Source organism: Ictalurus punctatus, chromosome 26 (genome assembly GCF_001660625.3).
Source record: "Ictalurus punctatus breed USDA103 chromosome 26, Coco_2.0, whole genome shotgun sequence".
Lineage (NCBI taxonomy): Eukaryota > Metazoa > Chordata > Actinopteri > Siluriformes > Ictaluridae > Ictalurus > Ictalurus punctatus.
In genome coordinates this window covers 9,164,955-9,271,412 of record NC_030441.2, presented here as the reverse complement: position 1 = coordinate 9,271,412, position 106,458 = coordinate 9,164,955, and the positions used below count along the sequence as shown (strand labels likewise).

The 106,458-nt window shown below is 37.5% G+C and overlaps 5 protein-coding genes across 12 annotated transcripts; 1 reads left to right on the top strand and 4 right to left on the bottom strand.

Moving 5' to 3' along the window:
* Positions 1-2,070: 2,070 nt before the first annotated feature.
* LOC108258973 (interleukin-5 receptor subunit alpha) lies at positions 2,071-18,370 on the top strand. The gene is made up of 12 exons (XM_017458042.3): positions 2,071-2,120; positions 12,328-12,367; positions 12,517-12,593; positions 12,716-12,738; positions 12,849-12,897; positions 14,073-14,175; positions 14,306-14,493; positions 15,376-15,509; positions 15,590-15,734; positions 15,822-15,933; positions 17,121-17,202; positions 17,311-18,370. Exons 3-12 carry the CDS (start codon positions 12,524-12,526, stop codon positions 17,374-17,376), a joined length of 972 nt encoding a protein of 323 aa, XP_017313531.1. The 5' UTR covers positions 2,071-2,120; positions 12,328-12,367; positions 12,517-12,523; the 3' UTR covers positions 17,377-18,370.
* A 1,632-nt stretch (positions 18,371-20,002) lies between these two features.
* On the bottom strand, positions 20,003-29,801 carry LOC108258282 (SH2 domain-containing protein 1A). Of its 4 annotated transcripts, none has more exons than XM_017456813.3 (5): positions 28,736-29,801; positions 28,356-28,416; positions 24,889-25,030; positions 20,848-20,907; positions 20,003-20,723 (listed from the first exon to the last, which is right to left on the bottom strand). In XM_017456813.3, the coding sequence occupies exons 1-4, from the start codon at positions 28,867-28,869 to the stop codon at positions 20,885-20,887; spliced, it is 360 nt and encodes a 119-aa protein (XP_017312302.1). In that variant the 5' UTR covers positions 28,870-29,801; the 3' UTR covers positions 20,003-20,723; positions 20,848-20,884. The 4 variants fall into 4 exon arrangements, with proteins under 4 accessions (XP_017312302.1, XP_017312300.1, XP_017312301.1 ...); XM_017456811.3 differs by having other exon boundaries at positions 20,848-20,910; positions 28,736-29,794; XM_017456812.3 differs by having other exon boundaries at positions 20,003-20,907; positions 28,736-29,800.
* An 8,064-nt stretch (positions 29,802-37,865) lies between these two features.
* Positions 37,866-49,879, bottom strand: si:ch211-91p5.3 (uncharacterized). Of its 4 annotated transcripts, none has more exons than XM_017457906.2 (26): positions 49,720-49,879; positions 49,307-49,515; positions 48,145-48,276; positions 47,344-47,469; positions 47,044-47,196; positions 46,707-46,868; positions 46,373-46,541; positions 45,946-46,053; positions 45,585-45,767; positions 45,090-45,227; positions 44,862-45,002; positions 44,497-44,736; positions 44,142-44,318; positions 43,889-44,026; positions 43,672-43,800; positions 43,314-43,550; positions 42,968-43,144; positions 42,715-42,852; positions 42,487-42,627; positions 41,995-42,228; positions 41,739-41,873; positions 41,390-41,602; positions 40,905-41,036; positions 40,353-40,658; positions 39,146-39,286; positions 37,866-39,069 (listed from the first exon to the last, which is right to left on the bottom strand). In XM_017457906.2, the coding sequence occupies exons 2-26, from the start codon at positions 49,508-49,510 to the stop codon at positions 38,990-38,992; spliced, it is 4,134 nt and encodes a 1,377-aa protein (XP_017313395.1). In that variant the 5' UTR covers positions 49,511-49,515; positions 49,720-49,879; the 3' UTR covers positions 37,866-38,989. The 4 variants fall into 4 exon arrangements, with proteins under 4 accessions (XP_017313395.1, XP_017313397.1, XP_017313398.1 ...); XM_017457908.2 differs by having other exon boundaries at positions 42,487-42,624; XM_017457909.2 differs by having other exon boundaries at positions 43,365-43,550.
* Positions 49,880-50,281: 402 nt separating this feature from the next.
* LOC108258909 (uncharacterized protein CXorf38 homolog) lies at positions 50,282-56,904 on the bottom strand. 2 transcript variants are annotated; one of them, XM_053676053.1, is made up of 7 exons: positions 56,517-56,904; positions 56,205-56,339; positions 55,518-55,640; positions 54,771-54,920; positions 53,629-53,721; positions 52,553-52,723; positions 50,282-52,284 (listed from the first exon to the last, which is right to left on the bottom strand). In XM_053676053.1, exons 1-7 carry the CDS (start codon positions 56,724-56,726, stop codon positions 52,141-52,143), a joined length of 1,026 nt encoding a protein of 341 aa, XP_053532028.1. In that variant the 5' UTR covers positions 56,727-56,904; the 3' UTR covers positions 50,282-52,140. The 2 variants fall into 2 exon arrangements, with proteins under 2 accessions (XP_053532028.1, XP_017313402.1); XM_017457913.3 differs by lacking the exon at positions 53,629-53,721.
* Positions 56,905-58,663: 1,759 nt separating this feature from the next.
* On the bottom strand, positions 58,664-62,762 carry pcdh8 (protocadherin 8). The gene is made up of 4 exons (XM_017456870.2): positions 60,317-62,762; positions 60,109-60,188; positions 59,626-59,756; positions 58,664-59,325 (listed from the first exon to the last, which is right to left on the bottom strand). Exons 1-4 carry the CDS (start codon positions 62,678-62,680, stop codon positions 58,973-58,975), a joined length of 2,928 nt encoding a protein of 975 aa, XP_017312359.1. The 5' UTR covers positions 62,681-62,762; the 3' UTR covers positions 58,664-58,972.
* Positions 62,763-106,458: the final 43,696 nt, after the last annotated feature.

Genomic DNA, 106,458 nt, shown 5'->3' with positions numbered 1-106,458 from the left:
ATGACATACTGAGTATTGTTTTCTGCTACAAAAAGCCCAACTGTAACATTATGAAAAAAATATATAGTTTTACATACTTTCACTTTGTCGATAACAGAAATGTGCAAAAAGTGGATGGAAACAAGAATTTGATAACAAGAATTTAACAACTATTCTCTTCTCTCTTCTGGAAAACTCTTCTTCTGTGTATACACTGGTTTTCTGTGCTAATAGCTTTCCGTGCTATAGCATCACCCATAGATGTGCATAGACATGGCCGCTGGATCGTAGGTCAGCGTTGCCTCCATATTGGTCCAGGCAACAGTAATAATTCTCAGCTTATATTGTAGTTTATATTATAAACTAATTTGCAGATAATCGAGATTTTCATTTATTCTGTCATTTTTCTCCAAACCAACGTTTTTAGAAGCTCCTCATTTCGGCTGAGTGACTGACATATTATGAATCTTACTGTAGTTAGTTGGCTAGTTAACTTTTCTCATACAGAAGGTTTGCCAAAGAGAAACAGTTGAGGCAGAGGGAAGTATCTGTAAGAACGGAAGGTGTTTCCACAAGTGAGTCCCCCATTCTGTGCAGTGAGCACTTCAAGTCGGAGGACATTAACAGGACAGGTCAGACTGTCAGGATTACAGATGGAGATAAACCACATATCTTCAGTTTCGCCACTCATCTCCAAACAGTAGGTGTATCCATAGGCTATAATGATTTAATAGCTTGTCATCAAATCCATCCATCCATCCATCTTCTATACCGCTTATCCTTCCTTCAGGTCACGGGGGAACCTGGAGCCTATCCCATGGGGCATCGGGCACAAGGCGGGTTACACCCTGGACAGGGTGCCAATCCATCGCAGGGCACACTCACACACACATTCACACACCCATTCATACACTACGGACACTTTGGAAATGCCAATCAGCCTATGCATGACTTTGGACTGTGGGAGGAAACCGGAGTACCCAGAGGAAACCACCGCAGCACGGGGAGTTGTCATCAAATTGTGGCTCATTATTATTATTATTATTATTATTATTATTATTATTATTATTATTATTATTATTATTATTATTATCTATAACTATACATATAACTTATTATACATTACATAGATTATATATATATATATATATATATATATATATATATATATATATATTATATATATATATATATATATAACTTATTCCCTATAACCTATATATTATCTATATATTAAAATATAACTGTAAATATTTTACCGGATCCATAAAGGATTATGTTATAATTATCTTTGTAATTGTCTGTTTTGGAGTATATCTGAATCCTTTTATGCTAATAAAATATAGAAAGTGGACTGACTGCCAGTGTCTCACTATTGGGTTTGTATTTGCCAATTTTGTTGTATTTTGTTACAATGATGGCCAATTATTAGTACTTAAAGATCCACTATTTCGATTTTATTCAGTATTTAAAAAGGAACGAGCTTTGTTACCAGAATTCTGACCTGGAGCACAAGAAAAGCTAAAAGATGGGTATGAAGACAGAAAAATCCATTTCCACAATGAAAAAAAAAAATCTTTATACACATTTCATGTACATTAAAAAATATTACAATAAGGACGTCTAATACATTTTTAACCAAGAAAAATAAGCAACATCTATGCTTGACAAGCGTGAGTTTTTACAATTCCTTATGACAATGAATAATTTTCCAAGTCTAACTATCGAGATAAGTAACTGGAGACAGAACTATTTTTTGTACTCCACACAAATTAATTAACATTGAAATCGTTTGAGAAATATAAACATCATGGTGCTTTTTATCCAGAAAAAGTGCAGCTCCTCTGTTTACTTGTATTTTATTTATAGGGCAGTCTTGCCCTTACCAATATGGCGGACGCATTGACATATATCTCAGCGATGGGTCAAAGCAGCCAATGCGGCATCAATGTATATGTCTGTAATCACCAATCTCGCCCTTGCACGCAACCGCAGCATCAAGGCACGTGATCTAAAGCTAAAATCTAATTGGACGTGTCATTTTGTCGCGTGGTATCAGGGAAAAAATAAATAAAAAATCAAGGTGCTGGACGAAAACACATCTGGGCCGCACTTCAGTTCTAACAGTGAAAGAGTGAAAGGTAAGATGTAAGCCGCGTAGCTAAAGTTTAATATTTGACAACTGTTTTACGACAGAAATGTACGGAAGCCCTAAGCGGCCTTGCATTATTATTATTATTATTATTATTATTATTATTATTATTATTATTATTATTATTATTATTCTTATTATTATTTAAAAAAATTTTCCCAGTTGTTTTCTCCTGATCTCGACATAACAAAAGTTGTTTTCTGATTAGCATTTTAATGTGAGAAAATCTTACTCTTTGCGAATGGGACTGGAGCTGTTCCACCGAATGGGTGACATTTCCATCCCCAGGACATTATATGTATAAAAAATGCGTAAAACATAACTCTAAAATACATTTTATTTTTAATCAAAGTGTCCTGCATATTAAGATAACTGCAGATTTAAAATGTCTAATTAAAAACATTAATAAAAACTACCTAGAACACTAAAAAAAAAAATCGCATTTGTTGCATGTCCCCATTCTTTATCTCTGTACTTTATCATGAAATATAATGATTAAATCCTTTTTTCTTTTTTCTTTTTCGCATTTTTTTTTTTTTTTTGCATTTTTGTGTGACTTTATATCCAACCTATGCTTTAAATGTTTTGTTTTGGGTTTTTTTTTTCATGAGAAATCCACAATAGTTTAGATAAAATACACATTTTCGTCATGTCCCCAGGTTTTCACTCAGTGCTTTTATCATAACACATTCCCCCTCTGAAACACACACAATCCAGATACACATTCCTGTTACGCAATGTTCCTTCCTGTTGTTAAATGGTTTTTCTCTAAAAAAATAAATAAATAAAGTTAAATCACTGCTTCTCTCATTTGTGTTATGCCCATAATTTATCCAATATCTTAATTAATTACATGATATAAAAAAAAAATTATAAAGTTGAGGTTTGGCTCTCCCTTAAAATGAAAAATAATAATAATAAATTGGCTTTGCATTTAAAAATAATAATACACCTTCTGTGCATATATAGTGATTTTTTTTTTTTCAGCAAATATCAATTATTTAAACATGTCCCTGACAACCTCTGTAGCCATTTGCCACTTGTTAGCAACCGTCTTTTTCAAGACACGTAAAAGCTTTTAAAAAAATCCTGAGTGGGGTATTACTGATGTATTTTATGGCATAATATAAAACGTGAACATATATTGAGCTTGTGTTAACCACAGACCTTATTTCTGGAATTTAACCAAAAAAACCCATTCAAAATTCCATTGACTTCGGGATGATTGATGTCCAGTGCACAGGAAAATTAAGTCGAGATCACGAGAAAACAACTCTTGTTATGTTGAGAGCCCGAGAAAACAACAGGAAAAAAAAAAAAAACTAATAATGCGTGGCCACTTAGGGCTTCCGTAGAAACGTTAAACGACTGACAGTAATATCCAGGAATGCAAACATTTATGCGATTCATGTAATGTAATGTGTTATTGACAATGTGACGAGACAAGAAACATTAACGGAGCCATTCTCAGTATATTAGGCAGAAGATGGACAATAAGTGTGTGCATATTGTGAATGATTGTAATGAATGTGGTCACCTGGCTTTACTGATGGTCTTTCAGTAAATCCACTTATCTAAGAAAATGATTCATAAACCTAAATGTGGAAGAGTTATCCTCCTCAGACTTAAAGTAGAGCATGGTAAAACCTTGACTCAAGTGTGGTTTTTGGTTGTGGTTAGGACAAATAATTTATTAAAATAAAAATATATTATTTGCAAATCTAGTTCTTTAACTATTTTTTTTATTCTTTTAATTCTCTTTTCTGGACAATAAACCCCCAAGTGTCTGCAACCATTGTATTTTGATATTCGTCTGTATGTCCTTGTCAGGTCTGTGATCAAAAAGTTAAAGGTATAGTTCACATAAATATTTAAATTCTGTTTTCATTTACTTACCCTCATGTCATTCCAAACCCAAATACTGTTACTTTTCATAACATAAAAGAAGATTTTTTCTTGATATGATACGAATGATACAATTTTTTTCTTTGGGACAGCAGAAAAAAAAGGTAAGCTGACAGGAACAGGAAATAAAAGTTAACAGTAAAGTGGAAGTTTTGTAATTCATATTTGGTCTGCTCTATATCTGTGCATAATAAGATGAAGGCCTGCCTGGGGGTAGAGAGTAAATCTGAAATATAATAAACCATCTAATCTAACTTTGTGTTGTAATACACACTGACCTCACTGTAGTATTTTGATCCTAAATATAAAGGTCTTGCATTGTATATATAAATAATGTGTATATATAAATATTTCGGACTTTATTACATAGAGAACTTAAAAGGACTATTACATTTGTGACCCCACCCCCAGATTGTTTGTAAATCTGGTTGTGTCACCTTTAGCAGCAATAACTGCAACAAAATGCTTCCGATAACTGGAGATCAGTCTTTCACAGCGCTGTGGTGAAATTGTGGCCCACTCTTCTTTGCATAACTGCTTTAGTTCTGCCAAACTGGAGGGCTTTCGAGCATGAACTGCCCATTTAAGATCCTGCCACAGCATCTCAACTGGTCTCAAGTTAGGAAATTGACTAGGCCAATCCAAAATATCCAAGATATCACTTTACTGTAGTTGGTCTGTGACTGGTATTTATCAGTACAGTGAGCAGATATGTGGAGTGTAAGACCCTGTTCATTGCAGGCAGGCAGTTATGGAGGGATTCTGGGGGACTGGTTTACTGTAGCAATGGCCCTGGGGAAGAAGGTGCTCCTCAGTCTAGTTGTGTGGACATAGATAGTCTTGAAATGCCTGCCAGATGGTAGAAGGTTGAAAAGATGAATGATGGGTGGAGTTCTTACAGCTTTCGGTTACTTTCCTGAGATGGGGAATGTCCTCCAGGGCTGGTAACAATTTTCTGAGAAACTTGCTGCAGATCATTCCTGTTAACTGCTGTGCTGCTGGAAAACCACACTGGGATGCAGTAGGACAGGATGCTCTCTGTGGTGCAGCAGTAGAATGTCATCAGCAGCTGTTGAGGTAGTCCAGCCTTCTTAAATGTCCTCAGGAAATACAACTGCTGCTATGCCTTCGTTGCCAGTGAGGTGGTGTTGACAGACCATGTGAGGTCCTCTGAGATGTGGACACCCAGGAACTGGAAGCTGGACACCCTCTTCATGGATGATATTGTTGAAAGCAGAGCTGTAGTAGTAAGTCAATAGCATCCTGATGTACAGTGAGTTCCGTAAGTATTTGGACAGTGACACCATTTTACTACTTTTGCCTCTGTTCACCACTACAATGGATTTGAAATGAAGCAATCAATTGAAGTATACACTTTCTGCTTTATTTAAAGGGGTTTAAGCAAAATATTGCATTAAACGTTTAAGAAATGCAACTTTTTTTTTTTTTTTTTTTTTTTTTTTTTTTTTATATAGAATCCCTCCACTCAAAAGCAATTTCAAAAAAAGCAGTTTCATGGCCAAATGTGGCCTGTTTCTTAATTATTTCATAACTAATCAAGGAGATAAATGGTCTGGAGTTGATTCCAAGCTTTGAATTTGCATTTGGTAGCTGTTCATGGGAATTCTCAATATGTGGTCCAAAGAGGTGTCGATGCAAATGAAGGAGGCCATCATTAGACTGAAAAAAAAACCATAACAGACCTATCAGAGAAATTGCAAGAATTTTAGCTCAGCAACACCACAAGGCCTAGAAGACCACGGAAGACAACTAAAGTAGATTAATGCAGAATTCTTTCCTTGTTTAAGAAAAACTCCTTCACAACATCTGGCCATTTCAGGAACACTCTGGAGGAGGCAGGCATATCTTTGTCAAAGTTTACAATCAAGAGACACCTTCATGAATGTAAAGATGGTTTACCTCAATGTGCAAACCACTGGTAACACTCACGAACAGAAAGGTCAGATTAAATTTGCTAAAAACCTCTAAAAAAGCCTGACCATTTCTGATTTCCTTGTACCAGAATGATGGGAAGAGAAGAGTATGAAGAAGGAAAGGAAGGGTTCATGTTACAAAGCATACCACATCATCTGTCAAACATGTGGAGGCAGTGTGTGGCATGGGCATGTATGGCTTCAGTGATGCTGTGACTGCTGATAGCAATAGCAGGATGAATTCTGAAGTGTATAGAGCTATACTTTCTTCTTGGATTCAGTCAAATGCTGCAAAACTGATAGGATGGTTTTTACAGTACAGATGGGTAATGACCCAAAACATACCACAAAATCAACCCTAGTGCTTCTTAAGGCAAAAAATAAACGTTCTTAAATATCTGGTGACCTCAACCCAATTGAGCATATTTTTCACTTATTGAAGATAAAACCAAAGGCAGAAAGACCCACAAAGCAGCAGCAACTGAAGGCAGCTGCAGTAAAGGCCTTCCAAGGGAGGAAACTCAGCATTTGGTGGTGTCCATGGGTTCCAGATTTCAGGCAGTCATTGACTGCAAACGATTTGCATCCAAGTATTAAAAATAATCCTTGTTGACTCATATAATGTGAAGCAAACTGTCATAGACTACAGCTTCACAAGTTGTGGCTTTATTGACAACCATATACATTGCATCTTGCAGCAATATGGGTGCAGAATGATGGGCAGACCCTGTGGTAACATACACTTACATTGACATCACACATACTGATGTACTACATCCCCTTTCCTAAGCATAGTCCCAAAATACACAAACCAGTTTTGAAGTCATAGCTGTGATTCATCTAATCAAAATTCTTTTTCACTATGAACATTAGTTCTCTCGTCTTTTTCTTTTTTTTAAACACATATCTTTACCAGAACAACAAAGGCATATAAAATCTGAAACAATATCAGTACCAATACCAAAAAGTAACTGTTGCTTCAAGTGTATTGTGCAATCACAAAACTGGTTTGTTTAATCTAGATAAACAAAGATATAAAACATGAGTGTGTAATTCAACAGCATTTCAAGTCTTTTACTCTTCGTATTTTGGGTTAGGAGAAACTGTACGTCCAAACTATGTCACGTAAGGACTGGTTCTCAATTGTGTGTGTGTGTGTGTGTGTGTTTGAGAGGTCAATTGACTTGAGGCCATTTGTGAGGGTAAATCATTTATCATTGGAACTGGATCATTCACTTTGGTTGGGACATGGATTGACTGGTAACCATCATCATATTGACTTGGCATAGGCTCTTTCAAAAATAGGAAGTGCCTATGTCCTTTCCTCCAGACAAGATGATGTAAGACCCTGGTTCCTTGTAGACTTCCTTCACCATTAATTTGCTATCCTACCCCTGAGGAGTTTGCATCCTCACAACTTGACCTTTTGAGAGTGTGCTCAGCTGTTTATTTGTTTTCTCATAACTTTTCTTTTCTTTGTGAGTTGTACATGGATCTCCCTGGAGGCCAGCTGATTGATCTCATACCATTGACATGATAGGCCAAAAGAATATGCCATGTGCACGTCATTTAGTAGATTTAGCTCCAGGTTGACCCCTGTGTACAATTTGTGTGTATTCTAACTGAAGTGTTTCTGAGATGATGACTTTATGACCTTTCCACACAATTGCTTCATCTGTGACCAGTTCATGTCTGTATGGATGAAATGGCCGCATTGCTGCGGGAACACTGTGCAGTTTGGTTGGCCATCCTTGTCTGATGGTGTTGATGAGCATTTGTAGACCAGGGTCATCTCCTGTATGACATTTATGTTCATCCATGCCTGATGGTAAGCTATTGCAGACATTCATTACCTCAAAGGTATTTAACTCCTTGGACTGTTGCTGTATGGATGCTTGTGGAGCTCATGACTAGATATCTGATATGTACATGTGTTTTTTCCTTTTTTGTAGACAAGGGTGTTGTATTGAAGCTGAAGCAGCATTGGTTGGAGGCAGGCATACCGCCCCTAAACCAAACTGTGAGGAGTCGCAGGTTAAAGTGATGGGCTTGTCAAAATTGTATCATGACAGTACTGGGTGGCATGTTAGGCACTTCCTCACCTCAAAGCATTGAAAGCATCCTGGTGTTCTTGTAGCCAACACCATACCATGTCTTTGTGTGTTTGCTGACACAGTGGGCAGAAATATCACTCAGATTGGGGATTAACTTGCCCATATAGTTGACATGCCGAGAAATCTCAGAAGAGAAGTGATGTTTGTGGGCTTTGGCACTTCACTGATGGCTTTGGTCTTTGATGGATCAGTATGTAGGCTGTTGCTACTAAATACATGGGCCACATAGCTCAGTTCTTTCAGTCTGAATTTACATTTCAGTGGATTTAGCCTGAGATTCACCTGTCTGGCCCGTTCAAGCACTCTTTGTGGGTTGTTGCCATGCTCCTTCTGTGTGTCCGCCAACTAATATGTCATCATGAAAGGAGTGCTGTGAGCAGTAATGATTTGTGGTCTAGGGAGACTTGCCAAAATGAATTTTTTGCATCAAGCTCAGAAAAGATTGTGGAATTTGACATTTGGGCTGTAACTTCTTCAACTGTCCTCAATGAATGGTGTGGTCTTTGCAAAACTGTGTTTAAGTCTCTGGGCCCTATGCAAATGTTTTATGGGCAGCGACCATGGACTAGACCCATGCAGTCAGTTCAGAAATGGGAGTGATGACACCAAGATTGGTCATTCACTGAAGCTCCATTTTAACCTTGTCCTGCATGGCAACTGGAATGTGTCTTGCTGGTTGGATGACAGGAGAAATAGAGGGATCAATTTTCACGGAATATGTGACAGGTAGCCTTTCCACCTCATCCTTGAACAGGTCAGCTTATTTGTTGAAAATTTTGTCTATAAATTCATCGTGACTGGACACGTTCAGTTGGTGGACTTCCTTGTTAAGTGTTAGAAGTCTGGTAGACCCAGTAATGGCTGTTTAGTGCTTTTGATGACATAAAACACCAGGTTGTAAGTGTGTAGCTCATTGCCGCCATATGCTATTAGCTTTGTTGTGTCTGACACATTAAGTTTGTTCCCTATTCGCAGGTGTTGGAAAGTGTCTAAATCCATCACGTTACACTTGGCTCCTGTGTCTACTTTCAGCTCTGCCGAAATACCATGTACAGTGCTGTACAGTTCACTCTGTCAGGTTAGCTATGGAATCAACATTCTCCACAGTTACTCCACCAATGAAGAACGATTCACCTTCATCACTGTTTGTCTGGTGTGGTTCAACATTGTGGATGGTTTTGGTGTAGCGTCACTGTGGTTGGTTGGTTTGTGTGGACCTGCAGCATTTCTTAAAATGGTTCCTCTTTTTGCAGCCATTGCATTGTTGACCATATGCAGGACACTTATTTCTTTTAGCTGGGTGGTCACTACCGCAGTTGTTACAGTTTTTCACTGTTGGTGATGCTTTGCATCTGGTTTGTATTTTGATCTGCAATTTCTGTACTTTCCTGCAGATGCTTGGTGTATGGCGTAGACTATTGTGGTTGTTGTTTGGGGTGTTGCTGGGTCTCTAGTGTGCTATTCAGTTTGCTCATAGATCTGACATACTGACATGGCCTTGGCTAAAGTGAGTTTTGGATCACGCAACAGTGATTTTCTCAGAGTGTCACTATGTACTCCACAAACTAATCGATCACGAATAAGCTTTTTTTGTGTGTAATGCACCACAGTTGCAGCTTTTTACTTTTAGTCTCAAATCCCTAATATAAGATTCAAACGTCTCACCGGGCTTCTGTGATCTCATGTTGAATTTGTGTCGTTCCATGGTGACGCTGGTGTGAAGAACACAAATTTCATGGAACTTTCTTTTTAAGATGTCAGGGTCTTCCCTGGACTCAGCTGGCTTATGATAATGCTATCATTTTCACCGGGAGCTCTCACCTCCTGTGCATGAACAAAGGACCGTTTGTGTTCGATGACTTCAGGACCCGCGAGGTTGAGGAGAATGAATGCTTGTGTTCAATGTGGTTTGTTCCCATGAGCAGCAGCAATGTTAGCAGCAAGGTATCAAACTCCTGCTCGAATATACTCCTGTTCTCTGTAATATTTTCATTGAAAATGAGAGGATCTGGTCTTTGTAATTCCTCTACCATGGTTAGTGTATGTGATGAGATTGTTTATGTAGCTTAGCAGCTAGTTAGTTAGTAAAGAGCAACATGCATGGAGGCTTTTCCCATGAAGACAAAACTCACTTGTGCGTGCAATCGAAGTTTACTTCTGACACAATGTTGACTCGTATAATGTGAAACAAACTGTCATAGACTTCAGCTTCTCAAATTGTGGCTTTATTGACAACCATATACACTGCACCAGGGAGCTATACTGAACACACTGACTCCAGGGGCAGGATGAGGGACAGACCCCATGGTAACATACACTTACAGTGACGTCACACATACTGATGTACTACAATCCTAATATTTATGATTATGTTAGTTTGTTCAATTACTTTTGAGCCTGTGAAAATGGAGGGACTCTGGAGAAAAAAATGGCTGTGATTCTTAAACGTTTAATGCAATATTTCTGTTAAACCCCTTGAATTAAAGTCGACACTTTATGAATCACATCTTGCTTTATTTCAAATCCATTGTGGTGGTGTACAGATGCAAAAATAAGAAAATTGTGTCACAGTCCAAGTACTTATGGACCTGACTGTATGCACTTGGTCTTTCTAGATGGGTCAGGATGGTGTGGAAGGCAGTGGAGATGGCATTCTCTGTCTTGTATGCAAAATGATATGGGTCCAGGGATGCAGGGATAATGGCTTATGATGAGTTTGATAATGATGATGATGATAATGAAGAGTTTGAGCACAACTGGTTGATAGCCTTTTGGGTTGCTGATATTTGACTATTTTTTTGCCAATGGTACAATGATGATTGGTTGAGATAAAGACAGATTAAACATATTTGTTAATACCTCAGCTAGCTGTTCAACTGTGTTCCGGTACACACCCCAGGACAACATGCTACATTTTATGGATTGACTTTCCTCAGTTCTCGCCTTGCATCATGGGTGTTAAACCTGAGGACTTGGTCATCTGCTGTGTGGTTGGGTTTCTTGTTGTCATGCTGCTGCTGTTTTCCTATAAAACTTTAGTTTATAGGAAGTGTGACATCACTTTGTGTGGGGGAAGCAGTATTACTTTTGTAATCTGTGATGGATCGAATGCCTTGCCACATTCTGTGTGTGGGTGTGTGTGTGGGTGTGTGTGTGGGTGTGTGTGTGGGTGTGTGTGTGTGTGTGGGTGTGTGTGTGTGTGTGTGTGCGCGTGCTTGAAGTACCCCTCAATTGGTTGTTTTTGGGTGGCATTAGCATTCGTTATGCCTCTTTTCAGTAGAAACTTTTGCAAAAGAAGCCAATTTACCAATCTAGGTCTCTATCCTCAGCTATGGGCATGAGTTGAGGGTAATGACCTAAAGAATAAGTGTCAGAAAATGAGGGTCAGAAATTAAGGGTCACTGGGTTTACTCTCCATGATAGCAGTCCACGAGAGACACTGCTCCTCCTAATAAAGGGGAGCTAATGCAGGCACCTTACAAGGATGCCTCATGTTTGGCTTCGACTAGTGCTGTATCAAGTACTCCTACAGTAGTGGATGGAGACCTCAAGACAAACCCAGTACCTGCTGGAGAGATTGTATCTTACAGTTGGCTTGGGAACATGTGGGAATTTCCAGGAGAAGCTGGGGATAGACTAGCTGGGGTTGCTGATCCAAGCTGATCTTCTCTTCTTGCTATCCCCCTGACCACCACAAGGAAAATTGAAAGGAAAATGAATGAATGAATGAATGAATGAATGAATGAATGAATGAATGAATGAATACTTTATGTTACTAGTGAGGTCTTTAACCAATCCAGGGTAGTTGAACAAATCTAAACCTATTATATATAGATGCAGATCAAACTAATAATTTCTGTGGCTTTCAGTGGAAAGGAAAAATACTGTCATTGTAGCAGACAAGAAGCTTATTAGCAATACTTCATATTCATTTAATAAAATTGCTTATTTTACAGTAATGTTTATGTGTTTTGATATTGCTATAGCCTGTATGCCTCTAGATAACATGACAATATGCTAATTCTAACTAATTCTAACGCTTTGTTCCCAGATTTTATTTTTAAGTTGGTTTGTCAGTTGAATTCTGACTGACTCTATTTTGTTTAAATGTTACGTTTTACACAAACTATCACTTTAAGTAGCAGACAGCATGTGGAAACTCCCCCCTGTTGTCACTTCCTCATTATGCTTTCCAGTAACCTTATGCGTTTCCCTTATCTTGTATAACTTATTGTTTTAGCAGAAATTCATCTCTGTAACTTTACACGAAGTAACCCTGAGAGGTAAGAATCGTTTTATTTAGACACATTCTCATCGTTTCTTATCACTTTATGACTTTTCTAAACTACAAGCTACACACGATCAATATACAAAATACTGTATGAACTACTGGCAACTTCGTATGTAAAGATGTGTCACATGTTAATCAAAGTGTTACCATGCCAGCGTTTACTATGAGGCTGTGTGGACTCCTGTTGACTCTCTCCGTGGTTCTGGCATATGAAAGGGGTTAGTGATCTTTCCATTCAGTAAATGATAGAGATGGAGAAGTGTCCTGGTATCGTAACGTTTATTTTCATTGGCAAAAAACATTTTATCATTCAGTGTTGTTTTTTGTACTTTGGTTGCAGATATATGTGACATCTGTGAAGAGGTACTGAATTGCTATGTTTGGATAGGTTGTTATGTAGTAATTTTGTATGCTATGTACAGTAAAAAATAATAATAACTGATTTAGATGTGTATTTCTGTTTTTCTCGTTAGGATCAAACATCTGTAATATCGAAGAACCATGAGATTCACATAAATTCAAGTAACTCATTTACATTTAGTTAACAGAATTACTGACTTGTATTGAGATCACGTTTATCAGCGAACTTTGATGAAATTAAAAGAATGTACAGTGGGTTTAGATAGTCAACTTCCACTTCAAAATGGTTCTATATAAAACTTATAGAATTGTTCAAGGTCATGCCCCATTTCAGGATTCTGAATAGACAACTTAAGGGCATTTTCTTCCTGTTCTTTATCCACTGTAGAACTGCTTTGGTGTATTGGGTCACTGTAATGTGGCTGATGGTTCCAATTTTTTTTTTTCTTGTCTGATAATAATATGGCAGTATTGTGCATTAGTTATTTTCTTATTTATTCTGCCCCATTTAGGGAAAGTTGGGAGGATTAATTTCTCCTTGAACTCCTGCCATCATGTTTTGCCGTAGGAATGGTGTTCCTTGGATGGCATGATATATTAGAGTTTTCAACAAAAAAAGTGAAATTTCCTATTTCATGAGGATATTAAAGTTGCACAGGCTTTAATGCTGTCAATGCATTGGTTTGGATTAAATTGGTTATAAGGGAAAGGAGGATTGAAAGTTGGAGGCACGTACAGTGCATCCTTAAAGTATTCACAGCGCTTCACTTTTTCCACAATTTGCATGTAAAGGCTGTGAATACTTATGTACGTGTGCTTTTTTTTGTTTTTTTATTTGTAATAAATTTGCAAAGATTTCAAACAAACTTCTTTCACGTTGTCATTATGGGGTATTGTTTGTAGAATTTTAAGGAAAATAATGAATTTAATCCATTTTGGAATAAGGCGATAACATAACAAAATGTGGAAGCGCTGTGAATACTGTCCGGATGCACTGTATATATACAATGTGCATACAATTTACTTAATTTTTTTTAAAATTTGTTTTCATAATTGTTTTCAGAATAAATTGTATTTTCACATAGCTATTGTGGTTAATGTGTGTATATACATGGATCAGGGAAATCTGAATTCTAAATTTCTACACTATTATAAAACCAAAGGACCCAATGTTGAAAAGGTTGTGGTGACCTTCTAGACCCACTAAATGTGGTTATTTATGCTCAGTTTCTTGTTGAGTCTATAGTCTTTGGCAATATTCTAGAAGTCAACTAGTTATGTTTTATGCCAAGTCTTTATTTTTTTCCTTGTGACACCTTGGTTTCTGATTTTTTCAGGTTTACCTGAAATCCAATGTTTGATTTATAATGTAAATTTATTAAGTTGTTCCTGGAGCACAGATTCACTTGCTGATGATGCACAATATTCTGCTTCATTTCAGTAAGTGTTGGTAAATTTCAGTTGAGGTTGTCCCTACTGAGTGCTGTTATTCATCTTGTCAATACAAATATTTAGTAGTTTAGTTTTGTTACTTTTAAAGATAATTAACATGTTTTTGTCCTCATATCAGATTTTGCAGTGCAACAGAGGACCACCCTTTGAACTGTACCTCAGAAAGTTCACAGAAATTGGTTGAATGCCAAGGCCAAGTTAAGATAATAGATGAGATGGATGAGATAGATGTGGCTGTTAACTTCAACATTTCCATAAATGGTTACTTGTACAACATCTGCCACTTTTATAATCTAGCAAATATTGGTAAGAAATCCTCTATAACACACACAACACCACTAGAAGTACCAGTATTATGTGAAATTTACATGCAAGCAATCTTCACTTTCCTAACTTCACAATAATTAACCATGATGTTTTGTAAAGATGTCTTTATTTGTTTAGAGTTGCAGATACCCTAAAACAGAATATAATAATAACAATAATAATAATAATAATAATAATAATAATAATAATAATAATAACTTTTAAATCAACCTTTTTTTCAATAGAATTTTATTTTTTCCTCTAAATGTTATACAACTGCACATTTCAGAACGTATCATAAAACTAAATTACTATGTAAAATCATAAAATACATCACAGCTTTAATGCATATAGCTGAATTTTTTTATTTCTTAATATATTTCTTTTATTTGACTAAACAAATTTCACACAACCCTGTCCAGCTTTCCAGGCTATCCAGAATAGAACTGATATTAAATAATGAATAAATAAATAAAAATAAATAAAATAAGATGACTAAATATGGACCACAGTGCCCTAGAGCCTAAGCATTAAATTCTTCCAGAAATACAATGTATGCACTCTGTATACACATTACCAGGTCAAACGTCTACCACAAGCAGACCCTCATTACATAGAACTGAGGCATAAAACATTCCCAGAAAATTTGCAGCCCTACAAAATGCCACGGTGAGAGGGGGGAAGGCATGTCCCCACAAATCATGAATGGGTCAAAGCCTAACAAAGTCTGGTCTAGGGAAAAAAGCACAGTCGTTAACATAGCAAAACTATATATACTAATTGAATTTGTAATTATACATGAGTTGGATATTTAAAGTGACATTCTATGCAATTCCACAACATCAGGTTTTTTTTTTTTAAAAAAAAACAATTGTTTTCCAGAGAAGCTGGATGCCCCACAAAATATTACAACTGTAATCAAGTCAACAAACTTAGAGATACAGTGGTTGCCACCAAGAAGTTGTTGTATTCATAAACAACAATGTCTTATTTATGAGTTGAAGATTAATAATGAGGTAAGAATTTGTGCACATTTCATACCTCTAGTTTGTATTTTACTTTCAGTGCTTGCAGGACTAACATGTTTTTTCCCTAGACAGTAGAGGATACATTGAAGGGTATGCTGGCATATAACAAAACAAACTTTGAACCAACAAGGTGTTACACTATTCAAATAAGGGTTAAACAGTCCAATGCCTGTGCCCTTACTCAACACTGGAGTGACTGGAGTAAAGCCGTGGGTGAGTCATTTTGAAGCATCAAATGGCCCCTTGGTTATAAGTGTAAAGTTTTAAAATAATGTTAAATGTGTGTGCTCTTTGAAACAGTGGTCAGACAATCTAGAAATATCTATCATCTTAATGCAAGTGTGATTGCATCCATTGCGTTTGTGCTTCCTATGATTCTTTTGGCTATTCTTCTGGTCTGCAAGTTCCAAAGGTAAACATTTCTAATATCACCTTTTACTCTAATTAGACTAACTATTGTAAGACTAACTAATTTAAACTTTGAATTAATCAACGTCAAATCATAATTTGCATGGATTACTGCACTTCCGTATATGGAAAACACTGTTTAAGTTGCTTGTTTATTTATATGCAGGATTTACGGAGAGCAACTTAGAGAAGTGGTTTGGAGTCTCTAACAAAAACAGATGCTCATGCTAGTTCACTAAGTCAGGGACTAAGATTATCATTAAGAAATTTTTGTGAAAAGTGTCATTTTATATTATTGCCATTAAGTAAGGTATATGAAAAATAAAATAAATAAAAAACAAGCCAATACAAACCCATCAATTAAGAAAAATTAAACTAATCATTAAATTATAACAAAAGAAATGCCACCAGGTTGGTCTGTCTGTCTGCCATAGCTACAAGCTGTAAACAAATGACTCAGCTGATGGAAGATTTAGTGCTTGCTTATTATTATTATTAATATTATAATTTATTAAAGCCATATTTTCTTTTTGCCATATGAGTCAAAATAATCATTACCCTCATGGCTCACTTATTGCTTCTGACTGTCTGAGCACTTGCACTTTTATGGAGTTTTGTGGGTGTCAATACATGCAACTAGCTGTGTCACAAACACTTCTTCAAAGTCTTCTTAGCATCCTCTAACTCGACATTGATCTAGACTTAAATAACTGTTAGTTACAACACTTGTAGTTTGTCAAGTCTTGTTAAGTGGGTTTTATTGTCATTCATTAATATACTCTGGAATAAAATGTTGTTTCTTTAGGAACATGGCACAACACACACAAAAAAAAAGTAGCACAAGACATAGGACTACATAAATTCTAAATACATGCCAGTGTAGTCCCAGTAGCAGAAGGATAGAGAAAAGTGTAGCAGCAAGCTAAGTCCTATAGCAATATAATAGCATTAGCTCTGAGGACATACAGTCTCTGAGAACATCTACAGTAGGTTTTCCAGTCACCCAGAATATTGCTCAACAATAATGAATAAGATTAATACGAATTTAACAAGAATATTAAACTAAAACAAATCACAAAAAAGGAGATTCAGTAACATGATTTGAATCTTTATACGTTTGCATTTCTTATATATTTGTGCAAATATATTTAATCTTGCTTTGAAATTTTACATGCTTGTTTACTTCTGCAGGTTATTTGAGAAGCTGTTTCCTTCCATTCCAAACCCATCCAAGAATGTTCAAATGCTTCTTGAGAAAAATGAGTTTAATCAGGTAAACTAACCTTATATTTATACCTTATATTTATATCACAGTGTCCTACTGGACTTATATTGAGATTCACAATAACAACATTGGATTTGTTTATCTTTTTTCTACCAGGTTACACCTCCTAAACAAATTGAAGGGGCCGAAGAAGGGGCCGAAATCCTTGAGGTGATAGGTTAAAGAACCATTGTATACCAATGTATTTTAAACCAGCATTAAAAAAAAGTTAGCGACTATAGCAACCTGGTCAGCCTTTTTGAGACTCTACACAAACAGATACTGTTGTGTTAAATAGAGTTTGAGGATGTTGCATAGATGACACGTCTCAGTGGTTTTCATTGTAGATGAGGGGTTACAACAGAAGAGTTATGCAAAAACATGTGGTTATAAATGGGTTTATTTACTATCGCCCTATAGTCATTTTTTCCCCACAAAACATTACGGGCAACAGTATTGCTACTCACATGCACTATGCTCCATGTTTTATTTCACATATACTGTTTTCAAATTTTGATGTCAGGACATTACAAGAATAGCCTGTGGGTTTTTAGATATGTGTAGATACCACAATATACTACAGCACTGTGTTTATAGCAATCAGTAGAATGCTCTGACACATTTTATTTCCAACCATGCAGAAATGTAAAGCGATGTAAAGATACATGTATAATGAATGTATAATATTAAATAGGTTGTATCTATTAATAATAAGTATTTAAATTGATGAGTTTCCTTCAAGTGCTACACTGTTTACCACAGTATTTTTTTTAGCAACCCTATGAATGTCACATCCTTCCCTTAAAGGCATTAGAGCATTTCACATGGGTACTTTCCACTGTATTTATGTGCACTCCAGTTTTGTAATATCTAGCACTGTATGCTTTATATTTCATACTTCCTATTATCTCAAAATAGAACATATATTTCTGAGTACATTTAGACAGGACAAGTCTGAAATACGACTGATTTGTTCTCTTTTTTTTTTCTCTATTTAAAAAATATATTTTTCTGTTTAATTCATTTTTAATGATTTTTTTGTTTGTTTTCTTTCATAATGAATATTTCTAAAGTTACTGTGTGCTAAAATTCATTGTAAGTTGTGGATGCTCACATGCATGTCATGTATTTTGTGTTCATTCATTTTATTGTAATAAAGAAATACAAATTAAAATGATCATAAAATACTTATCAAATTACATTTTTATATATACTGTGTCTATGTGTGTGTGTGTGTGTGTGTGTGTGTGTGTGTGTATATATATATATATATATATATATGTATGTATGTATATGTATATATATATATATATATATGTATGTATATGTGTATATATATATATATATATATATATATATATATATGTGTATATATATATATATATATATATATATATATATATATATATATGTGTATATATATATATATATATATATATATATATATATATATATATATATATATATATATATATACACACACACACATTAAAATCTCATATTTCTCCTTTACATCATTTCAGATTCTTTTTGGTCTAAAATTAATGAACAATTTGGAATGACCCAGATGTATTTGCCATGTACTGGGTGGAAGCAAGAAGGGTAGATTAAAGATTCGTTAGTGCCTAATGTACTGCTAATATAGATCACTATGTGCTTTATGTTGCAAGTGGGTGACGGTTAAGGAGGACGACATGGTGGTTGAAAAACTCGGCATCATATATTTTATGAAAACCAGGAACTAGCCTATAGAGTAGCCTGTACTGTTACTTCCACATTGACTAAGTTGTACTGCATTAGGCATTTTTTATTTATTTATGAATATATGATTTCTAGGTTTTGTGTAGTGAAACAAGTGGAAACATTAGTCACTGTTTTATTTTGTAAACATAATTTCATGAAAAATGAATGAATTTCCTTTTTTTTAGTGTGTGCAATGAAAAACAAAAAAAAATAAGCAGTTGCTTTCATTTCCATTTTGATTTTGTAAAGTTGAGAGACCAATAAAAGGAAGTGACCAGTTAGTTGCCTCATCGCTATAAATGTTAGTTTGTCGGTTTTACTCTTAGGCATTACAGTTAGATCAGTAGTACTAGGAAATAGATTATACAAAAAATATATGCACGTTTATAGATATTGTAAAGTGCAATAGAATGTCATGTTACTCTCCTAAATTTATTGGTGCACTTAACTGATTTATCAAATAAATGCATTTATCACGTGACCCACTGCAAACTAAATAATCCAAATTTCATCAGATTACTTCTTTGTTTTATTAATTAATTTCCTAAAATATATATCTCACACTCTACTAGAATGGATGACGTGTGAAAGGCGCATGCTGTGAGTAATCCCTAGACAGTGCTGGCTTTTGCCCACAGTCGGGGACTTTCCAAAAAATGTGTTATTTTTGGCCCCCAGCCATACTATATTTTACTGTTATTGGAAATTATTGTAAAGTCATTACAATACAACGAGACCATAACACCTATGGGTCATTCCATCTCAAGTGATCTAATGAAGGCTGCTTGACTGTTTTTAATTTTCCTTTGTTTGAGTGATTACCTCTATGTATTGCATTGCAAAATCACCAGGTTTTTTATTTTTATTTTACTTTGTTTTTGTTATTGCATCTTAGGCCTCCATACTAAACATTTAGAACATTTCATGTCAAAACTGTAACTTTAAAAACGTTAATCACAGTTCTCCTATATAGATCCTAAATGGAGAACAGAAACTTAAGTACAAGTAAATAAAATAAAATAGAAATAATAAAACAGAAACGAAAGAAATAATAGAAAAAGAAAGGAAAACGTTTGGGGTTTTTTTTTTGGCAGTTTATTTGAGAGATTTAGGCAAAGTAAAAAAAATACATTAACTTAGTTAATTAACATGCATTGTATAAACAATACAGATAGTAAGTAGTAATTGTTGCCATTTCTCCTGACAAGTGGAATTTTGCACATTTTGGCACATCCATTATTTATGTTGAAACATTCTTGTCAAACATCTTGTCAAAATGTCTGGTATTTTCCTTCCAGGAGGTTTATCATCAATAAAATTACATGTATTTTATGGAAAAATTATCTAGTAAAGATACTTTGTGCAGAGTATCACTTTCCCATGTATTCTAAACACTTCACTTTGTGTAAAAACTAAACAACACATCTTTGCAAAGTTTAGAGAAGAATGGCTGTCCACTAGATATAGGTCAGGTTGTAAAACATTGTGATTAATAAATGCAAGAAATAAGTGTTGTTATTTACAGTTTAAACAGTATTTTCAGTTTCTTTCTATTGGAATATCCTGAATCTTGTGCATAGACTGAACACTTTCGATCGGAAATTTCCTGAACACAGAATGCATCACACAGACTTGCTGTCATGTAGTGGGTATTTACAAACTTCCTTCTGAACTTTAGGGGAAGTTAGAAGTGAAGGTGTGCCATCCACCACACATATTTTAGTTGCTCCACTGCCATCTTGTGGAATATTTTCAAGGCCTTAAATAACAGAAGGCCTGTAGGGTCACTTGAGAGATATAAATGCGCCAGTTAAACAAAGATAGACTGAGGATAATCTCATTTTTATAGATAACAAATGCTTGCATTACATGTTAAAAGTACTTTAGAAAAGAAAAAATATATATATTTACACAGACACATTCCCTCGCAGTGGGTCACACTTGAGCATCACATTTCCAGGTAGGCTGATTCTGCTGATAAATGAACACACAGTGAAAAAAGAGTTAGAGGTAAATAATAAGTGAAGAGTGAAGAGATAAGATGCACTCCTCTATGATTGATTACGTATCTGCTACTGAGGGCTGTGGTTCAAACCACATGCACAGATGCTAAAGCAACAAAAAGACAATCAAAACAAACAAAATGCAATAATGGCTTATAATTATCAACTTATAATTATGCTTTAGATTCTAACCAACTTCAAGTATTTACTATGGACATATATTCTTATTTCTGACCTCACGAGTAAGACATTCAAAAAAACAAAACTGTTGGTGCAAACAGTAACTGAATATGCCAGTGAACTATTCACTGTTTTAGATGTACAGAATATGAACACCATGAGTTCAAGGACACAATAATGCATCTTTGTTTTTCCCCTCAAAATATTTCTGTCATCAGTGTTAAATATCCATATCTTCTTATTTTCAGCTGGTCTTTTTTTTATATTAGTACTAAGTGTCTATGAAACATTTTTGAGAGTTATTTCCACATAAACAGATTAAGAAGGAAAATATCCTTTTGTTTTTTAAGGTTTTTCGACCTCTCTACACTTCTTTCTGACCATCACACCAATATGTGGTTCTTCCCCAAACTGTTGCTATAAAGTTGGAAGCACACAATTGTATAGAATTTTTTTTGATTTCTTTTTTTTTTATGTGTGTATATCTAAATAGTTTTAGATCTTCAAATGAAATACAACATAAAACAAAGACTACCTGAGTAAACAGACAATACAGTTTTTTATTTTTGTATTATTTTATTGAAGCAAAATAAAGTTATCCAACACCTATCACCCATGTGAAAAACTAAGTACCCCCTTAAACTTAAAATCAACTGCAACCAAATGTTTCTGATAACTGGAGATCAGTCTTATATATATATATTTGGATTGAACAGATAAGACAGATGCTGTGGTGCATGATGCATTTACAGCATTCATTCATCCTAGGAAATGGGCTTTAAATTTTGTCCAGAAATAGCTAGTAACTTTCTAACTAGCAAGCATCATCGTACAGCACTGAAAGAGCACTAAAAGAGCACTAAATTCTGAGAATGGCCCTAGAACTAACTTGGCTTACAGATGTTCCACAACATTGAATGTAACTTTAAATGGATAAAATGTATGACAAGACATCCTTCAATTAAAAATGAAAACAAAATTGTAGTTGTTGGCACATTTCTGTAATATTATATGAACAAAACATTTCAGAATGTGCTGAAAATAATCAGTTATAGGGTAGTAACAGTAATTTCACATCACACCACACCACCATTGATTATTTTCCCAAAACAACATGCAGTCCTATTTTATTCCAAATAACTTTAAAGCTCTGTGAGAAGTAGGGATGTCAATTTACACAAATTCCTATGATCAAACGTCATTTAAATCAATGATCAATTCATTGATTGATCTTTAACCTTAATACTGCAAGATACGTCTACTGTAGTGGCATATAGCCACCAGCATGACAGGGTGTGAAAATCCCACTCAAAACGCCAGCTTCCTCACCCAAATAAAAAGGTTTTTGTACTCAAAATAATAGGCTAGTAGGACTGTAAAATGAATCGATGTGATTATGATCATTTGATAAGATGATTTATTTAAAATTGTTACGGTACCGCTGGCAGATGGCGCTGTGGTGACAACGTGCACGAGCGGCTTGAGAGCGCGCATGTGCACGTGATTGAAGTGCGCATGGATACTAAAGCTGTGTCAAGTGTTGCCAGCTGTCGGCAATCAAGAGACTGGTTACTTAAACCCCTCACGTTGCTGCGCACTTCGCGCGGCATTAACCTAACCTAACCTAACGTAACGTAACGTAACGTAACGTAACGTAACGTAACGTAACGTAAAGTAAAGTAAAGTAAAGTAAAGTAAAGTAAAGGACTGATGGTGTAAGGACTAACGGAGAAGACGACGGAATGAATAATGGTGCCAGGTTGTGATGTTGCCATGCTCTATCTGTTTTCCTGTTCCTTAGCTTACACTTTATTAAGAGTGTTTATGCCATGCCAGAGTTAAGATTGTATATGCGATGTCCTAGTTAAGAGTGGTTATGCCCTGTCATAGCTAAGAGTGCTTCTTTCCTGTAAGTCATTTAATCATAGTTACATGATGTGTTCGTGTTCTAGTTGCATGATGTGTTCATGCACTAGTTAAAGGATGTGTTCATGCTCTAGTTAAAGGATGTGTTCAGGCCACAGTTAGATGTGTTCATGTCTCAGTTTAGAGGAGTGTTCCTGCCTAAGTTAAATGTATGTTTGGTGCATGAGTTAAGCTACTGGTTCTAGGCATAAGGCTGTACTTAGTTTTGTGCTTCACGTTTCATCCCAAGTTGAGGGATAGGTTTTTCATTGTAAGTCTTTAGTGTAAGTTCAAATAAAGACTGTACTCCTATTCATATTGTGTGCGTCCATGTGAGTAAATAGGTTGTTTTGTTATTATAAGTGTTATTTTCTTCCCAAATCTGCATAGGATGTTTTAAATAGTCCTAAAAGTCTTAAAGGAATTGACAAAGCCCTTGAAAGAATCAATAAGAGACACACAGTTTATGAGAAGAAAGGTCTTGAGACTTCAGAGGTCTTCAGAGTGTATTCATATTCAGATTATCTTTAAAGGGCAGGAACACATAAATGTAAGCCTATTTAAATGGCTGTAAGTAATCCAATGATCTATTTAGTCTCTCCCAGTTTATTTTGCGATGCTCAGTGGGTGGCTCAGGTACGCAGACCATTTTGGACCTCCTAGCGCTGTTGACTGGTTGACTTCTGAGTAGCTCAGTTTGGACCAGCTTTTGAGTTGTTTGGCTTCCCATATTTCTCAGCAAACAGAGAAGCAGTTTGCACCTCAAATGGAGTGGATAGCTTTTTTCTTTTGTGACATGTTGCTGTTTTAACTGAAACCAGAAATTTCAGATTCATTTAATGTCATGAAACTACAAGATAATTCAGTGTCTTGCAGTCATACTGATCTGTTTTCTCAGTGCTGTCCTGAAAGAAGAATTTCAATACAAAACCTTGCTCAGAGATTATGAGGTTTTGCTTTTAGACAGCTTATGAGGCATTTATTTACCACTGCATTGATTTGCAGCTCGTCTTGTTACAGAGAAACCGCAAAGCCCTTGATCCTGTAGACTCTCTCATGTCAAACTTAGATTTAAAACTATATCTCTAACTGTTACAAAGCACTACACTAGAGACTCCTTCTGTAAATGCTAAATAAAGGTCTCCTCAGAAAACATCACCATGCCAGCAATTAATTAAATATTTTAATCTGTTTATGTAGAACGATAATGTACTGCTGTTATAGAAGAAATATTCACTTAAGCCGGATCTCTTGATGAGGATAAAAGTGAGCACATGCTTCTGCACTTTTGTCTGTTGTCAGTGTTTTGTGGAAAACACAACAAGCAATGAATCATCTTTCCATGTGTAAAAAATAAAATAAAAATGTCAAAACAAGTTTTAAGTGACTTTAAATGACTGTATATCAGGAGGACTAGAACATAACTTGGATTGATTTAGGCTTAAAATGTCTTTCTGTATGAAAACAACAGTTAAAAGGTTTGTTTATATTTTCTGAAGTCTTATATCTTTCCTGATTAGCATAAATTACACATGAGCACATGCTCTAGCACACACATTAAATTACAGCTCTATATTTGAGTGTGTAGTTGTGGCTCTCTCTGGTCTTCTTAGGACTATGTTGTGCTTCCTGGTCAATTAGTGGAAACTGAGTCTAGTTTCACTTGATTCATTGTTGACTCCTTTACCAACTTCATGCTTGATTTATTTTCTGTCAGGCTTTACACATTTGTAGATGTAATCTGATAGTGGTTACTCGCACAGAAATGCTTTTGAAGTTATTAATTCGAAAGCTTCCTCATATCAAACACAATCTGGTATCTTACCACAAATCCTGATGACAGAATAAACACACACAAGCTCACCTCCGAGTTCTCTCTCCTCTTCATATAGAGGTGATTTTTCAAGCGGATACAGAAGAGGAACCATGTTATGGGGAGTCTTTTTGTAGGATTCAATGAGTTTATCCAGTGACTGGAACCATTGTATCTTCTCCTTGTTTTCAGTCTTCAAAGGTGTAAAAAAAAAAAAAAAAAATGGGGAGAATATTTATTCTTTAATACAGTTAGAAATTAAAGGCAGCATAATATAATTGGTCAAAATTATAAAGACGTGAATTTGCTGATTTCATTATGATGACTTCTGTAAAGTTCATGGATCTTAGGGGTTCCATGAAGAATGCTGTCGGACGCTTTAATATACCCCTGCACATTCATGTCATTATCCAATCAGAAAATCAGATACAGTTCAACACCTTCAGTTAGCAAACATCAGGCTGTGCCAGACAGGACGGTTTAAATATTTCAGAAACTGCTGATCTCTCGGGATTTTCACACACAAATGTGTCACAGAATGGTGTGTAAAAATAACAAAACTGGTGAACTGTAGTTCTGTGGCAGAAAAGCCTTGTCACCAGAGTGGTCACTGGAGAATGGCCACACGAGTTGAAGCTGACAGGAAGTCTACAGTAACTGAAATAACTCATTTTACAAAAAGTAGAAAAGCATCTCAGAACACACAACATTTCGAACCTTGAGGTAATTGGGCTAGAGCAGCAAAAGAATACATAGGGTTCCACTTCTGAATGATCAAAATGACTGGTGAGTGTATATTGAAATGTAAAGAAATTGAAAGTCTAACTGTTACTCCCATAGTAGTTGAAGTTAACCAGGCTTGACTCATGTCTGATTCATCATGAGTAAAATCCTTTCAAAACAGAAAAACACTTTAGAGGAAAAAAGAACTACAATTAGTCATTATGAATGTTGGTCTTAAATGAATTAACTCACTGCTCAATTCTCCTTTAACTTAAGCAATTTAAAAATATATATTTTAGCATATAACCCCAATTCCAAAAAAGTTGAGATGCTCTTTAAAATGCAAATAAAAACAGAATGCAATGATTGGCAAATCTCATAAGCCCATATGTTATTCATAATGGAACATAGAAACCATATCAAATGCTTAAACTGAGTAAATGTACCATTTTAAGAAAAAAAAGGCAGAGTCTTTCAGAAGTAAAGATGGGCCGAGGTTCACCGATCTGTGAAAAACTGCGTCAATTTCAGAATAATGTTCCTCAACGTAAAATTGTGAAGACTATGAATAGCTCATCATCTACAGTACATACTATTATAAAAAAGAGTCTGAGAATCTGGAGAAATCTCTGCGCAAGGGACAAGGGTGAAAATCAATACTGCATGCCCGTGATCTTTGGGCACTCAGGTGTCACTGCATTAAAAACAGGCATGATTCTGTAATGGAAATCACTGCATGGGCTCACAAACACCTCCAGAACTCATTGTCTGTGAACACAGTCCACCGTGCCATCCACAAATGCTGGTTAAAACTCAATCATGCAAAGAAGAAGTCATATGTGAACATGATCCAGCCACCGTCTTCTCTGGGCCAAAGCCCATTTAAAATGTATTGAGGGAAAGTGGAAAACTGTTCTGTGGTCAGACAAATTGAAATTTGAAATTTTTTTTGGAAACCATGAACACCGCATTCTCTAAACTAAAGAGGACTAAAGAGGAGAGGGACCATCTGTCTTTTTATCAGCGCTCAGTTCAAAAGCCTGCATCTCTGATGGTGTGGTGATGCATTAGTGCCTATGGAATGGGCGGCTTGCACATCTGGAAAGGCAACATCAATGCTGAAAGGTATACACAGGTTTTAGAGCAACATATGGGTTTATGAGATTTGCAAATCATTGCATTCTGTTTTTATTTACATTTTACACAGTGTCCCAACTTTTTTGGAATTGTCGTTGTATTTATTGTAGTATCCGCCTGCGTTTATTGTGTGATGTTGTGTGAGAGAGAGACAGAGAGAGAGAGGAATGTGGGAATGGTCTAAAGACAGATCACGATTTAACAAACAACCACAGACATGAAAGCATAACCCTTGGGCATATATCTGTCGTCTGTCACTCAGAAGTCACAGTGTACCTTCTTTCCTGTGGGTTTGTTTTTTTTTGTTGTTGTTTTTTTGATCAGCTCACATTTAGTGTGGACATTTAACCGTAAAATTAGAAGACCGTCTGTATATTTCATGTCTGTGCTTTGCATTATGCAGCTACAATAAAAATCAAGGTATACTTAATGTGATAAAAGGAGGCGTTGCATGCATGATTTACACTGACATTGATAAAAAGCTCCAAAGAGAAGGCTTCTTGAAAATACTGTGGTCAGATTCATGCACGTATATTTTTCAAACATGTGAAGACTTCAGTTAATGTTTAAAATATAGCCAGTAGGTTTGACATTAAGTTTCCCTATTAACTAATTATTTAAATTATAAACCAAACGGGCCAAAAATTCAACACCTGCATTCTCCGTTTATACCCGCAATGAAAAACCAATGACTGACACGAACAACATATTGATTCTTAATGCATTGAATAAACATTAGTGAATGCAAGTGTTACTCAACATTTAAACAGATGTCAATTAACTTACTTTTTTTAACATTACTTATGGTTGTACGAAGTAACACAGTAAATAATGTTAGTTAAGAGAACCTTAATGTAAAGCATTACCATCCATTCCATCTAATTTCTATACTGCTTATCCTAAATAGGGTTGTGGGGGAGCCAGGAGCCTATCCCAGGGAACTCAGGGCGCAAAGCGGGGGACACCCTCGATGGGGTGGACAATTGCACACCCATTCACACACTACGGACAACTTGGAAATGCCTATCAAGCTACAGTGCATGATTTTGGACTTGAGGGAAGAAACCTCTGAAGCACGGGGAGAACGGAGAGCATGCAAACGCCGCACACACACAGGGCAGAGGTGGGATTCGAGCCCCCGACTCTGTGAGGCAAATATGCTACCAAGTAAGCCACCTTGCGAATAAATCATTACTAATATACCCAAAAAACTATGATAAACCGTGGAATAAAAGAAAGCACAATTGAACTGCAATAAATATATATTTATAGGCCAGATGCCATGTGTTTCCCTATACGAGAATTTTGTTAAAAAGGTGGCAGCACAAGGGAATGAAAGATGCTTTCAGAAGATCTCGTCCAGCAGACCAGCATGCAGTTATCATGCAAACAGGAATTAAAAATTTCCTTGCAAACTGTAACAGAGATTGCATTTGGGCATAACATTTTCTTGAGTTAATGTATAACCATGATGAAAATGAAAAAAAATAAAAAATCTAATAAAATTAAGCATTGTTGGTGGTGCTCATGCTGTGGCACTGACTCATACTTTTACCTTCACTGTGTTATTTGAGTTTTGTTGTTCAGTCTTTATCATTTTCTAAAGAAACAAGATGTAAAATATGAAAAATCATCAAATTAAAATTGATGCTGCTTACCTCCACTGACCAGCCTTGAGATGTATGGACAATCCTGTATGTGTGCACAAATGGAGTTTTCCTTGATGCAAAAAGAAATGAGTTTAGATTATTCAACTACTTTAATGTTTCTTTCCACATAGTTTACTTCTGCATCAGCTGTTGAATAATTTCATTTCAGTGTTCTGGTGCAAAAACCAAATTTATCCATCTGCAACATTTCTGCAAGTGATTTGGTTTCAAAACTCCTCATTCTTTAATGCACCAATGGAATATCTACTGTGGAAACGTTTGTCACAGGAGTGCTGAGAATCAGTGTAGCTAATTCGAGGTTTAACCAAAGATTGTAGCATAAATAGGTTTAAAAAAAAAAAAAAAAAAAAAAAAAAAAAGATTCTTACCTGACACAGAGACATAAAGCTCCTCGCTCGCTTTGGCTGTCTCTCAAGAGAAAGCTTCCATCCTTCCCATATTTTCCCAATAACCTTTCTACATCCGTTTGGCCAATCTGCCCATAGTACACGTTTTGGAGCATTTTTTGTAACGTGTAAACGTTGCCCTTGAGCTAATATCTGAGCGTTTAAGATGTTTTTTTTTTCTTCCCTTGCGTGTGAATATCAAAAGAGGCGGGGCCGAGAAATCTGCACTTTTGCACCTTGCGCTGTGCGCACTGTTGAATTCAGATCCACACCACAAACACTGATACCCTAAACTAAATATGCATAACCTATTGAAACCTATTTAAAAAACAGAAAAGCATATAATGCAGTCATATGTATTATAAAGTACACTTCGTTACCTAGGCTATACCAGGTCGCAAGACATCTGGAAAAAGCAGGTGCAAGGCCTTTTTTTTTTTTTTTTTTTTTTTTTTTTTTGGAGACGCGCAAAAAGAAAGAAAATGCGATTATGCGGGATAATATAGGCTACATGTTAATGAATATCCATATGTAGGTCAGGGCACAATTTGACTTTGCTCAGGCTGATTTGTTCTGAAAAGCTTCAACTTGCTCTAATGTTAGTGTTTTGAGGAGGTCTCGGTGTATGTGCTCTCGGAGTTGTGGCTCTCTGTCGGCTCTGCAGCTCTGTACCAGGATTATACCCTGCCTTACTTGTACATTTCCTTGGATAAAGGCATTTACAAAAACAAACAAACAAACAAACAAACAAAAAAGATCAATATAATTCTAAGTGTAAAGCGAAATATAGCCTACTAAACTTATGGAGCAGACTGCATCAGAGAGGATCACCCAGTAGGATGGCATGCAATTTGGACTGTTAGATGTACAAAGCATGTTCAAAGCTTTTACATTTTTAAAAAAGCAACTATAATATAATGTTGATCCCCTGGGGTGGGTACTCGGGTCCGTAGAGTTTAATGCTGAATTTGCTTGAAACCTGATTGACCATGCCCACTTAGAACACAGTAATCCCATGTGATCTGTTCTGTCTTAATTTTCAGCGCAAGAAAACAATTTTTGCTATAATAATAATAATAATAATAATAATAATAATAATAATAATAATTGAAAGGTTTCTACGTGCTGAGCAGCTACATGAGAGGCTACGCATCTGTGCGCTCGCACGCGCGCGCGCGCGCGCAGACGCACGCACACCCACTCACAACCCCACCCTCCTCCCCCAAACACACACACACATTCTCTCTCTCTCTCTCTCTCTCTCTCAACCCACACGTTCAAGATAATCAAAAGAGAAACCTCTAACTTTTTTTTTGATGCTGTGTTCTGAAAGAGGGGCGAAGTGCAAGAATCTTCCACAGGAAATAAAAGATGTTGACCACAGTTCATGTGCAGTACGCAGTGTAGAATTTGAGTATAAGTATAATGAGCACTGTCTGATAATAATAATAATAATAATAATAATAATAATAATGATAATGATAATGAATATTATTGTTGTTGTTGCTGTTCTTCTTCCAATTATTATTATTATTATTATTATTATTATTATTATTATTATTATTATTATTATTATTATTATTTTACTTGAGACTTTAAAAAAAAAAAAAAAAGTTTACAAAGTGCTTTACATTGCATACAGTAAAGACAGGAATGTCCATGCATTTGTAATGGTACATGCTGGTCCAATGTATGTCTCTATTTTAGGTGTCTGTTTAGTTCTGCTCTAACTTGAAAAACAATCAAGATTTCAAACTGTTCTCACATTTTTGTTGTAAACACAGATGCTACTTCCTGTGCAGCAATTGTTCTTTGTAGTTTTTTTTTTTTTTTTTTTTGTCTTATTTTCAGGATGTGGTCAAAAACATGCGGAACTGAACTTTATTCCAGCTACATGCATTCAGCTGGAAGGCAGCACTGTATCCTAACTGTAAAAGTTGATGAGCTTGAAACACCACAAGTGAACATTTACTAATGCAACCCAATACAACCCAATTTTTGGTCAGGGTTCAAGAGCTCTGTATTAACTCTGTACCAAAATTCCCTTCACCAATATACATTATAATAATTCAAAGGAAAGAGCATCTACAAAACACTTTTGTTCTTGGATAAGATTCCGGGATAATTAAATAGTAAAACTAAATAAATAAATAAAACAGTTTAAAACAACAACAACAACAACAACAACAACAGCATTGTGAGATGTATTCAAAGGACTTCTCTAACAAAAGTTTTCATGATGCACAGCACAGAAATAGCAAAGCTAACATAAAATGTGACACTCCATTGAATTTGTAGCATGGTGTTTCTGACGCCTCCACTTCTTTAAGAGAGCAGCACATGATTTTCAGTTAGTAGACCTGGTCTCTCCCCTCCTTCTCTTCTCATGACTCATAAAAGACCATGGGTGATGCATATGCATAAATTAAAGATGTGATCAGCACACTGAATATTGTTAGCATCTTTGTGTCTTTGTGACCACTGGTGCAGGTTATCATGTGGTGCAGAGAAGCACAAATATATATATATATATATATATATATATATATATATATATATATATATATATATATATATATATATATATATATTTCCCAGTAGTGCTTTTCTATAAATACTATGCATCTCTTAATAATGCATTCATTCATATTCATTGCTTTATATATATTATATATATATATATATATATATGTGTGTGTGTGTGTGTGTGTGTGTGTGTGTGTGTGTGTGTGTGTGTGTGTGAATAAGCAGAATTCACTGGCTTATGCACACAGTGCTTATTACCCATTAACAAGAAATCCATCTGCCTGCAATAAAAATATTGCTATCAATGGAACTGAATGTTTATACAGTAAGTCACCACATTCAAAGCAAACACTTGTTTAAAGGGTTGAAATGTGAGTTTCTTAACAAAATAAGTCATAAGTCAAAAGAACTAGGAATAGGTCGACTTAATCAAGTATGTTTTAAAGATGGTTTTCATCTTCTACCACCTGACAGTAATACTGTTGCTCAACTAAGCAAAGTGCTTATGACGAACTATACTGCTTACTTACACTGGCCTTTTCTCTGTGTGGGAGGTATGGCATTACTTTTCTTCATCAATCATGAATCTCTCCTATCTAGGCATCTGTGAGCCCATCTCAGTGTTCAGCTACTCTGTAGGATTAGCATATTTATTATTTTGGCTATGTTTCTCAGGTAATTATAAGCAGTTTTAAAGATGTTAATTAGATGTCAATCAAAAGGTCAACGAGCATCTTGGGTGTAGTTTTTAATTTCAAAGAATAGCCACTAAAAACTCCAGGACAAAATCTATAAGCATATTACACATGTATTACAACTTACCCAACATTGGTACAGTGCTTTGATTTCAATCTGTTTTTGTTTATATCTCATATTAAATTGTTTCAGAAATGAAAATAAAAGTTAAAACAAATTCCCCAAATCTATGAAACCGCATACATAACGGGGTTCAGCTGGACTAGACACAACCAGGCCTGATTACTGCAAACCATGTTCAATCAAATCAACACTTAAATAGAACTTTTTCAACAGCTGGAAGTTGGTTAAAAGGTCTTACTCAGTAACACACAGTGGCAAAATTGAAAGAAATTCCAGAAGTGATGAGGAAGAAGGTGATTGAAATACATCGGTCTGGGAAGAGTTACAAAGCTATTTCAAAGGCTCTGGGACTCAAAAGAACCACCATGAAAATATATATATATATATATATATATATATATATATATATATATATATATATATATATATATATATATGAAAATATGTATATTTTCATGGTAACATGGCTGCAGGATAACATCCCAACAGCCATCAAGCAGCAAGGGCTAATGTTGTTGCGTGCTGACAGGAATGCTGCAGCCTCTGTTAAGACCTGCAGTGGTGGACTGTGTATTTACATAAACATCAAGTGGTGTGCGAATGCTACAATAGTTGCAAGCCACTGTTCACCGCAGCTAGAATTTTTTTGTGGTAAAGCGCAGGCCGTTTTATTTGCTGAGGGAATTCTCCACCATCACTGTGGTAGCAGTGTACATTCCCCCCAGCACAAATGCTAACGAGGCGCTGTGTGAGCTCTTCGGTGCCATTAGTGAGCAACCAATGGCCCACCCTGATGATTTTTTCATTGTTGCCAGCGACTTTAACCATCCCAATCTAAAGTCTGTACTGCCCAAGTTCTATCAGCACATGAACTCTGCCACAAGAGGAGATAATATGCTGGACTTAGTTTACACCAACATCTACGAGGCATACAAGGCCATACTTCATCCCCACCTTGGCTTCTCAGATCATCTTTGTGTTATGCTTCTCTCAGCATATAAACCACTGCTGAAATGCTCCAAGCAAGCACACAGAACCATCAGAATCTGGCCAGAAGGAGCCATTTCAGTTCTGCAGGACTGCTTGGAGAGCACAGAAAATGGAACATGTTGAAAGCCTAGTTCACACTACATGATTTTAAGCCAGAATTTGCAAGTCGCCGAGCTCAAAGGCAAAAACCTTTTGATCTGAGGCAAATCAGTGAGCAATCCGAGCTCGCCAATTGGTGATAACTACTCAACGACACATCAAAGAGGCTCGCCGACGCCAAACAGCTAAATATCTGGAGCTGTTGGGGTGACTCCACATCTTTTGGTGTGAAAAGTGTTGTCACTGAAGTGATTGCGGCAAGACTACAGCCAATGAGAGAGCAAGGCATGGGGTGAGGTCATCGTGAGGTAGGAAAAGCAGCAAAACTTTTCTTTATTTTGTCTTTTTGTTTTGGGGGTTTCTTCAGCACAAATCATCATGCAAACATTTCACACCGCTTGTTTCTGTCCTATGTCCATCTTCAAATAAACAACTCCCGTTTCACGTGTGGTTTTTGCGTCATATTTCCATGTGACTTCTCACATGTGTTTTGTGACAAAAAGTAGTTTGCACAACAGACATCGGGTGATAGAGTCATTGTCAGATCAGTGTAGTGTGTGACCCCCTGTTGCCGGGAAATTATGTAGTGTGAACACCACAATGATTTCAAGACTCACTAATACAAGGCAGCAAGTCATGTAGTGTGAACAGCACAGCGATCTGCCAATGTTGAAAGTCGTGTACCCTGCTGTGGGCACGAGACACTGCCTTCAGGTTGGGGGATGGAGTAGCTCTCAGGACAGCAAGGGCTGAGCTTTCAAGGGCCATCAAGAAAGTTAAACACCAGTATGCACACATTAACAAAAAAACTTCTGTGATACCAGAGACACCAGGCACATGTGGCAGGACAGCCAGGCCTTAACAGACTACAAAATTACGCCACAGGCCAATGTTAGTGACACACACCTCCCTGCCATGCTTAACAACTTCTATGCATGGTTTGAAGTTCTAAATGACAAACCAGCATGTAAGATTTCCCACAGGTCCATCAGGAGCAGGTATTCTGTCTGGACCCAGCTGATGTGAGGAGGATTCTGTCCAGAGTTAACCCACACAAAGCTGCAGGCCCAGACAACATACCAGGGCGCATTCTCAAGGACTGTGCTAATCAGCTGGCAGACGTCCTCACAGATAATTTCAACATTTCCCTGAGCCAAGCTGTAGTCCCCACTAGCTTTAAAAAAACAACAACACCATCATCGCAGTGCCAAAGAAGACAATGGTGACCTGTCTAAATGATTATCGCCCTGTGGCACTGACTCCTATAATGATGAAGCTGGTTAAGAAACTCCTACTTCTGGCCTTGACACCTCCCTGTGTAATTGGATTATCGACTTTCTGACAGAGAGACCACAGACAATACAAACCAGCAGCAGAACATCAAGCACCATCATGCTGAGCACGGGCACCCACCAGGGCTGCGTACTCAGCCCACTGCTGTTCATACTGCTCACCCATGACTGTTCTGCCAAGTCTGAATCCAATCATATCATCAAGTTTGCTGACGACATGACAGTGGTGGGACTAATCAGTGAAAATGATGAAGCATCATACAGAGAGGAAGTGGAGCCACTGGTGACATGGTGCTGTGAAGATAAGCTGTCACTTAACGTAGAAAAAACAAAAGAGGTAGTTGTAGATTAGGATGCCAATTGACCATTCCCCACTGGCTCCATGGTGGAGAGGGTTAGTAACACCAAGTTTCTCAGTGTGCATCTCTCTGATGACCTCACCTGGTCTCTCAACACCAACTCTACAGTCAAGAAGGCACAACAACGTCTCCACTTCCTGCAGGGACTGAAGAGAACCATACTACCACCTTCTACAAAGGCACTGTGGAGAACGTTCTGGCAGGCTGCATCTCTGTGTGGTTTGGAACTGCAAAGCATCTGAAAGCAAGACCCTACAACACGTGGTGAGGACAGCCGAAAAGATCATAGGTGTCTCTCTCCCCTCTGTCCAGGACATCTTTTAGACACGCTGTGCATGCAGAGCCTTCTGCACTATGAAGAACCCCTTCCACCCCTCACACAGACTGTCCGTACTGCCGCCATCAGGCAGAAAGTTTTGCAGTATCAAAACCAAAACTACAAGGTTCTGCAACATATTTTCCCCCAAAGCTGTCAGACTCCTAAACACCCTGCTGCCATCCACCACATAAACAGGACCCCCCTCAATACACACATACAGTGGAAAATGGACATTCAATGCTACTTTACTGGCACCGTCACTTTATACCAGCCATCATCACTGCTGTACCTCCTATTTATTTATTCAACTATTTATTCATATAATGTGTATAAATATCACCGGTTATAGTCGTCAGATATCACTTTATATATTTATATTTATATATGTGTGTGTGTGTGTGTGTGTGTATATATATATATATATATATATATATATATATATATATATATATATATATATTAGAGATGCACCGATTTTACTAAAAATGCTAAATTTCTACATTTCTCAGCCGATACCGGTAACCGATAGCGATAATTCTGCCTTTTATGCCTTTAATAATAATGAATACCATGATTCTGTAAGAAATGCAAATAAAAACTTTATTCTCTCCATTTAAACAAGTTGTTTCACAGTAACTGGTCTCATAAACAGAAAACACATTACTCACATTAACATTAACACATGAACTAAACTCTGAAAATTAAAGTAAGATTTCTTAACTTACTGAATGTTATTAATTCATATTAACATTGACTGAGTTCTAAAAAACCTCCTGTTAGTCTTCACATTCACTCACCACAAACAAAAGCATTTTTACTTCATCATTGTACATCAAACTGGTAATATATAGGCCTAAAATAAACTTTTTTTTTGATGATATTAACTCATATTAACATTAACTGGATATGAAATATACTACTCTACAAATATATTTTTCTGTGCAATATATATATATACTTTTTTGTCACTCATCTTCATTTAAATCTTTCAACGGTGTACTGGCCCTTTAACTCAGCCTGAGAAAAAAAAAAATTGACTCGATGCCGAAACTCCCACTTCACTCTGCTCACTTCCAGTGTAAAATTTTAGCGGTGCAGAGGTTACAGAGATTACAAACGGCAGCTTTGTGGTCATTCCACACAAGAGACATCTTCTTTACACACAGCACGAAATTTATGTGTTTTCCCACCCTCTTTTGATTGACATGATATAATCGGCCCTGAACATCAGATGTTTTTAAACTATCAGCCGATGGCCCATATCGGGAAAAATAGCATTTACAGATGCATCGGCCGATACATATCCCTTACTCCTGTACTTTTAGTCCATAACATATTATCCATTGTTGCATTCCACTCCAGCTGCTCTTATCTGTTTAAATATCTAGGTTCATGCAAATATGTTTACATCCACTGTGCACACAGCACCTTAAATGCCTTGTGGTACTATTGTGCCTTATGTCTTATATATGTTATATGTTGTTACATTGCACTGTTTTTTTTTTTTTTTTTTTTTAGCACCTTGGTCTGAGAGAAACTATAATTCGTTCAGCTGTATACTTTGTATGGGGATGAATGACAATAAAGTTAAGTTAACAATGACTTTTTCACATTACTGATAGGTGTTCGTTAAAGTTTTTTGCTTCAATAAAATAAATGAATAAAACCTGTACTGTGTGTTTACACAGGCTGCCTTTGTTTTGTGTTGTATTTTGTTTGAGGATCTAACTGTTTCGTATGAGATATACACAAAAACAGAAGAAATGAGGAAATACTTTTTCACAGATCTTTAAAGACAAAACTTTTAACACAACTATGCCGTTAAATCTGGCTGAACTGAAAATATAATTGAGTATCATCTGCATGGAAGTGAAAGCTAACACTGTGTTTCCAAATGACATGTACGTGGAACTGAATATAAAGATGGGGCATTTAGTGTCCGTTCAGATAGGGTTTTGCTGCGTGCATCAGATTTTGTTCATTCTTTTTGTATTTGTTTTATTTGTGCCTAAATGTTTAATATATTATTCTGTCAGATATTTTTATCTGACCATTTACTTTGCACCAAGGAGCAAATCAAATATCTAAAGACTTAAAAGCTGGGCACACCACTGCTCATCTTCACAGAAATGGTTTAGTGGGTATATATTTGATCTCACAGCATTTAGACAAATGGCTCTACTTGGGAAACCCCTTCTCCACTGCTGATCCATATTCATCATCTCTCTCTTTGAGCTATCACCATGTGAGCTTAATTGGTAAAGTCATAATGTGTTCAATAATGCAATATCGCACAATTAAAAGTTCTGTTGCAGTGACTATCAGCATGGCTGTGATTCAGCTGTAAACATGAGGCCACAGCATGACATTTTTTTTTTTTCCGGAAAACCCACTTGAAATACTTAAGAAAAGAACAGACCTGCTGAGGGACGATTTTCTCTAAAGTCTTAAATAGAAAAGATCCGTTGGATATTGGACAGTAATGGGAAAGATCGGAGGCGTTAAAAATGTTGATGTCTTAAAAAACCTAACCATGTTGTTAGGATTTGAGAATCGATATCCTGGAAAAACTGTTAGGATTTGTGAATCTTCGCGTTATGATTTTTAAGAAAAGAGAAAATGTAAGTACACAAAAAGATGGGGCCCGCGCCCCGCTACACACTTCCCGCACCAACCTTGGGAGAGTTTGGCAAATAACACAAGACTAGTTCAAATTTTCAAAAATTTAATATTTGCATAAACAGGAAGCATATGAATGTACGGCAGGAACAACTCCATATATGGTTTTCAGAAAGTCATAGGAATACGAGTAAATGTTGTTCGGAAAGGTATGTAAGTGCACGCAAATGGTATTTTGGGAGATTATTGAGGGGCTTTATCTGTCTGTACCTGGTTGGGAAGAGGAACAGACAAAGTGTTCACTGCAAAGCTTTTTTTGAGTTTACTCAACTTAACTCGATTTTTAACCTTGAGTTGAGGAAACTCAAAAAAGCTGTGCAGCAAGTTGCCTTGAAATTTTAAGTTAAGTCAACTTTTCTTTTTTACAATGTGTTCACAAAAGAACAAAGAGGAAAAGTGTTAACAAGGGAACAGAAAGCTAAGCGTGTTCCCAGTAATCGTATCACATGCTTACCTTAACACAAGTGCACTGATGGTTGATGATCACTGATAATAATTTAAAAAGTAACTTAGTTAGTAGTTTAGTAGTTGGTAATTGCCCATGATGCCCATGGTAATGTTAAGCGTTCATCATAAAATACTGCTATCTTGGAAAATGATGATTTACACAAGAACAATTACATTCTGTACCAGATTTCACAAAATTCTGTACCAAATCTCATTTACATTTATTCATTTAGCAGATGCTTTTATCCAAAGTGACTTACAAATGAGGAAATACAAGCAAAGCAATATATCAATCAATATATCAATGGGTTTGGTATTTTAGGGCTTATTTAAGTGCTCATGGAAGAGGTGGGTCTTTAGTTGTTTTTTGAAGATAGTGACAGATTCTGTGGTCCGGATTGACGTTGGAAATTCATTCCACCACTGAAGAACAGTTCGTTTGAAGGTTCTGTAAAGGGACCTTGAGCCACGCTGAGTAGGAACTACTAAGAATCGGTCGTTAAGCGATCGCAGATTGCGTGAGTGAACATAAGCCTCAAGGAGAGTGTTGAAGAAGGGGGCGCTGTTCCAGACAAGGTCTTGTATGTGAACATCAAGGCCTTGAATTTGATCCGGGCGGCTACAGGAAGCCAGTGAAGGGAGATGAAGAGGGGTGTGACATGGGTTCTTTTGGGCTGGTTGAAGAAATCCCATACTGCTCTTTGCCTTAATATGAAAGATACTTTAACCTTTCCCTGAGTTCATCGACCAACTTTTCTTTTGCAACTTCCATGCTCTCTTCCCAGTCTGAAAGACAAAGAGATGTGTGAGAGATATATTTTGTATTGTCATTTAGAGAGTGTATTGATTGTATTGTCCTCACTTGGATTTGAGCAGGAAACGTTGACAGAAAACATGACTTTTTGTCCTTGAGCCTCCTCTGTGTTCTCAAACACAGGCTGCTCCAGATTCTTCTGTTTAAACCAGTCATCTAGACAGTTTCTTAGAGATACAGTATCTGGTTCTGAAAAACAATAAATGAATTGGTAAAGTATACGAAAATAGGTCTTGTACTTAAACGCTGGCCATAATTTATTATTTATCCCACACTGCAAAAATGACATTTTAGCAAGTGGAAATACCTTGAATATGGACAAACTTATCAAGTATTTCCTATTACAAGATTATAACAAAACAAAAATAGGATTATTAAGGCTATTTCTAGCCTTGTTTTTTTTTTACTAATAATATTGAAAGAGTCTTCTTCTATTAATGATTTTTGCTCATTTTAGCATTTATCTAGAAAGAAGTAAAATTATCTGCTAATAGAATAAGAAAAAATAATGCTTGAAATCAGTAAAAATATATATGTATATATTGGGAAATTATTGGGTTACTGATTGAAAGATCATAAGGTCATAACTTGAGCAAGGCCCATCACCTGCTCTGTTCTCTAAAGTATATGATGAAAGTATACAAATAATATAGTATTCTTATAATTACACATCAGGTAATGCTGATTATAAGTACATATACATGTACATATACAAAATGTGATATATGTAAGTGCAAAATAATAAATGTGTTTTCCATTTATAAGGAAAATGGAGGAAAAACCCCTTTGGTGGCATAAGAGGTGTGATTATGCTGATAATATATAATGTGAAACTAAGACATTAATTCCGTTAGAAAATATCACACTGTGTATGCTTATTTTAATTATTTGCATAGCTACCATTGTGTTTGTGTGTTTTCTGTTGTTGCTGTTGTTGTTGTTGTTGTTGTTGTTTTCTGCAGGGTATAATCACTGAAAACTGCATATTCATTACGGCAACATGCAAATGGTAATGGGAATACATGGGAAAAGGGAATTATTTTGCGCCTTTGAAAGATGCAAATCTCAGTAGACCTTGTTAGTAAATCATTTTGTATCTTTAAAGATTTATTAAATGGATAATTTCCTTATTTTTTTTTCTGGCATGCTGCAATTTTTTTCTGAATAAAACACAAGGGTTTGAATGCAATGCTTTAGAAGCTGATCATTAGTTTAGAATTCAGTTTATAATTTCCAACCTCTTTGTGGTTCTTACCTGGCTCCACTGCTAGCAGGCCCAGAATGCGGTTAGTAAGATGATTACGATTTTCTTTTTTACTCTTCTGGTGTTTGCTCTCCATGGTGTAATTTTTGAACAGGAGCTCAACTGAGCTTTTATATAGGGTGCAGTCGTGTGAATACGTAAGGTCTTTTTGACCTTTTGTTCTTAGTAAGGTATTAATCTGAACCTCTGTCTCCTCAACTGTGCTACACTTTGGCAAAGACTTGAACCCAAAGAGCAAGGGTAGCATGCCCAGGGCATTCTGCAGGGCACCCTGCTTTGCTTCTGCCTCAGTGGCACCTGTAGGAAAAAACAAACAAGGAATTTTTAGTCACGTCAAACAAAATTTTCCCCATCTCCAAAAATGGATGCAGTGCAGTGCTAAAACGAACTCCTTCGCTGTCTGAATTTTCTTGCTCTGACATTTATCAGGGTTTTTGTCATATTTTTTAGCAACATGTAATAATGTGGAATGTACTGCATAATATGTATAAAGGTAAACTGAAAATACATCAATTTTGTGATGCATGTAGCAGCCAAACTAACCTTTTCCATCATAGACTAAATTGTATGTTATATCATTAAGGGAACACTTGCTGTCTTCAAAGACTTCCTTAGGAAAGGTGAGAGACTTCTGGGAAAAATGTTGTTTCACCAGCATGGAAGCATTGCTTTCATCTTAAAGAGGGATGCCAACAAGATACACACATTTGTTAAACATATTTCTATAACAATATGATAGCAACAGTCTGTGATGGCTTGTCGTGATATCAGATGGGAAACAAAAATCTATCAATAGACTAATTCTGAATATCTCGACAAGTTGCATTGTCAAAGACAATATCAGTGTTTAGCAACGCATTATACTACAATGTCTAATAGATGGCATAATGAGATAGATGAGGGGGAAACATTGATATTTTATATGTGAAAAGGTTCAGGGGTAGGGAGGGGTTGGGGGTTTTAAGGGAAGGGGCAGCTCATTTATACCAGAAGCACCTGACAGCATTAAGTGTGATGCAGCAAATTACCTAATTTTGGTTTAGAAATTCCCAACGCATTCCCAAGCAATAAATAAGTTTTACGAATGGCATCTTTCTTGGCTGTGTATTCACTGTTGTTTTGAAATGTGAATTTATCCAAGTTTATGTCCACATGACAGCTGAAGATCATCTCAGTGCTGACACGCTCTACTGTTATAGATGGAGGCTTGAGATGAAACAATGCTAGAAGTGTGTTGATGTCTGTAAAACACACACACATAAAGATCAGGTGGGAAAAATAATCAATGCCTTGCATGTTTTGTGGAAAATGTTATCTCCTACTGTCTGTTATTCTACCAGCAGATACTCTGTACATGTAAAACAAACCACTGTTTACCTGTATAATCAAGCTTGGGGGATTTGTTGGATATGTCTGGACTTGCATCCTGAGCTCCTGTCATCAGACAATCCTGACTGACATTGTCCTTTGGTTGAAGACAAACGTTCTTGCTAATGGCTGTCGTACATGATGCTGCAGTCACAACAAGTTCAATTTTATTGCAAAGAACAAACTCATATTATAAATCCAAATATTTTGCTTTCACAACCAGACTGAAGTGGCACGGATATTAAATGAATAAAGTTAAACTCACAGTGCAAATTATCTCCACTTGTACCAGGACCCTCCACTGCTTCACTGACTCCTCCCTTTACCTTATATCTGTACACAGGGCTTTGGAGATGGAGTGCATCCATACGTTCCTTCAGTAAACCTTTGTAGTTTTTGCCAGCTTCAGCCTCAAAAACGCAGTTAAAGAGTCCTGATAAATGCTGCAGGGCAACCTTAGCTGCCTGCTGTTCTGCCTGTTTCTTCTTTGAAGAGCCATCTGAAGGGTTTTCATAAACCAAGAACTCATCATCAGTGATGAAAAACAAAGAGTGATATAAAGGGGTAGTCCAATCAAACATTCAAACCATCAAACAGTTAAACCAATTCTGAATTACCTCTGTCAGAAAAATCTAAAGGGTTTTCATAAACCAAGTATGGAGCATCAGAGATATATACCAAAGTGAGCTGTAAAGGGGTAATCAATCCAGTCAAGCATTGCTATGGTGTCAAACAGTATAGACAGCTTCTGAATTACCTTTGTCATAAAAGGTGAAAGGCCCACTGATTTGGAGTTTGCACAAAATCTTATCGTCTTGGCGATCTGAGAGTTCCAATGGTTTTGGGAAATTACACCTCTGAAAATGCTCCAGAACTGCTGTCCTAAAAGTATTACCTGCTGCAAGGGGAAGAACAAGACTAGAAGAAGATCAGACCCTGGTTAAATCTATATAACCATTACAGTCACATAATTATTTGCACTCACCTTCAGGAGAAGTCAGGCCAAATTGGATGGCTAGTTTCCTGTAAGCTGATTCAGTGGCTTCCTCCTCTTGAACAAAACCATCAGACACAACCTCTTGGTTGTTGAGGACCACAGTCACAATACAATAATAGATAGTGCCTGAAATGGAAATAACAAAATCAAATGTTGCTTTCACTTTGATTACAGCTCATCCTACTGGCTGTTCCTGTCACAGCACAATTTCACTGTTCATATACAGTAAACCTCTGGGTACCTGTAGAATTCACTTTGGGGGCTTGGCTGGGCATCTCTGGAGCACTGGAGTCCAGTGTTTCTGTCACTTGAAACTCAACAGCATTGAGTGTGTCTGCTGTAGGTAGATCCTGGACCACAGTGACACTGTTCTTTGCTTGAAGGCTATCATTCTTGCTGATTACCTTTGTGGTGGATACTGCAGCATCACAAAACATTTGATAAAAATTACACTAATTTATTACCAAAGGGCACAGAAGAAAAAACACACTATGCATATTTTACAAGGTAATGTTATGTTTATAGGTCTTTCACATTCACCGCAAGAATTCCAAATCTAGGCGTTATATAAATAAAGTCAAACTGACAGTGTGAATTATCTTCACTCCTAGTGGGACCCTCAAGTTCTCCAGTGTCACCTTCTCTGTTTATTACAAAACTGTAGACAGGTTGTTTCAGACCGAGGGCTTCTAGACGTTCCTTCAGTAAACCTTTGTCATTTTTGCCAGCTTCAGCCTCAAAACTGCAGTTGAATAGTCCTGATAAATGCTTCAGGGCAACCTTAGCTGCCTGCTGTTCTGCCTGTTTCTTCTTTGAAGAGCCATCTAAATGATTTTCATAAACCAAGTATGGAGCATCAGTGATGGATAACAAAGGGTGATGTAAAGCTGTAGTGCAACCAAACAATGCTACTCTGGTTAACAATATAGACTAATTCTGAATTACCTTTGTCAGAAAATGTGAAAGCCCCAGTGAGTTGGAGTTTGCAGAAGATCTTATCATCTTCGCAAACTGAGACTTCCCGTGGTAGTGGGAAATTACATCTATGAAAATACTCCAGCACTGCTGTTTTACCTGTTGCATGGGGCAAGAGCAAGATTTCTGACCAAGCCCCTGGTTAAATCTGTATAACTATTACAGTCACACAATCACTGGCACTCACCTTCAAGAGAAGTCAGACCAAATTGGATGGCTAGTTTCCTGTAAGCCGATTCTATGGCTTCCTCCTTTTGAACAAAACCATCAGACACAACCTCTTGGTTGTTGAGGACCACAGTCACAATACAATAATTGATAGTGCCTGAAATGGAAATAACAAAATCAAATGTTGCTTTCACTTTGATTACAGCTCATCCTACTGGCTGTTCCTGTCATAGCGCATTTTCACTGTTCATATACAGTAAACCTCTGGGTACCTGTAGAATCCACTTTGGGGGCTTGGCTGGGCATCTCTGGAGCACTGGAGTCCAGTGTTTCTGTCACTTGAAACTCAACAGCATTGAGTGTGTCTGCTGTAGGTAGATCCTGGACCACAGTGACACTGTTCTTTGCTTGAAGGCTATCATTCTTGCTAATTACCTTTGTGGTGGATACTGCAGAGCCACAAAACATTTGACAAAAATTATACCACTTTATTACAAAAAGGGCACAGAAGAAAAAACACACTATGCATATTTTACAAGGTAATGTTATGTTGTGTTTATAGCACGTTAACATTCAATGAAGTGTTACAAATCTAGACATTATACATATAAATAAATTCAAACTCACTGTGTGAATTATCATCTTCACTCAAAGTGGAACCCTCTGTTTCTTGACTAATACATACTTTTTTTATTTCAAAATCATATTCAGGTTGCTTCAATCCAAGAGCATCTAGACATTCCTTCAGAAATCCTTTCCAATTGTCACCAGCATTAGCCAAAGACCTGCAGTTAATGATCTCTGACAAATATTGCAGGGCAACCTTAGCTGCCTGCTGTTCTGCCTGTTTCTTCTTTGAGGAGCCATCTAAAAGATTTTCATAAACCAAGTATGGAACATCAAAGAGAGATTCCAAAGTGAGCTGTAAAGGGGTAATCAATCCAGTCAAGCATTGCTATGGTGTCAAACAGTGTAGACAGCTTCTGAATTACCTTTGTCATAAAAGGTGAAAGGCCCACTGATTTGGAGTTTACACAAAATCTTATCATCTTGGCGATCGGAAAGTTCCAGTGGTTTTGGAAAATTACACCTCTGAAAATGCTCCAGAACTGCTGTCCTAAAAGTATTACTTGCTGCAAGGGGAAGAACAAGACTAGAAGAAGATCAGACTCTGGTTAAATCTATATAACCATTACAGTCACATAATTATTTGCACTCACCTTCAGGAGAAGCCAGGCCAAACTGATATGCTAGTTTCCTGTAAGCCGACTCAGTGGCTTCCTCCTCTTGAACACAACCATCAGACACAACCTCTTGGTTATTGAGGACAACAGTCACAATACCGTAATAGACGTTAACTGGAATGGAAAGATCAAAAAGTACATTTTCCAGTGTCATTGTGAAGCATGTAAAGTATCATTAAAAACAATGTCTCTGTCATTTCAGCATGTACTAAGTTGCCAGTTTATTATGTACACCTACATTGTTAGCTACATTCACTGGGATTTTTATCAAGAACTATTACAATAAAAGGGCATTTTGAAATTACTTAATAAAATGGTAGTTCATTGTGTTGTGTTTTGTTTTGTTAAATAGAAAAGAAAACAGAGGAGGAAAAAAATCTTCATTGTCCGAGTTAAATGTTCTAGGCTATATTTTACGTAATGCAGTGGACTATCAGTATTGAATAGAAAGAGCTAGGGGGAACATTTTACTTGAGGATGATGTAGATGAGGATATTGATGAAGTGGTTTCAGTGGGTTCTTCTTTCCACTCAGGGTGAGATTTCATGTGTTCCAGAGCTATCTTAGCAACCTCTTGGTGGGCATTTCTTTTACTATTACACATCTGCAAACCTCTAAATGTACGTCCATTCACAGTCACAATACCCCTGTAACCTGAACAGACAATAATTTGAATTAGGATAAAGATCCATTAGTGTATTTGATAGCGAGACTCATTTGTAATGACTTTCTAAACATACTGACATTATGCGACGGCAAATCTGTAGTAAAGAATGATTAGATAATGTATTAAAATCCATATCAATTATAATAGAATTAATGGTTTAGTTACCACTAGCTTCACATTCCTCTGTAAATTCAGGTTCTGGCATGTTCCTTCTTCGAGCCTCTTCAAATACATAATTCTTGAACTTAAGTACGTCACCACTGAATACTGGGTCTGTGGATCACAATCAGTTCAATGCATACAGTATACTGTATATATAAATATATAAAGATACAAGATGTCAAACCTTATAATTGACACATGGTATATGATTGATATATATATATATATATATATATATATATATATATATATATATATATATATATATATATATATATATATATATATGTTGTAATTTTTATCAAATCTGATTAACATTTTTTTGTTTTTACATGTTTTTTTCATTGGATCAATTAAAAATGACAAAATTCCATGAGAGATAAATTGTCTATGCAGGTATAAGTCTAATCTGTTTCTATCTTTCACCCACCAGGTACAATGTTTTCTAGCTGGTCCACTCTGTTGTGCAGTTTGCTGATATCCTGCTCATGCTTGTCCACCTTCTCTTGTATTTCATTGAACCGGTTTACTTGAGGGCCCAATTTCTCCAGCAAATCTTTGTTTTGGTCCAGGAAATTTTTCATGCCCTGCAGCTCTTCCTGAATGTAACATGGACATTAAATTTTTTATATAACATCTTTACATTTTGTGCATCAAGTATTTACACATCAGATGTAATGTGAAGTTTCAGCTGCATTTCCCTGATAGTTATTGTATGTGGTTAGGTACATCAATATTCATTCAAGCAGGGATCTTAGTCTTACTTTAAGCTCTTTGGATTGATCTTTTTCATAGCATTGGGCCAGAAATTCAATCTTCTCCTTCAGGGCATGTTGTTCTCTGTTTATCAGCTTTAGACTTTCTTCCTTGCTGTTAGATGTACTCTGGGAAACCTGTCCGCTACACCTCTCCAAAATGACGTTAAACTGTATGACACAAAATGTAAACAATTTAGAACAATTTCTTCCCATTTTTTGTCTTGGACACCATCCAAGCCATGTTCTTGACCCTTAGAGAAATACATTTTTACAAAAATACAATCTATTTTCTCAAATCTAATTACTGAACCATAATATGCAATGATTGTTGCTGTGTTGATACCTGCTGTATCTCTTTTGATAGGTTTTTTAGTCCAGGTGCACGCTCTTCAAGAATCTTAGCCAGCTCCTGAACAATCTTTATACTGTCCTCCATCTCCTTTTTGCTTAACCTGAAGTCAGGGGAATGCATCACTTTGTTTCTCACACTGATGACCTTCATGATGAACAGAAAAAGGAAAATAAACATTCCATTTGACATTTTTATCAGGTTTGTCTGTGCATATAGAGGCTAAGACACAAACAGTAAAATAAAAAAAATAAAAAAGGAATGCATGTGACTTGAATCATTCAATAATTTTACCTTGTTTATGCACTGGCCATCTGTAAAGGTTTGAAAGTGCTTGCAGCGAGACATGAAGTTCAGAATGGCAGAAATGTCAAACTCATCAAAACTGTGATGGTCTTTTACTCCACGTAGCATATAAACCTGAGGAATACAATCCAGACAAACCTACATAAAAATCAATGCAAAGCAACCCTTCAGGGAAATCTCCACCCTGATATCCATTAAATATGCTATTATTATTATTTGTAATGTACTTAGAGGTTCAAGTGCTAATTTGCTGGTTGCTGCTATATTATACCAGTGAGATTGTCTGTTGCGCTGACAATGCCGTTGATGTTATGAGGACTGTATCAGCATGCAAGTTGAGGGCTTGGAACCTTACTTGTTTAGACAGGGTGTACAGATGATGAGGCGTGAGAGCTGGACAGACTAAATGACTAAAGTGCTGCTGCATCACTCTCTTTAGTCAGAAATGAATTCCCACTGTTTCACTATCAGTGGGTAGTTGAATGGCATTGTAGGTAATCTAGAAAACCATTAACCAAAGAAAAAAATAGGCTAATATGTTTATGTAAACAGAAAGAAAGAAAGGAAGAAGAAGAAGAAGAAGAAGAAGAAGAGGGAGAAGAAGAAGTAAATTCCGAAATTAATTACAAAATAAATCCTGGACCATTGAACATCACGTGTTAATTACAAAGATTAATATGCAACTGGCCTTGGGGTGGATTTGTTCTTTAACATCATCTCACTCTAGATATACCACACACAAAGTTAATGATGAACAAATGTGAGTGAGGTGTGCTGCTCAGAACTCACCTTGGCCACTTCCCATTTGTCTGTAGGCCACAGGTGTGGCTGGCAGTTATTCCAGGGTATGTCCATACCCTTATTTTTATGATTTTTCAAGATCACATCTTTCCACTTCTCACACTTTTCACAAATTGGAAACTGTGAAGAGTCATGTTTATTTGAGAAACACATTTTCACTAAAGACATAGGCATGTACCTGTCCTTTCAAAGATTATACTCTCACACTAAGTGCACACAAGAGGTCTGTAAATTGGTTAGCAGTTATGGGGTAAGAACATGCACCATTTAATGTGTATTTGTCCATTATACTGACTGTTTGATAAAAACAAGACCTTTTCTGGAAAAGTCATACTTTGTGTAATTTCCAGTGTAGGTGGATATAATGCTTTTACAACATTGTGTTTATGTAAACCTAAACATGGTAAGTATAATGTAGAACTAATGTTTATCACTTTAGTTTAATGAGCACATGTAAGCGGTTAATCACTGTCTCGTTATTTGTTTAATAAAGCTCAAATTAGACACTTGTAAAAAGTATAGAAATTTAGTTATAGTCATATCTCAGCAAACCAGTCACTACATTTCCCATACTGCATGGCAGCCTACAAACATGGCTGCCATACAGTATGGGAAATGTAGTCACTGGTTTGCTGTGACATGTCAGTTATCAATAATCAGGGACTAAAAAGTGCTACGATTTTTTTTCCCAATAAGTCAGTTTGTGTCCCATTTTCTAAAGTCAAGATCAATTAACTAGTTGTTCTGCAAATCTAGGAACATGAATTAATAAGCTAACCTTCTCTATCAGGAGTAAAAAATAATGCAAGAGTGCTATGATAAAATGCAATATCTACTCTTTATACATACTAATTTTTTTACTAGTATATATATATATATATATATACATATATTGATTTTTTCAATACAACCACCTGATGCAGCATTATATTTTCATCCATCACAGGTCCTTATGAATAATGACTAGTAAATAGTTCAGAAACATTTTCAAGGTTCTAGTTTGAGGTTTATTAAACAAATAACAAGGCCTTAATAATGAACCCCTTGAATGAACTCCTTATAAATATAGTGTTTTAAATGAAGACTAGATTGTGCTACTGTGTCTAATATTGCTCTGTACTTTGAGACTGGTTCTTCTACTGTGTTTTACCTGTTTTGGTCTTGGTGCACATTTATGGAGGCTGCATTTTGATTGACAGATTTCATCCTTTAGTTCTTTCCGAAGAAACCTGTGGTAGGATTCGGTTTCGTTTTCCACAAACTCCCGGATGTGAATCCTCAGTCGGTACAGACTCTCTGCTGTCTGCAGCCAGTGTCTGTAGTTTTCGTCCCGGAAGCGTTTGTGGGAATCCATTAAGCCTAAAAATAAAATAAAATCACATAGAACAGTTCTTCTTATTGTTTGACTTATTATTGTTGTTATGGTTGTTGTTGAATTCACAGTGGCTGCGTCCGGATATCCCTCCTACTCTACTACACAGTGGGAGAAAAGCAGTAAGGCGTAGAATGTCCGCATTCTCAGTATTCATAAAACATTAAGCGAGAAATACACGGAAGACCTACTGTTTCCGCCGAGATTCTGCAGTATGGAACCACGGGACACTGTAGATCCTGCGCTGTCCCATAAGGAAACAGGACTCACACGGAAGAGCTGTCAGAATCCGTGTAGCGCACACAGCCAGGCACTTTTCCCCTGGGATTTCAAGACTGCGTGACAGATACTGCGTCATCAGGTGGGCGTGGCCTATTATAAGAATCTGCAACGATCATGAGTAGTTTGGGAAGAAAAGTCATTTCCTGCAGACACTGTAGCTGTCTGTCCGTGATCACAAGGGTTTCGTGCCCAAATCCCCGTTTTACATGAATTCTGCTGTAACTTCAGATATCTGTTTGTGATCACAGGGGGTTCATGATTGAAAAATGCTATTGTGATGAAATTTTTGTCTCACTTAAATGAACTCAAAAGTCTCTACTGACTTTACATCAAGTCTATCACGTGTCCTAACATGCAAGACTAAAAATTTGCAGTGAAACCTTAGTTATTTTTAACTTCTGTATCGTTTCCATTGCTGTTGCCCCCATTATAAAAAAAATAATAATAATAATTTAATAATTAAACTCATAATTACCCACGTTTTCATACTCAACTTTATTTACACAGAAAGAGCAAAGTTGACAGCTTGAAGAACCAGTTCATTCAGCATTTACAGGATTAAAAACAACAACAACAACAAAAAAAAATAACATTGAAAAAATAGTTACTGACAGGACTGTTGTCCTTCATCTTACAGTAGTGATCACTGATTCCTGCGCAGAAATAAAAGAAAGAAAGAAAAAAAAAGTGTTCTGCGCATGTTCGGTGACCTGTAATTTTTTTTTTGTAAGGGGTGTCTTCGCCACACCTCCAGAAACGCCCATTTTACTTCGTGGTGCTATGTAGTATGTCCGGATTGTATTCATGCTTACCACTTATACTGAGCAGTACTACTGTATCAACGGCCGAGCAGTAGGTGCTGAATCAAATGCAATAGGTGCTGAGTCAAATACATTAGCTACTGAATCAAATGCAGTAGGTGCTGAATCAAATATATTAGGTGCTGAATTAAATACATTAGGTACTGAATCAAATGCGATTTTGGACGCAGCCACCGTGTTATCCAACAGAGATAAATAACACCTAGGGTGGCCAGATAGTCACACTTCCCACTCTTCAATGCTGCTTGTTTTTATAATGATATTGTAGTATGGTGGCCGACAGGTCCCAACTGTCACTACAGTTCAGTCAGGCGCTCATCCAGTTAAACCGGTTAGTCTAGTCACACTTTAAATTTAGAGCCGTGGCTTTCAGACATTTGACGGTAATAGTGCCAAATGTGGATAGGCGTGGTTTCTGCTTTATTTTAATTAGTTTTAACAACTTATTTAAGCAAGTGGCATAAAACTCTCTGAGGTGACTAGAAATCGCTGAATAAATATTTTGAACTGCTAAAATATGAAATAAGGTGAACTTCCCCTTTAAAGGCCCCATGAAATCAAAGTTGTATGAATTTTTTTCTAAGTTACAGTCTCTCTCTACCACCAATAGGGTTCAACAATTTTGATGACATCATTCTGCAATTCAGCTTCTCATCAGAATTTCCGTCCAATAAAACGCTCTCTAGAATCTGAAATATCCCGCATCCAACACTGTAAATATCACCTTGCCAAAGTTGCCATTGTTGAGTGAGAGAAATGATATCAGCAAGCATGGATAGTAAATGTGTCTTCGGCTGTATGAATGTGTGCATTTTCTAACTGTAAGTTGGTTAAAAAGGAAATGGCTTGCATTCATTCATGTTATGGACTGCGTCCATGGTACTAACTGTTAAATACGGCTTTGCCCAGGCTGTGAGGACCTTTTATTTTATAAATCATGCAAGATGAATTCATTCAAATGTAACAATAGTAGTGGGGTTGTGTGATTATATGTGTTATCCTGCTGTACATTTGCCCAGGTCACTGACAGATATTTTGCTGAAGAAGAACATTTTATGAAACTCTCAAAGCACTGAGGAATTCTTGTGAAACACGAAGGTTAGTGTATTCTATTGTCTTACAAAGCAGTTACAACAACCTATTTTCTTTTCTTTTTGTATTGTATCAGGGATTATGTAAACATGAGGCATGTGAGAACATTCATATACTGTTGAACTCCTTCCGTTCTAACAAATGTCCTGTATAGCACTTTATTACAATTTATTGGCTTTGATTTGCACACAATTGCATACTACTATGCAATTGTGAATAATCTATGAATAATAGCTTAAACCATAAAGTCATGTGTGGTAATGCATACCATTGCAAATGACATGGAATGACCAGCTTGTGAAAAACCTGAATTAATGACCTTACTGCTAATATTCCTGTAAGATACAATAAGAATTTCCATTTACATGTATTGAACCCTGCAATAGGTTCTGTCCTTTTCCTTCTGTCTTCTCCGTATCACAGTCCTCTTTCTGCATTGTCAGGCTTTACTCCTTGCAGCTGTTGTGCCTCCAGGACCCGAAGGCTCTGAAGTTCTGTCCTGAACTGCTCTTCGAGATCCTTGTGGCTGCTCAGGAATCTATGGACGTTCTGCAGTTTCACCTAAACAAAAAGTCGTGCACGTCAGCTAGTTTCAGTGAATTTGCCAACAAGGGACAGAACTTCTTGGAAAAACCTAAACTTCTATCTAGAGTATATAATCAATTAAAACAACAGCAGGAAGCAATCATATCATTGTAATTTAGTTTATTTGCACAGAGATGGTTACAATAGGTCACTGACCAGAAGTCACTGTCTCTAATAGTTATAATATAATTATAACTATTGTAGTATTGATATTTTTCAGTCTTGAAAGTTATGTAGACGTTACCAGAGTTATGTGATTCCCCTCGAGTTCACTGTTGTTTAATAGGTCTCTCAGAGATTCCCTGAGCAAATCTGTCTCGCACTGGCTGATAGATTCAATCAATACTCCGTCCATATTGGCTCCATCCACACTGTCCACCCCAGGGATGTGCAATGACAGATCAACAGACAACATCTGAAGAACAAAATAAAAGTTACTAAATTATTTGTACACATGACCTCATTGTATATTAGCTATTGTGTTCCTGATTAAGATTTCACATTTTTGTCAAATCCAATGTGTTTGCTTTGCAGTGAATGCGCCTTTGTGGCAAAGGAAAATAATCTGCTGCTGATGTTCACCAACAAAAAAATCTAATCTCTAACAGCAAACTACCTTTGTCTTCAATTGATCATGCTCTACCCAAGAGATGGTAACTATCGCATCTCTCTTGGTGACATGGAGCATAGGTAAAAAGAAGAGACCATTCACTGACAGCAAGATGGTGAAAGAGTGCCCGATACATCAACCTGCATGGAGGGTAGGCGTTTTAGCAACCGATGTTTTCGAAACTCTTTTGGCTTGATTGAGGAAAACTGACGTTATGTCCCTAACTGTGGATGAATCCACTGACAACTCTGACACAGCTCAACTTTATTTATTTGTGTTTTTTGTATGGTGACTGCTTCAGAGACGACATCCTTTGTCTAATACCACTGGAAGGACATACAACTGGCAAAATTATTTTCCTGAGGATTGTTGCATTTTTCAAAAGCAGTTAAGAAATATTTAGCCCCGGGTCACTTAACTTTTTGAGAACACTATAATTTAGTAGCCTTGTTATAATAATAGGTTATTAGTATATAATAATAATTGTTATAATATAATACATCTATATTACATGCATCTCCATCCATCCATCCATTTTCCAACCATTTATCCTACACAGGGTCGCGGGGAGCCTGGAGCCTATTCCAGGAGATTCGGGGCACAAAGCAGGGGACACCATAGGACACATTCGCACACACACTACGGACCATTTAGAGATGCCAATCAGCATATAACGCATGTCTTTGGACTGTAGGAGGAAACTGGAGTACCTGGAGGAAACCCCTGAAGCATGGGAAGAACATGCAAACTCCGGGTAGAAGGTAGAGGTGGGAATCGAACCCCCAACCACAGAGGTGCTGGTGCTACAATGCCCACATATCTCAATTAGAAGTGTATATACATATATATGTATATATGTATATATATATATATATATATATATATATATATATATATATATATATATATATATATATATATATATATATATATACACACAATTTTAAATTGCATTTAAAGATTCAATTGAAACCAATTCCACTGAAAAATGCCTTTACATTTATAATCTAATCTACTTATAAAAAAATAAGTAGATGAATTTTCACTTTAACTAACAGCATCCTCCGCATTATTTCTGTCTCATCTCTTGAGGTAAAAGTCACTCACAGCATTAAAACACAAACCTCACGGTCACCTCTTTACTCGACTGATCTCTGTTCAAGCTTAACTCAGTGTGGAAATAATCGCTGACTCATTCACTCACTTCTGTTGTTAACTACATTTCTATTTAATCTTTTTAAAGAGGTTATTTAAACATTTTAAAACTTAATCCGAGGTCATCAGTAAAGTGTGTTAGCGCTCTTCTGTGTTTTTATGGAGAGAGCACAGGAGCATCACAGACATTTTGAAAGTCTATCTGATAAAAACCAAATTTATTATGCTTATGTCCATTACACTATGGAATGTAGCTATCCAAAAACTTAATCAATTAATGAGGCAATCACATTTAGCTAGCAAGATTGATAAAAACGACTGTTTTGATCACTATGCTTCTAAAAATGGCTTCTTGCCCAACATAATCTTTGCAGGCATCATTAACTATTGTAACTCTTGGAATTAACAAGATACTGTTTGGTTGATCGGTTATACTGTATCAAGACCCTGATATCATCAGTTCATTACCAGTATAATGGTATGTATGATAAAAAAAACTATTAGTCACAACATTAAGGTACACATAAATGGATAATTATTTCAAAGCACACTGCGGTGTTATTTACAATGTCTTCGAAAATAAGTTTTAAGCAGATGCACCAAAAACCATGATATTGGATTGGATTGTATGTCTTTCATACTGCACTCCACTCTTAGTTGTAAACCTTTATTTATGTAGTGTTGTTTTGTCTTATACCTCCTGGATCTGTTGACCTGCTGCAGCCACTTCAGGGACGTGGCGTAGAGTTAGTAACAACTGCTCCAGGCTCTTCTGAAAGCGTGCCATCCACTCATTTGAGACCTGCATCTCACACGAGTGCATTAATTCATTCCTACAGCGTATGACCTGTGGGGAACAGATGGATGCGATGTGTACTTCAGCCAAAAGGATGAACTGTGTTCACATGTCTTCACTACAGACAAATGAACTCAATTTAATTTGACTTGAAAAAGATGGTTTTTAGATACAGTGCCACATATTTACCCACATGGAACAAATTTTACCCTAGCTTCAGATTGCAAATCCTGCTGATTTTTTTAAAGCCACAATATCATCCTATTTTCCCGTCATCCTCAGGGTCACTCAAAATCGTTCACTGATTTTATCCACAAATTCAATCTCAAATTATCCAAAACAAGCAAAAGAGAAATACAAGAGAGCTTTTTGTAATGTTTATTATTTTAACGCAACCTTTTTTTTTCATGAAAAACAAATGAACGAATGTACACATTCGTTGTGTTTCGGACTTTCAATTATATGTCATTTAGAACCTCTTTTTTTCTAATAATTATAATAATAAACAAGGCCTTTTCCTCAACATGTTGTCTTATTCATTGAATAAAATATATGTAATCCGACTTTACTCATTCTTAGTTGTGTGACTACACGTGTGTCTCAATCATTGTTTGGAAGTGCAAAATATGTTAAGCAATAGTGTTTCACCTCTGTAATGAGACTCTGGTTGATGAAGCTGAAATGGTCACAGAAGTGAAGGAGGTTAAGCAGTGCTGCTGCATCACATTCGTCTGCTCTGGATAAATCTGCCAGCCCTCGTGGCATGAAAGCCTGCGCAATGTAAGGAAACTATTAAACGCATTCAAATCCAAATAACCTCAGTTGCTGAATGTGATAAGAGGGTCCATTTAATTTAACACACAAAGTGCAATCATACTGGGTAATTTCTGCCAACCTGCCAACGTATATTGGCCTTCTTTAGGTTACCAATTTTTCTATAAGCAGACAGACCTACACTAAATAATACTCCATAAGAGAAATTGATGGACTGTAAGTAAGGAAGCAGATTTCCTTTTAATCCATGTAAGTCATGATTGCAATTCGGAATGAATACATGTTTATTTCAGAGAGAGAGAGAGAGAGAGAGAGAGAGAGAGAGAGAGTGTGTCCAGGAAGAAACTGCAATGTTAATATACAAGTACACTATCTGTCTTTTTAGGTCAAACCATCCATTATCATCATCACGGTCAAGTGACCTGTCACGTGGATAGTTTGACAAAGAGAGGTGTGAAAACAGGAATATGGGTCACCTACGAGAGGGACTTACTTGTCATCTTACAATGATCTACAACAATACACAGCCACTTCACACACCTGTAACCTACTATAGCCTACCTTCGCCAGTTCCCAGTGTTGACCAGGCCACAGCCAGGGCCTGCAGTTTCCCCAGTTAATAACACCAGATGGTTTTGTGTGATGTCTCAATATTTCCCTCTTCCACTCATTACAGAGAGGACAAGCAGACTCAAACTGGAAAACAATCATATGCAGAGCTCTTCCAGTACTGACAGGTTTAATAAATGTAGTGAGTTGTAGCTGAATGTAAATTTCTTCATTGCTATAAATGTAGACATATTTGTCATTCTGTGTATTTCTACACTGCTCACCAGGTTGTAGGGGAACAGGTTATTATCAATAAACCAGTACCTGATTTCCCCTCGGTCTACAGCTGCTTCTGCACCTCTGTCTTCTTTGTAAGACGAAGTTGTTTTGGATGACTGTGTTGTGAAAATATCGCATTTCACTGTCTGCAAATCCGCACAATCCATCTTTAACTTTCAGGAGGCAGTAACCTGCTTTTAGCCAGTTCTTATAGCCAGCTTCGTTAAGACGTGCAAATAAATCTTCGAGTACCATGTCAATACGGGGGGAAAAAATATAATAAAATAAGAAAGAAAGGATCTAGACGGATACTTTCGAGGAAAATATCTCGACGAGGACTTTATTTTTAGTTTAAAAGACGACCAGAAATGAGTTTTCTCTGTCCCGGGCGCACCCCAGAAGGTTTTTGTGTATACAGAAAGCGCTTCCGCGTTAGAAATGATGCATTGTGGGAAATGAAGGCAGGAACAAACTCCTTTCTCCACGACGCGCGTTCATTGGTTCTGTGGCGACTATGTGCTCATTTGCATATTCATTGACATGTCGTGCTCATTTGCATATCAAAAGGTGCTCCATGAGGATTTTCTGAAGACACTTAATAGAATTTTATCGGCATAGAAAATAAAGAATTGTAATGATGACTTTTTGAGAGAGAAATTTTTTGTCATGGCACCACAAACTAATTATTTATGTGTTTACAAAACACGATGATTTTTATTAAGTAAGAAGCAGTGGTAGTAAGTAGTTGGGAAACAGACATTAAGGAAGCAGTTACAGATTGAATAACTAATCAAACTCTATTCTATTGTGTTCTGTTCTGTTCTAAGTGTCTTCAGAAAAGTCCCTGGTTCATATAATTTGTAATTTGATTAGCAAATCATCATGAAGAAGAATATTCAAATTAGCCGATGACATCAACCCGAGACTTCTAATGATTTTGTGAGCCTGCATTAAGGTACTTTCACACATACAGCAACTCTCAGCACTAAAGCGACCGGAGACCATTCTTTTCAGTGAGAGTTGGTGACTTCCGGCAACATGAGTGGCAGCGACCGTTGGCGACTAGATGTTGGAATGTCCAGCGACACTCAAAGTTTAGAAAACTTTAACTTTATGCAAATTTGGAGCAAATTTGACTACCAGTGGAAGTGAAGACAGTAGAGAGCAAGTGATCCGTGATCTGCCATGCTGCCAGAGGGTCCAAATTGTTTTGTGGACCAAGAGCGTATGGTGCTTGATCTTTCACCATAGATAGATTACCACAATAGCAAAGAGCACACACTGCTAATCCTTCATCTCATAGGATATGATGCATATCTACACTGGTGAATTTTATATGCAAACACTCTCCCTCCAAAATTTTTCATTTTAGTGGCAAGAAACCTGGTTTGTATTCAAACGTGGAATGCTAGTTGTACCACCCACTGTTAAAATATTCTATGGCAACCAGTAGTAGGAACACCTTCTGGCGACTTCAGCGACTGTCGACTTGCAGCGATAAAATCGCTGTATGTGTGAACGTACCTTTATCCACTTTCCTCAGAAAAGAGTTGGAAAAACTGGTCAGGCTTTACACATTGGTGGTGAGTCAGCAGGACCTGCTATCTCATCTGGCATAACCAGCAGCGATGATGTGAACTGAAGAACTTTAACGAGTGCAGGGCAGTCAGTAATGTCTGCTCAAAACGTCTCTAGATTTGCTACAATGCTTTGTAAATAGTAAAGTTGCTAAGGGGTCTGATGCTGAGATTTTGGAAGTGGGAAGTCGGCACTCGGAATTATGTAGTTTTTGACCTTTGTGTATTCAAGCTACAAGGTGGGACAAACATGGACTCCTCTATGTTTGTCTTATGTTAGCAACACTCTAGCCAGCTGATGTTAGTTTGGAAGCAAAAAAAGTGCTAAAAAAGTGCAAAAAAAAAAAAGTGCAAAAAGAAAGTATTCTTTCTGATGTCACGAGTAAAAACTTGGGGAGATCTTCCTGACTTTCTGAGTAGGAATTCTGAGTTGGAAATTCAGAGTTATGAGCCTTAGTCGATGTTGTTAAGTTGTCTAAACTGAGCTCAAGTTAGTCTCAACATACACTGAAAAATATCTACTGAAAATATACCGTAGATACATTTTCATAAGACAACAAATACTGAGAAAAGTTCATTATTTACCATTAATTCAAAGAATTCAGGCCATTCATTTCATTCATTTATTAAAAATTCCACTGGAAATATACATAGTGTCAATAAATACGATATAATTTACTTACAGCTATTTACATGTTATTTACATAAGTAAAACAAAACCAAACAGCTCAAACATGACAATCTACATCAAATGAACTAACTTACCGTGTTGTATTGTAAAAATAAAGAACAGAAAAACAGCAGACAGTACAGGACTACTGTACAGGACTGATGAAGTTCAAATCAAGCCCATAATCTTTAAACAAGTAACATAATCTGAAATTCATGTTTTATGATGAAATCACTGAGGGTTTTTTTTTTTTTTTAAAAGGATGCTACAGGCATGCTGATGATGTCTGTAACTTGCTCTCTGGGAGATGCAGCTTGTTTGTCTAACTGTCTGTGCACGTGGTGTTGATAGTAATAGGAGGGTTGTGTCCCCATTCTGTGAAACACAGGGGCATGTGGGTAGTCTTTGGTTTGGCTGAAGACTGTATTACAACTGTAGTCTCTGAAGGATGGTCCTTGGTTGGCGGCAGCTGGATGGCGGCCATAGCCCAGGGTCCGGTATGCTACAGTGTACCCACTGTTGTCCACATGAGTGCTGGTATTGTGTGTTGGAACCTCTCCGGTTCTGCATACTCCAGCTCCATCCATTACTCCAGTATACAAGGAACCTGAGATGTGATTCAAGTTAAATTCAGAGTCAGTATACTTTACATGAATTGCTCAAGAAATGTCAGGCTACTATAAAGTACATACTTTAATTTAAGCTGAAAATGAGTTTATATAACACTTACATATTATACTAATGTTTAAAATGGGTTTCAGATCTTATCCTGGGAATTCACCGTTTCATTTTTAAAATCTTTTCTCACATCATTCAATCCAGCTGATTAAATCCTTGATAATTAGGTGATGAAATGAAACCAGTGTTTTTGGAATATAAAGAAATAAAAGGATAAAGCACAACTTACTGCTAGCTCGCTGGTGGCCAGTGTTAGCGATTTTCTGACCAGCTTGTCCGCTGTCAAAGTCACTGTCATTGGAGTCGCTGTCTCCTTTGCCGCTGTCCTTCATGCTTGTCAGATCAACAGATCCGATTTCACTGTGAATTGATGAACAAAATAAGCAAAATGCACAGACTTGCAGTGATAACCATGCCATGCAGGATTTAATATGTATGTGTAGTGCAGTGCGAAACCGAATAAGTTCATTTAACTCAAAAAAATTGAGGAAACTAATTACCTCAAAATTTTTAAGTTGATAAATCTTTAAGCCAAATACGCTTAAATATTACAAGTTTGAGTTACTTTGTTGTTATACTTAAGTGTATTTGGCTTAAAGAAATTGATTTATCAACGTAAAAATGTTGAGGTATTTAGTTTCCTCAGATTTTTTGAGTTAAATGAACTTATCCGGATTTACAGTGTGTGTATGTGTAGATAAATCCAACAAACCTCATCTGCAGTGTGTATCTGTCTCCTTGCCAAAGGGAAACTGGCTCAAATTGGTCTTTAGAAAGGAGAGGTCGAAACATCTAAGGGAAATAATTGACAGTAAGTACTCACATTTTTTCACTTATTATTATTATTATTTTTTTTTACACTTTTCTCTGAACACATAAAAATGGACCTTATGGACCTTATTCATGAGTGTACTACTTACCTTACTGTCAGAATCTCTGCTTTGTTCATCTTCATAAGAGAAAGACGATTCATCCCTCGAAGATGAAATCTGCTCAGTGGCTGTTACACTACCTCCGGAGAGGCTGCTGGAATCTGTCGAGTCAATGCTGTGTGTTGGTAAGTGAGTTTTTCGGAAGTTTCCCCCAGATATTTTCCTGATGAAGCCGACATTCCTCTGAGAGTTCCTGCGTGAGAGCGCGACAGCCACAATGGCGACCAGCAATATAGCACAAGCAGCACCCAGAAGCCCGATGATGATGAAGGAAGCATCAAAATTAGGCTTGTTCTGTTTTTGACTTGCCTCAAGTACCACCACCACTTGTTCTTCTAAGGGCATGGCATCCGAAACCACAAAGCGGAGTGAGGCTGTGTGAAAAAGAGGTGTCCGGCCACGATCGCTTACTGCCACTCTGACGTGCAATGTGTCTCCAACTAAAAGCGCCAGGTCACGCTTTAGTGCCATCTTACCTGTATTTTCATTTACAACAAACAGGAATGCCTCATCTTCCATAATGGTATAGGAGAGTTCGGCGTTCATTGCATCATCATTATCATGGCCTTCCAGTTTCAAGACCACGTAACCAGCAGGAGCGTTGCATGGTAAAGGTATATCTGCTGAGCCATTAATAAGGATGGGGTGAACAAAGAAAGGTGTGTTGTCATTCTCATCCACAACCCTGACTTTGACCAGAGCCATGCTCGAGAGTGGGGGGGAGCCACCATCTGTAGCGTGGATGGCCACTTCGATCTGCTTGACATACTCATAGTCCAGAGGCCTCGTCGTGTAGATCGTCCCAGAAGCTGGGTCTACTGACAGAAAAGAACTCACTGGGACTCCGACTTCATTTTCGAGAAGCTTGTATGTCACCTTGCCGTTGTCTCCTTCATCAGGATCACGAGCTACCAAAGAACCCACGTAGGATCCTGGTGCTTTGTTTTCCATCACTGAAATTTCAAAGACAGGTTTGCTGAACGATGGAGCATTATCATTCTCATCACTCACTCTGATTGTGTACTGGGTGAAAGTTTTAAACGGCGGTGAGCCGAGATCTTCTGCTATGACAGTAAGGTTGTATTCAGAAATCTTCTCCCGGTCCAAAACAGACGTGGTGACAATCATGAGGGTGTCTCCGTACGCCTGCTGGAGTTTGAAGTGCGCGTGCCCGTGCAGACTGGCGCGCACATAACCGTTTGCGCCAGAGTCTCTGTCCGTGACGCTCACGAGCGCTACGAAACTTTCCACCGCCGCTGCCTCCGTGATGTACGCCATGTCTCCGCTCCTCGAGGCCATCGGCTTAATCGTGACTTCTGGCGCGTTGTCGTTCACGTCCACGATTTCAACAGTGACCGTGCACGTCGAAGGAACCGAATTGGCGCCCAGATCATACGCCCTTATGTGCAGCTCGTAAGATTGTCTCTCTTCGAAGTCGACGGAAGACTTTAAGATCACGGCTCCACTAACAGGATCGACTTCGAATGTGCTTTTGATCTCGATGGATTCGTCTTCTGCCAAGTCATAGCGCACGTCCCCATTTTCTCCGTGGTCAGGGTCGAACGCTTGAACTCTGAGCAGAAGAAAACCAACAGGTGCGTCTTCGTGGAGCTCGACTCTAATCGTGTCGAGCTCGAACTGCGGACTGTTGTCATTAGAGTCCAAAACTTTTACGCGCACAGTCACTGATCCAGACTTTGGTGGACTTCCGCCATCACGTGCAATAACTTGAAGTGTGTAAGAATCTTCGAGCTCCCGATCAAGCTTTTGCGCAAGCACGAGCTGAGCAAACTTCTTGCCATCTTCACCTGTTTCCACCTCAATGCCAAAATGACTACTGTTGATGAGCTGGTAACTCTGGATGTAATTGCTTCCAACATCCAGGTCAGTGGCGACTTCTATGGGAAAGCGCGCGTCCACGGCGGCGTTCTCTGAAATCTCGAGCCGGGTCTCGCGACGTGGAAACACAGGAGCGTGGTCGTTAATGTCTCTCACGTGGATTTCGACATGGATCAGGTGGAATTTTTCCATGGAGAAAACCACCACATCCGCGGTGATCACGCATTGCGAGGAGGAGCCGCACAGACTCTCCCGGTCAATGCGCTCTCCCACCGTGAGCAGCCCGTCGCTTTTACGCATGCGAATTAATGATGCATTGCCCTCTTGCATGAACCGAAAGCTCGTGTGAGGGTCTTCGGACACGTCGATCTTCAGATCCGTGGAAAGATTTCCAATAAAGGTTCCTGGTGCGTCTTCTTCATACGTGTAGTACTTTGTTGTTGTGCCTCTCACTGTCCATGCAGCAAAGATCACAATTAAACTAAAACTTAGCAGCGACTTCTTAATCTCCATCTCTGCCTAAGATTTAAAGTAAGAAAACACTGCAAACTGATGACAAACCATTTAAAAACAGCTTCAGAGCTCGTAGGTTATTTGCTCTCCAGACGATGTGTAGTAGGATTGCGCCAGCGCTCCGTTTAAACCCAGAGTTTATGCAAATAAGGTGTCCCACTGACCAATGGGCTTGCTCTGTTCCACCAAAAGGTATTCGACGTCATGTCCAAACTTGCAGAAGCGCAGACAAATGTGCAGCGTTTATTTTTTTACAAATAGCCTCCTTATGTTGTACCAAATTGGAGTGCCAAAATTAGGCTACACTTGCTTCGTATTGCCTCGCTCGGTTTAACCTGATTACAAATCATTTTCTTTATATCCGAATATTATCATATTATAGGCTACTCATGGCCTACTCTAATATGACAGTGACGACAGTCAATTCACATAAAAAGTCAATACACATAAAACGCACATTGCTCTCCAGCCACAGACCGTATACGACACTATATATACAGTAAGTATATTATATGCAAGTTATGCATCCAGCACCATATAACTTTTACGCACGGATCTGCCTAAATATCAGTTTAAGAAAGTCTAGACTACTCTACATTTCATAATACTAATGTTATTAAAGATATGTTATTAAAGAACCGTCATATATAGGCTATGAAAAATATCCTAGATTACAAGTACTTCCAGTATCAACAATGAACGCATGCTGGAAATGTCATACTCCGATTATTATGACATATGGAATATTCTTATAGTTGGGAATAAAAATATTCAAAAATACTTTTATAAAGTGTCATTAATATCCAGTGGCCTACGATGTTTGTGTGTGTGTGTGTGTGTGTGTGTGTGTGTGTGTGTGTGTGTGTGTGTGTGATGCACGGAGACGAACTTTAATACAAGAGCAGACTAGTTGTTGTTATTATTATTATTATTATTATTATTATTATTATTATTATTATTATTACTATTATTATTCTTGTTGTTGTTGTTGTTGTTGAACAAGTTGTCACTTGTTTGAATGTCACCATTAGAAGTATGGAGTCGGCTGAATGTTATGAATGTTATAATATGCTCGACTGCAATAAATATGCAACACCAAGGGACTTAGCCTTATTATTTTAAACTATTATTTGAATATCAAACTGAGACAAAACGTTTGTGCACATTTTAAGGCCAACAAACGGATGGGTGTATGTTGGCAAAGGAGGAGCTTTAGCGCCTCTGTGTGTGTGTGTGTGTGTGTGTGTGTGTGTGTGTGGCAGGTGTGACCGTGCCATCTGTCAGACGGGTAAAGCACGAGGTGTGAAGATGTTGCGCCCTGTTGCTCCTCACACTTTTAGATAATTGAAGTGCAGCCCCTTAACAAGATTTTCTCAGACGGGGGGGGGGGGGGGGGGGGCTTGGAAGCTTATTAGACTGACTAATTTAATTAATGCTCTAGTGAAAAAAGTTTCTAGCCTAATAAACAATTAAACTAACTCACACTCACCAGTTCATTCGATTCCCCCCAAAAATTTGCAGATTTTTTTCATTGTCCTCTGCAGGGGTCAGAATACTCCATTATTTCTTATGCTTTCAGTAAACATTAAAGTTAACTTAACCAGATAACACTAAACTAGAACAATCACTTTAACGTTACTTCTGCTTAATTTGGGACTTTATTTGACTTGCTTGAATGAGTGCTGCTTCTTTTATCGTCCAAACAACAGACCACCAACAACGGCATTTGAGAGCCTTTGAGTCCAGCCAAAGGCTGGCATATGGCTTTTAGTAATGCAATGAAATACAGCCAATCTATTGTCAAGTCATTATTTGTTGGCTTGCATTATACTAAAATAATATCAGAGTACCATCCATGCTAAGAAAAAAAAAAATCCAATAGAAACATTAAAAGAATTTGTAATGGTTTAAATGGTTATAATCGGAATTGTACTGGTTTTAATGGAAACTGTAACGGTCCCCTAATTTTTGCCTTCTAGTGGTGGCATGTTATGTCTAGTGAATACCATTAAGGACAAATAATGGTAATGGTAGGTTAATGATTTTAATTGTTAGCAGATGGTTCGGAAAAAAAATATGTGATGGTTTCTATTGGTTTTTGTTTTTTTTCAGCAGGGATATGAAATAAGGACAAATTCAAATACAAATATAATCTTATAATCTTAAGATCTGAAATGTCTCAAACTGAAATTATGAATTCATTTCTTTATTTAGGCTACTTAGTTAACGATTCAGATTAACCTAATTATATTGAGACTTTGGAATGCTATATTTTTTATTTGGTTTAGTTTTGCCCAATCCCCCCCCCCACCACCACCACCACACACATACACGCACACCCGCATTTTATTCCAGTGCACCTTTACTTTTTCAGTAATTTATATGAATATCGATTATTTACACGTAAATATCCATGCTAAATAAATTAACTATGAATGCAACATACATAGAAATAAATCACAAATAAATAAAGAATATAAAAAAAAAAAAAAAAAAAAAAAAGATATGCATGGTGTTTGGAATTATATTCCAAAAGTTGTCATGAAAAAAAAAAAATTATGGACACGTACTCCTACATTAATAACTTTATTTTAGTAGCTGTTTCATGAAGAAGCAGGATTACTGCGCATCTTGATTGGTTCAGGATTTGGAATAAATGCTACTTCACTCAAAACAAAACCAGTGCTCTATAAATCGATTGGACTTAGACACAGTGTTGATTTAACACTGGAGATATTCAATAGACACAATTGGGACTAATTTCCAAGCCTGCAGAACTTCCTGAGCACAAAAGCATCTCCTGAATGCAGTTAGTGAGTGCAAACCAAGCCATTCAGAAAAGACTGCTTGAGTGTTGGCCTTTAATTAACACACACACACACACACACACACACACACACACACACACACACACACACACAATTCACTGAACCATACTCTTTGGACATTCCTTTACTTGTCAGCACTTGTACTGCACAGTACTTGTAAAGCACTATTGTCTGTGCACATCTCATCCCGACAGGATGCCGTTAAGGGTAATTGCTTCTAAATGGTTCAGGCGATTTTAAACATGCTCAGCGGATTCAGTGCTGCCTGCAACCTGTCACTAGCTCGCCATACGGTGTCCGAGTGTATACATGGAAATCCGTTCTGTGGTTTGTTGCCTCACACGCAGCAAGTCACACTGAAATACGTGAAACTCCCACAACAACAATTTTTATTCGAATTCCTAAAACGAAGTAAAGAACCAGTCCAGAATAATAAAAATTTTTCCAGGGGTCCAGAATTCTTGTTTTTGGTCCAGTATGACAGGAAATGATGTGAGAGCAACAGAATCACATATGAAAACAAGGAAAGGTCTCATAGATTATTATCCATACATCTATTTTCCATACTGCTTAACCTACACAGGGTTGTGGGGCAGTCTGGAGCCTATCCCAAGGGACTCGGGGTACAGGTACACCCTGGACGGGGTGCCAACCCATGGCATAGCACAATCACACACACACACACACACACACACACACACACACACACACACACACACACACTATGGACAACTTGGAAATGAGATTCAGCTTACAATGCATGTCTTTGGACTGAGGGAGGAAACCCCTGAAGCACAAGGAGAACATGCAAACTCCACACACACAGGGCGGAGGCGGGAATCAAGCCCCCAAGCCTGGAGGTGCGAGGCAAACGTGTTAACCACTAAGCCACCATGCCCCCTCCCATGAATGATTAAATAATTAGAAATTCAATTTCTTTCACACTTCATAATTCATTCTAATATGTCAGGTTTTCCACCTCAGATACAACTTTGTTTGCAATACATATTTTCCATTCAGACTTTATTTCTTTCATTTAATTTCAAACTTTCCATAAAAACTGATGTATAGAACCACACTACAGAGAGAGATTTCAGCATTTCACAAATGCATGGTGTATTGGAGCATGAAATGCACACTGACAGTAGACAATATTTAAAAAAAAAATACAACAACAGTTGTATAGGATGTCACTGTATGCTGTAGCATTACAAGTTCCCTTCACTGGGCCCAAAGCTGTTCCAGCATGACAATTCCCATGGAACAAAGCAAGCACCATGAAGACATGATTTGCCAAGGTTGGTGGGGAAGAATTGAATGGCCTGCACAGAGCCCTGAACTCAACCCCATTGAACACCTTTGGGATGAACTGCAAGGCCCAGTGTACACCAGTCTCATCTCCTGATGTCTGACCTCATTAATCATCTTGTGGTTGAATGAACACAAATCCATGGGGCGGCTGTGTCTCAGGTGGTAGAGCTGGTTGTCCACTAATCGTAGGGTTGGTGGTTCGATTCCTGTCCCACATGACTCCACATGCCGAAGTGTTCTTGGGCAAAACACTGAACCCCAAGTAGCTCCCGATGGCAAGTTAGCACCTTGCATGGCAGCTCTGCAACCATTGGTGTGTGAGTGTGTGTGTGAATGGGTGAATGAGAGACAGTGTAAAGCGCTTTGGATAAAAGCGCTATATAAATGCGCCATTTACCACAAATCCCCACAGACACATTCCAAAATCTTGTGGAAAGGCAAGTAATAAATACTGTTGATGTAAAACGATTTGACCAATCATTGTTCACCTATTTGTTTGTTCCTGTATTATAGTACACTATCAATCTTTGTCATTGCATTCTGAGGCTAGTGTTTACTGTCTTTTTTTCTATGTTGGATTTCTGAATAATATGACACTGAACATCGCTGGAAAAAGGGTGAGTGAGAAAAGAAGCTCTTGCTCTTTTGTTTGTAGGAGCTAAAAGCGAAAACTGGACATTAGCACTAATGTTTGAGATTAAATGTAGAAATGTCACCCTGTACCATCAGCAGATACAATAACTTTGACTGATGAAAATACAGCACCAATCAACAAATTTGTACCAGATTAGGTATATCCAGATTAGGATGGTTAGGTATAACCATATTGAAAGCACTGACACATTGTTCTTTCCATTAAATAAATCACATTCTGACATCTTTTTATGTAGATTAAGACAAATGCTGTGCGGGCAAAACTAGGCGTGCTCAGTCTTGTTCTTTCAGATATATTCCTCAGATTGTTATACATGCCAAACTCAATTTGTATACATGATTCTGCTGAGGCTTGGAACAAGTTCAACATGTTGTAATCCTTTCAGACATCCTCAAGGATTTTCACACATCTAGTGAGGACATGTGGTGTTACAAAATAAATAAATAAAATAAACTTAAAAGCATGTGAGAATTCAGCTCAGGAGCTCAAAGAGTGGAACAAACATGTTTTTGAGATAAAAATTGAAAAGGGTCTGAATTTGTCTGTTCTGATTAAGAACTGTAGGCTTGACAGAGAAAGAGAGAGACAAAGAGAGAGAGAGAGAGAGAGAGAGAGATTAACATGCTTGTTTTTATGTAGAGCTTTTGTGACAAAGCTTAGATAGGTTAATTGTATTACATCAAATTAATTATCCTCCCATCAAATACTCTATTCCTGGGACTACCCTGTGTGTAACCTTAGTCAGGACAATAGGCAATCAGGTATAAAAAAAAAAATAAAAAAAAAAGCCTGGCAATTTAATTAAATGTACAACCCAATTCCAAAAAAGTTGGGACAGTATGGAAATTGCTAATAAAAACAAAGAGGAATGATTTGTAAATGTACTTTGACTTGTATTTAAAATAAAAAAAATGTATAAAGACAAGGTATTGGATGTTTTACCTAATCAACTGCATTTTTTTAAAGATAAACATTTATTTTGAAATTGATGCATGCAAAAAAGTTGGGACAGGGGCAATTTAGGACTAATAGCGATGTGACAAGTTGAAATAAGAAGGTGATGTGAAACAGGTGAGGCAATCGTCTAATCATAGTATATAAGGAGCCTCCAAAAAAGGCCTAGTCAAGGGTCGAGGCTCGCCAATCTGCCAACCGATGAGTCAGCGAATAATCCAACACTTTGAGAACAACATTCCCCAAAGACAAATCAGTAGGATTTTGGGCATCTCACCTTCTACAGTGCACAGAATAATTAAAAGATTCAAGGAATCTGGTCAAATCTCGGTGCGTTAAGGGCTAGGACGAAAACCACTTCTGAATGCGCGTGATGTCCGATCCCCTAGACGTCACGGTCTTAAAAACTGTCATGAGTCTGTAATGGATATCCTGACATGGGCTCGGGAATACTTTGGTAAACCTTCGTCAGTCAACACCATTCGCCACTGCATCTACAGATGCAAGTTAAGATTGTACCATGCAAAGCAAAAGCCATACAACAACACTGTCCAGAAGCGCCACTGACTTCTCTGGGCTCAGTCTCATCTGAGATGGACAGTAGCACAGTGGAATCGTGTTTTGTCGTCCGACGAGTCGACATTTCAAATAGTTTTTGGATAAAACAGCCGTCGTCTTCTCTGTGCCAAAGAGGAAAAGGACCTTCCAAGCTGTTATCAACATCAGGTCCAAAAGCCAGTGTCTGTCATGGTATGGGGGCGTGTCAGTGCCCATGGCATGGGTAACTTGCACATCTGTGGGGGCATCATTAATGCAGAAAGATATGTAAACATTTTGGAGCAACATATGCTGCCATGCAGAGCAGGACAACGCCAAACCACATTCTGCCCAGATTACAAGTGCATGGTTGCGTAAGCAGAGAGTTCGGGTGCAAGCATGGCCTGCCTGCAGTCCTGACCTGTCTCCCATTGAGAATGTGAGGTGCATTATGAAGTGCAAAATAAGGTAACGAAGACCCTGTACAGTTGTGCAGCTGAAGAAATGCATAATGGATGAATGCAGAAAATTCCTAAATTGATAAACTTAACCAACTAGTGTCTTCAGTATCCAAATGAGTCTTATTAAAAGAAATGGTGATCTTACACAGTGGTAAACAGTCGACTGTCCCGACTTTTTCGGAGAGTGTTGCAGTCATCAGATTTGAAATGAATGCATATTTACAAATATAAATTAAATTCACAACGTAAAACCTCAAATATTGTGTTACTGTTGTGTTTTCAATATAGTACAGGGTGAACTAAATTTCCAAAATCACTCTTTTTGTTTGTTTGTTTTTTTGCATTTTCCATACTTTTCGCAATTGGGGTTGTAGAAAACATTGATTTTTATTTAAAGTTATTACATTTAATGTCAATTAATAATGGCAATTAAGGAAATGCGGCTGGCCCTAACCCACAGCTGTGGATTTGAGGATAATCCTGCTATTAAGTAAGCCGTCTTAAAAGATTAATGTGCCATTTTTTTCAGTCTGACTGAAAATGTTCAAAACCTGTACTAACGTCAGCAAAAGATGTTCAGCCATTTCACCTCTATGGTCACTTGAAGACTGAACCATGATTGAATCCAGCTTTAATATCCAGCAAGGAATGACATGTAAACCTTGTATGTGGAACTATATTGCCAACAGTGTATCCATTTCGGGATTAAGCCAGAGAATTAGACAGGAGTTTGGTGTCTGGTGGAGGTTTCATGTGACCTCAAATTGCTTGTGGTTTGACACGTTGGCAGGGCGCTAAATCCAGATCACAGACGCCATTAGTGCCTTGAGCGGTGGCTCTAAGAGCATTAGCGCTTAGTCAGTCAGGATGAGCCAAGTGTTTAGGTGTGAGTGCAATCTGATGTGTTGTTTTGAGGAGCTATGGTGCTGCAAAATGTGGAATGAAAACGAGAAACTTGCCATCATTTGTGAAACAGAACTTGATGCAACTTCCAGATGAGATTTGCAACACATTCTCATTATTTCTTAAAAAAAATGTAATTAAAAAAATGATCTAAGACTACAAGTAAGGTAAATACGTTGGAATATGCATACTATTTGGTGACGTGGCATGGTATGCATTTATATCTTTGTTTCATAGTTTTTTTTCTATTAAGTTACTTCAATATATGATTTAACTTGTAGTTTCATTGTAAAATGTAGCATCAGTGTACAAGTTCAAAGAATCAAAGTGTCAGCTATGAGCACTGCATACCAATGAACTAATTCCTTTTTACATGTCTTACATCATTATAGTTTGAATATTTTAAAAAACATTTTAAATATTTCACAGAAAATATTGATTATTTATAAGTAATGCAGTGAGCCATTGGAAATCTCAGCCTGAATTACAAAGCTAGGCACCAGCAATGCATAGGCAAAAAAAAAAAAAAATTATCCACTCCCAGTAGTGTATAAGATTAAATAATTAATTAATCCCTATCTACACTTTCAGTACATTTTGCACAAAATACCTAATAAGATTTTGGTGGGGGTTTTTATTTATTTATTTTATTTTGTTTATAGTGTGTAGTTTTAGAACATTAAGTATCACTGGCTGCTTTAATGTCTCTTGCTAAGAAAGCCTCAAATAACCTTTTATATATGCGGCTTCTTAAGGAGTGATATACATGTCACCTTCTGCGAGGACAGCTGCAGTTTGCCAAGGTGACACATCATTTGGACCTTTTGTGTTGATCTGAAAAGCTGGATTAGTTTGAGTAGAGGACTAAAGTGACAAATGGGAGGGTGTAAGTATGTGTGTGGACAGCAGATGGGAGGATGACATATCGAGACGAGACTCCTAGATACTTAACACCTTCAATTGTGAGTGTGTGTGTGTGTGTGTGTGTGTGTGTGTGTTTAGAGAAGGAAACAAACAGTGCCAGGTTATAGGGATACAGAAAAAGACAGAACTATGAGCTTATTTATTGCCTTGCCAGTGCATTGTGTGTTCTTTTACCTGACATCAACCAAAATGTATGTTTGTGTAGTGCAGAGGGAGTTACTGTACTCCCTGAAACCTGCCATACATGCCTAATCTGACCTTTATTACCTTTCACGGACGAGCTAGCATGTTTTCCGTTTGCTATTTAATAGTTCATTTGTACATTCATTTATCAGTTCATTCATTACATTTTTTAATTGTATGTCAATAAAGAATGTACCATACTGAACCACTTTTCTCACAAAAAAGACAAACATAATGAAGGCCATTGGGTTTAGTCCTATTTCATAGACCTGATAAGAGTAGCAAAAGTAAGTGTGACATTCAGAGCCTCCAGAAGACCTGTGACAGGTTCTCCAAGATAGTTAGAAAGACTACAAAGACCAGAAAGATTCATTTAAAAAAAACAAACAAAAAAAAAAACAACAACAACAACAACAAAGGGTCATCACTCCAAATTTATTACTGTTCACTGAATTTTATACTCGATTTTTATCCAGAAACATTTAAATTCATTATTTACGAAAGCATCTTTGCATTATATCATTTCTTTCCATTTGCCTGAGACTTTTTACATTGTACTGTACATGATACAGAGCAGGGGTTCTCAAACGCTTTGCAACCAGAAATCCCTTTAGCTTTAAAAAAATAAATAAATAAAAAATGTTCAAAGACCCTCTCAGTGCAGATTTATTTTTTGAACTCTTGAAATAATAGACTCATTATTCAGACGTGTACAATAATATTCTGGCTATTTATTGGAGCCATAGAGCTTTTTTTAATCTTGAACCTTCCACTGACAGAACACTGTACATGGTGGCCTGATTTTTCCTAAACATTTAATTGGGCAAATAACCAGAAGTAAATTATACTGTAAATATAAGTAACTTTGGTAGTAGTGAGCTGTGATTTTCACTGTTGTAACAAAATCACAGATGCCCCCTGGCTATGTGTCATGGACCACACATATAGAACACTTATACAGTGACTATACTGAAAGTACAGAGTATCAGCACATTACAGTGAGTATATAGGTGTGTGTAGTGCTGTATTATGGCAGCACCAGCATACTGTTAGTGATGTTCAGGTTAAAGTTCTACTTGTGGAAGAGAGTTTTAATTTGCAGTGTAGTTCACATAGTGTGAATTGATGTATTCTACACAGTGTTTTTTGTGTATATTTAACGTTGTTGTTGTTGGTAGTGGTGGTGGTGGGGAGAGGGAGACATGGTGGGGTTCACCTCAGCCAACCAAATTGCAACCAGTTGTTTAACGGTTGCCAGTTGTTAGTCACTAGTCACTTAATGGCCTGCCCAGTTATCTGTTTTGTAGTTCTTCTTCTTCTTCTTCATTCCAAGGGGGGAAAAAAACCAAATTCAATTACCAGGCATAATTATCTAGTGGCAGGCTTACTGTAATGCAGATATTGTGCTGAAAAAAGGTTTTTATAAAAATATAAATTCTACCTTTATTACACTTATCCTGGTATAAAAGAAGACATCTTTACTGTTGCTTAACCTCAGTTTCAATCTTTCAATCAGTTCTTGTTAAACAATTAATGACTTAACTTTTCCAACCACATATGTTTGGAAGGCACGTGATATTTGAACGCCAACGTTGCTGTGCTCAGAGGTTATGCTTTGCTTTGCACATGAATTCTTTACAATTAAAATTTTGTATTCTATGAAACAAAGAGTCACTTTCATCCCACTATGCTACATCTGTATCAGGATTATTGGAAAGCTTAGGCTAGAAAGTAAGAAAAACACTTGCACAACAAAGAGCAATTACTAAAATGAATGCAAGAGACAGTTTGTACATATCAAATATTTCTTGCTTTAACATGAAAAATTTATTTGTGTTTTAGGATGCAGATTGCAAAATACATATCAGTATAATTAGCTCCCCATGGAATTAATGAGTTCAAAAAAGACATATGTGTATTCGGGTGAGTGTGCGAGTGAGTGTGTGTGCGTGTGCGTGTGTGTGTGTGTGTGTGTGTGTGCACACTCTGAATTAACAAGTAATTGAGATCAGCGCAGGATCACAGCAAGACGATTTCTAAAAGCAAGGGGAGATCAAAAGAAACATTAGCATGCTGAAGTGCAGCATATACAATCCCATCCTCCTCCACTATGATATACTCTCTCTCTCTCTCTCTCTCTCTCTCTCTCTCTCTCTCTCTCTCTCTCTCTCACACACACACACACACCTCAGAAATCCTTCCCCCCATGAGGCTGAATGAACACTGTGACCTTGTTTATTCTGTTATTTAAAACTGTAATGCTCAAAATATCAAATTGATATTCAAATATGCGTGTGTGCAACTCTACCAGCAAATACAACACCACAGAATGCTGAATGAAAGTGCTGATTCACACAAGGTATCCCATATATCCGAAAATAGTTCGAGATTGCTCACAGGCCTGCAAATAAGGGATAAAAGACGACAATGCCATTGTTGTAGAAATGTGGGGTTTCAAATTGCCAGTGTTTGTAACAGAAAACCTTTCTGAGGAAAAAGTAAAATGAGAAGGCAGTGAGCCCTGTGAGAGTGAAATGATGGCAGGCCTACACAAATATCAACTCACACAGACAATCAAATTAATTGGATTTCAAAAGTCTTGTATAAATGATAATAAATTAACCAGATATAATAATAATAATAACAACAACAACAACAATACTACTACTACTACTCCTACTACTACTACTACTACTACTAATTCTACTTCTACTACTACTACTACTACTAATTCTACTTCTACTACTACTACTACTACTACTAATACTACTACTACTACTACTACTACTACTACTACTAATACTCCTACTACTACTACTACTACTACTAATACTAAGATAAGAAATATAATGTCACTACACGATGCAGAAAAATGAGTTCATGCTTTCGTCACCTCTAGACTAGATTATTGTAATGCCCTACTGTCTGGATGTTCAAGTAGGAGCATAAACAAACTCCAGTTAGTCCAGAATGCAGCTGCTAGAGTCCTTACTAGAACCAGAAGATACGACCACATCACCCTGATCTTATCAACACTGCACTGGCTCCCAGTAAAATTTTGTATTGATTATAAAATACCACCTGAGCGAAGTTTTTGTCTTTTATGATCCGCCACACCTACTTTGATCAAAAGCTGCAGGCTGTTTGTTGGTACCTCGAATAGTGAAGGGTACAGCAGGGGGAAGAGCTTTCTTTTACAAATCCCCACAGTTATGGAACAGCCTTCCAATTTGTGTTTGGGTACAACACCACAACACAGCCATTTTTGTGAACATTTTTTTTTTTCTTAGGTAAAGGAGCAGATCTAGAGGGTTCACATTCATAGATTGTTGTGGTTGTGGTGAACTGGGATATTTGGATGCTGTCCAAAAAGGATTTACTTATAATTGTACTATCCATTGTCACTCAGATGAGGATGGGTTCCCTTTTGAGTCCGTTTCCTCTCAAGGTTTCTTCTTCATATTGTCTCAGGGAGTTTTTCCTTGTCACCGTCACCTCTGGCTCGGTCATTAGGGACAAATTCATACATTTTAAAATCAATATTCTGAATATATATATTCTATAAAGCTGCTTTGGGACAATGTCCATTGTTAAAAGAACTATACGAATATAACTGAATTGCACTGAATTGATCTTTGCTGGTAGATCACTCCTGTGGAGGGTAACAATGGTCTTGAATTTCTTCAGTTTTGTACACAATCTGTCTAACTGTGGATTGGTGGAGTCCAAACTCCTTAGAGACAACTCTTTTTCTGAGGTCCTCAAAAATCTCCTTTGTTCATGCCATAATACACTTCCACAAACATGTTTTGTGAAGATTAGACTTCGATAGAGCCCTCTTCTTTAAATAAAGCAGGGAGCCCACTCACACCTGATTGTCATCCCATTGATTGAAAACACCTGACTCTAAATTCACCTTCAAATTAAACTGCTAATCCTAAAGGTTTTGGCATTCACACCTTTGCCATGCATAGATATGTATTATTGGATCATTTTCCTGAATGAATAAATGGCCAAGTATAATATTTTTTGTCTCTTTTGTTTAATTGGGTTCTCTTTATCTAATTTTAGGACTTGTGTGAAATCTGATGATGTTTTAGGTCATATTTATGCAGAAATATAGAAAAGTCTAAAACATTCAAGCACCACTGAAAAAAAAGCTCTAGGCAAACCAAACCTTTGCTCATAAGATTGGATAACTTTGCTTTATATGCTCTGGCCATATGATCATATTAAAACATCACAAATTAAAGTTACTACAGCTATTTTTACTACTCAAAATTCCATTGCTGGAAATGTTGGAAATGACCAGACCTTGACAAATCTTCCTTTTGAAGCCCAGTCTTTATACTTCAATAAATACAAAATTTCAGCAATTAAATTCATTTGTTTTTTATCATTCAGAAACCAACAATACTATATTGAATTCCCTTAAACCTCCCCTTCATTTGGAGGCAGAGTGCAGAGTAAGGGAGGATGAAAGTGTCCTTTTGAAGGCCCATTCTGCCCATATGAATATGCAAATGCATTCCTCATCCTGCGTCTTCCTCACAGCTATTTCAGTGTTGTGTTGACCCAATTTCACACCACATATTGCATTTTGTCACCTGAAGGGAGAGGTGATGGCAACTCAGAGCGACAAGCAACCCTTTCCCTAAAAAAATGACATTAATATATCTTTCTTTGCCAACCAGATGCATTCCATACCCAAGCACACATTTGTATTAGTGTGAGACAGCAGGTGCACTCGAACATCTGCGCATGTGCAAAGAAAAGATTGCACCATTTCATGCAACTGTGGAGAGCTCTCAAGGTCACACAGTGGATCACACAGTGGATACATCCTAAATAAACATATTACCACATGACAGAGCACACGTCTAGCTTTCATGGCTTGGATGAGTGATTCACTTAATTACTAATTATTTAGGATGAATCAAAAGATGAATACAACTGGCATGTATTTCAAAATGCATATACTACTATAGCCTAGTATCCTAAACAGTAGCCATAGTAGTAAAAGTACTATACCAAATGTTTTGGAGCATTAATATATAAAATTCAACACAGGTACTGCCAAAATAGTCCATTAAAACGGTATCCTACCTATTTTCCAGTTTACTATTTAGTAGTAGACATCATAATGGGTGAGATATTGTGATACCTAGGCTATCTACAACCAAAACCTAAAGAATATAGTACTCTATGCCACCTATCTATTATCGTATTAAATAGTGTATTAACATAGTGTATATTCTGACATGCTATTTGACATACTATTCTATACTGTAGTAGGTTCACAGTTGTGGCTTTGTCCAAAGCCATATATTACCATACTAAACAGTGCATAAAAATGTTCAGGGCTGTTCTACAAATTCCTGTGCAAATGCAGTCTCTGAGGTCCCAATTCCCATTTCTTGACACTTTTAGTCCACGCCCCTAGAGGGTCTCCTACACCTAGGGGCCCTAGGTAGTTAGTTTTAGTATTCTCCCACCGGTTTGTGTTGTAAGTATACTAGTGTGTAGGATTGTGTGTAAGGGAGATCATCTACACAGCAGATATTGCACTGAAACAAAAGTTTTAAAGCACAATATCCCAAGTTGCATGTTTTAGTTATAGAGCAATATACAGTAAGGGAACTGAAACAAATAGATTTTATTTTTCTTAAGCTGTCAGATGGTTACTGGGGCCTTTGTTATAAACACATTCGAAAATATGTATCACACTACAAGTTAACCAGCTAACATGGATGAAATGTAGAAAGTTGTTTGAGGGGAAAAAAGAATTAATTTACTTTCAATCTATACTTTGGGAAGCAGTGCTGTACATTTAAAGTGACCTCATGAATCAATAATACAAAATCACTGAAAATTAAATAGAAGAACATAATTTTCTTCTTCCCATGATCTTCAGGAAATTTGGATGATGTAACTTAAGGTTGAATATGAGACCTGTGGAGTGTTCAAAATATTTCATAGGGGTGTTCACATAACAGGGTTGAGTAAATGTTGTAGGTCACAAAAGTTGTATTTGAGTATTTTTATGAATGTATTTCAAAGTCAAGTGTAGATATAGTGGGCTGGGACAGTCAAAAATACTGTTTTCTCAGTGCTGTAGATGTTTTATTTATCTCACATTTTACTGATGTAAAATGTATCTTTACTTTAGAGACATTTTTACATATAAATATAATACCATGGAGACACAAATGTCACACCAATCTAAAATAAATGAGAACAGAGTATATTTAGCTACATATAGTACACTGCCCTTCCCTAATTTGTAAAAGAATGTTATGATGACCTCTACGCCTGAATAAACAAAACCTGTATCCTTATGTAACCACTAGATGGCAGAAGCGAGCAAGATATTGGCCGACCAGAAAGACAGAAAGACAAAGACCAGCATCAGTGAGATGTCGGATTGTACAGCGAGAATAAATGAGTGAATCACATTAATGGCAGGGGGGAAAAAGAACAATTGCCGCTTTTCATTTTAGGCTCATTGATTTCATCAAATGCTGTGTAATGTATGATGGATTTCTGCATTTTACTTCTTCTTTTTAAACTAACACAGTGACTTTGCCAGACACAATTGTGACATAATTACAGTTATTATAGTAATTTAAGAAAAAATCGTAACAATTTGACTGATGCACACTAGTATATTGATGAACAATCCCTGCTATTTCCAAGGGAAAGTAGACTGTGTAGAAAATTGTGTTTTGTAGCACCCTGCTGAAGTAGTTTGAGGTCACATGTCTTGCTCTAAATTCATTCATTCATCAGTCTACCGTGATTACTTTATCCTGGGCATGGTCATGGCGCATATCACCAGGAGCAATGGGCATGAGCGGGTATATCTTGAATGGTACAATAGTCCCATGCACACACACACAAGCATTCAAATTCTATCAGTCAATCCACCTACTGGCATGTTTTGGGAGGGAGAAAACCCAGACGGAACCTATGCAGACACAAGAGAACATGCAGAACTCCATATAGGCATTAACTCAAACTCAGAATTCAATCCAGGACTCTGAAGCTGCTGCCCTTGCTCTAAATAAATAAAAAATCTTGTATTAGGTAAACATACCTGGTGCCCATTTTGGGATAATCTAGAACCCCGACTAGTAACGATCTATCTTCACTATTTTCTGTACACTTGATTGGTACTGTAACCAGTTTCCATATCTGGCTTTTGGGAAAGCCTGCCACAGCCTTAAATATGCAACAGCATATCACAGCCATCATTCACAGTCATTTTAATATCTGCACCTCCAGCGCCTTGGGGTCTTATATATCCAAGAAACCCTCCATTGAATTTTATGGCAAAACACATAACCTCTCTTTAAACCTTCAGGAAAAAAAATAGTGAGACAAATTCATCATGAAATATTTTTCCCCTTGTGTTAGATTAAAGTGTTGTTGATGTAAGCCACCTCACAAAAAAAAATGTGTACTGACTCTCATTCTTATTCTCATTTCCCCCTTTGATTGTCTACCAACAAATTGTCTCATCACTAATACCCTTGCGTCCCTAAGGGATAGCTAGCCATCACCTTTGGCCAATGGCTCTGTTTTTCCTTCCCCAGCTCATGGCACCGAGAGCACTGCCAGAGGAACGTGGCATAAATCCTTTCTGTGGCTCATGGTAGCCACTCCATCTTGCTAGCATCCCTTGAGACTCCGCTCCTGCCATAACAATGGATGATGCTGTCGCAGGCTTTCTGTAGCACAGCCAAGGAGAGCTGGAGGTGTGGTGTGTGAGAAGCAGAAGTGTTGTTTCATTGTTAACATGCTCTCCTAAGGGCCTTCATTGGAGGGAGGTTGAATGTTGCTTTGAAAAGGTGAGGACAGGCTTTGTGTAAATGCTATCCCATGGCACAGAGCAGCAGATGTGATGCCCTTATCAGCATCAGAAACTTATGCTGTCAATATGTACACAACAACGTGACAGGGCAGATCATCAAGAATATACATATGACTATACATATCTGAGCAAGTACAGGCATCCATTTTGTGAAAACTAGTATGCAATACAGTCTGAGTGTAATAAAACAGAAAGTTGTATCAAGTAATTGGGGATTCAGCTTACTGCATAGTGTAAAATAGTACAGTAAACATATGACACATAATAACTACTTTTGTCATGGTTTTAGATGGAACAGCTAAAACTTTGTCAATAACATGGAAATTATTCGAGCAATGCGTTGTCACATGGTTTGATTAATGGCATAATAAGAATGATGTGGGGCAAACTATTATACAAACACACTCTATACAAACTATTATATGCACACACACACACTTAGAGGCAGATAGGCATCTGCATCCGTGCTTTTTTTTTTAAGTGCTTCTAGTAACCATCTATTCAAGTCCCTAATGTCCTACTGGGTTCATGCCATGTTTCCTCTGAATAACAAACATGAAAGTAAACAGAAAAGTTGTAACCCCTTAGTTCGAACCACCATTTGTCTGCCTTTTTGTGTAACTTGTACTTTGATTGGACTTAGTCTATATATTTTCAGTTTTTCCTCCAAAGAATTTTTTGGGGAAAGCATGATAGAGTTTATAACCCACCTCATTTGCATGCCTTCTTAATCACTGCTGAAGATGCATCAGCAAAGCTGGCTGAAAAATATAATCTCAATTGGAGATCAAATCTAGGGGGGCATTCACTCTGTGTAATCATCAGACATAACTGACATCGATAGGCTTTATGAATCTACAGTCTGGGCTAGAAAGAAATCAGCCCCAGCATCGCTCCTTCAACCCACTCTGTATATTTTTCTTATGAACACTGGTGGTACTGTTGCGTTTGGGTTCACAAGAATCTACCTTATACCGTTTATAATCCACCTAAAACCAATTGTTAACAGAAAAGAACCTGATGTGGATGCTAAAAATGAATCCTTATGCTGATGTCTATTTATCTTTGAAAGAACAAAGGGGTCTCTTTTGCACAAATTAAGTATCAAGGGCGAGAGTGGGTAATATAGGTAGCGTGTGCCATTTCTGTAGCACAAAGTATCATTTTCATTTGTTCTTGGATAGTTTTTGATCATGTGGATGTGCTTTTAACAATTTGAAGCAGTCTGTTAAAAAAAAAAAAGTTGAATGTGCAAATAAATTAGCAAAACACTTCATTGGCATGCTACAAAATGGCAGTTTCCCAAATTCTAATGCTTGTTCTTCCAACAGCAAAAATCATGACCTTTAAATACCAGTGTGTGAGGTTTCGCTGGTAATGATAGACCTGGAATGCTACAAGAGTCTCATTCTGTATGAGGAGAGGCTGGGGAGGGGATGCAGGGGGTATTTCTTTCAAATGTGTATCAAGACACTTGGAAAAAGAAAAAAAAAACAAGTGAATCACAAACGTTGTAGCAAAATTGGTTCAGAGAGCTGGAGGTAATAGGGATGGTTCAGATATTCTACAGAGTGAGAAAGAAAAAGATTGCCTGCGGGTGGTTTTTAACACCTAGAACGATCGTCTTCAAGCTGTGGGACCAAGCGATACAGTCTGGCTGGCAGGCTGCATCCTGAATGTCATTGAGCATGTGTTGCTGAAGGTGTGGGGATGACGTTCTCTTCACACCATGGGTTTTCATCTTAAAAACTACACTGCTATGCACAAAGATTAGTATGGTTTCTGCCCACATTTAACATTTGTATTTGCCACATATGTACCATTTTTTTGTATTAGAATACAAATAGTTCATTAATGTACCATATAATATACACTTACTAGCCACTTCAGAAGGAACTCCTGTACACCTGCTCATTCATGCAAATATGCAATCAGCCAATCACAAGGCAGCTACAGTGCAAAAATCATGCAGATACAGGTCAAGAGCTTCAGCTCATTTTCACATCAAACATCAGAATGGGGGAAAATGTAATCTTAGTGACTTTCACTGTGGCATGGTTAATAGGCTGGTTTGAGCATTTCAGAAATGGCTGATCTGGGATTTTCATGCACAACTCTCTCTCTCTAGAGTTGAAACATATGGTGCAGAAAGAAAAACATCCAGTGAATCACAGTTCTGCATGTGGAAACATCTAATTGATGAGAAAGAGCAAAGCAGAATAGCCCGATTGGTTTGAGCTGACAGTAAGGCTATTATAATTAAAATAAACACTCTTTACATCCGTGGTATGCAGAAAAGCATCTCAGATCACACAAGATGCCGATCCTTGAGGCAGATTAACTACAACATCAGATGACCACATCGTGTTACACTCAATTCAGCCAACAACAGAAATCCGAGGCTACGGCTAGAACAGGCTTTACAAGATATATAATATATACTGCATGTTATAGCTAAGGCAAGATTGCATGATGTTAAAATGTTCATGGTCATTTGTTTACTGAACTCCAATAATGATATAAATTGGAAAATCTCTTCCTCTATCATTTGTTACATAAATGATACACCTATATACACCTTTCAAACATGATAAAATGATTCAAATAAGGCTCAATTTTATGAAAGTTTACAAATCAGTGCAGGCATAGCATCCTTATTGAAGTTCTACACTGGACATAATAAGGTTTCCTCAAATAAAAGTATAGTGGGTGTGAATAAGTGAATAAATTCTATCAGCAATAATAATAATAATAATAATAATAATAATAATAATAATAATAATATAAAAATCGATAGGGTGTCCTTATACGGCCATGTTATATACAAATCCAGAGATACAGGTGCACTGATGGGCTTTTCCACTGCAGAGAGCAGCCTAAGCTGTCTAATTCAAAGTAATCAGTTGATAAGCTTTAGTTTTAATAAAGCATCAGCTATCCTTCATATCACTCAGTTTGATAATTACCTTTTTTTTTTGACAGAAAAGCATCTTATCCAGAGACAAATCTCTAGCTCTTTTTTTTTTTTTTTTTTTTTGTGTGTGTGTGTGTGTGTGTGTGTGTGTGTGTTTGTTTGTTTGTTTTTTTTGTCGTTTGTTTTTTTTTTCTTGGAATGTCACAGTCCTTAATTAAATCAGCTTTTAAAAGTCTGATCTGAAATAATGAATTGCTATAATGGCTAATCTAAACTGAGATAAATCCATGTAGAAAAAAAGAAAACAAAAACAAATATGAATTAATAAGGATTAGCTAGTGTAATAATTTAATTTCTAAAATCCCATCACGGTCTGATCTGACCTAAATGAGGTCAGGCATAAACATCAAAGGCTTAGCGGAAAAGCATTTGCCATCTACATTTTCCAGTCTATAATTAGGGAAAGTAAAAGATTGTATTGTGGTTAAAACAACAGGATTATGGCTGGCTAAATGAGCTTTAGGCTCCCCCAATGCTACTCCCCTCCTACTGTTCCTGGATTTAAACTAAATCAAGTGATGCACTCTGACAAAAATTCACACTGCTCATGAAATTACAGCACCTTGTATATTTTAGGGCTTTGTGATCTTTCTGTATTTGCTCTGTACCTAATATAACAGGCTGCTCATATGTCGTATGCATAGACCTTTGTGAATTACCTTCACCCTGTTATCACTCAGAACATATGTCTATTCAAATCCTCTGTGATCTTGAGGCAAACGCTTGAAGCGAGGACTAATAAATCGATTGAGTTGTTTCCTCAGAGATTTAGATCAGGGATCGGGGACTCTGTGTTTGGATCAGGCCTGATGCCCTCGGGCTCTGTTAGGCTGAAGATCATAGGCTCCGGCCTTGGATCCTCTTTGATTTCATTCCCCAAGATAAATGCTTTCTTCGGATGCTTTTCTAATTTGCAGAAGTTGGCCATATTTGAAAGTGGCTCAGAGCATTCAGAACATGGCTCTATGCTGTCTTGAATACAAATATGGCAGTAGCACTCCTTCTACTGACATACTATATTCTCCTCTATGCAAACACGTTACAAAGAACATAGAATCATACAAGATTTTTCAATCATCACTGAGGATCTCAGAGTAATGATATAACAACACAGCAAATTGAACTTGATTCCAGTTGTCAGGTTGGGTGAATATGACAGGCTTGTCATTATGTAGCTTTTAGGATGTGTGAAATGTTCTCACAAGGCTAGACTTGATGCTGTGTCTGGGTGTGCATGTGTGTGTGTGTGTGTGTGTGTGTGTGTGTGTGTGTGTGTGTGTGTGTGTGTGTGTGTGTGTGTGTGTGTGTGTGTGTGTGTGTGTGTGTGTGTGTGTGTGTGTGTGTGTGTGTGTGTGTGTGTGTGTGTGTGAAACGTGAGCAAAAGAGGGAACAAGAGATTAGCGTAGAGGTACACTAGCTTGGAAAAGCTTTGTGTCCTCTGTTCACCAAATAACCCCCCCCTTCCCACCCCCACCCCACCCCTTATTCCATCCCTTTGTGTGCATTTTCTATGTTTCTCAAGAACCTCTCATACTGCACAGGCCAATTTCAGAGAAATTGCCAAAGGAAAGAGCTCTTCACCGCAATCACCAGGCCACTCCATCTACACCAGTGATTATGCTGCTAACTCCATTAGGTCTTGGTCACGATGTGAAGGGCGTCCATTTTGTGAAAGAGACGCTACTCAATAGGGGAAAGAGCTTTAGCCCATTCTGAAAATGAAGTACTTTTTCCACAGTCCTTTTCACGGAATAAAAAAAAAAGTCCTTCTGTTTCTTGAGTGCTAGATATTTAGCCTGCATACTCATTCTTTTTAAAAGTCTCCACTCTGAGACAACCAACTTGAGGGGTGAAAAGATTTAATTAAATGCCTCACTTTCAAATTCTCACTTCTGCTAACTGATACTAAAGCTTGTTTCTGTGTGGGTGGCTGAATATGGTGAACTTTGTCCCAGGACATCGCCTACACTCAAGGAATATGGAAAATATCATGCCGCAGTTTGTGAAATTCATGGATTTATTCATGAGATGCCATAGAAAAATAGGCAGAGAAGACAAATCAAGTGTTTATGATAGTGATTTTAGGTGATTTTAGTCTTTATTTGGTGCAAAGGTTCGGCCCTACTGCATCTTATTATGAAGTCCTGGAAGCAATGCAATTAGCAAAGCTGTGGACTGTAAAATTCCCATACATTAATTTTTTTCAAATCTAAAAATGGTGCACAAACATATTGCTAGAGATCACATCATAATATTTAAATCAAATGAATAGCGTATGGGTTCTGTTATATGACTGGATTGGAAATTCTGAGTTCAGTCTGGCAACCCTGATGATAAGATAAGGCAAATGTGGAGGCTGTGAAAACTAAAAAAAGCCACAATAGTTCTTGCCTTCTGTTCTCAAAGGGGCACACACTGTCAATACATTATGCAGCAAGATAATGAAGGGGGGGGGGGGTGGGCTGTCATTTGAGAAAGAGCCAAAAAAAAATGGAGAAGGAGCAAATGATGGATGGAGAGGAAACCTGCATTTCTGTGTTTGTATGAGGAAAGAAGGGAGAGAGCGAAAACACACTGACAGGCTGAGCGTGTAGGCAATTAGTTGGTGTTATCTTGCTTGTGTAAGGGTGTGTGGGTGTGTCACATGGATTTGAGCTTGTGCTTCGGTGCACGATCGTGTGTGTGTGTGTGTGTGTGTGTGTCTTGCACACACATGCTGAGTGCAAGTGCAAAGTGGAGACAGACTTGTTTTTTTTTAATCAGTGGGAGGTCGAAATCGCCCCAGGGTCCTCCTAGGGACTAATTAGTGCATGTGACTTCAGCTGAATAAATAAGGTGGAAAAACAGACACAGACCCGAGTGCTAATGACTCATAAATACACAAATTTGTGTCATTCTGTCCAAATGAGAGATGGCCTTTTTTATGCAAAGCATGCACGTTCATTAACAATTACGTTAAAAAGAGCAAGCAAGGGCCAGACTGCTGATACTGACCTGGAAATAAATAAAGAGCGGGAAACAGAATAGTGTTGAGAAAACAAGCAACAAAGCTATATATCTGTAAAACTCAAAGGAGACATGTTATTAGGTGATGAGGCAACCAACTACGGAGGGTGAGATGCACCATTTATTGTTTCTACCAAGTACTCTATTTACTGTATGTAAAAGTTTAATAAGTATCTGTCTTTTTGAAGACAGGATTTGATTATGTTAGACATGGCTTTAGGTCCCATTGTGAAGGGCATCCATTAAAGACTTTTGCATAATTCCAGAAATACCTCTTATTTAAATGAGCTTTTTGGATCTACTAAAATTGCAGTGCAGCATCTGGGCAGAACTGGAACTCGTGGCTAAATGGAATGAAATAATGTTTAAAATACAGTTATTCAGTGCATTTGTATGAGGACCATTCTAATGGTTTATAATCCCAGTCTAATAGGCCACTGTAATTCCATAGAGGGCTTGATAATTATCTAACATGTTATACTGAAGCGCCAACATTGCTAACAAGAAAATCCAAGTAGGCAGAGAGGGGGAAAATGGATTTTTAACACAAAAGACTTGTTTGTTTTTCAGCTGTGTGTCAAGCAATAATAAGAACACAGCAAGGCAAAAGTCTGGTGTGAAAACTACTTAATAATAAGCAATTCTTTAAAAGAAAAAAATTCAACCAAAGAGACCACAGTTTTGCCTTTTTGTTTTGTTTCTGCTCACAGAAATTCATAAAGTTTACCTAGATAATGTTGCAAAAAAAAAGAAAGAAAAATGTGCAAAGCGAAAGTAACCTATGGAATTCATGTCTTTGTGCCCTTTGTCCTTTCCCCTTCAGTGAATTAGCTTTTTCACCAAGTGAGATTTATTCACATTTGATCAGGTAGTGCAGTGTAGTGTTTTCAGGTGTCTCCCATATCACCATAGTAAGGGGTCCATCCATCTATTTTCTGTGCCGCTTATCCTACACTATTATGTACACATTATGTCTAGGCTACCACGGCATACACTTCAGCCTAATTGTTATTAATAGAAAAGCCTAGAGTCGGGATACTCGATCCCGGACTCGGACTCGAGTGTGAACAAATTTGGACTTGTCGCACACTCGGGTAAATTTGTACTCAAACTTGACACGGACTCCGTGTACTTTTTCCGTGTACAGTCGAGTCCACTTCATACGTAACATGAAAAGATAAAAAATAAATAACAACAAAAAATTATGATAACAAGAAATTAAGAGCACGCTCTTGCACAGAAAGCCGCCTCATTGTGTGAGTACCAAATTGAGTTCACTTTAGCGGCTTATTACGCTTGAACGGTCAAATAAATACACACACATCATGTCAAAATGCAGGTCTGGCCGAGTAATCCTGCAGAAACAGCCGGTTATGTCTTAAGTGAATGTAAACAGTTGGGGGAAAAAATCGACGGTGTGTCAGTACAGTATATTGGATCTGTTCATTAGGTCTTAAGGTGACAGCAGTCTAACAAACCTGCTGCTGTATATGTCATTAATGTTAATCAAACAACAAAAGACAAAGAGAAAATCACTCACTCACACACGTTTGACTGAAAAAACTTCAGCAAATTTAATAAGAATCACTGTAAATGTCATACTGTGGAGTCTATTTTATTTTAGAAAAACAGAAATGCTGCATTTCAAGCACTGAGGTTATTCTTAAGGAAATGCAGCAATAGAGTATTAATTAAAAAGTAATCGATTCATTAATTGCCCACAGAATCTTGAGCTTCATGAGTACAACGTTTAATCTGATTTAAATTAACTGCTCACAAAACCCTGCCTACAAAATCATGGTCTTCATAAAGCCAAAATTAAATTTGAGTTTGGAACAGTACCCTGGAGACAACATGCATGTTTTTTCTGGCTGCAGTAATTAAAAATCCATGCTACAGCCAGTCTTCAATCTTTCATTTCAGATTATATACATATCATTTCATACTCAAGCTTTCTAGTTTCATGACCACCTGAAGCATCAGTGCAACACAGCATGAAGCAGTGGCCTTTTAATAAATAAGCACACGCTAGGGTGACTGTCACTGGTCAGGGAATGTGTGTGTGTGTGTGTGTGTGTGTGTGTGTGTGTGTGTGTGTGTGTTTCAGCTGCTCTTTAAAGCCTGCAGTTTAGGTGTTAATATTTAAACCGACCTTCGGCTGCATGGGATACCTGAGGCAGAGACCTCACACACATACTGTGCCGGCCTGTCAGGAATCGTAGAGCTTGTGTCAAGGACATACAGTGTTTGTGCACAAGGAGGGATTGTGTTTTGTGTTTTGTGTGTGTGTGTGTGTGTGTGTGTGTGTGTGTGTGTGTGTGTGTGTGTGTGTGTGTGTGAGAGAGAGAGAGAGAGAGAGAGAGTGATTTTGAGTAAAAGAGAGACCGAGTGAGGGAGTGCATGATTCTCTGACAGTTGCTGCTCTCTGATTTGGTGTGAATTCCAGCATGTTTGTGTGGGTGCCATTAAATTCATGTGACAGGATACGTGTCCAATCCTATATGTCGGAGTCAACGTGTGTCACTGTGCATGACTGTCTGAGTCAGTATTTGAGAAGCCAAGAGAGGGAAAGAGAAAGGCTGAGGGTTGAAAGGCTATAAAAATACTTTTTAGCATCTTTCCAGCAAATAAATGCCTTCATTAAATGTGATCTAGCTTCAGAACGTTTGAACATTTTCTTGTAAACATAAAATCAGAAACCTTGAACTGTTCACACCACTGATTTTAATTCTAAAGAAAGTCTTTTTCCTCTCCCGACTTCATTGTGGCCATTATGTCTAAGGTACCATGGCACTTCAGCCTAATTGTTATTGATAGACAAGCCTTTACAAAATGACACTTGAGTTGGGATTGTGTCGAAACTCTGAAAGCATTGGCTTGGATAAGTTGGTGTAGAACAAAATATTAACGAAGACAGATGTGGCACTTGGAGGTCAGCTCATAGTGGAAGGAATAAAGGGCCAGAAGCACAGGACTGACGGAGAGAGGCAGAATCTCTTTGACATTTAGAGAGTGGAAAGGCAGGAGAGCTTCGCAAGAGGTGTCTGGCAGAGGTCAATTCTAAAAAATATTATATATATATATATATATATATATATATATATATATATATATATATATATATATTTTTTTTTTTTTTTAAAGCTTCAATGTAAACAGAGGTATAAGTGGAGGAATCAAACAACAAGGCTGTAGGACCATCAGAGTTGGCTCTTAGAATTAGAAGATCAAGTAACATGCTGATTAATAATGATAGTAGGGCAGAATGATTTTACATAAAATTCCAGGCTAACAAAAGTCAGAATAAGCAACTAACATGATGAAATGGTGACAACAGTTTCCTTTTAATACTTACCCATTAATGATTACTTTACGGCTATAAATAATAATATTCAAAGTGGTTTTGTTTTGTTTTGTAGCAGCGCTTCAAGTTACCACTTTTGACTCGTGGTGTGATGCATCTATTCAGAATTTAGAGCATGGACAATAAATACGTACTTCTTTATCCACTGTGTTTTAAATGTTGTTTTTTTTTTTTTTAATAATCCATGTCTTCAGTTCACTAATCAGACCAGAGAGGGTAAATAAAAGAAAACATCTATGAGAATCAGCAAACCTCTCCTCTTTCTGAGCTAATGTCTCCATCCCTGTAGCTAGGCACCGGTTCAATGAGCTGCCTTCAGCTAAATTACTTAGTGGTGCTTAAATTATCATTTATTTATTGAGGAAAATGATCCCAATATTACATATGTGAGTGCCAAAACTATATGCTTTTAGAATATGGTGTGACCCCCTTGTGTAGTGATATCTGCAACTAACAGTTTCCAGTCACGCACAACAGCTTGGAGGAATTTTATCCCATTCCTCAGTACAGAACAACTTTATTATTTAACCATTCTTTGATAGAACATCTTAATTTCTTAGGGTCATTGTCTTGTACTTTCTCTTGAGATTCAGTTCACGGACAGATGTCATGATATTTTCCTTTAGAATTCACTGGTATAATTCAGAATTTATTTTTCCATCAATGATGGCAAACTGTCCTGGCCCAGATGCAGCAAAACAGGCCCAAACCCTGATACCACCACCACCATGTTTCACAGATAAATGTTAAGATTCTTGTGCTGGAATGTAGTGTTTTCCTTTCTCCAAACAAACCAAAAAGTTATATTTTTATCTCATCCATCCACAAAATATTTTTCCAATAGCCTTCTGGCTTGTCCACATGATCTTTAGAAAACTGCAAATGGGCAGTAAGGTTCTTTTTGGAGAGCAGTGGTTTTCTCCTTGCAACCCTGGCATGCACACCATTGTTGTTCAGTGTTCTCCTGATGGTGCACTCATAAACATTAACATTAGCCAAAGTGAGAGAGGCCTTTAGTTGCATAGAAGTTACTCTTTGCTCCTTTGTGACCTCATGGACTATTACACTTCTTGCTCTTGGAGCGATTTTTTTTTTTGGTCGACCCCTGGGGAGGATAAAATTGGTCTTGAATTTCCTCCATTTGTACACTGTACACATCTGTCTGACTGTGAATTGGTGGAGTCCAAACACTTTAGAGTTGGTTTTGTAACCTTTTCCAGTCTCATGAGCATCAACAACTCTTTTTCTGAGGTCCTCAGAAATCTCCTTTGTTCATGCCATGATACACTTCCACAAACATGTGTTGTGAAAATCAGACTTTGAGAGATCCCTGTTCTTTAAGTAGATCAATGCGCTCACTCACACCTGATTGTCATCAAATTAACTGCTAATCCTAGAGGTTCACATAGTTTTGCCACTCACACATATGTAATATTGGGTAATTTTCCACAATAAATAAATGACCAAGTATTATATTTCTGTCTAATTTGTTTAATTTGGTTCTCTTTGTCTACTTTTAGGACTTGTGTGAAAATTTGATGATGCTTTAGAGCATATTTATGCAGAAATACAGAAAATTCTAAAGGGTTTACAAACTTTCAAGTACCACTGTATATAAATGCATGGGATTGGATAAACTGAAATCTGTAATCTGAAGAATCTGCTATAGAAGCCACAAAAGTTTATGGTTCAAAAGAACTCACTGGACTATGGCAATTTCTATCTACATTGATCTGCTTTGCTACATATCTTTAAAGTAGGCAACCTGCCAGTTGATGACCCCTGATTTTGAAAGATGCATACAGTCCCCTTTGAAACTATGGGAACGGCAAAGCCAATTCATTTGTTTGTGCTATACACCAAAGACATATGGGTTTGAGACCGAAAGATGGATATGAGATGAAAGTATAGGATTTAAGTTTTTATTTCCTCTTATGTACATCTAGATGTGTTAAACAACATAAAAATAGAACTGTTTGTATCAGACCAGCCAATTTTTAGGCATTTAAGTATAGGAAATGATTAAGTCTTGGAATTAATTAAAGTAAATAACAATTGCATTTCCCTTGCTTGCAATAACTGCATCAAGTCTGAACTCACTGACATTGTCAAATTGTTGATTTCTAAATCTGTGATGCTTTTCCAGGTTTTTACAGCAGCGTCTTTCAGTTGTCGTTTGTTTTGTGAGGGTTTCTCTTCAGGAGGTGAAATACTGCTCAGTTGCTGTAAGATATGGTGATTAACATGGCCAGTCTAAAATCTTTCATTTTTTCACCCTGATAAAGACCTTTGTTGTGTTGGCAGCATGTTTTTGGTCATTGTCTTGCTGCATGATGAAGTTCCTCCCAATTAGATTGGATGTATTTATCTGTAAATTGGCAGACAAAATATTCCCAGAAACTTCTGAATTCATTCTGCTGCTACCATCATGAGTTACATCATCAATAAATATGTGTTCCAGAAGCAGCCATACAAGCCCAAGCCATGACACTACCTCCACCGTGTTTCACAGATGAGCTTGTATGTTTGGGATTTTTAGCAGTTCCTTTCTTTCTCCACACTTTGGCCTTTCCATCACTTTTGGAGTTTAATGTTGTTCCAGAAATATTGTGGCTCATCTTGAGTGATTGCATCTTGTGGTATTGTCTCTCTATTTCTGCTCTCAAAGTCTTCTGTGAACTTGTGCCCTGTGGAGGTTATTGGTGAGGTCACTTACTGTTGTTTTCGGGATTTCTTCACAGCTCTCACAATGTTTGTCATCAGCTGTTGTTTTACTTGACTGACCCATTCAATCTGTTGTTCAGTACACCAGTGGCTTCTTTCTTTTTCAGGACATTCCAAATTGTTGTATTGGCTATGCCCAATGTTTGTGCAATGCTCTGATTTTCCCTCTTTTCTCAGCTTCAAAATGGTTTGCTTTTCTCCGATAGATAGCTCTCTGATCTTCATGTTGAATTATCTTATATATATATATATATATATATATATATATATATGTGTGTGTGCAACACAAATGCAGTCTTCACAGGTGAATCTGAAGGCTAAAACCAAGATATTTTCAGAGCTATGTATTGTTTAAACAATCAATCTAACAAGAAACACCTGTCAGTCCAATATTGGTAGTTCCAATATTTTTGCCCACCTACAAATTGGGTGGTCTTATACAAAATGTGCTATGTTCTATGTCATTTAAAACATCTACATACAAATACCAGAAAATAACAGCTGAAATTCTAAACTCTCTTCTCGTATTCATCTTTTGAGCTCAAACCCAAATGTCTTCATTCTACAGCAAAAACAATAGTTTCGGAGGAGACTGTGTTTTCTACCCCATATATGTTCTCAAAGACATACAAACTTAAATTAGTTTTTCATTCCATAAATTTCCTATTTACCTGGCTTAGTATGCAGAGAATGGAATTCTTGTGTTCAACCAGCCCATCATTTGATTGACTTGGTCACTTACCAGTTAAGCACACTTGCTAAGTTATTTTTTTAAAGATTCAGAGAGGTAAAGTGGAATTATGCCATGCCCATGCTAGGCAATGACAAAATGGTATATTACAAATATTGCAAATAAAACAAATTGTGTGCATCATGGTAAACATATATTCCATACTGACTGAGAAAATGAAGAAAAATGTATCCCCAAAATTTTTGGACTAGTTTCAGGTCTTTTTTGTTTTGTTTTGTTTTGTTTTCTTCATATTTTGACATGTAGTTGGAATGGAAAGTTTGCTGAGACCTGCTCGCTGTTGTTATGCTTTCCATCCCAGCTCTGCACCCCAAAAGGATGTAAAAAAATAAAAAATAAAAAAAATAAACCAGCAAGGTGCAAACAATGCTGCAAATATATTTGCAAGGCACACATCACTGTGACTACATATTGCCACTCATGTAGACTAACACACATATGCACACAAGTGAGACTGACTGAATTTGTTAGGTTTGGAAGAGAAATGTTGATTTTTATTTATTTACTTTTTCTCAGTGCTACTGTGATGTGCCACTGTGATGAGTCTGTGCAGTATGCAAAGCAAGTTTTGTTGTTTAGGTCACTGTTTGGTATTTTTCATTTTACCTTTGAACCTGCTTAAGTTCGTAATTCTTATAAAGCTAACAGCGTGGCTAAACTTTGACATTGCAGTCTAGCCTACCGGTCTTTGATAATCCCTCAACAAGGTTTTTCTCTGATCTCCAGTCTTCATTACAGCAAATAAAAAATAAATTGTGGTAATTTTACTAACTTCATGTATGTGAAGATCATTTACCATACATTCCAACAGTGACTGTAAATATTTGATTCCAAATGTATCAAAGATGGAAGTCTGACTTGAACACAACACTAGGGTTAATTGTGATGAGGACCTAAAGCTTTAGTGTGCAACATTACTGTGTATTGGAGAAGAAAAAAATGCAATATGATGTTCCTGAGCTGCTGTGAGTCACTCTGGCAATTACACAGTAATTCACAATCAGAGCTATTGGGTTTGAACTGGCAGCAAATTCCATTCAAGTGACATTCTCCAGCTTACATACATATTACACATCACACCTGAAAGAAGTACAGCCAAAAACCTGTCCCCAAATCTCTGGTATCGTTTAAAATAGAGCCACAGGCATCATAACACAGAAGTATTTTCCCTTCAACTGTCTTTGAGGCAGATAGCCTAAAGACACACTGAGAGCCAAAGAGAGCTTGTAAACTCACTCCACAGACCTGCATAAGCATTTTAACAGTGAAAAGCTTTTCCCCTACAAAAAAGCCTTGAGTTTTATCTAGCACACTAGCATTAGCTTTTGTCCATTGGGTCTATACTGTGTTCTGAGCATGCAAAAGGAACATAGTCATGGACACCTTTAGCACTTGTGATTAGGTCGGCAATCTGAAAACACAGTGCTGTGGGATCACAACAAAGCAAAATAGCCAATGTTACGTCAGTACACTTGCTAAAATAGTGATTCTCAAACTTTTTCAGCATGAGGCCCTCTTTGTGTAGGGTGCATCCCTTTGTGGCCCCCTAGCGTCATAATGTTTTTGCAATTTCAGGGGTTTTTTTTTTTCATGCTAGGCTCTTTTCTCAGCTAAGAGATGATGTCTTCTATCTAAAAACGCTTGGCGCATGTCTTACTGTGCTGTTTAATTGATTTAATTTATTAATATTTCTCATTTTTATGTGCATCATAGTTCAAAGGTTGACAATCCTGACTTACAGGATTGACTGTAAATTGCATCACCTGACTTGCAGGTGATATGAAATTTTTTTTTAAAAATAATCTTCTAGCATTTCTATGCCACCCCCCTGGTGTTACTGACCACGGCTCCTGGTTTGAGAACTACTGAGGTAAAAGACTGTAGCTTGCAATACCAATTTTCTACCAGAAATGGCATAGTTCCAAAATCTTGACATCCTGTAGCTTTAGCAACTGAGATGGAAAAACTTTAAACCCTCTCTTCTAAACTTGAACTGTCTTTCAGCAAAGCTTGCATGTAGTGAATAGCATAAAAAGCATTAAAAAAAAATATGTAAAATGTTATAAGTGTATTTGAGTATCTTTGGGAGAACAGGAGCCTCTCGATATGGATACAAGTGTACTCTGTTACTGCAATCCGTGAGCATAACAACTCTTTCCAATTTAAACCCATGGTGACCTGGATGCTTTACTCCTATGTTTCAGGACTCAATTTAAATCAGGTTAGCAGGTCATACAAATGCAGGTGTTAGTTTATGCAGAAATGCCAACATTGCTAACAACTAGAACAATGCTATCTTTAAAAAAATAATAATAATAATAATAATAACAAAGCAACATGGCTAATAGTGACCCTAAGCTAGTGGGTTCCAGGTAGCATTGTTTCCTGTTAGGGGTTGCATGACCTTTCCATAGTTGAAGCAAAAAAACATTCAAGAGAAATTTTAGGCGAAAGATTACATTTCCAGGGTCAGTACTTTTTTTTTTAGGATGTACTGTTAACAGGATGTACTGTGTTTTTCATGTGCACTTGTGTATATGACCAGGCAGCTCAGCTGAAATTGTTGATTCTGGTACTGAGAGCGCACAGTGTGGAAGCTCATGTCCTCCTTATAGCTTTCCTTGGTGGAATGCTTGGAGGATGCTATGTCTACAGCAGCATCTGGGAGTGTTTTCATGTTTTTTTCATGACCTCAGGAGCATCTAAAAGCAAGCATTTATCTTTTTGACTGTATACCATGATACATGGAGTATCTAAGGCAGTGAGCATAGCATTGTCAAATCAATTTTATTATATTTAAAAAAATATAATAAAACTATAGTATCAAAGTATTAACCAGTATGACTACAATATACAGTGTATCAGCAAAATTCACAGTCATTGCTTCAATCCATTTAAAAGGCTAATTTTAACTAAAAATCCCTGAAATGTGATGATTCCATCATGCTGTATATGTATATCTTGCCCTCCTTTTCCTTTTCTCTGCTAACTGCAGGCATACCAATCAGATTAAGAATGTGCTTATTCTTCTTGGAAGAACTCAGCCAGCTCTTTTGTAAAGGCAAAAAAAGAGAAATAAGATCTAAAGAAAACCCTTCCTCCCATGACAGGAACTGGAGACTTAAGCACACCAAGGATGTCCTTGAGATTATCCCTGGCTGTGTGCATTCCAAAAAAAAAAATCTGAAAGCTTTTTTTTTTCCAATTGGACAACCTTCCCAGTTGCTGAACTACGAATACTGGACCAAGGAAGTAAAAGGAAAAGCTTCTACTGCACATTGTTTGTCGAAGTGATTGTAGAATAATAGAATTTATAAATAGGATTTTAGCTAGAAGAATAGATCCCGTAAAAGTCGGTCTCATCTATTGCTTCTAGATCTATACTGGGGGTGCACTGCAAATGTATATGGTACACCATAATTAATGACACAAGGAGCTTAAAATCCAAACACAGCATTTTTTTTAACCCTCCGTGTATTTCTACAATAGCCCAGGCAAAGTCAGTTCCATCATAAGAAAAAATAAATAAATCTTTCTATATGCTCCATAAGGGGGCTTGGTTTCAGTACAAGGCTCTGTGCCCTTGATGCGACACTTTTCGTCAATTAATGTCCAGGAAGATTTACTGCACTGTACAAAACTAGTCATGAATAGCAATTGAGCAATTGGGGGAACAGTTGTGTCTTCCAGGCTGTTTATTTGAGAATGGTGGGAGTAAAAGGCAGGACTTTCAGGCAACATATGGCCAGGGTGAGGGTCAGACAGATAAAATGTTGCCAGGCCAGGACAATTGTTAACCACAGCACGAATGAAATTCTAACACATCCACTCAGAGTTGCAGATAGATGTCAGGAAGGCGGGCCTGCTTTTTTTTCAATGTGTGCAAAGATGTGGGGTGGGAAGAGGGGTGTGTGTGTGTGTGTGTGTGTGTGTGTGTGTGTGTGTGTGTGTGTGAAAGAGAGCAAGAGAGAGAGAGAGAGAGAGAGATGTTTTGAAATGGCCAGACACTCCCCTTTCCCTTCCAGCTCATTGCCGCCTTTGTGCTGAAGCAGAATGTGGGGTTTGTCTCTGTCTACCCCGCAATCTGTGCCTCTCCGCTCTGCCAGCTTTCTAATGATTTTCCAATGATTATTTAGGGGTGTTTGTATGTGTGTGTCTGTGAGTGTGGCCTGGCATTTATTACACGTCCATTCTCGGGTGCCTTCCTGACAATGCGGTCCCTTTCACCCAAACTCAAACCCTTCCTCTTTGTGTTCTTTTAAGATTGATTCAGTCCCTCCCCACAACCTTACTGACTTAACACTCGCTTATGCATTATAAAGTGTTAAGGTTTGAGTATATCTCTGTAGGAATATATGTGACATGTTATAGACAGGCATTTACTTAATATTCATAGTCTGGTAGGCGTGCGGATAAAAGAGCATGCATGTGAGATTTCAGAAAATGCCAACCCATGACATGACAAGTGAAAGTGTATACAGCACCCCTCCCCACCCCCCACCCCCCCCACACACACACACAGAGCTCATGAAAGCTCACATTACACAGCTTATACGAATGAGAAAACAGCATTCATATGTTTTTATGCACTATAAAGTTAATTCAACTGGATACAACTTTCTTTCAAAACCTGAGATTTTGCTATATACAGTAGCTGATGCTAAGAGTCCTCACCTAACAATTCACCTTTTTTTAACCTCATCACACATAGCTTTGCACATTTCTGCCTCATTTTCACATTGTCAGTATCAGCAACAATATTAAACATGCTTCCAGAGATTGCGCCTCAGAAAATTGGCCCACCGTGACCGTGCACATAAGCCTGTCATTTTAACATGTCAGAATCTTTTTGCACCAGTCAAACATCATTTACAATTTCACCGTTATACAATCGTGATTTTGAGGGATGTTTGACTCATTTTCCGAGGCTTTGACCTCTGATAGCACTCTGAATCTCCTATCGTACTTGCAGGCTCTTGTATTGTCAGGTGTATTTGCTGTCAAACTGTGAGGCAGATAGGGGTTGCAATGTTTTTGTTGTTGTTGTTGTGGTTGTGTGTGTGTGTGTGTGTGTGTGTGTGTGTGTGTGTGTGTGTGTGTGTGTGTGTGTGTGTGTGTGTGTGTGTTATTCACTGGGCCCCAAGCAGAGAGAGCTGGGGTGTAAGTATGCGGCACAATGAAAGATTTACAAAGTCTCACGTATGCTACTGCATTACAAAAGCCTTCCGTTTAGTTGCCCCTTGCATCCCTAATTGGCCCCGTTTCTCCCAGTGCTGGGAAGGAGCAGACGGCAGGAGGAGGGCTGAGGTATGTTACAGTAGCCTGCATCTCCATCATATGCTTGAGTTGTTTTTCTCTCTGACTGTTCTCTCTTTTTTTTTTTTTTTTTTTTTTTTACAGTCTATCTCCTTCCTTTGCTCTCTATCTATCTCTTTATCCCCACATAAACAAACAATCTAGGACCATACAATTTATTTTTGTAGAGATAGAAATGCCTCCTTCCTACTCAAAGTGTATGGCTTCTATTTTATCATTCTTAGCAATTGAAAGCAAATTTGTCATATTATATGTGAACAGTCCAGAATCGTTTACAGTCCAGGACTTCTTTATTTATGTTCAAGAGATAAGGAGACATGACTTTGAACAAAAAAAAAAGAAGATATGTTGCTTTGAAATATTCAGCATTAAAAATGATGAATGGATTTCTAAGACAGCCCAACAGAAGTTCAAAGGGCTGCAGAGACCATGATGGGAGGAGAAAAAAGAACATGAGGGAGAAAGGAGTGCTGTATGAACACTCCACAAACCTAAAGCTTTAATCAGAACCTCTGACCCCCCCCCCCAAATCCCACCCCACCCCACCAACCCTGGAGAAGAAGTGATGGATTTTCCCTCCCCTTTATACATGGCCTCCTTTATGCTCTGCAGTAGACCAGATCTTCATTGTGAAGCCATGGCAATACTTTCCTAGCCTAAAAAAAAGTCTATTCAGAGCCTGAGCACTGGGAGGGAAAACTCTGTACCTGGAGACCTTTTTTTTCTTGACAACCCTCCATAAATTGCCCAGTTCATTCAATCTACCCTTCCAACCCACATCATGTGCCCTGACAACCACTGAAAGCAACTGAAGCCCAGTAGATATTTGTGGTTTTTGTCCTTGGTATAAATAAATGTCTAAAACCAACTATAAGTGCATGTACACTACTAAATTGAGAAGCTCTAGTGAAGGGGAATTAAACTGCCAAACAGCATTGTAGAAAAGTAAAGGGCACCTATTTCCACCTAAAGCCATACTGGTAATGCTAGTCTTGCTGCAGCATGTGTTATGCTTGTATTGTGGTACACTGTATGGGCAAAAGTATGCAGACACCTGACCATCACACCCATAAGTGGTTCTTCCCCAAACTGTTGCCACAGAATTATCTAGAAGGTCTTGTAGTCACTGTAGATTTAAGATTTCGCTTCAGTGGAACTAAGAGGCCCAAACATGTTCCAGCATGACAGTGCCGCTGTGCACAAATTGGGCTCCATGAAGAGATGGTTTGCAAAGGTTGGTTTGAAAGAGCTCAAGTGGCCTGAACAGAACATTGACCTCAACCCCACTGAACACCTTTGGGATGAACTGGAATGCAGACTACACCCCAGACCTCCTTGTTCGACATCTCAATGACCTTACTAATGCTCATGCTCATGTGGGGAATGAGCAAATCCCCACAGCCATGCTCCAAAAAGTGGAGTGGAGGTTATTATAACACCAAAGGGGGATAAAATCTGAAACGAATTGATGGTCCGGTGTCCACATATTTTTGGCCAGAAAGTGTATGTGGTATGCAGGGTGTCTTGCTATTATTCATATTATTACTGTGAATGTTATAGAACTTTATCTGCAGCGTGCGGAGAATAACCCAGTGTAGACCATGTGTGATGAAGATTCCCTTTTTCCTGTTCTTTATAAGCCTCACATTTTTTTTAAATCCCTTGGAATCCCTACTTATTCCACACACACGCAAATACACAAGAACACTTTATGGACAGATTTCAAAGTTATAATAAAGACCATATAAAGGATATTGTTGAAAGGACTCCATTCCAGAACTTTCCAGCCATTGACATACACTCCTTTACACCACTGATAGTTGATACATTGATTCTTCCACATTGTTAGAGAAAATAAAAGACTTGTGATTTATGTCATTCCAAAGGAATTATCAGATACATACCGATTTCAAAGTAATGGCGCAAAAGAGTGAGGAACCTCCAAAGGTGTCTAAGCTGCCTCAATCTTGGTGCGATAATCAGACTTCCAGACAGACCAAGCTAGCAATACCATTATCCTCAGCCTAGTATCCTCACTCATTCTTGCTGACGTAGCCCAACAGGGGATGCATTTTAAACATACGCACTCTGTCTGGCATTAAGTATTCATGCCTGACGTGCACTCCCTGAATGAAGGTGGGCTCAGCATCTCCGGAAAGATTGACAGTTCCTGATCTAGGACCTACTGCCTCCACTCAAATATTGATGCTAATGGGAAGCAGTGGAGGGATTTGTGTCAGCGGGACATGCCACAAATCTACACTGCCTGTCAGGTTTGCCAAGCCAGATGGGACAAGGCACTGACAGCAGAAGATCTTTTCTGTGAGAGGTAATATGTCTCGGCCTTCTACAACTGCGTTGACCTCCTTGAGAGAAGAGACCTCAGAGAGTTAGGCAGTAGTCAAAGAGAGTCACCAATTCTTCCAGTTTGATTGTTGGTCGACCTTACTCACAGCAGCGACCTTACAAATAAAATCATGAAATGAAAACATGTCTATCTTATGAATTACAATGATGTTAATACAAATGTCTAAAAGGCTGATCATGGTGCCCCCAAAAAATTGATTGCTTATCTCCAAGGGTTAATCAGTTCACTTTCAGGCAGGGATGCAAGAGTCATTGCTTTTACGCCAACTCAGGCTAGTTTCGGGATAAGATTGCATGTGGAAAAAGTGGTCTGCGGGTGGTAATTTTGGGCAAAAGTTGAACAATCCACAACCACCATGATCTTATTCTAAAGAAAAGAATCTGAAATAAATATAATTAATTTCCTTTAACAAAGGCAAACAAAGGAGAAGTGTAAGTGGAGGAAATGTATGTACAATGTACAGAACCATTGCTGTTATATTGCGAAGACCATGAGAGGCAAAGGGGGGGGGGGGGGGGGGCATATTACAGATCAAATAAAAAATAAAAAAGGCATATTGCAGATCAAATAAAAAAATAAGTGAACAGTGAACTTTTTTCCACTGCAACAACTGAGAAAAGAAAGAAAATGTGTGTCTCTTTTCCAGTGCCCAAATTTTTTGGCAACTAAATCCAAGACACCAATTCAGCTGCCTTTCTCATATCCCACAACAGTTTCAGCTCAGGTTGGTAAAGTCTTAAACTTGTGACCTGACTCTATACACTATGCTGTGCGTGAATGCAAATAATGATGTAGGTCCATAAAATACAACTGTATTCATCAGGTTATGAAGGGTATCACGTAATTGGAGGTCAACACTTTCCCCCTGAGACATCCTTAGACATGTTAAACATGGTGACAGGAAGCCTTCCCTACTCAGGCTTAATGTCACACCCATAACTTGGTGCTGAAAACCATGTCTTGGTCAAGCCAGGACCTGCGTGTTCATGTGGGCAAGACAGACCACCCAATGGGAAGCTGCTTTAAGAAATCAAATTAAATGAGGTGCCACAAAGACACGTGAAGATTAGCTGTGTAGTGAAAGTGCAAATCCCTGGGCAGTCCATTTTGATGAAAATACCAGAAAATCACAGTTATTGCCAGGAGCAGAAAACTGCTTGTTAGAGCTGCTTGCCTGAAGTCATCGCTCTCTCTCTCTCTCTCTCTCTCTCTCTCTCTCTCACACACTCACACACACACACACACACACACACACACACACACACACACACACACTATTGAGAGTAAATTGAGAGTAAGTATATGTGCAGCATACACTTAGCATTCCTGTTTGTTTTGAGTGAAACCATAAAGTACAAATCAAAATCATTCAAAATCATACTTAAGATGGAAGAGTGGGTACTGGAAATCTTTGGGAAACACTGTAGTGTATATGATAAAATTATCATTCATTCTTTTATTCATCTTCAGTAAATGCTTTATCCTGGTCAGGTTGGTGGTGGAGCCTGCTCTGAGAACACTGAGCACAAGGTAAGAATAGGGAACTGGAGGAACCCACATGGAGAACATCCAAAACTCTACACAGACTAACTAAGTGGCCTGAACTAAGTGGACCTTGTGAGGTGGGCACAAGCTACCACCTGCACCACTGTTGCCTGCTTTATTATTATTATTATTATTATTATTATTATTATTATTATTATCATCATTATTTATTTATTTATTTATTTATATTTGTTTGTTTGTTTTTATTTAGGGTAATCTCTACATAAATTGTGGATTTATTAATAACCACCTTTATACTAACACTCTCTCTTTTTTTGTTTCTTTCCACTTTATCACACTGCAGCATTCGCAAATTAAAACCTTGACAAGCGTTCAGAAAATCATTTTAGCCCAATTTACATTCTTCTGAATATAAAGCAGGGCATGCTTCGTGTTCAAGTGAAATTAGTGCCTTTTCTCATGGTGTAATAACAACAATCGAAGGAATTATAGATTTATGAATGATTTCAATGCATTGTTCATATATTATATATAGTCCATATGGTACATATATTACATTTCCATTGAACTATTTCAGTTCTTACACTTAGGAGTGTGTGATTAACCTCAATTTAAAATGTCGCTGAAAAGTGCAAAACCTTTGGTGATTTGATTAATAACCCTTTACCATGTCACCAGATAAAAGTAAACAAAAAGGCTCTTGTTTAAAATTTTCAGGCCCCTGCATAAGATGTATAATAATTTTCTGTCAGTTTCTGAAATAACATAATAATAATCATAATAATACATTACAGCAAGCCCAACACCATATTGTAAAATTTAAATATACTCTGTCATGTCAAAGAACCTTAAATAATGCTCCATTGTTGAAATGGTGCACCTGAAATAATACAAGCCTAATTGCATAATGACTGTGGTAATTAGGCTACTCTTGTCACAAAATTTCAGTCATGCTGGTCTTAAATCATATGTTTGTAAAATAATTTGTCATGCTATGGCAGCGTATGACAGAAATTTCTTCAAAGCAAATTATAATCAGACAGAATTCCAGAACTCTGAGAGACCAAGGCCATCTGCTATCAATAACACTTTGTGACACTTTGTTAGTATTAAGGTTCTGTCTGGTTTATGAATGAATATGAGAGCAAACCTTATAGTACGTAAGGTAATGACTTTGCATATTGCAAAAGTCACATTTTCATTTCAAAACTTTCATTTTCTAATGAGTTATAATGTGACTATGTGATTATGTTTCTTTGCTCACTCACTATGAAAATAAAGTGTAAGTGTATGTCTAACCCAGATGGATCATTCCCAGAGCGTAATCCCAGTGGTACAACGGGTAGCTGGTAGCACCTCATGCCAGTCCGTTTACATGCATTCATACTCATTCACACTTAGGGGAAGTTTAGTGTAGCAAACCCACTGGCATGTTTTGGAAGGAAGGAGGAAACCGGAGAACCCAGAGTAAACACTGGACACAGGGAGAACTGGGGACCCCGGAGCTGTGACGTGGCAATGCTAACTGCTGCCCCACCATGTCATCCTTTATGCAACAGTAATAGTAAATCCACCGCACGAGTTAATTCACTTCATCCTAACACACAGAGTACATGTCAGCTAACCTAAATTTGAAGTTTTATGCTAAATCTACTGTCGGCTATGTGTTTCAGTGCCACGCAAAGTATGCGGATGTCCCAATCAGAGACAAAGCCCTAACAATTGTTCCCCTGGATGAATGGAACACATTAGTGAATATTTAACCCGTACAGGGAGTGAAATGGTGGACGCGTGTTTAGGCTACTTGTGTCATTTGTTGCAACGACACAAAAGTCGCCATGTATGAACAATGAGACAATATTCATTGTCATTTATTTCCATTTCAAATCCAGCCAAAAGAAGAAAAAAATCTGTCTTGGTCTAAACATGCACAGATTTCCATATTGATATATAGATCATTTTCTTTTCAAGAGGGAATCCCAGATATGCTTACATACCAAAACTGCATAGCAATGTAAGAAGAAGGGCACATTCTATTTTATTTCATTCACTGGCTTAGTCTGAGTATCACAAGTCAAGTTTTTTTTTTTGTTTTTTTTTAAATAAAGTTGGCTATTCTTTGTATTTAAGTAGAATTAATGTCTTTACTCATGGTGTAATGACAATAATCCAAAGAAAATGGTTGATTTCTCATAATTATATTGATGGAAATGGTAATAGTTGATCATTGAGAGGTCAAAAAGCAAATACTTTCTCCAGGTATGATGGATTTAGGAATTATTTCATTACAATGCTATAGGCCTAGAAGTGGGTAAACTTGTAAACGCATACTGCAAAAGTGATTATCATCTATCTACTATTTGCCCAATACTTACACAACAGCTCATTGTGATTTTCAAGCCTGTTACAATGTTCAATTTCAATATCTCAGTTTTCACTCTTAGGAATATGTGATTATATGCATGTCTACAAACAACCTTCTTCTTGTCAAGAACCATTTTTCATTCTATAGAGTTCTTGAGTTGAACTATATGGATCTTTATAGATTAGAGATGTTCTTCATGTTTCATTGTAGGTTCTTCAAAGCAGTGTGTTGGTTCTTCAAGGTATCACCCCTTAACAGGTAAACATAAACCCTATTAAGTTATTTGTTTGTCTGGAAAAAGTTCTCCTGGCATCATTCTTAAGAAACTTACTTACCTTGTTTCCTTAAAGCACTAACTAAAGGTTTTTAGAGATCTTGATGATAACATGGTTCCTTGTGGCATTGCTGTAAAGAACCATTTGTGGGTTCTTTAAAGCACCAGTATATAGATGCTCTCTAAAGAATTTGAGAGTAATAGGTTCATTGTGTAACTTAAAATGGTTCTCATATGGCATCAGGTTGGAAAACCATTTCTGGTTCCAATTAGAACCTTTATTTTTAAGAGTGTTTTTCATGGAGGCCTTGTTAGTGGGTTCTCTTAAAACACATAATTAGGTCCTAAAAGGTCTTTGATGGCTTTAATTCAGACGTTAAGTGGGTCGGTATTGTTCAAAGAAAGGAGATACCCCGCGGCTGTATAGTTAAATGCCTGAAAGCATGGTCCATGTGTCTTGAGTGGGGAGAATGAAACCCACGCTGCGCTCGCGCACTGGACGGGAAACACCCGCGCCGTCCCTCAATGTTCTTTTGTATGCACTAAAGTGGACGAATGATAAACATGGTGACTAAACGCCTCAAGGCAGAGCTCATTAATCGAGACCAAAGTTCACCTGCTTGTGCACTGGATTGTTAGTAACTAAATGTCCTCCTCGCCCCCCGTGGTGCGCGCTGCTCTAAAGGCAAGACGACATGGTGCTGTTATATGGTCTCACAAATGTGACGACTTGCGGCAAGAAGGGGTGTACAGCCCAATATCTCGTATATCTTGTTGTATCTTTGTGTTAGACTACAACTTAAGAGAAATAAAGGAGACACTCGGAGGTAAGTTAACTCGTGTATTAACCAGAGCAAGAGCAAACAACATACCAATGCGCATGGCTAATTACCAATAAGAAATCAATGCTAAGGGGAGTGATTCCACTTAAAGAAATAGATCCACCTATACACTACATATCTATAGCTATATTACATACCATATCAATATAACAAGGAACAATAATAACAATAGCTCGTAACATTTCTATAGCAGTATTCCATTTTATATGACAGAAGTTGGAACAAACCCCGCCCCTTTGCCTTTACTTTTTTTTTTACTTTTTTTTTGTTGTTGTTAATCATCAGATGGTTCTGTTTAGGGGACTGACATGGAGAGTCTTGTGTTAATAAAGATGTAGGCCTACCGATCGAGATTTGAGAGAGAATTGTTATTAACTAGGAGAAGTGTGCAAATAAAATAAATAAATAAATAAATAAATAAATAAATAAATAAATATCATAAATAGGTATCTTTTCCAAAGGGTTAACATAGTTCATATAATAGAAAACACTTCATAAAATAAAATCAGAAACCATTGAAAGAAAGACCATGAGGCACTAATTCATTCATTCATTCATTCATTCATTCATTCACTGTCAGTAAGAGCTTTATCTTGGTCAGGATACACCCTGACTTTTCACTCATATTCAGTGTACCCAATAAGAACCACGCATTCCCTTTGCCTCTGAAGCATTTAAAGTCTTGAAAGTGTCTGTCAGTGTGTTGTGATTATTTGAGCATCGTAAGTGCATTTACTACAATATAAATACTAATAATACTAAATAAAAGGCTATGTCGGAATAGTATACGGATTTGACCATAATCTATTCCTTTGTCGTGCAGGAGAAAAAGTTCTCTTTTCTAACTATTCTATCATAACGTCATGAATATGTCCACATGAGGCCTTTCATGTCTCCTGAAAGCGAAGGGGCAATTCATGCAGTAATGACCCACTGCCCTCAGAGAGCCGTGGCAATAAAACGTGCGTTATTGTTCCTGTTGTTGACACGGTGCATTACTGATTTTACGCTCCATCTTGACCGGGGTTCTCTAGTGGAACATGTGGAGAGAGAGAGAGAGAGAGAGAGAGAGAGAGAGAGAGAGAGAGAGAGAGAGAGAGAGAGAGAGAGAGAGAGAGTGTTGCCCCAAGATCTCAGTCCATCTGCCGAAAGAAATGCTTCCCATCATGGTGCGCAATTTGCATAAGTCCATTCAGTCCTGCAGTTTTCACGAAGCTATTTAGGTCACAGAGGAAACGCAAACGAAGCAAATCGAAGCTAATCCCTCATCATCTGAACAGCAGCAAGGTTATAAGATTTATTACCATTTATTTGTACCTGGCTTAAAACAAACACACACACACACACACACACACAACTTTGTGCACAGACCATCGTCCGATCATCTGCCCTCGTGCAAAAGTGTCTTGTTCAAGCCGTAATGCAGCTATCAGTATCTTCTAGCGTTAGTTTGGACTTGTGGATGAACTTTACATCAGGACGGCTTTAATAAATACTGTTCTGGCCTACATATGCGTCTTAAATTCCCGTCGTTTTGAAAGGAAATGAATCTGAGACTAAATGAAATCGACAACAGTAGCAACTAACAGACAGTGCCATTTTGTTTGCGTGCAACATTACGTCATGTTTGCGGGATGGAGTGAGGGATTAGTGTGGGAT

Coding starts and splice junctions, on each gene's coding strand:
- LOC108258973 (XM_017458042.3), top strand. CDS start 12,524: ATGCCAGCGTTTACTATGAGGCTGTGTGGACTCCTGTTGACTCTCTCC. Junction 15,510..15,589: donor AGTTGAAGATTAATAATGAG/GTAAGAATTTGT, acceptor TTTTTTCCCTAG/ACAGTAGAGGATACATTGAA. Junction 15,735..15,821: donor TGACTGGAGTAAAGCCGTGG/GTGAGTCATTTT, acceptor TCTTTGAAACAG/TGGTCAGACAATCTAGAAAT.
- LOC108258282 (XM_017456811.3), bottom strand. CDS start 28,869: ATGCTCCAAAACGTGTACTATGGGCAGATTGGCCAAACGGATGTAGAA. Junction 28,417..28,735: donor GCTTTATGTCTCTGTGTCAG/GTAAGAATCTTT, acceptor TTTTGCATCAAG/GAAAACTCCATTTGTGCACA. Junction 25,031..28,355: donor CTCAAGGCTGGTCAGTGGAG/GTAAGCAGCATC, acceptor ACACCTTTGAAG/ACTGAAAACAAGGAGAAGAT.
- si:ch211-91p5.3 (XM_017457906.2), bottom strand. CDS start 49,510: ATGGATTCCCACAAACGCTTCCGGGACGAAAACTACAGACACTGGCTG. Junction 44,319..44,496: donor TGAAGATGATAATTCACACA/GTGAGTTTGAAT, acceptor GTGGCTCTGCAG/TATCCACCACAAAGGTAATT. Junction 44,027..44,141: donor CCCCAAAGTGGATTCTACAG/GTACCCAGAGGT, acceptor TTTCCATTTCAG/GCACTATCAATTATTGTATT.
- LOC108258909 (XM_053676053.1), bottom strand. CDS start 56,726: ATGGTACTCGAAGATTTATTTGCACGTCTTAACGAAGCTGGCTATAAG. Junction 55,641..56,204: donor AACACTGGGAACTGGCGAAG/GTAGGCTATAGT, acceptor TACATTGCGCAG/GCTTTCATGCCACGAGGGCT. Junction 52,724..53,628: donor GCTTCAGGGGTTTCCTCCAG/GTACTCCAGTTT, acceptor TTTGTTCTTCAG/ATGTTGTCTGTTGATCTGTC.
- pcdh8 (XM_017456870.2), bottom strand. CDS start 62,680: ATGGAGATTAAGAAGTCGCTGCTAAGTTTTAGTTTAATTGTGATCTTT. Junction 59,757..60,108: donor AGATACACACTGCAGATGAG/GTTTGTTGGATT, acceptor ATCAATTCACAG/TGAAATCGGATCTGTTGATC. Junction 59,326..59,625: donor TGGCCACCAGCGAGCTAGCA/GTAAGTTGTGCT, acceptor ATCACATCTCAG/GTTCCTTGTATACTGGAGTA.